Source organism: Aythya ferina (genome assembly GCF_964211825.1).
Source record: "Aythya ferina genome assembly, chromosome: 26".
Classification (NCBI taxonomy): Eukaryota; Metazoa; Chordata; class Aves; order Anseriformes; family Anatidae; genus Aythya; species Aythya ferina.
The window spans coordinates 1,811,793-1,933,990 of NC_140324.1; the positions used below are offsets into that span (position 1 = coordinate 1,811,793).

The 122,198-nt window shown below is 54.6% G+C and overlaps 3 protein-coding genes and 1 long non-coding RNA gene across 34 annotated transcripts; 3 read left to right on the forward strand and 1 right to left on the reverse strand.

The window, feature by feature from the left end:
- Nucleotides 1-11,977: 11,977 nt before the first annotated feature.
- TCF3 (transcription factor 3) lies at nucleotides 11,978-84,292 on the forward strand. 31 transcript variants are annotated; one of them, XM_084498562.1, is made up of 20 exons: nucleotides 11,978-12,237; nucleotides 14,583-14,684; nucleotides 21,300-21,372; nucleotides 49,154-49,227; nucleotides 50,313-50,409; nucleotides 57,514-57,581; nucleotides 60,734-60,863; nucleotides 62,293-62,342; nucleotides 67,210-67,312; nucleotides 67,553-67,692; nucleotides 67,800-67,926; nucleotides 68,715-68,773; nucleotides 69,436-69,514; nucleotides 70,601-70,674; nucleotides 71,140-71,343; nucleotides 72,163-72,286; nucleotides 72,626-72,791; nucleotides 73,725-73,963; nucleotides 77,512-77,656; nucleotides 78,390-84,292. In XM_084498562.1, the coding sequence occupies exons 2-19, from the start codon at nucleotides 14,610-14,612 to the stop codon at nucleotides 77,652-77,654; spliced, it is 2,025 nt and encodes a 674-aa protein (XP_084354688.1). In that variant the 5' UTR covers nucleotides 11,978-12,237; nucleotides 14,583-14,609; the 3' UTR covers nucleotides 77,655-77,656; nucleotides 78,390-84,292. The 31 variants fall into 31 exon arrangements, with proteins under 31 accessions (XP_084354688.1, XP_084354710.1, XP_084354690.1 ...); XM_084498584.1 differs by having other exon boundaries at nucleotides 72,629-72,791; XM_084498564.1 differs by having other exon boundaries at nucleotides 72,629-72,776.
- A 3,570-nt stretch (nucleotides 84,293-87,862) lies between these two features.
- On the forward strand, nucleotides 87,863-90,984 carry UQCR11 (ubiquinol-cytochrome c reductase, complex III subunit XI). The gene is made up of 3 exons (XM_084498596.1): nucleotides 87,863-87,963; nucleotides 89,193-89,327; nucleotides 90,720-90,984. The coding sequence occupies exons 1-2, from the start codon at nucleotides 87,914-87,916 to the stop codon at nucleotides 89,311-89,313; spliced, it is 171 nt and encodes a 56-aa protein (XP_084354722.1). The 5' UTR covers nucleotides 87,863-87,913; the 3' UTR covers nucleotides 89,314-89,327; nucleotides 90,720-90,984.
- A 3,830-nt stretch (nucleotides 90,985-94,814) lies between these two features.
- LOC311423947 lies at nucleotides 94,815-96,950 on the reverse strand. Its single transcript, XR_014685949.1, has 2 exons — nucleotides 96,893-96,950; nucleotides 94,815-96,734 (listed from the first exon to the last, which is right to left on the reverse strand). It is a non-coding gene; the product is annotated as an uncharacterized lncRNA (long non-coding RNA).
- A 1,142-nt stretch (nucleotides 96,951-98,092) lies between these two features.
- On the forward strand, nucleotides 98,093-114,563 carry MBD3 (methyl-CpG binding domain protein 3). The gene is made up of 8 exons (XM_084498595.1): nucleotides 98,093-98,195; nucleotides 99,368-99,490; nucleotides 104,655-104,814; nucleotides 106,430-106,567; nucleotides 108,893-108,983; nucleotides 109,455-109,632; nucleotides 110,845-111,042; nucleotides 112,674-114,563. Exons 1-7 carry the CDS (start codon nucleotides 98,182-98,184, stop codon nucleotides 111,035-111,037), a joined length of 897 nt encoding a protein of 298 aa, XP_084354721.1. The 5' UTR covers nucleotides 98,093-98,181; the 3' UTR covers nucleotides 111,038-111,042; nucleotides 112,674-114,563.
- The last annotated feature ends 7,635 nt before the right edge of the window (nucleotides 114,564-122,198 follow it).

The following is a 122,198-nucleotide window of genomic DNA, read 5'->3' on the forward strand; positions in this document are numbered from 1 at the left end:
AAGGGGCTGGAGACCAGAGGCTGGAGCCATCCAGGGACCCAGGGACCTGGACCTGAGCTTGTCCCCACCCTGGGACACCCCCGTGGCTCTTCCCGAGGCAAGGATCCTCCCTGCCCCTCGCTGCTGGGGACGGGGAGTGAAGGCAGAGCTGGCAGGGGACGTGGGGGGGTGGCAGGCACAACCCGGCAGCCCCCACCTACCGCGGTCCCCGGCCCCCCACCGCTGCTCTGAGCCCCCCCCCGCGCACCTGCAGGGCCGGAAACCTGCACCGCGCTGCGGCGGGGAGGGGGCGCCGGGGGGGGCTCCTCGGCTGCCCCCTTCCTGGGGAGAGGGGCACCCTGGGGTGTGTGCACCCATGGGTGCTTTGGGTGCTTCGTGAGGGGGTGTGCACATGCAGGTTCTTTGGGTTCTTTGAGGGTACGGGCACCCATGGGTGCTTCGTGGGTGCATGCACACGCGGGTGCGGTCCCCACGTGGCACCGCCACCTCCGAGCAGTGTCGGCACCGTGGGGCTGTGAGCGCTGCCGTACCCGGCTGTCCCCCACCCTGCCACCACCCTCCCAAGCCCTGTTTGGGCCAGGGGCACTGGCAGGGCTCTGGGGACAGCGGGGTGCTTCCACCAGCACCCCCAGCCCCATGCCCTGCCCCAGCCCCCTGCCAGGGGTGCAGACCCCCGATGCACTCAAGGTTCTGTGGGGGGGCTCAGGAGGTTGCTCAGGGGATGGATGAGCAAAAGTGTTTGGCAAACAGGCATCAGGTGAGCTCTTGCACGGATCTGTCCCAAATTCACACCCCCTAAGCACAGACCCCCCCTCCTCACCCACACGCTCTCCCCAGCCACTGCCGGAGCGGGGAGAGCTACCGAACCCATCTCACAGCGGCCATGGGGGGCAGGTCGGGGTGCCACACGGACCCCGGGGGAAGGGGACACCGTTGTGCCACTGCCCTGTCCCTGTCCCCATGGGGACACGAGAGCCACACAGCCCCTGGCAGGGCTGTGGAAGAGGACGGTTGGGAAGGAGCGCCCGTGTTTACATAGGGTGACTTGCAAATCCCCCCCTCCGGCACCCCCGCCGCCCTCCCCCTCTGCGGCTGCTCCTCTTGAGGTTTGAGGTGACATCCTGCCTGCTGCGCCTCGCTGTCACCCTGGCCCGGGGGCCTCTGGAGCAGGTAGGGAAACCGCAGAGGCAGCAGCAGCTGGGCTGGGGGTGTGCAGCTCTTTGTCCAGCGCCGAAAATGAGAAGAGACAAGTCCAGCAACGTGCCCTCCTTGTACAGTTCAGGGGGAGCATATCATGGGGCAGGGCTCACAGCAGAGAGCCTGGATTCCCGGCTCCTTCCTTCAGCTCCCCATCCCCATCTCCTTCCCGTATTGCAGGGAAAAAAAAGTCAATATTCGCATATAAAACCCACCAGGAGAAGGAAAGCAGCAGAAAGAAATCAGGGTAACATCCTCCCCGGTGAGCAGCAGGTTGGAGCAGGTGAATCCTTTAGCATTGGTGCTTTATTTTGGGAGCACACGTGCAGAGGCAGGATTAGACACAAGCCCCAGAGCCTGTCCCAGCCATGCCAGCCCCGGCCACAGCACCCACAGCATGGGCACCGCCAGCAGCTCCAGCACGGGTGGCTTTGGCTTTGCTGTTCATGAAAACAGAGGCAGGATGATGCCCAGCATCCCCGCCTCCCCTTCCCTGGGGGATGGAGGAGGGATGTGGGGACAGGAGCCCTCCTCAGCATCCCAATTTAACCAAGGGAAAGCCGTGCCACCGGCCGGGAGCACGGTGCCCCAGCAGGCAGGGGCAGGAGAAGCGCCTGGCACTTGTTTGGCTGAGCACAGGGCGCGATGCAGAGATAAGATAAGCTGTCTGACGGCTGCCAAGTTAAACCGAGGTCACTGCAAGCCCCAGAGTGAGCGTGGCCCCGCTGTGCGAGGTTACACGCACACGCAGAGGTGTATTTTCATTTCAGGCAAATCTGTGTCCTGCAGCTCGGCGCTCCCATAAAATGGCACCGTCCTGCTCCAGCAGAGCTGTGGCAGGGCTGGGCTCTCCAGACCCCGCATTGCCTAAAATCCTGCTCTGCTCAGCGCTCTGCAGGAGAGGGGCAGCTCCGGGGCCAGCAGCCCCTTCCTATTGCATGGGCACAGCACAGGGTTGGTGCTTCCCCTCGGGCTGCCGTAGGTTTGGGTGCCAGGGCACGGTCCTGGTGCTCCAGCATCACTGAGCCCATCCCTACGGTGATGTGGACCCCCCTGTGCACCACGGGGACCCCGAGAACCACCAGGGCACGGCGAGGGGGCTCTGAGATACCCCAAGCTTTGAAAGCTGAGCTGTGCGGGGAATAAATGCAGATCCAGGGCGCCATCACCGTGTTTCAGAGCCTTTGGGACAGCCAGCATCACCTTGCTGCCTGTTTGCTCCATCTCCAAATGCACTTTTCTCCCTCCAGGCTCTGGATTTTGAACAAAAGCATCGTGTCCCCCTCCCCGGCTCCCTGACCGGGAGCTTTCCCAAAACCTCAGAAGAGGAGACGGTCCCTGGGTGCCCGAAAACTGGGGCAAGCACAGGGGAGATCCTGGGATGGGGCTGTCCGTGGAACAAAGGGCACTGGGGTTTAATAAGGGTAACCCCCCCCCCAGGTGGCTGGGGAGGGGATGCAGGGGCTGGGGGGCGAGGGGGGAGGCACCGCAGCCGGATTCGAGCGGGAGACGCCTGACAGATGGGGCTGCCCTAGATTTCATGACTGGCTGCCGTTAAGCTGGCTTCCTGCGCCCTCCCCCCGGCCCACCCCGCTGCCGAGCAGGGGGGGCCCTGTGGGGACACGGGGAGGGGGCCCCAGCGTAGCAGTGATGTCCCCAGCCCACGGAGGGGTTGTGGGAACCCCCAGCCTGGTGCTAGAGCCCCAGCATCCAGCTGTGTCCTAAATGCCCCCAGCACCCCATCAGGACCCGAAATGTCCCCTCTTGTCACCCGCACTGGCACAGCCCTCTACCAGGGTGGAGGTGGGTGTGCTGCCACGTCCTTCTGCATGCCCAGGGCTCAGCATCTTCCTCCTCCTCTTCCTCCTCCTCCTTAACAGCTGGTCTCCCTTAACCCACCCCCATATTTCTTCCCGTCTCCCCTCTGCTCCCCCCAAAAAGCTGTGGGGTGGCTTTGGGGTGCAGCCACAGCAGGGACTGGGCTGATCCATGGGGCTCTTGGGGACATCCCCTGGGGACACAGCTGGGGTCACCACTCAGTGCGTCCCCCTGCTCCCCCCATCCTGCAGGCTGCCCCCCCAGGACCCCCCCCCCCGCCAGCCGCTCAGCCCTGCCATGAGTTTCTGCTTCTCCTTCCTCTCACCCGAAGTGACGTGAGCCCCGGGGTTGCCAGTGCCTAATTTTACCGGTGCGGTTGGGTCCCCCCCGCCCACGCGTGCACCGGCCCCGGGGAAGCGAAAGAGAAGCGGAGCCACGGGCTGGGCCGGGGGGGACGCGGTGTGGGTGCAGCTGCAGCCCCACACGGGCATGGGGTGAGGGTGGGATTTAGCCAGCGGGACCACCACATCCCTGCACCCCAGCAGAAAGGGGGGATTTGGGGGCTGCCATCCACCCCTGGCCCCCAGCATCCCCCAATCCAAGGAGGTTTGGGCTCGTGTTGTGCCGGGAGAGGCACATCCAAAGCTCAGCCCCATCGCTGGGGGTTTAATCTGTAAATTTGGGTTGCTCGAGGGCTGTCTCTCCAGAGCACCAGATTGAGTGGCATTTTTTGTTTTGTTTTGATTTTTTTTTTCAGTGCCCGATCATGTTTGCCTTGGGCTTTGCTCTGATGCCTGAGGGTTTTGGGGAGAGCTGTCAGCACAGGAGGAGGGATGAGGATGTGCTGCAGACCCAAGCACTGCACAGGGGTACGGTGACTGCTGCAGGTCCCCTTGGCTGGGCAGGAGGCTGGGCCCTGCTCCGGCTGCAGGAGGTTGTCAGGATGCGGCCACCCCCTCTCCGCGGCCATGCCCAGCGGGGGGACAGAGCCCGCAATTCACTGGGGTGGTTTCTATTACTCCTCAAACGATGCTGAAACTTGACACGCTATCACGAAACCCACTAAGGGAAGAAATCTGGGTGAGGCAGGGAAATCCCCAGGTGGGTCCCAAAGAAGCCACCAGCCTTGTCCTCTCCTTGCCCTGCACCGAAGGCAGAAGGGGCCACCAATGTCCCTGGTGTCCCCATGGGGGACCCTGGCTCTTCCCAGCTCACCCGGAGCAGCTCCACTTTCACGGACATTTGCAAACAAAAACTTACTGAACCTCACTTTGGTATCATGCAGCCAGCTGCATTTCTTCCAGTCTGGTGTTGTGCTGCCCACAGGGCCCCCTGGATGGGTGGTATCCCCCCGTGCCTCGGTTTCCCCAGTCCTCAGCATCCCTCCAAGTGCACCGCAGAGGGGCTGTGGTCTTGGACCCCCACCCCAAGCCAGGCGGACGAAAAAGCTGGGAGCAACAAAGGAAGGAGGTTTCCTGTCCATCGATGTCTCCCCAAGCCCCCCAGCCGAGCTGATGCTCCAGGGCAGTGGGGGCACACGCAGAGCTGGTCCAGCCTTGTCCCAGTGGTCTCATGCTCCCCAGGGATGCACCCAGCTCCAGCTGGCACCCGCAGACACAGCTCCTGACCCCATCCCTGCTGTCCCATGATGGCTGCACTGTGGCCATCCATCCCCCCGTCCCCTTTCCTCTTTCTCCTCCCTGCCCCATCCCCATTCCCCAGGTCCCTCTGACATCCCCAAAGCAGGATCTTGCCAGGAAGAGCTCCCCTTCCCCTTCTCCTACCCCCACGCGATGCCAGTCGGCTGCACCCTCCACCCAGACATCGTGGTGGGGGAACCCCCCCCTCCCCTCAGCCCTTCCGGGCACCCCCGCAGAGCTCCCCGCCCAGGCGGGGGCACCCAGACGGCCCCGGGCACGGGGGTGCCGTTTCTTTCCATTCAGAGGAGATTCCCCGGGCCCCCACGCAGGCGAAAGTGCAGAGGGTTTCCTGTTCGTAGGCGGCTGCTATCCTGGGCCGCGGGCTGCAGCGTGCGTGGGGGGGGCTCCGCCCGGGCTGGGGACGCCGCGTTTCCGTGCCGAGCCGTGCCCAGGGCTCTCTCACAGCACCCAGTTATTTAGGTTTGTATTTTGGGGGGGTATTTGAAGGCAGCTTTCCCATCCCCCCATGTAGGGTTGCACCCCGAGGTGCTGCGCTCTCGCTGCGGGTGCCGCATCCTGCTGTTGGGTGGGGGAAGGTCTTGGAGAGCCGTCACCCACCCAGGGCGCACGGGGAGGGTTTCCTTAGCACCGAGCCACCAAAAAGTCACATTTTGGGGACCGCTTTCTGCTGAGCCCCATCAAAGACCACACACAAAAAAACTGAAAAACATCATTTTGGGTATAGTTAGGAGGAGAAGTGGCATCTTGGAGGGCAGCAACGGGGACAGCAAGCCGCAGGAACCTGCTGTCACCACCTCGGTGGCAGGAGGGCTGCAGCGTTTCTCATCGCCAACGCGGCAGGTCAGCGTTTTGATGAGGCCTTTTTGCATTTTTCACGATTTGCACGAGGCAAGGGGGTTCGCACGCACGTAAATTCCCCTCTGAATTTTCCAGCGAGCTGCCCCAAAACTCGCTGAGAAGTTTCCATCCCGGTTCTGCCCTGGCTGGGAGGCGGGCGCAGGCGGGCGCTGTGTCCGTGCTTGCGTGGGGGGCTGGATCCATCCAACCCCACCAGGTCCCTGCTCCCCAGCGGGACCCCCCTCGTCCTCCCACATCCCCTTGGAGGGAAGAGAGGAAGATGAGGGTCGTGATGGGAGGAAGGTGATGCTCTCAGCATCGCTTTGGTCCCCCACAGCTGGAAGGAAAGGAGCAAAAGGGGATGGAGAAGGGGACCCGGTGCTGCCCCACTGCTGTCCCTGAGGTCACCCATGGGGCTGGGGCCGGTCCCCACGGGGCATGCGGGTGGCCTTGGCAGGCAGGGATGGACTCGGGTCTATCGCATGACCCCAGGCTGTCCCCGGGGAGATATTTGCTGTCATAATTCAGTTGATAGACTTCCAATAGTCACGCGCCTCGCGAGGGCTGTCGCTAATAATAAACGACACCCAAAGGATGGCGAGCGAAGCCGATGAGGCTTTCAGAGAGCGCTCGAGCAGCGGGTGAAGCTGGTGCTGCGGGGGGTGGCCAGGAAGGAAGGGACACCCCTGGGGACAGTGTGGCCACAGGGTCCGTACCTGGGCAGAGGGAGCCCAAAGCTCCAGGGCATTCGTGTGGGCTGGGCAGGAGCTGGGGACAAAGCTGGGACGTGAGAGAGGAGTAGGTTTGTGTGTGCTAAAAAAAAAAAAAAAAAAAAAAAAAAAAGTGTTTTGAGGCTTTTTTTTCCTCTCTCTGTTGTTGTTGTCGTCCATAAATAATAATTAAACCACCATTTCCAGCCGAGACCACTTGTTTTAAATTTCCTGGCTAAAGTGATGTAACAGCTGTGCGTGATGCAACCCCATGTGGAATGCATCATTCAGGAAACCAAGCACAGAACTGCCTTTCTCTCCAAATACTCAGCATAGCTCCTTCCCTGGCCCCCGCGCCAGGGGCTCCTGGGGTGGGGGTCCCATCCTGCACCCCTGTTGCCAGCCCCCCTTGCTCCCTGTGCTCAGTCTGTTGGAAGCTGCTGCTGGTTTTGGTGTGCACCCCCGTTTGCCCCCCAGAGTTGATAAAGCCCCGTGGCTGAAACCCTCCATGGTGGGGTGGGTTTAACCCCCCCACCACTCCCCAGTCTTAATTGTGATGGGGAGAATCGAGCCCTGGGTGCCCACATCCATCCCCTGCAGCTCCCTGTGCCCCATGAGCCCTCGAGATGGGGCTGGCCAGAGACAGGGTGAGAAAGGGAAGAAAAAGAGGAGAAAGGGAAAGAGAAGGGGGAAAAAAAGAAAAAGGTTGCAGTGGGAAATACGGAGTCAGAGCTGAGGTATTTCGGCAGCCGGGGCTGGAATGTCTGACTCACACTGTGACTAAATGCAAATATGAAGCCCAACTTGCTCCTTAAAGTCACCGGGATCCTGCGCAAAGCCCCGGCTGCTCCAAGCCCCCGGCCCTGCACCCCGGGGCTCCCTGGGGCCGTCAGCACCTCTAGGAGCACCCTGCGGGGTGGCAGCGCCCAGCGATGTGGGCATCAGGGTCTGGAAGGAGTGGGCGGCCTGGGGGCAGGATGGCACCCCAGGAACTGCTCCCCGCTCCTCCCCTCTGTGCCATTGTCCCCTCTGTGCCATCATCCCCTCCATGCCATTGTCCCCCCCATGCCACCATCCCCTGCCAGCAGCTTTGCCACCTCTGCCACCTGAGCAGCATTTCTCCCATCATCTGCCTGCGGGGATGCACAAGGCTAAAAGTCCCTTTGCAAAGATGCCCCTGGGTAAAAGCACCCCGGCACATCTCTCCGTGCTTGTGGCTGCCACACGGCTCCACTGGTCACTCACGGAGGGGACAGAGGCACGGGGACAGCTCCCAGCCCCCGGCCTCCCTCGGGGACATGGCCCACCCGAGAAACGCAGCCCCGTTTGACGGACATTTCACAGAAACGGGGATTTTTCTCAAGTCGCTGTATTTTTTTTTTTCTAAGCCAGTTCCACTGACCTGAAGCCTCGTTTGTTTCCAGTTTGGTCTGCGGAGGCCGGGAGGCTCCGGAGGAGGAGGGGTGAGGCCGGCATCCCACAGATCCCACCGAGGCCAAGGCCTCCCCCAGGCATTGCTGCAATGCCGGGGCCGGGCCAGCATCGCGGCCAAGGACATCAGAGAGCCTGCCCAGACCCTCCCACTCACGACACGGGGACGGCCACGGGTGGGGGCTCAGAGGCTGAGCAACCTCCCCAAAAGCCACCCTGGAGCCAGCCTCCATCCCTGCCCTGTCGGGTTCAGCCTCTGCCCCTGTGCCAGCGACGCTGATAATGCCAGGTCCTGCACCATTAAGTGACAAATTTTGCATCTCGGCTGGTTTTTGGCTGTGGAAATGGGGCCACGGCTGCAGTCTGGGCAGTGAGAGCAGGGCAGGGAGTTTGGGACAGAGCTCGGAGCTGCGTCGCGGGGCAGGGACGTGTCGCTCCTGCAGCCTCGCAGAAAGCCGGGGCTTCACAGGCTGGGGAGGGCAGCACGAGGACACTGATGGGATGTGCATGGAAAGGTGTTCCCACAGCTGCCAAAACCCAAGGGCTCAGCTCAGATCTGCTGCTCCAGGAGGGGCAAGGAGGGTTTTTCCTTCTCCTCCTTTGTTTTCTAGGAAGAGCGAAGCAGGTTGAGGAAAGTGCAAAGCTGCCCCTCCTCATCCCACGGGGAGTCCTGCTGCTCTTCCTGCACCGCAGCCACGGGAGCTGTCAGAGGTTGGCTGGTGTCAGGCAGCGGAGACCCATGGGTTTTTTTTAGCTCATGGTGGAGTCCAAGGCTGTTGGGCTTTCTGCTGGGCACCTTTGGTTTGCAGTGGATTTTTGCTGGATTGGCTTGACCCAATTGCATTCCCGCTCCGGCTGCACCATTACTTGTTGGTATCTCTTTGCTTTGGTTGTGCCACACTCATGGCATCACCTTCCTTTGGTGGGCGAGGAACCCGTGCCCGGCTCCAGCACGACCTGGGTGATTCCTGCAGAAATCTCACCCACCCATGAGATGGCCGAGCTTTGTGGGGCTGCCTTTGGGCACTGCAGCCACGGGTGCTGGGGACGGGAGGGTGGTGCTGGGGGCAGCAGGACAGAGCTGGGGGACGTGGGCTGCATGCCATGTAGTGACCAAGGGACACAGCCAGGGCTTTGTCTCCATCAGTTCCACACCCAGCATGGGCAGGAACCTTGCTGTGGGTCCGTGCTGCTCCTGTGCTGATGCCTCCAGACCGGCTGGGGTGCTCTGGACCCACAGGACGCCGGCAGGAGGCCTCCGACATGGCTGCTGCCAGCTGCCAGGGCAGCAAAACCCTTCTCTAAGGTGGCAAATGCTTTTGTAACAGGCTTGGTTCCTCCCCAGAGAGTGGTGCATGGATGGGCTCACCCTGCTCCAGCAAGGCTTGGCCAAGGGCATGTCCCCAGCGTCCTCAAAGCTTTGTGAGGAGCCTCATGGAACACCCTGCCCACGGGGGAACGCCTCCACGCCCTCCTTCAGGTCAGGTTGTGCTCTGGGGTCCCCCTTGGGCAACGATTTTTTCCCCTGCCGTCGCTTGCTCTGAGCACTGCTGGAGTCATTGTGAAACTGCTTCACTGGAGCTCCTGGTGCTGCAGGAGACGATCTCAGCTCTGCTCACTCCTTGGTAGCCCTAACAGCTGCAGAGATGAGAGCTGCTATCCCCATCACAAAGGTCTGGGCTGTGAAAATAAGGAGAACCCGAGGTGCTGCCCACGCTGTGTCACAGCGCCGTGCAGCTCTGCGTGGGGTCTGCCCACGGCGCACACCGCGGGGCACCTGGGGGGGCCAAGGCTGCCCCTGTGGGCTCCTCGCATCTCTGCATGGGGAATCGCACCCAACCCCCTCCAGGGTCAGAGGTGGAGAAAGTGGAGGTGGAGAGGATGAAGGTGGAGGAGGTGTCTGCCCGGCACACATCTGTTCAGCGGGCGACCCGTCTCCGTGTTGTACCCCTTTCCGTATTGCCCCCATCCCTGCTGGTTCTGCCCTAAAATAGCCCCCAGATGGGAAGCTGCAGGGTTGTGCCACAAGCTGGAAGGGGGAATCATTGAAAGACAGAATATCTGAGTTGGAAGGGACCCATGAGGATCATCAAGTCCAGCTCCTGGGTCCCCGGAGGACCACCCAAAATCAGACCGTGTCTGAGCGCGGTGTTCAAACACTTCTTGAACTCCAGCAGGCTCGGGGCTGTGACCACTGCCCCGGAGAACCTGTCCCCATGCCTGAGAAACTTTGGGCACTTCAGGAACTTTGCTTAGAGCGAAACGTGGTGCTGGAGGAGCCCTGAGCCTCGTGGGCAGGCCTGGGCACATGCTTCTTGCCATGCCCCTGCCACCAGGAGCCTGGTGCTTGCACCCACCTAAGCACCCGCTGCCGTTACCAGCCCACCCCCAAATCCATGCGGGGTTCACCCTTTTTCTTTCCCACCTTCAGAGCCAAACTATTTTCAGCCCATGCAAAGACACAGTGAGCAGGGCTTGGGGAAGGGAAATCTTCAAAGCTGATCACAGCGTGGGGTGTCCCAGGGAAGGGAAATCCCACAGGGTGCCTGTCGCTGCCTGCCGCATCGCGCTGCCGTGGGGCTTTGCACAGCCATTGGTGGCAGGGCACCCGGGCTCTGAGCTTTAATTGCGATTGTTGACAGGGAAATTATGGCCACACCGGCAAAATTAGAATATAATTGCATTAGGGAAATGTTTAATCTCTTCCTTGTCATCCCAAAGAGCGGAAGGCGGAGGGGGAGTGGGCGAGGGGTGACACTTCACAGCAAGGGAAGAGCGGCCACGCTGGGGGGGACAGGGGGGTGACAGCACCCCAAGGGGGGCCACCAGGCAGGGACAAAACACGGGAGGAAAGGCAAGGGGCGCTGCACGAGGCTGCTCCGCTGTTCCTTTAGCACGGGGAGCATGAAGCATGGGCCAGGGGCTGACACCTCTGCACCCCAGTCCCCCAGGGCTCAGCCCCGCTCCCAGCAGTGGTTTTATGTCACCACCAGCCCCTCGGTGCCCTGCATCCCACCCGGCTTCACCCCCGGGAAGGCTCCTGGCCGGGGCACAGCAGTGCCGAGGCTGCAGGGAACCCGAGCCAGCCATAGCAGGGTGACTGGGGCTCGATGAGACGGGAGGGGATGGGGCTGAAGGCAGAGGGGTGAGGATGCTTCCAGCATTGTGTCTGGTCTCCAGGCACGGGAGGCATTTGGGGTGTCACAGGTGCTACAGAGAGGGGACGTTTCTGCTGCCACGTGCACCCTGGGGGGTGACATCCCCCATGGGGTCCTGAGTCCTCCCTCCCCATCCCTTGCTCTCTTTGCCCCCCGACGGGCACCGCTCCGCTGCTCAGCACCCGAGCAACCAGCGGGTACAACCCCAGCGAGGGCATCCAGGGGGATGAACCTGGAAAGGGAGAACCCCAAATCCTCCACGGAATCGGGGCATCTCCCCCCCAGCCCCGTTCGGCGTCCGCTCTGGGAGTGCAGCGATCCAGCGCCACCTCTAACCCTCGGTCGGACGGCAACCGAATGATAACAAAGCAGCAACTTTATTCGACTCGAGAACCCCCTGCCCACCCAACACCAGCCCCACGCCAACCCCTGCCCCTCCCCTGCAAACCCAGCGCAGGGCGCGGGGCTGCACGGGCGGGACCCGGGGGGGCGACGTCTGGGCCCCGGCGCGGCTCTCCCGGGAGTTTTGGGGGAAGCAACGTGGGAAACGATCGCCCCTCGCTGCAGCAAGCGGCGGCCGCTCCGCGCTGCCCCCCCCCAGTGTCCGCGGGCCGCCCCCGCCCCCGGCCGGGCTCTTTTCTGCCCGCCCGCCCCGTCGGGGGCCCCGCGGCCGCCGGGGGAGCTGCGGGAGGCGACGCGAACCAACGCCCGCCCCCTGCCCGCGCAGCGCCCCGCCTCCCCGCTTGGTGGGCGGGCCCCGCGGCAGGGCGCGTTCCGATTGGCCACGCCTCCCGCCACTCGCGCTGCGCCCCCTTTCCATTGGGCAGCGCCGCGCGGCCTTATCAGTCCATCTCCCGGCGGTGCGCGCCGTCACTCAATCCGCCTCTATATCCCTCCGCCATAAAACATAGTCCCCCTCTCCTCACGGCGGCCCTCCCCTCCCCCACCGCTCCCCGCCGCGCTCCCCCCTTCCCCCCTTTTTCCCCCCACCGCGCCTTCAGCTCGGCGCTCTCCGCGCTGCGGCGGGGGAGACGCGAGGGGAGGCGGCGGAGGGATACAGCGAGGGGAGGCGCCTGACGAAGAGTGGGCGTGGCTTAACGGAGGCGGGGGGGGGGAGGCGGCGGCGCTGGGGCCCGGCCAAACCCCGGGGGCGGGGGCGCGGGGCGCACGCGCCGCCCGGGCCGGAGCCAGGCGCTGCCGCTTCGCTGCGCCGTGCCCGCCGGCGGCGCCAGAACAATAGGGGCCGGGGCCGGGGCCGCCCGCCGGCACAGGGCGCCGCGGCCGCTTCCAAGGCCGGGCCGGGGCCGCCGCCACCGCCTGGGTGCCCGCGGGAGCTTCATGCGCTGCCCTCCTCCTCCTCCCCCCCCCTCCCCGCCCGCCGCCCCTCCGCGCACGCACCGGGGGCGCGGTTGTGCCCCGGAACAGGTAAAAAAAAAATAAAAGAGAAAAAAACAGAGAAAAAAAAAAAAACTAACGAGGTGGGGGTAACGGGGACGTTATGGAGGGGGGGGGGGCAGCCGTCGAGCAGCCGCGGTCGGGGCGGGACCCCTGTGGGGGGGGGCTTGGGGGGGGGTCTGTGCCCGGCGCCCCCCGGCCCGGCTCTTTTGTCCCCGGCGCTCCGCGAAGTTTGCGGGGGGGGTTGGGGGGGAGCGGGGGGGCTGCAGGCACTGGGACCACCCCCCCTCCACCCCCTTTCCCCGCTGCAGGGGGGGCCCGGCTCTTTATGGGGGGGGGGGGCCCGTTCCCTCGCCCCGCTCCCGGTGGCTGCGAAGTTGGGGCCGGGCCCCCCCCGGGGGGTTGGGGTGGGGGGGGCGTCGCTGTTTCCCCCCCCCATGGCTGTAAAAGTTTCGGGGGGGGGGGCACAGGGAGGGGGCGGCCCGCTCTGAGCCCCCCCCTTAGCGCGAGGCCGGTGGGGGGGGGGGGGCTAAAAGGATTGGGGGGGGGGGGGCAGCTCGGCCTCCACCCCGCCCCGGGGGGGGCTGCACGGTTTGGGGGGGGGGCACGAAGGGGCCCGGGTGGCGGTGGGGCCGCTCGGGCTCGTCCCGGGGAGATGCGAGGGGGTTTGGGGGGCTTGGGGGGGGCAGAGGCTGCTTCAAACCCCCCCACACCCCCCTCCGGGCCACGCCGAGCGGCGGCTGCAGGGGCCCGGCCCGGCCGGGAGGGGGGCACGGAGCCGGCCGGGCCTTGGCAGCCTTTGTCCCGCCCGGGGGGGGCCCGGGGGGAGCGGGGAAGCGGCCTCGGACCCCCCCCGGGGACCCCCCCCCAGTCCCGCGGGGTCAGCCCGGCCCCGGCCTTTGTGCGGATGGAGGACGGGGCCCGGCGGCCCTTTTAACTTTTAAGTTAAAAACAGAGTTTTGTTTTGCTTTTTTTCTTTCTTTTTTTTTTTTTTTTTAATAAAAAGAGGTGAAAATATTAGTGGTTTTTTTTTTTTTCAAAAAGGCCCTGGCTGAACCCTGCTCTGCGAGTTGTTAAAGTTGTCCGGGGGCGAGCGTTGCCTCAGGGGGCTTCTTGTGTTGGAAATGGGGGGGTCCCAAGGTGCTGCCCCCCCCCAGCACCCAAGGGACCCCCAGAAAGGGGCTCCCTGCCCCTACCCCCCCTCCCCCCCCGTCACGGCCGGGAGCGGGGCTGTGGGTGGGTGAAGGCGCTTTAAAAATAATGTCCAGATGCACTGGTGCCACTTAAACTCTTTTTTTAAAACAAAAAATAAAAAATCCCCGGGCTGTTTTTACGTGCTGGGCGGATTTCGGTATATTTTGTATTTTTAAACTTTATTGAAATGTGGTGGCTGAGCCGGCACAGCTTACAAACAGTTCGGATCACATGCAGTTGTCTTCTTTTTTTTAACCTTATGATTAATGAGTTAAATTTATTGGCCAGCTGCCCTTTATAACCATGAATGAGTTCCTAAAAAAAAAAAAAAAAAAAAAAAAGAGAGGAAAAAAAGGAATCTTTTATCTCCTCCCAGGCCTCTCTTCCTCCCTCCCAAAGAAATGTTTTTCTATCATAGTGAGTTGGCCAAAAAGATCAATCTCCCTTTTAAAAAACAAAACAAAAAAAAAAAATCCGTAAAATTAGGAAGAATAATATTTACCTATCTTGCCAGGTTGCCTGAAGAGCTTTATTTTTGCAGCCCCCTCCAAAAACAAGGCGTTTTTTTAATTTTCTTCAGGCCCTTTTGGGAGGGGGGGGGCAGTTCTCACCACTCCTCTCGCCGGCGCTGGGCATCCCCACGCTCAGCCCTGGAGCAGCAGCTGCAGGTGCTCAGCAACCTCAAGGAAAGAGGCACAAGATCAGACTTTTTTTTTTTCTTCTCTCGTTTTTTAAACAAAACTAGGCAAGGACAAGAGCGAGCCTCCTGCAGGGAGCGAGCGTGGGGGAAGGCGAAGGGGCGAGCCGAGCCAGACAAGCGCCCGAGTGATAACTTGCCTGAACCCTTTGATAAATGAGTTGACTTTTTTTTTTTTTTTTTCCCCCCCTTCATTCGCCGCACGCCAGGAACAGAATTGGCCCGAACTAGTGGAATTGGCAGCAAAAAACTAACATCCAAGTGTGTCTGGTCAATAGCCCGCTTGTTCCTGCCCCTGGGTGCGATGTGAGGGCTCTGCCTGTGCTCCCAGCCCGGCGGGGCACGGCACTCGGCTGGGTTTTCTTTTTCTCCTTCCCCCTTTCTCTCTCCTCTCGCTGTGTCTTTTTTAAATATTCATCAATGGGGTGGGTAGTTTGCTCTAGTCATTAAAATATCTCCTTCCCCTCCCCCTTGCTTTCTCTAGGACTGCCACTGTTGAGTCTGTGGGAGTATGAATCAGCAGCAGCAGAGAATGGCTGCAGTTGGGACAGACAAAGAGCTCAGTGACCTGCTGGACTTCAGTATGGTGAGCGAGGGCCCGGGGCTTCGGAGCTGCACGGGGGAGGAAATGGGAGCCTGGAAATTGGCCGTGATGGGTTTCAGATGTGCCGTGTTTGTGTGCATGCACATGTGCTGCAACTTGTTTATTTTCAAGTTAAAGCAAAGCTGCTGCCCCTCCTCCCCCCCCCCCTTCCCCTCGATGTATATTGTTTCCTCGCAGGGAGTACAGAGAGGTGGGGGGGTTGGTGGGTTTTGGTGTTTTTTTTTTTTTTTTTTTTTTTCTTTGATGGGAAATTCTGGGGAAACATAATGTACTTGTGTGTAGCCTGTTTAAATGCTGGTGGTGAAAGAGCCAGGTAACTGTTTTTGAAGCCATGGATACAAAGCTAATGCAAAGATGTAACTTCAGTAGCTGATTAATCAGGCTTCTTTCCTCTCCCCAGATCCAGACTATTAAACTTTTGCTCCCACAGGTTATTCTATCTCAGTTTGAAATTTGTCCAAGCTCTCCAGCACATTATTTTTGCAGGAGTTAGGCACTCGTGTTCCCCGCGCTCTGCTCTACTGGAAACCTTTTAGCTGCCTTTAGGGGCTGTTCGTTTTCAAAGAAACAGAACCTAAGAGTTCCCCCCGAAGGATGTGCGCGGCTCAGAGGGAAGAGAAGTCCCTGGTAGCCGCAGCAGGGCGCGGGTTAGTCCCCAGCACAGCTGCCTGTGCTGCCGTCTGCAGTCAGCGACGTGCCACACCGAGCACGTCGAGCCTCTGCCACACCGGGGCTGGCAGGTGACTTGCGGAGGGGAGAGCTCGTGTTCAAAAAGAAAATAACTTTGGTTCCTCTGTCGTTTGCTGCACCCTCACGGGGCTTGGAGCACGCGTCTTGCTTTTAAGATAAGCAAACGTACTGCGAAGATAGAGAAAACAGCTCCTCGAGGAGGAATAACCATGGGTGCCGTGGCTTTGGCTGCGGGCTGGCCCCTGGGTTGATTTTCTTGCCCCGTATGGAGGAGGGGAGAAGAGTAAAAGGGGAAAAAGGTGGCAAAACCAGGGGTGCCTGCTGCCCTTGTAGCTGTTATGCCTATGGAAAGTGCTGAAGCCTGGTAGCTTTGCACCCAAGCACTGAGGTTTAGCATTGAGAAATAAACCTTTTTGTACAGCTGGGGCTGTACCTGTCCCTGCTGGGCTCCGTGCTGGGGAGTTTTGGTGGTGGTGCCTCTGTCCCACGTAAGATCAAGTCTCCTGCAGAAGGATGAGTCCAGTTCTCCTAGTGCTGGGCTTCTGTCGGGAGGCTGGCTCTGTTAAATGAACAGCAGGATGTTTTACCGTTGGTCGTGGGACTGGGTTAAAGCATACCTTTAAAAACAGGACTACCTCCAGGTTCGCTGGGGAGCGGTGTGCGGTTATTCTGCTCTCATCCTCGAGGTCCTGCTGTTCAGCAGGCGTCCCGGGGCTCGCCAGCTCGTCCGCCAGGCAGTGCCAGGTTTTGGGCTGAGCCTCGGTCAGTAGCCCATAGCCTGCTCGCAGGTTGGGGCTGTGCCAGCTCCTGCTTTGCTTGGTCTCTGAGGAAAAAAAACCACAAATCCTACTCCCCGTTCAGAGCCTTAAAAAACCCAAGCCCTTATTTTCAAAACTGACAACCCATCCTCACTCAGTTGCATGCTGAGAGCTGTATTCCCTGGAGGGGTTCTGACCTGTTCCCTCTGTATATGAATATTTCTGTCCTTGGAGATTAATCTGCGGCCAAGGGTTGGATTTGGGTTCAATTCCAGCTCTCCTACGCTGATGTAAACCTGGGGAATGACCAGAATTTGTTCTGCGCTCGTCTGAGGCTTATGCATTCAGCAGCGGCACCGGGGGCGGCTGCTTGCAGGATCAGGGCCTGCAAATGTCATTTGCCAGCGAGTGATTCGAAGACATTCCCTCCAGGATAAGTTGGCCGATGGGCTCCGATGCAGGCTGGATGTGAGCCAGGTCTGTTTCACAAGCCCTCGTCTCTCCGCACATGCACACCCTTCTCCTGAGTTTGCATAAAGGGATATTAGCATCTCTCCTGGAGGATGGGAAGTGGAAATGGAAAGGTTCCTCGCTGGGAGCTGGGCACCCTGGCGTTGCAGGCTTGTGCAAAATGTGGGGGTGTCAGGGAGACTGCGCTATGGGTTTCTGTACTTGTGTCGTTGGGATGCAGGATTTTTGGCCACAAATCTCATTCTCAACTGTATTTATATGTTTTTTTGGAATAAGCAGGAGTGGAGCCCAATAATCCTCTCTATAAGAGAGTGGAAGGAGGGAAGACAGGAGAGATTCAGAGAGGCTGGAGGCATTTGTTTCAGATCAGCCTTTCAGTTCCTTTTTCCTAGGGAATGTTCAGCCCCTGTAGCCCGTGGTCCAGCTTTGTGCTGTCTTTTGGGTGGATTTTAATGTCTGGCCCTGGTGGGTTTGCAGAGTCGATAAAAGGGTTGTGTGAGAGGCTGTAAATGGGGCTTAGAGCCCTGGAAAGAAAGACTTGTGCCTTCTTTAATAAACAAACACGTTGGGTAGCTGCTGAGCTGCGAAGCACTCACCCGAAGCTTTCTGCCAGTGTAATTTGACAATGAGGGTGAAAACCAAAGCAACGTGCTTCTGAGCGAGCTGGAGCCAAACGTGCAGCCCTGTATTCGGGTTGCTGCTCTGGGGTGTGCGCGGCACAGCGCTTACCTCTACCTCGGAACAAATTGCCTTTTATAATTGCCCCAAAGTGCAGGTAATTTGTAAGCTTTCTTTCACCACCGCTCCCTGGCAATAGTCCAGAACAGGCTTGCAAATCTGGAGGAGAGCTTTCGAGAAAGCATCCTGCCTATTGCTTCGCGTTGCCGGCTTCCACCTTTTTAGCAGCCCTTCGTTTTGGTGCGTGACTTTGTGCCAGGCTGGGGCTGGCGGGCACGTGCGGTGCAAGCTGTGCCCGGGTGTTGCCCAGGGAGATGCTCACTGCAGCCATCCCGGACCACATCTGTGCCCTGCTGCTGGTGCCTGCGTGTCCTGGGAAGGCACAGGCATGTCCCGGGGTGGGTGCCCAGGCACAGGGCTCTGCCTTGCCCACGGACGGGGCTGGGGGCTCATCCGTGCCGCGGTGCGCGCCTGCCAAGCTGGAGAGAGGCAGGCGGCTGCGTGCCAGCCTGGGTCTCTGGCAGAAGTGAAATACTGTTAACAGCCATGATTATTAGCAGAGTATTAACCATATGCTGCGGGGATGCCGCTTGTCAGGGCGGGCTTCTAACTCGGTGAGAAGTTGCAGGGTGGGCAGAGGCTTGAGCAGTCGCCTAGGGCTGCTTCCTCGGCAAGTGACGGCTCTCGCTGCCTGCTGGCCCTCGCCATCCAGCTGCTGGAATAAGAGTGGAAACCGAACTGTTTGCAGCCAGCAGGGCTTGAGCAGCTCCTTCTGCCCCTGCTCCTGTTGCTCCCAAGGTGCTGGATGCTGCTGAAGCGGCACCGAGTGCCCTGCTCTGGCCAAGGCGCAGTGTCTGCATTTCCATGATAAAACTCTCGCTTTTGTTTCGAGGGAAGCGGTCGTGAAGTTTGCTTTACGCCGCAGTGGACGTTTGGGGCTGTAGTCAGGAAGGCCTGCCTTAAATGAACACGTATGAAATATCCTGCTGGCAACGTTTATTGAGTCGAATTCCCTCTTCTCCCCGAATTAACAGCTGGATGCTTTCCACTCTGCAAAATAGATTTCAGGTTTTGAGTTCAGGCCTGAGGTTGGCTCAGCCTGGAGTTCATAAGGTGGAGGAGCGGGGGAAGTGAAAACAGCTCTTTAATTTGAAAACACTGATGCACTGGTGGAAGTGCCCAATAAATGAAATGCTGCTTGATATTGTTACTTGTGTCTGGCAAATTCCCTCTCTTGCTTACAACTTTGCTGCCGGGAGCGTGGGGTCTCTCAGCTGTAATTCCCCGGCAGCGAGCGCGGGTGTTGGGAGCTCCCCGTGCTCTGGGTTTGCATCTTTTAATCTGGGAGAAGTGGAGGGGGAATAAATCCTTCGGTGGGGGGGAGTTAGAGCTGTGAGGATACACGGGCATTGTTGTCAGCTGTCAGGGAGGCCGGAGACATGACTTGAGAAACTATATACAGAGCCTTAAGATGGGGGATTTTACATAACCACTTACATCTACGTTATTCAAATCCAACAAAGGACGAGTAATGACCCAATTACAGCTCCTCCGAGGCTGCGCCTGGGTCCCTCTGGTGTGTGCCAGCCCCGGTCATCCTCCCCCCCCCCTCGAAGTTTATTTTTAAAGCTGCGTTTCGAAGCAGAAAGGAAATTCGCAGTGGGTGGGTGAACTTTGGCTGTGAGTGACACACGCCAGCGAGCGCCTCGCGAATGACTTGCACCCAGCTCCTCGATGCGGCCGCGCACCAGCCTGCACCATGGTGGAAAAACAACTTGGCAGCAAAAAAAAAAAAAAAAAAGTAAAAAAGAAAAAAAAATAAAACCACCAAAAAACTGAAGCGTTTCCTGGAGCCGGCGAGCGATAAAGGTGCTCGGAGCCTGCCTTGAGGCGCGGGGTGACCCGGGGCACCCCGCTTGGTCGCGGATCCCTGCGGGAGGGAGCGCAGGAAGGGTTGCATCAGTCTGAAACCTCGCGGCGGTGGCGCGGTGGCGAGGGCATCCCCGCGGGGGCGTGCTGGGGATTGCCGCACGCGGGGGGGACACCTCAGTGCAGGAGTAGAAGGTGCACAGTGGAACAGGGCTGCTCATTTTCTCCGCTGGTGCTTGCCGCTCCAACCGCGGGGTTTTCGGCATCGGCGCGTAGGAAGCAGAAAAGCTCGCGGAAAGGAGGCAGGGGAGCTCTTAGGGTTTTGTTTTGCTGCTCAGGATGGGGGTGCCCCCTGCTCACGTGGGCAGAACTGCCTCTCACTGCCTGGAAAAGGGGTCTCAGACCCCTTGGTTGTCTTCCCTACCTCAATGGGAGGGCGTGTGAGCGGGGCCGGGCCGGGTCAGCTGTGCAAATTCCATTTTTAGTCATTTCAGGGATCTTTGCAGAAAACAGCACTGACAAAAACAAACCAGAGCACTGAAAGGAAGGTAGGCTGCGAGCATTCGGTGTCGTCAGGGTTTGTTTTTGTTTTCTAGCCCGACTTCCTGAGGAAACAAGGCCTGTTCGATGGTGGGGCCACCGGCCCCCTGGGTGTGGGGCTGAGCCTCTGGGGGTGCAGGGGGGGCCCCAGCAGCACCCAGCAGGGGCTGAGCCCCCGGGGAGCAGGGTGCTGGCAGCAGGGTGACACCGCGGGGAGGAACGTGCCTGCGGGCTTGCTGCTGGTTGTCCACACGTGCACTTAAACGCTGCTTACACCTTTATTTAAATGCGTGTGCTTCTGTACTGCTCAAGTGTGCACCTTCATAAATATATATGATCCCAAATTTGAGTTCTTTTTTGAATGGCAGTTGGTTTCTTAACTGCTCTCTTTGCATCTCTACCACATTTAACTTTTTTTTTTGTTTTTTTTTTTTTTCCTACCCAGCATTTGTAAAAACAAAGCTGGGCAGACGGTTCTGTACAAAGGAATGTTTCTGACCACAGCCAGACATCAGCTATGTCAGGGCACGAAACGCTGCGTTTCTGTAGGCTCTTGTGCCATTACATTGTTTAATCTTCAAAGCATTAAACTTTTGAGTTACTCAGACATTGCAAAGCTAAAAATAATAAAAATTCAAATGACTTGGTGGTGAAAGTATCTTGAGTAGTAAAAGGATATTAAAATGTTAATTCATGAAGCATTTTCCCACCAGTTGTTGGCTGGAGCTCCATTTGTGTGGAGAAGAATTAGTTTTCTGCTGCACGCAGGTGCATATAGATTTTTAAATAACAGCTTCTGAAGCCCTCCCACCTTACATTAAATATATTGACCCGGGTTCGCTGATGAGGTACGCGGTGTTTTTGGGGAAGCTCCCTGGCAGAAGATGAGCTGTGATGCTGTGGCCACAGCAGCATAGCAAGCGAGCAGCCAACGTTACTGACTTTGCAAAATATGCAAATGTTGCTCAGCATGAGTTAAATACCTTTGAACTTGGCATGGCTTCTGCCAGCCCATGGGCTGCGTTCGCTCGTGGTGCTTCTGGAGCCCCTGGGGACCAGGGTTGGGAGCTGGCATGGGGCTGCTGGGTGGCTTTGGGCACGGGGTGAGACCTGGACCATGCTACGGGTCGAGGGACGAAGTGAGCTCCGTCGGGTGCTGTCGCTGGCCTGGGAGCTTTTTATGAATGAAGTCAGGCATTCGGCACGGCTCCGGGGGCACCCTCCTGGCTGGGCCGTGCTGAATAAGCTGGGGCAGAAACTGTCGGTTTTGACCGCAGCAGCGATGCGTCTTGGATGGCTTTCAACTGCACCTAAGGAACCAGACACGCTGTGTACACAGGAGAAGTTTATGCACGTAGGAATGCGTGTGTATATTAGCGCACAGCTGCGCTGCTCTCCTGTCCCTCCTGCAGCTGATCTATGTAGCAGGGACGCGGGGAGAGGAAAGTTTTTTGCATCAGTAAAGTGCTTCTCTTCCCCCTTCCTCCCCCTGCCTGCCCAACACGACCCCCCCCTTTGCAGCAGCACAGCAAAACTAACATACTGAAATCTCTTTTCTCTTCCCTTCCCTCTCATCTCCTTGTTTTTCTAGATGTTTCCCCTGCCAGTGGCTAATGGAAAAAACAGACCCACGACCCTAGCAAGCACTCAGTTTGGAGGATCAGGTATTGTCATATTTTTTTTTTCTTTAACAACACAGTCTCTTACAATAAATGTGTGTTTGCTACCAGAGACCCAACCGGAGCGGTTTCGGTAGTTTTGTGTGTTGTGTGTTTTTCTGGTGGTTGTCTGCTGCTGGTTTGTCAGATGCTCTCCTTGTTGCTCTGCGTGTCTCTGGGCAGGCAGAGCTGCTCGTGCTGGTCTGTCTCTGGTTGGGAGGCTGCTGCCGGAGCTGGGGGTGGTGTGCTGTACCCTGGAAGACTTTTTCTGCACATCACTGAGGAGACACTTCCTTGGTGGTGAATTCCTGGGGCTCGGCTGCCTGAAGGAAGACTCCAGTGCAATTTGGGTGTCTGCTCTATTCAGCCCCCCAGCAGCTCCCTGCTGCAGGTGGGATCTCTCTGTTCCCAAAAGTGCCTTCACAAAGCCCTCCTGGCAGCAGGGAGATGGGCAGCGAGGGCGGCTGGAGCCGTGCACGAGGTTTGGGGCTGCTGAGGGGCAGAGCAGAGCCGTGCGGCTACGTCCCCGCTGGCGAGGGTACAAGGATGCCTGCATCAAAGGGGTTTGGGAGCAGGGTGTCTGCGGGAGGAGCAGCAGGCTCTGAAGGGCACGGAGCTTTTAGATGTCTGGTTTTGGAAGCACGGTGTGGATTCATCTGAGGCTGAAGCGGAGAATTCCCAGGCCAGGCGGACGGCGCGGTGCCGTGCCAGGCTTTTGATGCCCGGGGAAGGTGTGCTCTGCGCAGGGCTCGCTGCAGCCCCTGGCATGCAGGAAGTTCGCTTAATTTGCCCTTCTTGCCGAAACATGCTGCTGCTTTGGGGATGGTTAAAACTTGACCTTCCTGCACCGGCTCGAGTCGAGCTGTCTGGGGAAAGGGCAGTGCCCGTGGCCAGCCACAGGGATCAGGGTGGGATTTCTGCATGGTGGCGGAAAAGGGGAGCTCCTGTGGAAGCAACGTGCAGTGCTCTGCTCCTGCTCTTTGGGGCCAGGGGAATGTGGAACTGTTTAGCTGCTTGTCAAGATGTTTTTGAGCAAACATTTTTACAGGGAGGTAAGCCGTTGAGTGGGTGCTGGAGAAAAGGGAGGAAATTCAAGGGCAGAAACTCTCGGGTTAACCCAGATGGAAGCTGATCTCCCCAGCGAGTGTTCCTGTGTATGAATGTGCCTGCGACTTCTGCTGTTAAAATAATCCACCAAAGACATGCTACACGCTAGTGAGAGAATAGCTCTGGAGCAAGCTCCCATTAATTCGTTTCCTGCTCAGAGGCTGGCTTGGCTGCCTGGCTTGCAGAGCCGGCCAGCGAGCTGAGGCTTCAAGCAAGGCTGTGCTGGTGCAGCCAGCGTGGTGACCGGACCCCCTCTGCCTAGCTGGGCTGCAGCCAAAACGATGCAGAACCTTTTTCTTTCTTTTTATTTCTTCCCCTCTCTCTTCGTTCGGGTGAGTGAAAGGTAATGTTGACACCACCCTTCCTCTGGGCTGGTGCTTTCTGAGCCTGGCTGTGAGTAGTTCATAAAAACAGAGGACTGATATTATACAACAGCAGTTGCACAATCACTGCTGTCCTGGTTTTGGGGCTCTGGGGCAGCTCTTTTGTCCTGCAGACAGGCAGCCTGTGTTTGAAATGCAGCTTGAGGCTTGGTTTAGGGGAAACCTTTTGCTGCACCAGCAGCACTCGCTCCTCAGCCTGTTGTGCTTAGCCTCACCTTTGGAGAGTGAGGGGGACACATTTCAATTCCTCTTCACATTTGTGACTTCTGGGTGTTTGAAGAGGGATTTTTGCTGGGTGAATAACTGCAATAAGATTCCAATAAGGTGTGCAGTGTACAGGGGTGCAGTGCAGCTGCTAGAAGGATCCAGGCTGTCTACAGAAGGTCCTAGATAGTGGTTTTCGTAGTCTGTGGATGGTGGTTAAGCTTAATTTACTAATTGACAGCAAGGTGCCATCAGAGGCTAGTTCATCCTCAAAGGCACAGCCAGGCAGCTAGCTCAGAACTTGACGGCGACTTGTCACCAGCACTGCTTGGTCGGAGGTGAGGAGCAGATGGCCCTTGGATTTGGGGACCTGGACTTGCTGAGGGAGCAGAGCGCCTTGCAGCCATTGGTAATCTGGACCTGGAGATTAGCTCCTTACGTCTGCTCGCCGCACAGCAAGGCCTGGGTTTCATCTTCACTGTGCCTCGTGTTTTTCAAACGCTTGTGTTCAGCTGGGTCCCATGCCCCTGCTGAAAACAGTGCTGTGTTTCCCCTCCGCTGCCATCCCTCTCCTTGGAAGGAGGAACCGAGCGCCAATTCGCTGAAGTCTTGGCTCAGCAGCGCGCCCTACAACATCAATACCTCGTTATTGCAGTAACCCCGAGATAATAAACTGATGCCTTCTGCGTCAGGAGCATTTATGTTTTGTGCTTCTGCCCACCCTTGGAAATGTGAATTTGTGGCCTCCCACTCTTCATCTCCCTCCTCCTCAGGGAGATCCTGGGGCAAGGTGGAGCTCTTCTTTTTTCCCCTCCGGAGGAGCCTTCAGCTCGAGGCTCTCTGCTGCCCAGGGGAAGCTGGAAGTGGAAGGAGCCGGGCAGGGACCCTGCTGACTCCCAGCCAAAACGCCCCATTTGCCAGGATAAGGTTCTCGCTTCCAAAATCGGGCTGGTAAATAAGGTAGTGTGGTAATTTGAAACACTGCTACAAGAAAACTGCGGTGATAAAGCTGCCCCAAATTGAAATCCTCTTCAAATCCCAATTAATGACTGCTTTGGCTGCCCCTGGCTGGGCTGCTGGTGCGTGCGTGGGTGGCCTCCTCGCGAGGGGGGACCCGGTTTGCTCTCTGAAGCCAGGAAAATTCAAAGTGTTAATGCAAGCCCTCCAGCTTTGAGATCTCTTTGCTTTTATATTTGTCTCCTGGTTTTATTTTAAGCTCTGCCACTGTTTCCCTCATTTCTGTCCTTAAATGCACCAGGGAGGAACTGGTTTAGCTATCCCGCCGCCCGGACAATTCAGCACCTCCGCTTTGCGTTTTTTTGGCAAGGCGAAACCCAACAATTGCCACTAGGACGGAGCTTACGTCATGCAGGCCGTGTCTGCAGCATTTATAGCACATATAGGTCACCGCGGGGAAGTTGGTCTTCCTGGGGCTTGGAGCTGCGACCAGCGCTTCCAGCGTGAGCCCCGCTGTTTGCTGCCGGGGCGCTCGGCACATGCCTATTGTCCTGCTCCTACAGGGCTGTGGTTTCGTCATCCCCGTGCCAAACTGTTTGTTATTTGCAGTAGCAAAACATTTCAAGCCATGTCCTCTGTCCCCCCCTCCCCATGTCATAGTTTGTAGATGACTAATCTGATCAGAAACAAGCTCCCTCCCAGCGTGCTTAATTAAACTGCGCCTCTAGCAGGAAACCGCGCGTGCTGGATTTCACATGGAAATGACCATTTTTAATTGACGCTGAGACAGTAGGAGTGGCGGGAGGTGAAGAAGTTTCATTGTCTCTTCCCGGGCCGTGGCATCGCCGTTGGGCCACGCTGGGGCTGTCACCTCGTGGCTGCTGAGTTTTTGGGGTCAGCGCGTGCCAGCTGCGCCGCTGCTGCAGCAAACACGAGCAGGGAAGGGAAACCGAGGCAAACGGTTGCACGAGGTAATACATCTCCTGGAGCAGCTCACCAGCAGTGCTTTGCATCCACAACAAATGTACGGCGCCTGTAGACCTCTCCCCAAAGCATCAGCAAAGTGTGCGATGCCAGGGTTGTGTCCTACTGGAACAGCAGCCCAGGCTGCCTTCTGCCGACACGATTCCTGCTCACAATAAATAAAAATCTTTGCTAAAAAAAATAGCCTTAATTGTTTTCCTTTTGAGTAACTGAATTCACCGTTAAATGTCTTTTCTTTCTCGCTTTGTGCTGAAGGGAGCTCCCGTGCTTGAGGTCCCCTGGGTGGGTTTGGAGGGGAGAGTCCCCCCCCCCCCGCTCCGTGCTGTGATTTCCACCCCCAAAATTTGTTCAGCGCTTTTTTGCCAGTGAGATTGTGAGATGAGGCTCATTGTTGAGGGAATTGCTTTGATCGGGGCAAGTTCATAAAATACATTTGAAGCTGGCTAACCAGGGAGTTTTTCAAAGAGTTACAAGCTGGTGCATGTAACAAATTTTAAGTTATAGTCTAGTGAACAAAGCAAATGCATTCTCCCCGGAGGTAGGTGAGTCTGTATCCCCTTTGAAAGCCTGCTTTAAACAACGTTCAAACTTGGATACCTGTGGCAACAGCACTGAGAGTAATAAATTCTATGAAAGATGAGGTTGTCTCGTTAATTGGGGCTGTGGGTTAGCTGTTTGAAGATTTAATTATTCTGCGTGTGCACGCAGCCGCGTGTCAGGAGGATCCCGGCGTGGAAGGGAGGCTTTGGGGGGCTGGGGCTGGTGGTAAAAGCAGTGAATTCGGGGGATTGTGGGGAGCTGAGCACCACGTTTTGGGCGCAGTGCTGTCATGATTGAGTTTCAGGCTGCAGAATGGCGTTTGCAGCTATTTGCCATAGTGAGGAAAAGCGGAGCTTTTATTAGTAAGGATGTATCACGTTTTCCTACTAACTGCCTCGAGTTCCCACATGTTTTGCTTATGCTGGAGTGGGAGTGATGGGCTTTGCTTGCTATTTTGATATGTGATGGAAGGCAGACATGAGGTACGCAATATGGGACTTGATATTTAAAACTGGCACTTTCCATTAAAGCGTGTACTGCAGGCTGCTTGTTTATGTTGCGGTCGTGTGCGTGCCCGTGCAGCAGGCTTGCGAAACTGTCACTAAATGGAGAGCCACCACAACAAAAAGTCAGAGCAGCGAGCTTGCTTGCTTGCCTGCTGCCACGGCTTTGTCTTTCGAAGTTAAAATGACTTTTTGGCCATTTTTGAAGGAAGAAAAAAACCCTCTTGTTGTGGAGAAGTCAAGTTTGCGGTGCCTTGAATGAGGTGGCCGACTTCTCTGCGTGCCCCAGGGCTGCGTTCATGTGGAGGAGGTTGCTGGAGGTGCTGGGGGGATGCCCTCGGGGCCAGCCCTGGGCTCTCCGTGCCGCAGCCCAGAGGGCTTTCAGGGCTTTCAGCAGAGTTCAGCTCCCACCTGCTGCAGCCAGGTGCTTTGAAGGGCTCTCAGCTCTGTTCTCCTTCGCTGCCTTGGGGAAGCTCCTGGTGTCCTCCTCCCTGCTTTCTGCTTGGCGTTTTGTCCGTGGGGTGGGTCACGTTAAGGATACAGAAAACAGGATTTGAGAAACAAAAACAGAAAGGTTTGGAGGGCCTGAAAGCTTCTGTAGCTGGGTGAGCAGGAAATAGCAAGCGTGGGGGAACAAAAGGCAGGGGCATATCTTCACGCCTGTCTCCCTCAACCCCGCGTAACGCCCCAGTTCCATCTCCAGTTGTGTCCCTGCTCCTGGAGCTGCCCTGCCATGGCAGCTGCTTCTCCTGCACCATCACAGTGAGGATGACATGCAGCTATTTTTTGTTGCTTTTCTTTGAATACGTTTTTTTCACCTTAAATTTTCTGTGCAGTGGGCAAGGCTGGGAGCGAGTGCGTCCCGATGGAGCAGGTTTCCAGCAGGTGCCTGAGGAGTGACCTGGGGAGAGCACCGAGGGGGAGCATTGTGCTGAGGCAGCAGCGATGCTCTAGGGGCAGCTCAGCGCTCAGGAGTCCCGCCGGTGGCTGCGGGTACAGCAGAGAAATCTCCCTCATCTTTGTGTGCCTGCAGCTTCAGGGGCTCGCAGGGTACGTGTTTTCAGGGGAGGGGTATTTCTGCTGATCTCCCACCCGAAGGAAGAGTCCTCCTGGCTGGATTTGAGATTTTGAACGAGGAAAGAGCATGGGAAATGTCGGAGGTGCTAGAGAGCCAAAGCTGTACTGAGATAAGCGACAGCTTTTGTTTAGAAACTGCAAATTTGACACAGACCTTGTTTAAGCACACAGCTTTAACTTTGCCAGCAGAGTTAGAGCGGTGCAGCCATCTCCTGCCGGTAGAGCTTTTTCCTTCCCGAGATGAGGCAACGCAGCCCTGGTGTAACTGTGCCTGCTCGAGGGCTTGTGGCGAGATGAGTGCATCTTATGTAAAGCATCACGTGCCTTACCTGGCGTGAAGCTGGGGTAGGAGGGAGCCTTCTGCCTTCGAGCTCAAGCACCTGCTTTCCTTTTATTAAAAGGAGGTGGTGCCCAGTGCTGTTGCACTGCTTAGGCTGCTGGTGTCGTGATGGCGAGGGCCAGGACCTCGCTAAAAATGATCTCGTGGAGGGCAGCGCGCTGGGGGTTCGGTGCTGGGGCGCAGCAGCTCTGCCTCAGCCCACCTCAAACCCTGCTCACGCAGCGTTGCTTGAACATTGTGCATTGTTGCAAGGCTGAGATTTGGACTTCTGCATTTGAGGAGGGAAAAAGCACGTGCCTAACCTGGCTGTGCCTGGCTGTTACATCCCCAGGGAGCCCTGCCAGGGCTGGGTGCTGCTCCATCCTCTGTTCCTATTGTGTTCTCCTGGTGAGAGTAGGCAGAAAGCTCGCTTTTGGCTCAGCATCCCAGCTCGAAGCCTTCCACGCTTGTTGTGCCCTTTCCAAAGGGGAGAGATGGCTTTGGAAGGGGCCCAGCAGGTCTGGCAGGCGTTTCTGCTGGACCTCGCTGCTGCTAATTTCAAATTCTGCATGCTCGGTAGGGTGCCTGCTGCAGCACGTGTCCCGCGTGTGACCAGCCGCTGCCTATTGCATCCCCATTGTTAATGTTATGTGCACTTACGCTCAGATTGGAGTTAACCTTTTTTTAAAGTTTGAGATAGCAAGTGGGTGTCTTCAGGGGACAGATGGAACGTGTGGTGCCATTTCGTTGCTCTGGAGGGCCTCATGCCTCGTCAGGCACTGCGGTAACTCGGCTGAAGAATGCCGTAAATGCATCTTCTCTGCTCACTGGCATCCAAAATCCCTGTTAAAGGTGACATCTTTGTTCTAATACAAGAGCAGACTCTAATGATGCTGTTTACAACATCTTCACAAGTGGGAAGGTGATGATGATCTTACCACTTCAGCTGGAAGTAGGCAGTGTTTGCCTCCGTGGTCAAGGCCATGAGGTTGTGCGCGTGTTTCCCACGTGCTTTGTGCTGTGTGCATGGCACAGGACCATGGGCTGAACTCCCCAGGCTGGTGAAGCCCTCCTGGGATGCATGGTGACCCCTGATAGATGGGGTTGATGCGGGATGATCCTCTAACCGCGGGCTGCAAACCTGCCACAGGAGCCGTGCCTGAAAAGCACACTGCGCTCTCAGGGCGTGCTCGGTGCCTCTGCCCCGTGCTGCAGGCGTTGCGATGCAGGTAAGCCGTGGGTCACAGGCTGCTGGTGGCTGTTCCTCTTCTGCCTTGGTGCTCGCTCCTTGCCGCTCAGCTCAGCCCGTTCTGCTGGCCTCGGGTGCTGGAGCAGAGGGGTTCGCCCTCCCGCCCGCGCCCTGGCAGCCACCCCGACCCGGGGCATGCAGCGGGGCGGTGGGCTGGTGCTGGCCGGTGCAGCTGTCTCAGTTATGCCAAAAAGTTTGCCCACATCTGCCTCTCGGATTCCCAGCCGCGTGGGTTGGGATTAGCCTGCCCTCTCGCAGCGCCTCCAAATAGCTGAGACATCCCCGGAGCACGGCGAGGGGGTGGCAGCCTGCAGGCTCCCAGCTGCCTCCGAGGAGGACCGCTGGCTGTCCCACGTGTCCCCTGGCAGCGAGGAGGAGAGACGTGGGCAGCATCCGAGGGCTGTGGCTTCCCTGGTGCATCCCCAGGCCACCGACCCTGCTGGGTGCATGCAGATGCCCAGAGCAGACAGGTTTGGGGCGTGAGGATGGCACCGACCCTCCGGCATCGCGCTGCACAAGCAGAAGGCCAGAATGCGTGTTTGTGAGCAGTATTTTGGGGGAGAAAGGTTAAATTTTAGGGAAATGGGGCTTGTTGAATGATGGTTGTGCCCTGCCAGACCTCCAAGCAGAGCCAGTGTGGAGAGCATCTTGCTGCGGGTTTCAGAGGCCCTCCTGCCAGAAGGTTCCCAAGTATTTTGCAAGTCTTGATTAGCGCATTAGCTTAAACAAATTGAGTTATATATGCCATGGAGGGAAGAAAGGTACTGCACTCCTTCAGTGTTGACTTAAAGTTTAATTAATTTTGTTGCCAAATGAGGCATGAAATACGGTGTGAAATACATTGTGGTGCTGAATGCGTAATTGTACGGGGGACCGGGAGCGCGGCGGGCGCTGAGGGTTGGAGATCACCGGAGGCGAGCTGGGGCACGGCGCTCTCGTGGCATCAAAACGCACAGCTGGCAGCTGCGGCACTGCCAGGCTTCCCGCGGTGCCCTTTGTCGGGGGACGTGCCCTGGGGACAACCCTGGGGGTGTGGGACTGGGTCCCTGCAGCCCCCCGCACAGCCCCGCGGCGCCCTTGGGCTCTCCGCAGCTTCAAACCCAGCGCAGCCTGGGTTTGGGGTAGGGTGGGAAGGTTTTTGTACAGGTTCTGGGTTTGTCTGCCCTGGGTGACCTCACGGGATGGAAGCACATGTGAAAAAACATCAGAAGGGGAAAAGGATGGAGGTTTCGTGAATCAGCTTTTGAGGATTTTCCTAATGGTTTTGTTGATGCCTCTCTTGCTGCCGTGACTAGTGTTTCTGGAGGGAGGATGGCTTTACAGGACTCATACTGCCTTGCCTCACCCCTAAAGGAGGTGAATACCCAGACATCTGCCTTTTTTCCCTTGAATTTTTATATTATCTCTCCAGGTAGCTCAGCTCCAAGGTGAGTGGGGCAAAAAAAAACTAAAAACCTGCTGTCCATCTGCCTGTTAACCCTGAGCAGCACACCCCCACCTCGAAGTGTCCGAAGGCACCATCTCTCTCTAAATTTAGCCAGAGATTGCGTCAAGAGCAAGAGGGAGGTGAAGTTAATGTGGCACAAGCTTTTTCTAGCAGGGGAGCCTTCCTGGTTAGACAGGGACCAAAAATAAATGGATGGCCCCGTTCCAGAGTGGCCGGGGATGGCAGGAAGGGCAGCCTCCAGCACCCCTGGGCGTGTTTGGGGGTGGGATTTTATACCAAGCAGGGCAAAGGGATGTTGTACAAAACCCTGACCAGTCCTATGCAGGAGGAAGCCTCTTGGAAGGCACGTGCCGTGCCCTGTGTCCTCTCTGCAGGCACAGACCGTTGCCAGCCAGCAGTGGCCTCTCCTTCAGTGGTGGCACTTGGCTCTGGTGGCCCCAGGCTTGGCTGGCACCGCTCGGCACGGAGCTGTTCCTCTCCTCAAAGGGCATCTTCTGCCCATCCTCCATCCCTTGGGAGTGGGGCTTTGGTGCAGTTTTCCCCCTCCAGGAGCTGTCCTGGGCTCTGTCACGGCACTGCGTGCCTCCTGGACCTGGTGGCATCCAGCACGTCCTGGGCCTGGAGCACGACCCAGCCACGCTCCGGCAGGACCCACCAGGACAGGACCTGGCTCAGAGGACGCTGGCGGTGCCGGTCACCTCCTTTCCTTCCCCAGGTGGCACAGGGGGACAGTTGGCTCGTGGCACGTGACAAAAGCTGTCCTTGCCGTGGTGAACGTGTGACCGCTCCTCGGAGAGCGGGGAGGTCCTGGGCCCCTTCTGCTTTCTGAGGCATTTTTTTGAAAGTGAGGTGGTCTCTCCTCCAAAGGCTTGTTAATGCCCCGTTAACATTGTTATACAAAACAGCAGTATGCCATTTAATTAGGAAAAATACGTACTAACCTCTACCATATGTTGCTCTTCTCCTCGTATTTGCATTTGAAAGTCCAGCTGAATTTCAATGTGAAACTGGATTTTATCCAAATGATGAATGGCCTGAGAGGCTGTGGGAAGATGGATGTGCCTCCCTATCAAATGTCTTTGGGTTTTTTTCTTTTTTAAAGAAAAAAAAAAATTGAAAGCGAGATGCCTTTATTCCTCCTTGTGCTGTGGTTCAAACCGTTCGCACCTTTCCTCTAAAACCTTAACCAAACGTGTCTGCCCAGGCTCTCGCTCCAGCATCTTCTGAGAGCAGAGGCTGCGGCTGAGCGAGGGAGAGGGATGGGTTTTGTCCCGAGCAGTGACCTCTCGGTGGCAGGTCTGGAGAGGAGTCTGTGCCAAAGCTGCCAGTGCTCCTGGCACGGCTGTTTCAGCCTCGCAGGTTTTGCAGCCTCCTTGCTTGACCTAAAGAAGACACCAGCACCGACAGGCACCTTTTATTTAAAAATAAGCATAAGTAAAGTGCTCGGCTGCATGGGCTCCGAGGCATCTTGGTCTCTGCAGCAGGAACATGGCGCACGGAGCTGCTGAGTGTTTCCTCACTTTGTTTTACCAACCTGGGTGAATTTTTGTTTTCCCAGCCTGGGCCACCGTTGCCCTGTGGCTGCCATCTCTCCGGCAGCTTTGGGCAGCGCACAGCTTCGTGCTGGGGCTGATTTCTCTGCTCCTCCGAGGTATGTGTGAACCAAGCTCAGCTCCGCAGCCAGCTCAGCACGATGTCACTGAGCTGCTTGTGTTCACACGGCTCTCGGTGACCTTTACCTCGCCTACCTGGCAAAAAAAAACCCTTAAAAATCATTTCATATCCTGATTATTTCACATCCTCTGCGGATCTGCCTTCAGAGGCCTGCAGGAGTGATGGGCTGGCTGCAGGAGTGGGTGCCACAGGTCTCTGACTTTTGTTCTCCTTTCCCTTGGCCCCACAGATCAGTTCAATCTTTAAGACAGTTTTTGTTGTGTTTTTTTTTTTGTTTTGTTTTGTTTTGTTTTTTTCAGTTGTGTTAATGCAGCTGAACTAATATGATTACATTTCCAGATTTGGGTAATGGAATAACAAGTCAGGAAGCTCTTTTTGAACAGTTGCTTTTTTTTTTTTTTTTCATAAGTGAGAATCTATGTCACTTCCAAATTATCCAAGTTTCTCGTTGGGAAGATCTTTCTCTTTCTCAGTTACTCTTGGCACCAGAGCTCCCTGCTACCGTGGCCGTGCCTGCAGCGCCCTGGTCCTGGTACAAGGCTGCGGGCGCCGCGTGCTCCCTCCCAGGGTCACCCGTGGACCTGGAGCAGCTGCAGGGCTGTCCCTGGCTCCCCAAAAAGTTGGGCCTTCCCTAGTAGGAGCAAGAGATGGCAGGGGCTGTGTGTGTCCCCCAGCGTGTGTGACCCTCACGTGCCTCCCCTTCCCCAGGGTTTGTCCGGGCACGAGCCTCTCCCCGTGCCGCAGGAGCCGGCGCGCGTTGGCTCCGCTGGTCTGCGTGTTCGCTCCCGGGTGGCGGAGGAGAGGTTTGGGAAGCGGGCACCAGCAGCCCAGTGAAGTCATCTCGCAGCGGCAACTTCCTTTCTAAAAAAGAGAAGGATGTTGCGGAGTTGGTGGCTTCCCATTATTTTCCCCAATTTGAGCCCTCTCTTGCCCTCAGGCCCTCGGCACCAGCCCGTGCTCTGCGCTTCAACTCGCTGAGAGCCTCGCCGCGACGAAGGGCGCCCACGGCTCAGGGCCACGTGGGTTTGGGCTCCCAAAGCACCGGGGTCCCAGCGGCAGAGCCTGCCCCAAGGCTGTGGTGTTTGCCCTTCTTTGGGTCTGCGGCACGAAGGTGGTGAGTCACTTTCCATGGAGCGATAGTTACCCCGCTCCCGTCTTGTATTTGTGTTGTGTAGCCAGCAGGATTATTTATAACTTAGCCAGCATCCCGAGTCTATTGTTTCAGCAAAGAGCAGGAATGACTAGATGACTTCCTGAGATTTTTTTTTTACCACCCCCTCATTTTTTATTTTTTTAAAAATCTGCTTTTCCTTCCAAGTATTATATTCGCCAGTTGGATGCTTTCCCCCCACATCTTCCCCTCCTGATTGTGCATTTGTGCCGCTGACAATCCCACTACCGGTGTTGCTTTAACCCTAAAAGCAGGGTTTTCCTCGGAAAAGCAGAGGAATGTGCTCCAGCAGGCCTGCAGCACATCTGGGGAGCTCGCTGGGTCTGGAGCCAGCATCCCCAGTGCTGGGACCGAGGCAGGAGTCCCCAGATGTGAGGCTCTGGCTGTACTGTTAACAGGAGCACGAGCTGCTGTCTGCGTGCAGGATGAAAGGCTCGCGGTGACATTGTGCTGTGGTTGTCCTCAGGACACCGTGCCACTCGGGTGCGGAGCTGCTCCGGTCCAGGCCTCCGGTGGCAGGGGAACGTTTCAGCTCAGCTGTGTCCCAGTCCCACCTGCCCCAGGCGTTCGCTGGGGCAGTGCAGGGATCTTCCCTCAGCCCACTGCACGAGGCATAAGCCACTTCCATGCACTCAGCCCCAGGGATGTGGGAGAAGCGGGCCGTACGCTCCTGTCCTCGCACCTGCCCGCTGGCACTGGCACGATTTGTGCAGCACAATGTGTGGCAGACACCAGGGCTGCCCCTCGTGCCGTGTCACAACGCTGTTTCTTCTGGCTCTGAGTAACCCAGCCCATGGCCGTTGGGTGTTTATGCAGAGAGAAAGGAAAAATTGGGTGTGTGTGTGTTGGTTTTTGCCCCAAGTTTTGGAGCTCTCCTACTTCCTCTCCTCCTCCTTTTTGTTGCTCTGCCTGCAGTTTATTCACTGCCTATATTGCAAGGCTCAGCAGTCATCACGGCCCTAATTAAGCCCTTCCCTGGCAATCTGTGGCTGAAGGTGTGTGAAACAGATAGAAAAGGGCAGGGTGGGTGGTTTGGTGAACTCAGCCCATCCGACCCTTCTGGAAGGAGCCTCGGGTTGAGCTTCCCTGGGGAGCAGCACCCAGGGTCTGCTCCATGGGTACATGACACCACAGGGACCCAACGGCAGTGGATCCTCACCCAAGCAGCCAGGGGCTCTTTCGGTCTTCTTCCTTGAAGCCAGGGTGGAAGGGGATTTGTTCTAGTCCAGTTCTCCTCCTGGCTGGGCAAGATGCCCCAAGGAGCCCTGACAGTGCCGCGCCCGGCGCCTTTCCTTCGTTGCCTCCTGGGCTGTGACGCACGGAGCAGCCCTGAGGCTGGAGCGGCTGCAGCCCCGTCCTGCAGAAGTAGTCTGGGGGCGAAACAGCTGAAGAAGAAGTCCTGGCTGCCTTGTGGTCAGCAGAGATCCTGCAGAAGTCCTCTCGGTTTCTGTTAGCTCAGAACTCAAAACTGAGCCCTCGTTTATTTTTAAGCCGCTGTTTCTAGCCGAGGTGCCTACGAGCACCATGCTTGTCTTCTCCCCACCGGCAGGAGCTGCCTCGGGGCCTTCCTGGGCAGGGCCCCAGGGGAGCAGTGGAAGGGGCTGGCCGTAGACCTGTCTCTGAATTTGGGGATGGATGGCACAGAGGTGTTCCTCTGGCTTTGGCTTTCCAGAAGCTGCCTAGAAGCACGAAGCTTGTCCAAATGGGCACGGTGCTTGGATGTGAGCAGCTTGGATTGGCAAATGGGCCTTGAATTCTGTCCCGTAGGGTTTTTGTGTGCTCTTTGTAGCCCCTTCAGCTTTTCCAGGTTTCGTTTTGTGCAGAGCACTAGGTGTGGGTCAGACCCATAGGGTCCTGGGCTCGGGGCTGGGGTGATGCTCTCTGAAGGGCTGGGAATTGAGGCATCTTGGAGAACCGCTGTCGGAGCCATGTGTTCACAGCAAACTTCTGGGGTCCTCTCCAGAGCTACATTTCTTGTAGCAGCTGAAACCAGAGGTCCTTTGGGCCAGGCACTTGCTATTTGTAGGAGCTCATCCCAAAGCCTTTACAGCCCAGGCAGGGGAATTTGGGGTTGCACCGGAGCTCGAGGAGAATCTGGGAGGAGGCTGCCGCGAGGCTGCCTCACGCTTCTCATCCTCGGTAGGCTGAGGTTTCTGAACTCTTGTTCCCCAAACCAGGGCACTCCTGCACTGGCTCTTGCCCATCCCACCTGCCCGGCTGTTTTGGTTTTGTCCCGTAGCTGGATGCTCCAGGCAGCGATCCCTTGAGTATAGCACTGGTGTGATTCCCATCCCGTCACCGCAGCGTTTCCCTGGAGCACTGGGAGAGCCGAGCCTGGATGGCCCTGAATTTGTGCTTCCTGCTGCTCCTCAGGTTCCTTTTGACTGAACCGCACGGAAAAGAAAGGGAGTGAAAAGACGGGGAGCTGGGACTGACACTCCCCGCTGTGAAACGGCTGCAGTTGGGCCCTGTGACAGCAGGACGTGTGCCACATGGCAGGAGAAGCCCGGCACGAGCATCTCGCGCAACGTGCTGCCTCTGCCAGCCCTCCTGGGTCAGCTCAAAAATAGAGAACAGCGCTTCTCCCCCAGCACGCTTCGTATTTTTAAAAGCATTGTGGTTTTTTGTTCTGTTTTCTTTAAATAATTTTCTAAAAAGTTGAAACCGTACGACTGGTGCTTTTTGACCCAAACAAGAAAACTGAAAGCTCAGTGAGACGTTGTGGTTTGGATTGCCAGTTGTAAAGATTTTTGTGTTCCAGCGCGCGAGGCTTTCAGGCCAAGGGCTTGTTCCAAGCGGTGGCTCGACAACATGTGGGTTAATAGCTGGAGATGTGTCTGTCCACACAGGTATTTAAGGGATAATCTGTGTTGCTTTATATTGTGCCAAGAGAGGCTGTGTCAGCTCTGGTCTCTGCTGCTCCATTTCCAGCTCTGCCCTAATTTTTGGGCAAGTCTCTCCATATGTACAATAGCTAGAAACAGTTTTGTTCCCTGGAGAGGCTTTGAGGTTTAACATTTATAAAACGCTTTGAGATCTGCAGATAAAGGAAAGCAAGACAATAAACAGTGACCAAGGCTGTGCCAGACAAATACCCTGTATCACCACAACAGAGCCACGCAGGATTGGGTGGAGATGGCTTTTGTTCGAGGGCAAACAACTGCTCCAGAGCTGCTCTGCGGGCTTGGACGGAGCCCTGCGAGCAGGGGTGCAGCTAAACCCAACCCTGGCCTTTAGAAGGGCTTGTGTTAAGGAGGTAACGCCTGTGGGTAAGAGCACAGGGCACTTAGGTGAGTTTTTCCCTGCCCTTCCCATTGCCCTGAGTGCTCTCAGGCTGTGCCCAGGCTCCCTGGGAGCCTGCTCCAGAGGGGATGCCGCCGAGCTGCTCCGAGCTCCCCGGGCAGCGCACCATAAAATCCCCTGGTAAACTTAATCCACTCCATAAACCCCACTAACTTTCTTCTAACTGCTTTTGCCTGTCCTTAGAGTGAACTCCTCCACAGTCCCCTGAACAAAGGCAGGCAGGAGTGGGCAGGGACCGGAGCCGGTGGGAGGAGCGCGGGGCTGGGGCGCCCGGCACAGGGCGCTGGGCTCAGCCTGCGGCGGCTCCGTGGACATGGCAGCCCCGCGCCGGCTCTTTCGGGGTAGGTGCTTCCCAACAGATGTCTGGCAGCGCCGGGGCTTTTTTGGCAGGGGTTTGGAGGACGGAGTGGGGAGGAGTGATTTTCAGCAGTTGCAATTCTGCTCTCGAGGGATTTGGAGGCAGGTGGGCTCGAGCGGCGGGCTGGAGACCCGCAGGGGTCTCCTTCGGGTGCCGTGCCGCTCTGGGGCAGGAGCAGAGGGTGTTAACGCTGCTCGAGGACACAGGGTCCCGTTTTGGGAGCAGGATGCGTGGCACATGAGAATTGCTCATCTTTTTGTGCTGCTTCACTGCCTTCCCCCGTAACGTGAGACCCTTAAAACCTGTTGCAGCGAGGTGCTGCCGGCGGCACGGAGAGGAGAAGGGCGGGTGGCTGGGGCTGGCTCGAGCACAAGGTCACTGTGGGCTGGGGGTTTCTCAGCCCCACAGCGGGAGCAGGGGGCTGGCGTGGTTCAGGGCTGTGACGCAGCCTGGTCGCGGGCTTTCCTTCTGCAAGGGGCTTGCGAGATGGTTTCATTTCAGCTGGTTTTAGGAACAGATCCAACCAGTGCCCAGCTGCCTGGAGATGGTTTTGCTTTAGTTTGAGTGGTTTGTGCGTATCTGGGCTTAACAGGAGAGAAACCAGTTTCTCTGAAGAGTGACTGCTCAGAAGCGAGCTGGGCTGTGTCTGGGCTCTTGCTCTGGTTTGGAGACCCTGACCTCTGAGTTTTAAACGAGTGTGGGTTTGTGTTTTATCAGGGCAGCGCGCTGCGTGCTTCGGGGCAGTCGGGATGCTGGGGAGCACCTGAGGTTTTGGGGATGCTGCTGGAGCAAGCAGAAGGAGCAGAACTCGGCTTGGCTTGCCTGAGGCTGGTCCCCAGAGAGGCAGACGCGCTCCTTGCTCTTGACAGAGCAGCAAACCCGGGGGCACGTGCTATACCGCGACGCCCCAGGGCAGTGGGGAGGCTCGCAGGGGGCTGCTCCCTCATTTCGGCTCGGGGCTAAGGGGTCCCGGCCCCGCTGGGGCAGCTCCTGCAGCCGGCTGTCCCCTCCAGCCTGCAGCCTGGCGAAGCAGACGGGGCTCTCGGGAGGTGTGGAGCTGTGGTTTTGCAAACAGCTGAGCCGGCGAGGTCTTCATCTTCCTCTTCCCCTCCCTGCTGGCCTGGCCCTGTCATGGGGGCTTCTGGGGCACTTTGTGCTCCGAATGGGGAACTGGTTTTCACTGGGTTTCCTGCTGTTTTATGCGTTCAGCAACTCCTGGAAAGTCCAGTGAGCCCCAGAACTTGCTCAAGACAAAAGTGGGGCAAAGCATCCTTTCCTTTCCAAAGCAGCGAGTGCCTCGCATGCCCCGAGCCATCTCTCAAGCCTGGTGCAGTGAGGAACCGAAGGCGGCTTGGTTCTGCCTGCCAGAGATCCATGTGGTCACTCACATTTGCAGGATTTTCCTTGCAGAGGTTAGGGGTGGCTTGTTTTTTCCCTGTTTTTATATGTGTATATTATTTCCAAAGTTGCATTTGCAGGTGCAGCTGTGGGGCAGTGGCTCCTGCGCAGCCACCGGTGACCCAGCACAGCGGGAGCCCCTGGTGTCACCCCCCTTGGGCCCCAAAACTTCTGCACCGGGGCAGCTCTTGCTGTTCATGGAGGAAATAATTCCCCTGAGCTTCTTGCAGTTAAAAGGCAGCTTTAGGAAAACTACCAGAGAAATGTCTAATGGTGAATTTTGCTTGACAGTTGTATCAGCGATCCTGATAAGAAGTGTTACCGCTCGTCTAGACAAAAGCACCAGAACACAAACATGATGTAGAGGAGAGGGAGATGAGATAATCTAATGGGTTCCTTTTTGTCTCCAGCCCATTCCTCTAACAGCGGGGTGTTTGTGGGCAGCACCAAAGGGCTCAGGGGGTCGTGCAAAGCCAGGCTGGTGCTTTTGGGGCTGGGGGAGACAGCGTGCGACCTGAACAATGGGTTGGTGCCTGTCCGGGGCAGAGCGAGAGAACGGCGCAGCTGGATGATGCGATGTTGCTCTGTGACAGTGTCAGAATAAAACCTGTCAGAATAAACCTTGAGGTCCTCACGGGGCTTTGAGGAGCTGCAGGGGGGTATTTTCGGGGTATTGCTGTTAGCGTGAGAGATCACACCGGCTCCTAGGGGCCATCGCTAAGTGATGCTCGAGTTGCACCCAGGAAATGGTGTGAAATGCACGTGCAGGAGCGGGGAGCGTTGCTCGGTTCCAGGAGCTCAAGGCGCGGTGCCACACGAGGAGTGCCACCTGCTGGCACCTCACCCCAGCCCGGCACCGTCTGCCCAGTGAGAGGAGAGCTCGGTGGGAGCAGCAGGGCCCTGCGGAGGGGGGGCACAGTTGGGACGGCTTCCCTGGCTCCTTCGGGGATGTCCTCGTGGCACGGGCACATCCTCCACCCGCCGGGTGCAGGAGGAGCCCAGACGCACGCGTGTGCCACGGTGGGCTCGTCCTTACCCCCACGGCTGGTTTAAGTGGGACACAGCTGGTGGGAGCGGTGCCACCCTCCTGTCCCATCCCTTGAGCTGGTCCCTATGCGCGTGGCCAGGTGACAGATGTAGGTTTAAAACCAGCCACCATCCCAGTGCCTCAGTCTGTCCTCAGGGGTCTGGGGTAACACCCTGCTTGGACGTGGGTGTCGTGGATGGAGGGAACCAGGGCATGAGGTGCTGGAGCAACTTTTCCGTGTCCCCTGGCTGAGGTGACTTCAGAAAGTCTCTTGAGGCTGATGGGCAGCCAAAACCAACAGCTTCCCCTGAGGACAGGAGGCTGGATGAGACTTCACCTTTTGGACTCTGCTCCATAAGCTGGTGTTGCCCTTAAAACAAAACTGGTTTCTTTCTTCAGGTAAGCTCTTCCCGTGACGTGTCCTCTTGGCTTTAGGGGCAGAAGTGGAATTTGGGGCATGGAGCATGGTTATGCAAAGATGTGGATTCTTAGCAAGGAAAGGGACAAGTGAACATCTTGAAGTATTTATAGTTAAAGAGGGGAAAAAAAAAGTCGTGGTTCTTGGAAACAGTGCTTCTTAGTAGCAAGTAGATCAAATACAGCCCTTTTTAATGTAATTTAAATAATCGATGGTATATTCAATTACAGAAATATTTGGCAGAGCTCTAAATAGGTCACATCTGTCCTTAAACCATTCTTAAGGTAAATATCTCACCATGCTGTGCCGTGTTGACTAAATTTTGCAAAAACTGGTGCCTGGGAGGGACCCCTCGTGGGCTCCACGTGCTGTTAATCCCCCAGACCCAGTGCCATGTGCGCTGCTGGGGTGTGGGTGTGCTCTGGGGATCCTGCTCTGGGTGTTTGGGTGCAGAAGGTAGCGGTCCTGCACTTACAGCCCTCCAACCCGAACTTTTTTGGGTTTTGGCATCGAACGAATGCAGTGGGTGTGCGGCTGCTGCGCTGCCCAGCGCCGTGCTTTGGGGGAGGTCTGGGGGGTGAGCCCCACGCTGAGCCGTGTCCCCTCGGAAAAGGAGAAGGGGAAAAAAGACGAACCTCTGTTGTGGCAACCGCGGTCTTGAAGTTATTTGCAAACAAAAGCTGGAGCTCAGGCCTTGCCTCGGCCCCGCGGAGGAGGCAGGTGGTGTTGAGAACACTTTGTTTGGGAAAGTTTTTCTCATTGTGTCGAACAATTCTTCTTAGATGATCCTTCCTGTGGGCTGAATCATCGGCTCGGCTAACACGTTAGCTCTCCTCGCCAGCCCCGCGCCGGTATCCTGTGCGGTCCGGGGCATCCTGTGCCGGGGAGCGGGGCTGCCCAGCACCCCGCAGGATTGCAGCCCCGGCCTCTAGGGCAGAGCAAATGGCCTCAGCCGTGCCTCCCCTTTGCCTTCCTCCCGCCCACACGTGCTCGTGCTCCCTGGGCAGACGTGAGCTGTTTTTTCCTCTTGCTCCAGGGGAGTTCGCAGGGCAGGCCGCTGGGCTGGTAGCCACATGGTGTTAACCACCGGCCCTCTTCCCTTGAAGAGAAGGCTCCCAGGTAAACTACTGAGGCCACCGGGATTGTGGGTGTTTGGCCGTTTCCCCACATCATTTCCCCATTATTTGGAAACGGCCTGAAATTTGTCTAATTTTTAACCACCTCTGGCCTCCCTGCCCAGTGGGCTGGGAGCGCTCACGTACACGGTGCTGGTGCCGCTCTCGGGACGTGTCCCAGGGAAATCGCTGAGGAAAGTCTTCTCCTTTGATCTGAAATGTCTCTCTTGCAACATTTTAGTCGGTCAGGTGGAAGTAAACGGGCTTCTGGCTCCTATTTTCCTGCTCTGGGAGCAACGGAGACACAGTGGGAAAAGATTTATATTCCCCTGCAAAAGGACAGCGCCCCCATTGCATTTCTGACACCCTCATTTTATTTTACGTTGCAAATTAAACAATACTTGGAAAGATGCAAATTGGAGCGGAAATAGAGGTAAATGCCTCTAACCAAAATAGTCCGGGTGTGCGAGCATCTGTACGTACATGCAAAGCACACGATTGTCTGCGAAATCCGAAAGGTCAGTGCGTGGCGTCCCGGGGGACACGCAGCCATCGTATTTCACTCCCCGCTGGCATCGGGCTGCTGTGCACGCTCAGCAAAATGAATTCTTTCTTCGGACAACAATGCGTGCGTTAGTCTCGAGTGTCTGCATCTTTCATGAGTGTGCAACTTTGTGGTAAAACAAATGAGCTGGAAAAAAACAGGATGTGGATTTACTCTCGCTCCTCTCTCCCCAAAGCTTTCTGTTTAATGGGATATAACCCCTTGCTTCACAGATAAGCCTCTATCTGTTGGATTTAAGTTGTTCTGTGGTAGCAGACATGTTGCTGTTGTCGGATATATGTGATGCAGGACGTGAAGAGCTCTCTGCGGGGCTGTCCTCGTGTTTAAGTTGCCTTGTGGGCTTGCTGCTCCCAAGAAGCCCTCGGAGGCCTCAGAGGGGCTTGGAGATGGGGATTTGGAGCGGCACAAGTCCAATGTGTAGGCCAGGAACTCCTCATAACCCCATTCCTTGGGTTTCCATATTTAATATTATTATGCTTTTTCAAGTTTGCATGCTTGGGAGCAGACTGCAGGGAAGGCGAAGGGGCAGTGAGGCCGATGACCGGCGCCGCGCTCCTTCCCGCTGGTTTTCCAAAGTCCCGCTGGGAGCACAGCTTTGGGGCATGTTCCCGGGGGTCCTCAACAAAAATGTGTGGGGAGGATGGGGGGGGGGACCTGCAATGTGCCCCTCGGGGGCTAATGCTGGAAGCGGGTCCTGGAGGTTGGCCCTGCACCACCCTCAGAGCTGCCAGCAGCTGCCTGGAAGCAGTCGCCTCTTTTTGGGCCCCTCCATCCACGGGTAGCAGAGCTGTTCCTCTGAATTACGCCATAATCCAAGGTGCTAACAAAGCCAGGCTAATTCTGACGCTTGTTATCAGCCCGCCTTAAATCAACATTGTTCTTGGATGTGTCCCCACGATTTGTCCCTGATTTGTCCCTGCTCGGCATCCTGCTCCTTGTGAAGTGAGAATGGGGCGGTGGGCACGGGGGGAGCGAGGGACATGAGTGGGACCGGCCCACGCGCTGCCGACCCGCTGAAGGCACTGCCTGGCCCAGCCCCGTTATCATCTGTCCCGCTTTCGTGCCGCTCCTTTGTGCTCTTGTTTGGTCATTGCTGTGCCGTTGTTTTCACAGCTGGTGGAAGTGTTTTGAGCTTTAAAGTTTATTTTCTTCCCTCTGGTTGTCGTCACAGGTTTGTTTTCTTTCTCCCCGTGGCATCTTGCTGGCCTTACCCGGGGCTGGGAGGTGTGCCTTCGTGCCTTGGCTGGGGGGGAGGCCCGCTGGCCTCGCTGCCTTGGCCTCACCTCGTTGGCCGTCATTAACTTAACGAACCCATCCAGCTTGGCCTCTCCCCCGAGGAGAAGGGCCACAGTGCAGCGTTTTCCCACCACCTGCACATCGCGCCGTTGTTTTGCACGGCCTTGGTGGGGCTGGCCCAGGTGATTTGTTTTCTTAATTACGACTTGGAGGGGGCAAGCTCTCGTCTTCATCCCCGTTACCAACAGGGTCGGGGGCTGTGTCCCTGCTCTCGGCACCAGGCACCCCTTACCCCTGTGCTGGGTGCGGTGCCTGCTGGCTTTCTCTGCTCCTTCCTGGGACATCACCCTGGTCCCCAGATCCTGGGCCCAGGGCTGCCGTGGAGCCTGCCCTGTCCTGCGAGAGCTCTTGCAGCCACTCCTGGGCTCAGAAATCCAGGCTAAACACTTCCCTAACCCACAGCACGGGCTGCAAATGCAGCTCTGTTTGGAAACGCCACGTGCATCATCTCGCAGACCATCTTCCGAAAGACTGTGAGTACAAAATACCTCCTTGGCTTTTTTTCCCCTTTCTGGCTTTGTTTTATCTGTAGATTTAATTTCTCTTTCCTGCTTTATCTCCATACGCATCCCTTGCCTGAAGCCAATGGGGAATGGATCATTTTCCCCTCTCTCTTTGGGGTACCTCTCCCATTTTTCCCCAGCCCCAAATATTTCCTAAAATCCCACTCTGAGTGTGGACCATGCAGCAACTGCTGAACCAGAACACGACACAGGAGATGCCAGAGCAGATGCAAAGCGGAGGAATTAATGATCGCGGAAGTGGCGGCATCAGCTTTTTTTTTTTCTTCTTTTTTTTTTTTTTTTTTAAGTCAAAATTATGCCTGAGCATGCGTTTGGGAAGGGGGAGCCAGCAGCAGGCGTCCCCCTCAGGGCAGGGGCGCAGGCGCTTGTGCAGCATGGCCGCGTGCGCCTTGGTTTTGAATTCCTCGTGCTTTCATCGGCACAAAGATAAACGGGGAAGGGCCTGCCCCATAAACCTGTAGGGTTCTGCTATGGCAGGCTCCGAGGTGACCTCGTTCAGTGCACCAGCAGGGTCCATCCCTCCACGGGGGGCGTGATCCAGAGGGCCCACCAAAGCACTCGCTTCCTTCCCTGGCAGCAGCACGGAGCCCTCCCTGCCCTTCGGCTGGCAGCGCCGAGCATCCCGAGCTGCCCTCCAGGTGTTCAGCCCTGCTTGCTCTTGCTTTTTTTTCCTTTTTTTTTTTTTTTTCCCCCTTTTTTTTTTTTATATATGTGGGGGCTGGGGGGTGGAATTGTTTTGTCGTGCGCCGGGAAAAGGAAGTGAACAAATTGTATAGTCCCGTCCACAATCAACGTCCTGTAAACAGCCGGCGACTGCCTCCCATTCAAATCTGTTTTTTCCTATTCGGGGGCGGCCGGGGCTGGTAAATAAACAGGCAGCCGCTCCGAAACACCCCGGTTTTCCCCTTGGCGAGGCCGTGCCGGTGGCCGGGGGGGCTTTCCCTGAGGATGCCTCAGTGTTGGGATGTGTTGGTGCTGTTGTTTCTCACTGGGCGGCAGCACGTGGGCCCAGGGAGCGAACCCTCGCCAGGAAAAACAACTTTGCTGGTTTGACTGGGACTAAAGCTAATTACTAGTGGACTAATTTTATTGATTTCAAATCCCTTTTAGTGGAGATTTTGCTGTGAGGCTGATCGCCAGAGCGATTAGGACACAAAGCCGCTTAATTTGGAAGTGTTTATCAAGCAGCCTTCTGTCACCTCTCTTTCAAATCAAATTATGGTGGCACCGGTGGCTGTCACCGCAGTGTCCCACCTCTGGTGGAGGCAGGCGCTGGGCGTCGCGTGGGCACCCCCTGTCCTGCTGGTGTGTTCACAAGCGTGGCCCTGGTGGGCTTTTGCTTGTGGGGTTTTTATTCCCAGCTCTGTATTCCCGTCCTGCTGCAACGAGGGCCACCAGAGCCACCTCGCTCGTGCTTGGGCATCGCCATCCTCCAGCAAAGCCAGGGCTGCGACTGCTCCCAGAGCTGGGGCTTGGCCTTAATATTTCTAATATATTTATTAAAAAAAAATAAAAATAATAAAGGGTATTTTGATGGGAATCAGATTAAGGAGGGCTCTTTGATGCTGACAGATTGTGCTGGGCAGGGTGGAAGCATCAGGGGGAGGGAAGCGCTCAGCCCGGCTCAGCTGCAGCCTGAGCCACACAATGGCCCCCGGTGATGTCCCCACCAATGTCCCTCACTGTCCCCCAGCACGGGGCTGCCACTGCCTTCTTCTGAGGCCAAAAGTGAGTCATCTTCAAGGCATTTGAACACGCTGGACCACAGCTTTGCAGCTTTACGTGCGCTCCTCCAGGTGTGCCTTGGTGCAGGGTTTAAGAGCAAGCCCTTGGTCTTGGTGCACCAATGGTGACCGAGCAGTCTCGGGGGCAAGACATCCCACTTCGTGTGTCCCTGCATGTCCCCTGGGTTCAGAGGAGCGCTGCCTGCCCCATGGGTTTTGCTTGCAAAGGGGTTACTGGGGATTGAGCTCCTGTTGAAGGACCTGCAGTGGCTGGATGGTGGAGACATCCAACACCCAGCCCTGCTCTCTGCCAGCTGCATCCCGGAGCTGTGCTGGGATCAAGGAGTGGAGAGCTCTGAGAAGCGCCCCTCCTGAAGCCATGGGGCTCTCCGATGGCTCAAGGGACAGGACAGCTTCCCAGGTAGAATCCAGGGCTCTGGTTATTGACTGAAGCCAGAGCCAGCATCTCTGCGTGGCGTTTTCAGCTCCAGGCATCCCGGGCGCGGGGGCTGAAGCAGCCTGCAGAGAACAGGGTGGGAAGGAGCGCACGTGGCTGCTGCTGGGATGTGGGAACGGGGCAGAAAACCACACAGCCTCCTTAACCAGTTCGCTGGTTTCAGAGCTGCAGGTTCCCTCCTGTGTGGGGAGCTGCTCCCGGGGCCCGGATGGCTCGTGTGGGATGGGGCAGGTGTCTGAGAGCAAACACACCAGCACCCTGCTCGCCTTCGGAAAGGGGTGCAGAGCAGGGGATGCTTCGTAGCATGCAAGGTTGGGGTAGTAAATGCACTGCTAAATTCACCATTCCTCTCACTCATAACTGAAAGCCCCCGTGGTTTGAATGCCTCCTTGGAGGGTGTGCTGGGGTGGCGAGGGCATGCAGGGCCTCGTGGCGCATGGAGGGCTTTTACTCAGGCTCAGTTTGGGCAAATTATTTTTATCCGTGCTGAGAGCTTAGAGCAGTTCTTGTCTATCAGCTCTTCTTAGCTGTGGCACAGAAATCGTAAGTAAAAAAAAAAATGACTGTCTGACAGCTACATCTTATTCTATTAGTACATTTTAATTAGAACATGAGCAAGAAATGCATTATGAATATTCATGATCAGGGTTATTAAAATGCACAATTAATCTGTACGTTTTTTAATAACTGTATTAATGGAGAGAGGAGGTAGCTCCTATTTTTGTCTTTTCTGAATTGGAAAGTGTGCCTTAACTTGGTTAGTTGGAAAAGGGTTTTATTTTAAAATAAAGCTGGCCCCGACCAGCTGCGTGCACGTGTGGGTGTCTGCAGAAACTGCGTGCGTGCCCTGCGCTGGGAGAGCGTTTTCAGCGCTGCAAAGCTCAAAAGCTGGGATATGCTGGTGCAAAAGTAGTCCTGCTCCCTGCCACGCGAGCTGGATACGATCTCAGCTGGGGCCTTGGCTGTAGTTCTTGCCCAGCACCTTGTGCACGTTCGTGTGCAGGAAACCTGCTCTGGGGACGAGGCAGAGCTGGGGAGGGAGGGAGGTGCCCACAGGTCCCCGTCCCATTGCGGGGACACAGGAGGTGACAGCCTTGTCCTGCAGGCAGGTCCCTGAGCCAGGGGGGATTTTTGGGAGTTCCCCTTGAGGAGTTTGGGTGTGACTTTTGGAGGCTTGGTGCACTCGCAGAGCTGGGGGAGCCCGACAGCTCTCCCTGCAGCACGTGAGCAGTGCCCGCAGGCAGGAAACTGATGGGCAGTGCCCAGAGCACTCCTGACCTCCATCGGGATGGGGACGAGGTGTGTGGCCTCGCTCCCTGGGCCTCTGTGACCAAAGGGTCCGGGTGAGAGGCTTGCACACCCTTGGGCGAGCACCTGGGGATGTGCTGGAGCTGCTGCAGCCTGCCCCAAATGCCGCCCTTGGCCCTTCTCAGCCCGGACATCTCCATTTCCTGCTCCTTCCCCTTCCTCCTCCTCTTTTTTGGGTCTAGCCCAGCTGCTCGGTGCCGTGGGGAAGGCTCTGGAGCACCGGGAGCAATGGGTGAGCATCACAGGCTGGGGGAAGCGTGGCCGTGGGTGGTGGTGGCAGCAGCCTTGCAGCCTTGCGGGGTGTGGGCTGAGCAAAACCCCACTGAGCCTCGGGTGGGCGGTTTTCCAGAAGCACCTGCTTTTGGCCAGCCTTTGGGTTTTCATGGGTTTGGCAGGGGGCATTTGCTGCCGAGTTGTAGATCCGATACAAAGGGAGGGGAGAGCAGGTCGGCACTACATTGGGATGCCAGAAACGTAAGGTGGGCAGGATGGGTTTTTTGTCCTGGCTTCATCCCAGAAACACCTGAATTCTTAGAACACCTCCAGGCTGAAAATGGGACATTCTGCAGGCACCTTTCGCCCCAGTTGCTGAAGCTTGGGAAGATGTGAGACCATTTTTTCGAGCTGTTTCGAGCTTCGGTCCGCAGGCTGGCCCCTGTCGTGGGCTTCCAGGCACCAGAGTCCCGCCAGGAGGCTGCCCCATTGAGCATCCCCCCTGGGGCAGCTCCTCGTGGTTCAGGGGGGCTGGAGAAGGGCTGGGGGGGGCCTCGCTGGCTGCAGCCACCAGGGCATGCCACCCTCCTTGTCCTGCCTGCACGAAGGGCTGAGTTTTTGCCAGGGGTGGCTGAGGCTGCGGTTACTGCTCACCTCATCACCCCGACTGCTGGGATGCTCCAAAAGTACCCGGGAAAGCAAAATGAATAGGAGCCTTTCTGCCTCCCGATCTCCACTGGTGTTTGCGGGGTATGCAGATGAATTGCTTTAGAAAAACACATTAGCAAAGCAAAAGTTTATTCTAGGAAGTAGGAGGTGGGAGAATTGGCAGTAATTCTCCCTAGTATCCAAGGTATTATTAGAGGCTTATCCCTGCTCTGCACAGTAATCACATTGGAAATTTTTGATTAGAAAACAAAATCTAAATGAGAATTATGAATATTCATTAGGTGTAGAGATTAATATGCATAATTATGCAAATTAGACAGCAATTAAACACCAATTCTCTGGGGAAATGATTAACACAAAGGCACAGAAATAGAAGGATGTAATTTGAAAGAAGTTTCTGGTTAAATGAACAGTAAGGGGAGCGGAGGAGACAAATACGTGGCGTGTTTGCCATAATAATCAGCTTTGCTAAAATGCAGGCGGAGTGCGCCCTGAAACTGCCCGGCCCTCGCTGCTCCCCCAGTTCCTCGTGTCGGGGCCGCTCTGTTTGGAGCCCAACATCCCTTAAATGCTGCTGGCACCCCGACGGAGCTGGCTGGGGTAGGGGGAGCCCATGGAGCCCCCAGTTTTGGGGATGGGAACGGGGTCCGTGCACAGTTTCAAGGCAGAGGTGGCTCCATCCCTCTTGTGGGCTCAGGGCTCTCCGCAGCAGCCCCGCAGCCGACCCAGCTCTGGTACCACCAGGGTGAAAGCAGGTGGAGGAGGAACAGCCTCTGCCTCGTGCCGGTCCCTCGTGGCACCCGTGGGTGCAGGATCCTGTCCTCTCTGGCCTTAGATGTGAGCCCCAGGTGCCAGCTCACATCACCAAACACCGGGTTGGAAATCCCACTGCTCGGCCGGGCCAGGGCTCAGCCTCGCCTGCCAGGAGAAGTTTCCTCCGTGCAGTCGCAGTGCCCAATTTAACTGCAGAGCTCGGCTGCTGCGGCTCCCGGGGCGATTCTGTCCCGGTGGATGTTGGCCACCTCCCTCGGGCACCTCGTGTGCTGGTCGCCCGAGAGGCACAGCCTGGGCGGACCTGGCAGGCGATGAAAGGAGACGGTTTCCTACCGCAGCCTGCGAGCAGGCACGTTGCAAAACCCCTCCTGTTGGTTCGCTGCCATCCTGGGCTGAGTCACCTTTGCGCGGGACACGCTTCGGAGGGCTAAAAATTACCCAGGTGGGAGCGGGCTCTGATCGGAGCCGCAGCATCCACACACCATCCTCTGCAGGAGCACGGGGCTTACACCAAAAATAGCCGTGAAAAAGCATGAGCCCCATAGTGGTGTGCCCCAGCACGTCACATCCGAGGCTCTTTTGATGGAGAACAGAGTTTTTTAGCCCGTGATCCAGCAGTGGGCAAGCCTGTTGGCACACTGCTCACAAGCAAAAATCGGGTCCCACTGGAGCACCGGGATGGGCACGATCGGTTCTTAATTTGCAGCCCTCTTAAACATCAGGCTTCGAGGAGAGCAGGCTCCTCGGCACCGCGGGGTAACGCGGGGGTAAAATACTCGTTTCTCCTCTTCCCACTGCCCCGTGTTTTGAAGCCTTTCCAGGCTGCGGTGGGATCAGCTTTGAACTCCCAGCTGAAGTGGGAAGGTGGGGATGGAGAGGGGAGGATCGGTCACGCCAAGTGGAAGTGGTTTATTAATGAAAATATTGTTTTGTTTGTAGAAGGAAGAGTTAATTTTGCGAGAACACCTTTGAGGCTTTGCTGATAAAGCAAGAGTAACCTTTGTTCTTCCTGTTTTTCGGTAGGTTTGGATGAAAGACCGGGATCAGGTTCCTGGGGAACGGGAGATCAAAACAGCTCCACATTTGACCAAGGAAGGGTAAGGATAAAAGCACAAACACCGAGCTCAAATGAAAATAAACGGGGGCTTTGCGATGGGCTCTCAGTGCGCGCATTGTGCCCAGGCTGGCTCTAACCCTGGAACAACTTTTCTTGCCCCATTTTGAGTGTTGTTCCTGTTACCAGAGGGGGCACAGTGAGCAGCGGGGCCCCGACCTCATCCCTGCAGGCTTTGCTGCTTTGAGGTGCCCCTGGAGAAGGCTTCTCCTCCAAAAACCTCGCCCAGACCTGGAGCCTGCGATCTTCCCTCTCCCCATGCTCAGGTTTGGGCATGGGGAGAAGAGGGCTCAGCACAGCGGGGTTGGGGAGGGCCCCGAATGGGGCTGAGGATGGGGAGAGCTGGGAGGATTTTGTTGGGAAGCAGCCGAGGCTGCAACGGCACAGAACTGGGGCCTGAGGAGGGGAAGAGAGAAAAGACATTAACTTAATTGAAATGGTGTTTTTTTGACAGATGCTCATGTTTTAATGGGTTTGTGTGATTCGTTTTCGCAATGACACCGTTCCCTTCCCTTAGGTCAGTGGCAGAGCAGGCGCTGTATCATTTCTCATTTTTATAGACCTTCTCTCCCCCTCAACCCCCCCGGCTCGGGGGGGCTTTGGGGCTCTCCGCCTCTCACCTGGCGGGTGCTGAGCGAAGGCAGAAACTGTGCAGGAGCTGCCAGCATGGGGCAAAGCCTTCCTGTGTCCCTGCCTTGGTGCCACGTCCCCTCCAAACGCTGCAGCTGCGCTGCCCGCTCCCCGCCGCGAGGCTGGGATCGTTTCTGTGCCCTGCTCACGAGCTGCCTTTGACTTTGACCCTTCTCGCTGCGAGAGGCACTGCGCCCCGACAGCCCGGCCTCTCGGGTTTGTGCAGTGCATTGATGCGACTTGGGGGCTGATTGGGGATTTTGGTGTCTCCAGGGACTGCCCATACAGCAGCAGCTCGGGTCTTTTTCCTTCCTCCCCCCCGGCATCACGTCGCGCTGCGTTAGGTTGGGCACGCGTGGAGGTCGATAATCCACACACGCCTCGTGTGCTCGGCTCAGCACCCCCGGGCACCCGCTGATCATGTCCGTGTTGCTTCAGCAGAGCTATGGTGAAGGCCCCCACTACGGCGAGCACAGGGACCTGCCGTCGCACAACAGCATATCTTCATCACCATTCCTGGGACCTGGACTAGTGGGTAAGTGCCTTCCGCTGCCCCGTAGGTACGGGATTAATCCGGGGCGATCTAACAGGGAGAGGTGTGTGCTTACTGGCAGCGTTTGCACTGCCCAGCGCTCCTGCTTCCCCCATCAGACCCGCTCCAGAAGGGGCTATCGGAGCTGTGGTTGAAGGGGCTGCTGGCCAGAGGGGCTCATCAGTGCCTGATGTGCACGGCAGCCTCTGGATTTTATGTGTGTGATTATTTTTCCCTGTTCTGCTGTAGCACCCAAGGGCAATAAGAGAGATTGATGCCTGCTGCGCTGGCACAGGAAGGGCTGAGTTTGCTCTCAAGGAGCTGGTAATCGGGAGTGGAAAGGCATGCAGGGGGGGAAATAGACACAGCCCATGCTCAAGGTCTTGCAACAGGCTCATGGTGGCAGGACGCTCGGCCTTCCAGCCTTGTTGCTGTAGGCAGAGAGCCAGGGTGCTCCTTCGTTGAGGCACTGGGGTTCAGGGGGGGCCTCTTTTTGTGGGCAGAGCCCTCTGCAGGGCTCCTCCATCCCTCATCCAGCTCCTCAGTTCCTTGTGCCGGGCAGCACAAGGGGCAGCACACCTCGCTGTGCCGGGACCGTGATCCTGCGGGACCGGGGTGCGTGCCACAAGTTACCCAGTTCCCTCTCCCAGCTTGGGGGTGGAAGGAGAGAGATTAAGAGCAGAAAATAGCCATCTTGAAGGTCTTAGAGATCTCTAATGACATTAGGCCAGGATTTGGGGTTAGTCCTCCCCACCTTTGCCCACGCAGTGGTGGGTTGAGCCTTCCAGCAAGCGCTCGTGGTTGCACGGGTGGGGTTAGCAGAGGGAATTGTGTTTGAAGCAGAAAATCCCCACCACGCTCTGAGGTTCCTCCTCCAGAGCTGGTCAGAAAGGGGAAGAGAAGAACGGGGCAGCACTGGGAAGTGGCTGTCGGCGTGCTTCCTCCTCCTGGCCCGTGTCTGGGGCACGGGGCTCATCCTCAGCCCCGCTCCCCCGTTAAACTCCTTGCTGCTGGGGCGGGACGTTCGATTGTCCTTCGCCTTCCAAAGGTGGAAGAGCGTTTCCGAGTGGCTCCCTTTGCGAGGGCGGTTGTTCCTTCTCATTTTCTGCCCCAGGAGGATGTAAGCAAAGTAGAAGAGATGTTCCTTAATAAGGCAGGGGAGCCTTGATGTAATGCAGCAGGGTTTTGTGGGGTGTGCGCGGGGGGGAGGACCCCTCCCAGCCCATCCCATGCCGGGGGCAGAGGCAGCCTTGAGAGCTTCCAGCCGAGAAGGAGCTGCCCGGGGAGGAACACGGAGGTTTCCCCTTTGATGTGTGCAGGGAAGACGCGTTTGGCTTCCTCTCAAAGCCAGGGCTCCCGGTGCTTGGCAAGCACCGCGGCACTCCCCGACGGGGCTGCGAACCCAGCCGGTCCCCAGCACGTGGAGCCGGAGCCGCCCCCGCCCCGGCGGTGACTTCCAGCAGCTGCCACCAAAGCGGTGGCACCCAGCGCCCCGCGCTGCCCCCGGCCCTCCTGCTGCCCGTGCCAGGTCTCGGGCGCAGCACCCGGAGCCCCACCACCAGGACGGGAGCTGGGGGGGGGGCCGGGAAAGTGCAGACAGGAGGGGCAGGGACCTCCGGACATTTCAAAGTCGCTTTTGTGCCTAAAATTGAATGCGGTTAAAGGAGAAAACACCGGCTCCTGGAGCAGGTTCCAAAATAAATAAATCGGCTTTGCTTAGCCTCTGTGCTCTTGTGCTGAGAATGACAGGCTGGAGGAAGACCACAGGTGGAGTTTTCTCTTCCTCTTTGCCAAACTGAAAACTTTTCAAGTGGCGAAATCATAAATGGAAGATGAGAGAAAGGAGAGCAGGAAAAAAAATCTTTTTGCATATGATAGCAGTAGTGAAGTGGGAGGGAAGTGTGAGCTTTGGAGATGTCACTTCACTGTGTCACTCCCTGGTTTCCCAAAAGGTTCCCCCCGGGGGGCACAAGCTGGGAAAAGTGATGCCAACGGGGCAGTCAAGTGGGACTGATGAATTTTAAAGTGTAAGGCAGTGGAAGGGGCAGATTAGCATGGACAGACACACCAGGTGGTACCGGATGGGCAAAAGGTGCATGAAATGCGCTCACGTAAACCCTTCTCCAAAATAAGAGTTTGTATCCATTTCCCACTCAACCTCTATTTCTTCAGGGAGGAGCAGAAACCGCTGGAAGAAACATTTCAGGAGGAACATTGTCCTTGTTGGAAACCACGGCCTTTTGGCCCAGGGCTCCCCTCCACGTGCAGCATGGCTGAGCAGCCGTGGGGAGAAAAACGCTTCAGCAGCCCCCATGGGGTGGGGAGGACACAAAGCTCTGGCGCAAAGTGCTGGAGAGGTTTGATCCCAGAAGGACGGAGCGCGTGTGGTTCTCTGCAGCGGGTGATGGATCCTGGGGGCAGGAGGCACGGGTGCTGCTGGCTGCAGGCACCCGGGTACACTGGGCTCGCAGGGAGGCTCTGCAGATGGCAGAGATGCCCCATGCAGCGCACGCCTCCCCCAGGACTGGTTTTGAGTTCGCAGAGCAGCCTTTGAAAGGAGAAGTGCTGCTTTCCTTTCCGTTCAGCTGGGACACCAAATGTGACGTTTGGGGCTCACCGGTGGTCTTTGGGTGAGCGCACGGCACCCGGCACGGTGGGAGCTGGGCTCTGGGAGGCACTGAGCACAGACTGGGGGGCTGCTCCCCTAGCAGGACCCAGGAGCTCTCGGGGCTCCAAGGGCTGCCCGGGCCCCTGCTCATGCACATTGGGAAGGGGATGGCACGAGGGCAGTCTCCAGTCAGGTGCTTTCCAAAGCACTGGGTCCCCTCTGGCACAGCTTCTAATCAGCAAAACACTGGGAAAAAAGCGAGAGGGAATGTCTGCAAGACTGGCTGGGTGGGAACCTGGCCTGCGTTGCAGTGGACTGGATGAGCTAAGTTTATAAAAAGCCCTGGAACAGAGCTGCTGTTAGTGCCGTGAACAAGAACCTGCCCTGGTGACAGGTAGGGGACGGTGACCGCGATGAGCAGGGAGCAGTAACAACACCCACATGCTCCATCCTCCAACAAGTTCCCAACCCGTGCTCCCTTGGTGCCGCTCCCCAAGGCTGGGTGACAATGTCCTGGTGAGGTCCAAGCACTGGGGGTGCGCAGTGGGACGGGGACCCCCGTGGCCCTGGGTGGCACGAGGTTTATGGGGGCCATCCCTGTCTGCCCGGGGGGGGATGCCGGGACGTGGCACGGTGACGAACAGGCTTGTCACAGAGAGCGAGGAGCATTTTTTGTTTTAATTCACCAATCTTCCAAATCAGTCACTCTTTTACCATTCATCTTCAGCAGGGGGAGATGGGGGGGGATTGCTTAAACAGCAGGGAAACTGATAAGCCATAACAGATTTCTTTCTAGTAATTATTTCTAGTAATTAGCTTCTTTTCAGAGGAGTGTTTCTAATCTTGTGTGCATTGTGAGCTGTTGTGGATTGTGTTCTTCCTGGACAATGGTTTTAATCTGCCTGCGGACGGGGGTTTGTTGCTGCTCCTGTTTTTTTTTTCTGTTTTTTTTTTTTTTTTTTTTTTAAACCTATTTCCCCCCTCCCTTTTAATGGCTGGCTGTGTTTTTCCTCCCCTTTCTCCCCAGGATGTAATTCTGATGGAATTAGCGGGGCTGGGAGAGGCGCGCTGTGGGTGGGAGCCGGGGCTGGGGTGATGCGAGGGCGCCCGTGTGAACTCCCCGCGGGCTGGAAGGGGCCGCGCGGCGGCGAGGCACCTGCGTCCTCCCGGCAGGCGCTGGCAGAACCTGTAGGCGACGTGGATCGCCTTTTCTTCTGCGCATCTGCCAGCGGGGCTTGTCTCGGGGAGAGAAACGGCCAAACCACAGGTTTGCTTGAAAGCACTGCCCGGCTTGTGTTGGAGGGGAGATGCCCGCGCTCAGCCCCGGGGGCAAAAAGGGCTGCGGGATGCGGGGCAGCGAGGCCAGACCCTGCTCCTCGCGGAGCTCGCGGCTCGCCTTGAGAAAGAGGAGTTTTTATCCTGGTGTTTTGCCTCGCTCTGGGAGCAAATCTGAGTTAGGGAGGGAAGAACTGAGTTAGGAGTCCTGGGTGCTGCCCTGGGGAGGGCTTCGGCTGAGCGCCGGCGCTGCGGGATCCTGCAAGAGAGGACACGCCAGGGAGAGGGGAGGGATTGGGAAAGCACTTGTTGAGCAGGGTTGAAGGCTAGGGAAGGGCTTGGCAAAGGGGGATGGATGGCAGGGCTCGCAGCGAAGCAAACTAGTGAACACCGTAAATACAAAATGCTCCCAGCCAGTTTCTGGGTGCACCTTGTTTTTAAGGTGCTCTCCGCAGTGCTTCTCCTTTGCATGCTAAAAGCTGCAGGGGCAAATCCAGAGGACGGGATTCCCTTGGAATCCGCTTCCTCACTCAAAGGCTTTTATTCTTGGTATCCTGATTTTTTTCCAGAGTTCGCTTGATATCTGCCTGCCTCTTCACCCTGTTGGATTTCAGTCATTTGGAGGTGGTGTTTGGGGAGATTCCTGGCATTTGCTCTACCGAGAGCTGCTTCCATTGTGGTCCATGCTGCACTGCTGGGGTTTAGCCCTGTTTTTGGGGCTGTGCCTAGTCTTGGAGCAGCCTGGTTTGCTGCGTGTGCTGCCGGGCATCTCCCCAGCACCAGAAACATCACCTCCTTCTGCCAGCTTCAGCTTTGTCTGCTCTTTTTAAAATAAGCTCAGTATTTGTTACGATCCAGAAAAGTTTGCCATTCTTCCAGCCTTCCTCCTCCCGCCTTGTTTTCCTAGGCAACTGAATTTAAAACTTCCGCTGCTGAGATTTTTGCTGCTTTTTTCCTTTTTCTATGTCCTTACTGAACAGAGCGCATGCAGGCACCGGGGCCGCGCTCCCTGCCCGCTCTGGGGTTGCTCCCGTCCCGCAGAGCGCTGCTGATCAAAGGTGCCGTGGGTCGCTGGGACCAGGCGTGCTTTGTTCCTGCCATGAATCACGTCAGATGAAAGTAGCAGGTTTTTGGGAAAGATTGGGCAGACTTTACACTGGGCTGCAGTTGTATTTCTGTTCAAGTGCCTTTCAGCGCGGCGTTGGAGACCGTCAGGGTGGACGAGGTGCTGTGCCCCTGGCTCACGGCGCGTGGAAGCCGCGACGTGTTTGCAGAAGAGAGGGCTCGTGGTTGCTTAACAGCTAAACCGTTGTGGAATTACCCTGGTTTTCCTCTGGTTTAGGAGTGATCGCCGTCTCCCTGATGACACAACTTGTGGAGTTATTTGTGTAACGCCGCCGGCGCTGCGGCAAATATAGCCGCTAAGCGCTTTTAAAAATTAGGTCATTTAAGAGATTTGTCCTCTGACATTTTGACCTTAGTTTACTTAACATTTAAGCCTCTGAAACGAAACAGCGGCGGGGCCTGGCCATCGGGATGCCAGCACGGGGAGGAGCGATGCCGAACAGCGGGGCCAGAGCCACCCAGTCCCTCCTGGGGCTCTCGGGTTCGGCTGCCACAGAGGAGGGACCCGCTCAGAAATTCGGGGTTGAGTTCAAGGCCCCGAACTAAGTCAGTGCCAGGGGTTGCAAAAACAAGCAGCCTCCTCTCCCGTCCCACCTCTCTGCCTGTTTCATTGGGCTGGTTTGGGGAAGTTTTCTCCCCCCCCCATCTTTCAGCCGTTCCCCCAAAACCTCTTCACAGCACGTGTAGCTGCCTGCCCACTGCAGCCCCAGTGCGTTACCCTGCATCTCAGCAGGCTTTAGGGTAAGCAGATTGGCAAAATCCTCCCCCTGACATTTTTGCTTACTAAGCCAGCCCAGGGGCAGGATGCAATCACCCCAATTGGGGAAGGGGTTTCGCAGGGGGCTCCTGGAGCCCATCACCACCCGGCTGCGTCCCTGCACATTGCCCTGCACCGGGACAGGGACGTCCTGCCCCTGGCCAAAGCCTTTCTGGAGGTCATCTCCTGTCCCTCGCCCTGTTCCCCAGCACCGTTAATAGGCTGTAATGAACAGCAGGGGAAAACTCCTTCTGTATTTTAAGTATTTTAAGTCCAGTTTTCTATATATTTTTTTAAAGTGAAAAAGTGGCTGCTCCCCACTACAAAAACGTCTTGTTTTGCTTCACGTGGGGGAAAACCCCCAAGCTGGCTGTCAGGGGGCAGTGTAAACCCATTGCCTTTCTCCCAGCCAGGGGTCCCTCCTCGCCCCCATCCCACCCTCCCCGGGGCTGCGGCACTGCCCTGGCACCCTTGGGTGCTGCCTGCCGGGGCCACGGCGTGCTCCGGGGAGGTGGCTGCGAGGGAAGGGGCTGCAGGGACGTTTCAGAATGGAAACGTTTCACCGTGCCTCTTGGGTTTCTTTTTTTCTTTTTTTTTTTTTTTTTTCTTTTTTTTCCCCTCGAAAGCACTATTCTGAGCAGCGCGTGGGCAGGGTGAGGTTGAGCGCTGGCAGGAGCCGCCGCGGGGTGCTCGGGGTGCTGGGGTGCGTGGGCCTGGCTGGCAGCGGGGCTGCTCCTGATCACAGGGACTGAACCCAGGGGCTTGGAGGAGGAAGGGGACGCTTTCCTGTTCAATGCCTGCTCTGTAGAGCCGCGTGCTTTTTGGAAAAGTTGAATATCCACCAAGAAAGGGGAAGGAGATAATCCGTGAGGAGCAGGAGCTCAGTTCTGCTGAGATAGGGTTTCCTATTGTATGGGAAGTGTGCGCAGTCTGGTCAGTCACGCCTGGCTTCGGGTTTGCTCTGCCCCTGCCTCTGCCAAATTCAGATGGCTTTTTTTAATATGTCTGGAGGGTTGGGTTTTTGTTGTTTTTCTTCTTTTTTTCTTTTTTTTTTTTTTTTTGCTCTGGTCTGAAACTGCCAGTTTCCATGGCCACAAGCACTTCCCTGCATCGCAGCCGGTTTGGGGTTTTGCTGTTTAGGCACTGAGCGAGCCCTGCCGCTCGTGAACTTGGAAGAGCTCCTATGCCAGCAGCAAGCTGCTACCTGCTGCGGGTGCCCCTGCAGACGGGTGCAGGAAGCTCCTACAGGAATGGGCTTCGCGCCTCGGCGGGAGGGCACTTGTGCAGAACCCCCGCTTCCCTTGGACACCAAACATTTCTTGTGTTTTTTCTTCCCCTGTAGGGAAGGGCAGCGAAAGAGCCTCCTACTCCACGTTTGGAAGAGACACAGGGATGCCAGGACTAAACCAGGTAATGATAAAACACGTCGGGATTTTTGCTTCGATCTGCGGCTGCAGTGCGAGGCGTGAGAGCCCAGGGAAGGGGAATGCGAAGCGCCCTGGCAGCTTGCATCTCGCCTCTGGGCACAGGGTCCTGAAAAGCCTCTGTTCTGCTCAGGAGGGGCTGTTGGGTGCCTGCGGTTCGTACGTGTGCAGTTCTGCAGTTCGTACGTGTGCTGTCAGAGCCAGCAGCGTGATGGAGGTGCCACCCCCTCTGGCTGCCTGCCTGGGGGCTGAGCGCCGCTGGTGCTGCTCGCCCTCCTCTCCCTGCTCCCCTTCTGCCCCCGGCATCTCCTGTGGGGCAGCTCCAGCTCCAACACCTCCATCACACCACACCACAGCTCCCGGGCGTGCTGGAAGCAGCTCGGGCTGCGAGAAGCCCGTGCTTGAAATAAAAAGAAAGCAAAAGCCCTCGCTGGCTAACATCACCCCATGCGCCAGAGGGAGTCTGCAGGATGGTCTCTGCCTTGCCTGGGGGGCATCAGGTGGTGGCTGGGTTCCTACTGGTGCTGTCGATGCTCATCTCCTTGGTCGGGGAGGGACAGGGCTCGGGAGAGCTGCCCCTCGCAGCAGCAGCCGTGCCCCGCTGAGCTGCCCCGTGGGAAGCCCAGGGGCAGGACCAGGGCTGTGCAGTGGGGGGAAATTGGCTTCCTGTGGGGAATCCCGCGGGTGTAAATCAGAGCCGGGGAGTGCAGTCAACCAGCACTGAGATAATCTCACCCGCTGCCACGGGCAGCCAGAAATAGTTTTTTGGGAAGAAGTGAGCACCTCCACTTCGATGTGCTGCTGCAAGAGCCCCTGGAGCCCTGCGTCGGTGCCCGAGCGCTGCCCCAGGAAGCCGTCCCACCATTTCATCCAGTTCTTGGAACAGCTTTTGGCTGGGCAGCTTTTTATTTTATAGATGTACACACACACACATATTACGTGTTTTAATTTTACACAAATTTGTCATAATTTCCTCTTCTCTGAACTGAGGATGTTTCCTTTGCTGAAACAGCTGTGCTGGCTGTCTGTGCCAGAGTGGATTTAATTTACCACTGAAGCTGCTAAAATAAAAACGGGACAGATGCCAAGCCGTGCTTTTTAATGTTATGGTTTTGCTGGGGTTTCGTGGAGGAGGGGGAGATATAAGGTAACAGACGTGGGGTGGGCAAATGGTGCCGCGGGCTGGGAGAGGCCCTGGCGCGGGCGCGCGGGGCCGGATCGGGTGGCGGCGGGCGAGACGGAGCCCGTTTGATGTGGAGGGGAGACAAAACCCCTCTTGTCGCGGGCAGTGAGCGGGGCCGTCTGCCTGCTCGCCGTGGCCCCCAGAACAGTTGTTGCTTCTGGCTCTGCTTGTGGTGAGGGGTTCGAACCTGGTTTGCTGGAGAAGTGCCGGAAAATTGTCCGATGGCAGATGCCTGGGAGCACGGTCCTCCCCAAAATGCCCTACCCAAAATGCCCTCCCCAAAATGCCCTCCCCAAAATGCCATCATTCCTTCCCAAAACACCCCCACTGAGGCAGATTTGCAGCTCCCCACTCACTTAACCCTTAGCTGCCTCCAGAAGCGTTACCAGGGTGAGGAAGGGGAAGAATATACCCTTTTCTCTGGGAAGTTGCCTTAAAACCTCAGTGGCTCTCCTGGAGGTACCTGCGGATGGAGCAGGGCAGCAGTGACCGGCCACCAGCACCTCCTCCAGCCCCTTGCTTTTTTTGGCCACGCTGCTCCATGGCGCATAACGTTTTCAGCGCAAAGGTAATATGACCGGTGGAACAGATTGCAGGAATTCTACCAGCTGTGAATACATGAATACTCCTTCCCTCCCCGACCCCTTTTTTGAGGAGGCTGAGCTTTACAGCAGTCCATTTTTCTTTCCGGTTTCTCAAAAGCTCGAAGTCTTCCTTCATTTCAACTTGTCCTCTGAAGATGGCTTGAAACTAAACTTGGGACTCAAAGGCCCTTTGCCAGCCCTGTTAAATTCCACGTAAATACACATAATTTTCTCCCGAGGTGCAAGGGGCAGTGCCGACAGCCATGCTGCTCCCCTGGGGTCGGGCTCCCCCCAAGGTCAGCTCGGATAAACACAAGGGAGGAGTTTCCTCTTTTTCGAAAGAGAGATTTGACCTTTCTTTGATAAAAACACAAGAGAAAACCACCAAGAGAAAAGGCATTGCAGCTCCATTGCCTTGCTTGCGATGGGTCTGGCTGCATGCCACCATGGACTGGAGAGGAACTGGGATCGTGGGCTTGGTTTTATAGGCAGGGAGGGACTTGGAGATGTGCGGTCAGATGGGCCACAGACAGCGTAACCTCTCCCATGTCTTGCAACCGAGATAAAGCGTGTGTTTAGGGCGATGTTCAGGCACGGCTGAGAGTTGAGACAGCGCAGGGGCTCTTCCAGGAACGGGGCTCTAACACATGGGTTTGCTGGTGGGTGAGCGCTGTGTCTTTGTTCCTGTCCTGGTGTGTCCCCCCCAGCTCCCAGCTGTTCCTGAAAATGGGGAGAGAGAAAAGGGAGAAAGCTCTTACCCCAAAGTAAATGGGGTACATTACTCAGCAGAATAAGCCAGTGAAACCACATCGAGCAGAATGAGACCTCACAGCCGGGTCCCCAGCAGAACACCACCACCCACGGGCCCCTCGTGGGTGCCACATGGGCAGAGCTCGTGGCCTCAGGCAGATGCTTCCCACCTGCTGGGGTTTGCCAGCAGGATGGCGAGGGAGACACAGAGCCCGTCAGCCTAACGGTCGCCTCCTCTTGGCCATCATAGCAGATTGTGATGCTAAAACCATCGGCGGGGTGTCATCCTGCCCCGGTGGGCAATGAGGTAGCACGGTGAGCGTGGGACTGCGATGCTCCCTGCTACAGCACCTGCTGGAGTGCACCCCTGGCTTGTAGAGAGGTTCCTCGCTGGGGTCTAGTGAGAAAACACAGCTTGAAAAACCCTTTTCTTGCTGCACACGTATTCCTCCCCACCCCTGTATTTACATTATTTCCTTCTGGCCCTTTGGCTTGTTGTTTTTTTTTCTCTTGGCTGAATTTGTGCAAGGGTGGCTCAAGGCAGCTCTGTTCTATCCGAGGGAGCGCGGTGATTTTCCAGCGTAATCACATGGAAGGGCTTCTCTGTCTCCTTGTTTGCAGACTGGTTTCCTGCCCAGCGAAATGGGAATCGCGAGTCCGAGCACGCTTTCCCCCACTGGGGTGAAAGGGGGGTCTCAGTATTTTTCTTACCCCAACAATCCTCGCAGGAGAGGTGCTGAGAGCAACATAGGTAAGTCGCTTCTGGCACCCATGGGTGCCACTGCTTCGGTCTGTGTTGAGCCTGAGGTCTGCCTTCAGAAATCAAAGTGCTGAGGCTGCCATGTGTTCACGTAGGTGCAAATCTGGCATTTGCTTTTTTTTTTTTTTTTTTTTTATAAAGTATATATACAAAAACCACCTGGGAATTTGGACTCTCAGTCCTGTGGAATTTCCTTCTTTCCAGCAAATGTCAGATTGGGTGAAAGATGCAAATGGCTTGAGGTTCTTGTAAAAACACCTCCAGCCACATTGCACATCAGTAGTCGTTCTTGGAAGACCTTGGGCTGCCTTCGAGGTGTTTTTGTGGCTGATGGCCCTCGGCAGAGCCCTGGTCCTGCTGCAAGCGAGCTGCAGTGGCACGAGGTCGGGGAGTTGTGCACCCCACAGCGGTGGAGTTGGCTCCAAGAGCTCTCCCTGCCCAGCTGCCCACGTCTGGATCCACCTAGAAATTGGGCATTTTGCTCCCAGTGGAGGTTAAGGTTGGGTGTGAATTTAATTTTCGAGTGAAGATGAGGCCCAGTTCACCAGAACTTGTGTTTCTTGTCATGGTTCCACCCCTCACCCTCACCAAAAGTCTCTTTGTTGCTATTTTGGGCTTTCCCCAGCAAACGAAACCAGAAGTGACCTAGTGTAACATGTATTTTTTCCAGTACTTTTCAGAAAAAGGCATTCACTTTGATATTGCCACTTGAAAATGGTGCTGCTTTATGTTGTCAGCCTGGGAAATGACTTCTTGCACCGTTTCATTCTGTGTGATGAATTTCTCCTCCTGAGCTCTACCCAGCAGAGTCCTTGGCTCCACAAACTTTTAACCAGTGCTTCCTCTTGAGCCATTCCTCAGGATGTTTCCTCACTGTCTCCCCAAAAAAATTTGTCTCCCACCCTGCCAGCTGTTTGGGGCTGGACCTGGGAGGGACCGGCCCAGATGAACACCAGGGCTGCCGTCCTGCAGCAGGGAAGCTTTACGAAATATTTATCTTCTAAGGAGCAAATGAAAATACAAACCCACTGCTGCATTTGTTTTCTTTCTACATCCTCTCTTCATAAACCAACTTAAACTGTGTCCAAAAAAGCTAGCGAGGGATTATTTATGGGCTCTGTCTCATCCAAGGAGCAAGCGCAGCCTTTCTGTGCCTGCTGAGCATCCCTTATTTCAGCTGTCCTGTGGGCTCGGTTTGCAGGTGAAACCCACCCTGAGGGTGCAGATGGGACGAGGAGTCAGGGACAGGAGGAGAGGCTCATCCTCAGTTGCTCTCACTACTGACCCTTTGGCTCTGGGACATCTGAGGTCTGACCTTTATCTGCGGCTGCATTTTCTGTCCCTGGCTTAGCAGGAGCTTGTTTTCCCTCCTGCTAACCCCCTTCAAAAGTTTGATCCGCTCTTCTTCTCTTTCACACAGATGGACAGCCCAAAAAGGTTCGGAAGGTGCCTCCTGGACTCCCCTCCTCGGTGAGTCCAATAACCCAAAGATCCCTGCGGGTCTCCCATCCCCTGCTCCCTCTGCAGCCAGCGCTGCCATCCCCGTGGCTCCAGCCACCTGGCCAGCAAAGCATCCTCATTCCGGGGGGGGGGGGGGGCTGGCGTTTAGCAGGACAAGGAAGGGTTTCACTGCCCCTGCCTTCCTTCATAGGAGGAAAATGGGGAATCGCAGCGGGGCTGGGGTGCTATCAAGGCAAAGGGGTGGTGGTGCTCCCCGAGCGGAGCAGCCTGCGGTATCTGTGCCCAGCCCCCTGCCCTCGCTGCTCTCCTCAGCCTGACGTTATGTCGCGAGTGCCCCAGTGAAATGCAATATTCGGGGCGATCAGGTTTCACTCCAGAAGGGAAACCAAACCAGTTGTAACACAGGCAGGCAGCTGGGGCTGCTCCAGGTGTGTGCGCTGCCTGCGCTGTTTTATAAGAAAGCTGAGCAGCCTGTAGGAATATGTTAGCCATGCTCCTGCGGCTGTTAGAAGGGAATAAACTGAACAATGTCTTTGTGGCTAGAAGTAATGGGATCTGCAGGAAAGCTAATTGGGGCGGGCTGGAGGGTTCTTGCAGGAATATGGGAGCTGTCTGGCCGTGCAGCGGCCGAGGCCGCATTCCTCGCCGGAGCGTTTGCATGCTCGCAGGGGCTCAGGCGGGCTGCGTCCTGTGGGGGGGCTGGAGCTGGGGTTTGGGGTGGCTGCAGATGTGGCTCTTGCCGGAGCACATCGTACCCCTACCCATAGCTGGTGCTGGCACAGCATGGAGCGAGGGGACGCCCACGGGTGTCCAGCCATGAGGAGCTTTTGTGCTGTCGCTGCTAATGTAAGGCATGGTCTGAAACCTCTGCCATGGGTTCTGCCTCTGGAAACGAGCCCCTGGCTGCCAGTTTGGGGAGGATGGAGGAAGGGAAGGGCGCTGAGGGCTTGCTGGCATCGCCTCTCAGAGCGGAGGCGGCAGAGGGCAGCCAGTAGAAGCCCAGCTCCAGCCAGCAGCACCGGGTTGCTGTGAGAGTCTGTGTTTTAACAGAAAACCTGCTCAAAGCAGAATTTGTGTCGCTGCGTCGTGCTTGTGTGAAATTCAGAGCTTCTAAACCGCAGCTGACATGTGGGGAAAACATTGCTCCCGACAAATGGCCGTTTATTGGCCTCGGATATCAAAGGCGGCGGGGCCCTCCGCCTGTCGCGCTGGCGGTGCCCGGAGGAGGGCCCCGGCCCTCCCGGAGGAGCTGTTGGTGTTTGCTGAAGCTCGGCCCCATGCGTGTGTCAGCGCCGACGCCTGCACCCTGCTCTCCCACCCCAGGAAGCGCTGCCTCCCGACCCGGCGGGCCCTCGCCTGCGGAGCCCGGGCCTGGCTGCGTGGGCCGGGGCCGTGCCTTCACCCGACCTTCACCCCCCCCACCAAAAAAAAAGCCCACCTCCTTCGGGCTCGTCCCCACCGAGCCCCTTTCCCCGGCGGAGGCTGCCCTTCTGCCGTGACCTCTGGCTTTTTGTTTTGTTTTTGAACTTCCATGCCAGGAGAAAGAAATCCACACCTACGTGGTGAGGAAGGCAAAAGGCCCTCGCCTGCCTCAAAGGCAGCAGATCAAAGGCTCTTTCGTGTCTGGCTTGCCTGTGAAGGAGCCCGCTCTGTGTTATCGCTGGACCCCGTGCAAAATAAATAGGTTAATAAGCCTCTTATTAAAATAAAGTGCTTTAATCTGTAATTCTGTAGCTGCTTTGGAAACTGGGAGCGGTCAGCGGCTGAAATAGTTGGTGGCTGAGGTGGGAGCGATGGTGCCGAGGGCACCAGCGGTGTGAGATGGTTAAAGAGGGAAGCGAGGGGCAGCTGCTGGCTGCAGACAGGCCCATGGTGCCCCCTGGCTCATGGGAACTGACCCCGTTTGGGGTCAGTTCTTGCGAAATAGGTCATCGGGTGCTGGGCTCACATGGCACCGCATCTTGTGTGCCTCGGAGGGCACGGAGAGCCTCTGGGTCTCCACCGCTGCATCTGTCCAACGCGGAGCTGTTACGGAGCTGGATGGCAGGGTCAGGGCTCCTACCTGCACTCTCCCACATGCAGGCATCCCCAGACTCAGCACCGGGGGCTGGATGAGGCCCCTGCCCCTCAGCTGGCCTTGCTGGAGGAGGCTGGGGGGGGATTTTTTGCGAGTTGGTTCCTGCAGGGTTTTGTTGCTGCAGTGAGCATGGTGGCTGGGAGCTGCTTCAGCCTGAGAATTCACAGTCTGGTCACTGCTCTGTTTGGTTTTAGTCTGCCTGGAGTCCCACCCCAGTTTATGCATTTAAGCAAGAAAAACAGGGAAGGGGGAAAAAAATAATAACAATAAAAAAAAAAATCCCTGCGACTCCCAGCGCTGGGGCTTTTCACGCAGCTCCCTCGCCAGCTCTCGCCGCGCTGGCAGTTTTAACCAGAGGAAATGACCTCACCTGGAGGTCCCCGAGGCCGACGCCGGAGCTGCCGGCGAGGGCTGGGGCCGCGGGGGGGAGCGGGGACCTGGCGCTGATTTACCGCTTCCTGCGGCGCTTGGCCGGCGGCCGCGGCTCGGCCGGCTCCCCCGCGCGCAGCGGGGCTGGGATGCGCCTCGCACCCTCTCTGCTGCTCTGGGGAACAGCTCAGACGGCTTTTTCAAAGCCTCTCCTTGGGCCCAAAAGTGAAATTAAAGATCTGGGGGGGCTGGGTGCACCCGTGGGGCTAGGGTGGGGAAATGGGACCCTTGGGATCAGATGGGAGGCAGAGGATCAGGGACGTCGGAGCAGGGCAGGTTCGCAGCGAGGCGAAACCCCCTTGCTTTGCAACCCTGTTCCCTTCTTCCCCGCTATTTTATTCTTCTTATTTTCGCTCTGGATTTATTAAATGGATGCTGAGGCTCACCACGGCCCCCCTGCTCCGCTGCCGCACAGCTGCCTCGCGCGCTGGCCAGGTGCCAGCCCCTGGCAGATGGCGCAGGGCTATTAGACGTGCTTCATTCGATTCCCTGTCCCAGCTCCCGCTATTTAATCAAATTATAGGAAAAGTCAATTTACTGGATTCTCATTCTTCGCAGCCTCCTCCATTCCCCCGCTCTCCCCAGCCGCCGTGCGCACGCGCTGCCCACGCGTGGGGCTCCTCCAAAGCCACGCTCGATGCGGCACAAAGGCAAAGCCCCCCCCCAAATCTTCATTTGTTGAGCGAGGGATGGAGGACGGTTTCTGTCTGTCAGATTTTACCCTTCCCCTCTCTTTATTTTCATTTTCCACTGGCTCCCCAATGGCGCTGATGCCCACAAGTTGCTTTTAGCTCCCTGGTGCCCCATGGGGTCCAGCCGCCCACTGGGGAAGCCCCACGCCGGCCCTGGGGAGGTTTTTTCAGCTCTGGTTTAGGGCAAAGCCTCCCCATTGAGGTCAGCACCCAAAGGGGAGCAGGCAGGGGACCACGGGGGGCTGCTGGCATTGGACGGAGCTGCCCGTTCCCAGGGACAGAGACTGGCACAGATGAGAACTGTGAGCAGGGCAAGCGCTGCCCGCAGGGCTCAAGGGAAGTTGGTCCAAGAAGCAGGAACCTGGGGCCCAAGGGGAAAAAGAAGCAATGCATTTAAATATAATCACTGGTGCATTTCAGAGATTTTTTTTAATCCATTACTCCCCCTAAAAAGAAGAAATTCTCAGTGTTTTGGGCAATTGCAGAAATAGAGAACAATTTTGCCCCCCCCTTGCTGGGTGAGGGGAAGGGGTCAGAGGGGCTGGCTGGGTGTGGGGAAATAGAAACTTGAGGCCGGTTTCCTTTCCAAAGAGAGCTGCATCTTCCAGGCAGAGTTGGCTGAGCGTGCCCAGCCAGCCCCTGCACCCGCCTCTGCTTTCGTGGGTATTAAAAAAAAAATCAAATAGCAGTTTCAGAATGAATCAAGGGGTGATGAAAATAGGCCGAAACAAAGGTTCTCACGTAATTTCGAGTGGCATTTCAGTTTCTTTGCGTGTTGAATTCCTGCTTTAAAAATGTATGGTTTTGCACAAAGCGCATGATGGTTTTCTGCGAGGGCTTTCTAGGATGCGGTTGGTTAATTTAGGGAAAAAAAAAATCCTTTTTTTCTTAATGTACTGTCAAGTACTGCATACCTGAGCGGAGCTGCAAAAATCTGGCCAAAAACCCTCCAAGAGTTGTCCTTTCCCGTGTGCCATTCCGCACGAGGGACTGCTCAGGTCACAGCTTTGTGGTCTCCCCGTTTTTGGTGGTTTGCAGCCTGACCCCGGGCACAAGTGCAAGGAGCGGGGCTGGGGCCAGGCACTCCCCCTGTGGGGTCTGGGAGGCTGCGTGTGTCCCTACAGCCCTGGGACGCGCACAGGCTGGGGTTTTGGGGGCTGTCCTGCTGCTGGAATGAAGAAGGATTGTTAAAATAAATAAAACAAAGCTGTGGCACCTTGCAGCCCACAGGTTCACAGGTGAACACAGCATGGGGATGAGCCGGTCCTGAGGGCTCGCTGGTCCCCGTCCCCAGCACCCCACGCCATCTCCTCCCGGCCCGGCCCATGCCCTTGGGTGCGGGTTAGGGCGCAGAAATGATCATGTTTGTGGTTACCCATAAAAAGCTATAACCACAGAAAAGGGAACTAGAGCAGCGAGTCGAAACTTGTGCTGGTGCCGGCCTCCTGGGTGCTGTTACGGGAAGGTGCAGGCTGGTCGGCTCGACCCCACGCCACTCCTAGGCTGTTTGGTACCATCCCCGTTACTTTGACCCCCACCTCTTTTGCCAAATTTTGCCTCTTTTGTTGCCTGCTGGGATGAGGGGAAGCGAAGCCGTGCTGGGGGGTGACCCCCAGGGAGCAAGCGGGGCCGGCGGGTGGCCAAGCACTGTTCCTCACCCCCTCTTCCCTCCTTGCAGGTGTATCCATCCAACTCAGGTGATGACTACAGCAGGGATCCAGCTGGATATACCCCCTCGAAACCTCCCAGCACTGTGTATCCCGGAGCCTTTTATATGGCAGGTGAGTTGTTAACCACCCCGGTGCCACAGGGGCTGCCCAGCACGTTGCAGCTGATGGAGGAATTGCGCGGCGTGTGGTTGGGGCTGGAGCACAAGATGCAGCCCCAAAACAGCTCCGTGTGCCAAAACAGGGCAATGCTCAGCGTGGGCAATGGGTGAAGGGGACGGAAGCAGCCCCCAGCGCAGGCTGCAGGACACGTGCCGGCATCTCTGCCCCGCTCACCTCTGCCTTCCCTTGCAGACGGGCTCCATAACTCGCCAGACCTGTGGAGTTCACCCGGTGCCATGAGCCAGTCAAGTTACGGGGCCATGCTGGGCAGCTCCTCCTCCCCGCTCCCGCAGCCCGCCGGCTTCAACAGTTTACATCAGCACGAACGCATGGTAACGTCCCCGCCAGCCCCCGGGAGCCGCGGCACAGCCCTGCGGGCAGAGCTCCGGCGGCTGCAGCCTTTCGGGGCCCTCCCTCACCCCTCTCTCCCTCTCGCCAGAACTACCAGCTGCATTCAGGAGAGGTCAACGGCGGGCTCCCCTCCGTGTCGGGCTTTTCCTCGGCCTCCACCCCATACGGCGTCTCCAGCCACACGCCCCCGATCAGCGGGACAGACACCATGATGGGTACGTAGGGCCCCGGGCACCCCGTGGAGCCGACACGCAGTGACGGGCTGTGACACCTGTGTGCTCTTTGTCCCTCGTGTGCCACGCAACGTGCAGGTCACCCCTGCGGGATGCCTGGGCCGACTCTAACAGGGGTCGGGTGTGGGGTTTTGGCCTCCCGAGGCAGCAGGGGCTGGCACCCCACTGAGTGAGTCTGGGAGGTGACCAGGGTCTGCGAAATTGCCCCCTGGGGATGCCATGGCTTATGTGAGCTGTTGGGGGGGTTGGCACCAAGTTGCAGGAGGGCGCATGGGCTTTGTGTGAAGCCGTTTGTCTAAGTCCGGAGCGCTGCATTCAAGTTAAAGCCCTGAGTGCTTGAATCTCTGGCTCTGCTGAACCTGTCACAAAGCCTGTTACTGAAAAGAACTCGTGTTCCCTGTCAAATGAAGTCCCTGACCTTGATTCCTAGGGAAACCCTTCCTTCCCCTTCTCTGGACAAGCTGGGGATTGTACGGGCCTAAAGTGCCCTTCTAAAATGAGTCTTGTGGTGGGGACTCTTGGCTGCTGTCAGGGCACGATGCCTTCAGCCTCGTCTCGTCGAGACATTTCTGTGGCCCCAGGGAAGCCACTGGGGCACACACGCCTTTATCCGGGCTGCTCTGAGCTGTGCCTCCATTTATTTTTCAAGAAAAGCAGTAAGAATGAGGGATTTCAATCTGAGAGCAGGTGAAGAGGAGGTCTGGTATGAGGTGCCTCGTCACAGCGGGTTTCTGGCGCCCTGCAGTGATGTCTTTGTCCTCTCCTGACAGGTAACAGAGGAACCACGGCCGGGAGCTCAGGAGACGCGCTTGGGAAGGCACTAGCTTCGGTAAGAGCTGCGGCAGATCCCCAACCCACTCCCTGCCCCTATAGGCCTCCCCCTTTCCCCTCTTGGCAGTGGGGAAGATAGACACAAGAAGTTTGGGCGAGCCTGTGCACCCCAGGAACACAGCTGCCCCTTAGCAGATGGGGAAACTGAGGCACTGGGCATTACAACAGCCCCATGGGCAGACCCGTGCCCACAAGCTGACACTGCACTGCACAGCCGTGTGCCCCACACTGTCCCTGTGGTAGGACCTGACGGTCCTGGTGCCCTGTCCATGTGTGCTGCTTCAAACTGGAGGGCACTGGTTCCCCTGGGGAGCAGCGTCCTTTGCTGCTGGGCTCTCAGAGCTTGAGGTTGCCCCTGTCCCATTCAGCACAGGGACCTTTGCTTTTGCAAAAGGTGCTGCACCCCATGATAATTTCTGGGGTCTCTTCCTTCCTTCCACAGCGGGACTCCAAGAAGGGAGGTCAGCGGCAGTGGGGGGACAAAGGGAGACCCCAGTGTTAAAGGGAGACCTGCAGGGCAAAGGCTTCCGGGGTGCTGGGGGTCGCTGGGTGGCACTGGGACGGGAGGGACACGCTGCTCCTCGCTGTGGCGGTGCTTGGGAAGGGGAGAGCGAGCACGGGGTGAGCGCTGCTGACTGTGCCCTGCTTCTCTTGCTCTAGATTTATTCCCCAGATCACTCTAGCAATAACTTCTCATCAAACCCCTCTACACCGGTCGGCTCCCCTCAGGGCCTTGCAGGTAGGTGAAAGCATTGCTCTTCGTGTAAAGGGGTGCGTGGGGTTTGCTGTCAGGGGGTGTAAAGCAGTGTGCTTCCCAGATCAGCTCCAAACCCTCATTACAGACCCTATGCTTTTGGCAATCTGACCAAATTCCCCTTATTTTTGAAAGCAGGAGAGTGAAGAGGGAGGAAAGGGAAGCTGGAAGGTGCATGTCCCCCTCTGTTCCAAGTGGAGCAGTGCACAGCACAGCTCCTGTCCCATGGCACAGCTCTGGGAGCGTGGCATGTGGGGTGATGGCCCCATGTGCCCCTGGGTTTGCCCCTGCAGAGGTATTTTAGTAGGTGGCTCTGCTGTAGGAGTGAGCCTGAAGCATCTCTGCCCCCTCCTCAAATTCCTCACACCATTCAGAGAGCTCCGTCCCCGAGCATCCTGTCTCAGTGGGGCCTGGGCAGCTTTCCCCTGGTTTTGTCTCCCATGGGAGGAGCCCAGTTTGAACTGGGATGCAGCCAACTAGTAAAAAGCATTTTCAGCACCTGCTGAAGGTCCACGTCCCGGGTGTCTGGGTGCAGAGCGACGTGACCCCCCCGGCCTGCTGCTCCACTGAGATGGGAGCAGCCGTGGAGGCTCTGGGAGGGGTGCTGAGAGCAGCACAGCCCTGGTCCCTGGCCCAGCAGCGTGGGCACACTGCCTGCCTCTGCCCTGAGATAATACGGATTTTAAAACCTCTCAAGCTCTGAAGACCTGAGCTCAGGCTCCTGACAAGGCAGAGCAGCAGGGGCTGTACAGAAAGTCCCCCGGGTGGCTGTGGGACCGGACCACAACCCTTGGCAGCATCTCTGTGAGATGAGGCTGCACTGCCCGGAGCCAAAGCTCCTCGGGAGGGGTGATGGGGAGCAGGGGCAAAACCTGTGCCTGCGCGTGGCATGGCTGGACCTATATGTGCCAGCCCCTGTGCGTGGTGCGACCAGCGCCGTGGTGGCCCTGTGCATCGCAGGGCACGCCATGGTTGCCTGCGCAGCACTCTGGTGGCCCCGCGCTGGCCCAGCTTCCAGCCCCACCTAGCGGCTGCTGTGCCCGGTCCCAAACTGTCCCCGTTTGTTCTCAGGCACATCCCAGTGGTCGCGAGCGAGCGGACAGGGTGCCTTATCTCCCAGCTACGAAGGGAGCCTCCACACCTTAGTAAGTGTTGCCCAAAGTTCTCCTTTCTCCTTTTCTTCTCCGTTCCACCAGGCAGCTGGTGGGAGTGGGCTGGGTAAATGCCTCCCCCAGACGTCTGGGACCCGAAGGAGGGTGGTTGGTACACGGTTGGGTGCAGCTGAGCAGATTTCGGCACCTGATTCCCCGAGCCCCCAGCCTTGCTGACATAGCCCAGCACCCTCAGCCCGTTACAGCCCACCCACATCACTGCGGGGCTGGCTCAGCCTTACAGATTCGTGCTGGTTTCTGCCCCCCTTGTCGGAGCAGACTTGCTGGTGTGACACCTCGTGTCCTTGGGGGTGGCAGTGCCGGGGTCAGGGTGTTGTTTCTCCCCACGTCCGCCTCGCAGCAGCGGAGGTGTGGTTGCAGCCTTAGCAAGAGGGCTGCAAGGGGCTGCTGGCTTTGCGGGCATTAACGCAGGTTTATTTCTCCACCCGCTCCCTGAAGCAAAACAAAATGGAAGACAGGTTGGACGAAGCCATCCACGTGCTGAGGAATCACGCCGTGGGCCAGACAGCCGCCATGCCGAGCAGCCACGGGGACATGCACGGGCTCCTGGGCTCAGCACCAGCTCACAGCGCCGCTGTGGGCAGCCTGGGCCAGGCCTTCCCTGCCTCGGTCATGTCCCTGGGGAGCAGGCACCCAAGTCTGGTGAGTGGGGGAGCACACAGTGGTGTCTGGCAGGGCTGTATCGGGAAGCTACGGCCTAACATCCCCCGACAGTCAGAGGGGCATTGCTTTTGGTGTGAGAGCAGCTCGATTTGTCCTGCTTGGGTGGCAGCTTTGAACTGCCACCGGTGATCCCAGGTGCTCTGAGCACCCACGGGGTCTTGTGCTGGTTCCCCAGGGTCCCCCCTTGTCTGCAGCAGCATGTTTGTGGCAGGTCTGGTTCCCTGCTAAAGTGAACATTAATGCATTTCCAGTCTCTGGAGAACCAGACGTGCTTTGCACCCGAGCTAAGCCATGGACAACCTGTGTGTCCCATGCCACAAACCAGTGCCAGCTGCAGAAATGAGGACTTGCAGCAGGGCTGGCCCTGTCCTGCCAACACAGTGTGGCCTTGGGGAGTTCAGGCTCAGGATGGCTGCCCAACCATTGTCCCTTGCGCCCGAGCCCTTCAGGGTGACATCCGTGCTGCTGGGATGTCCGCTGTTCTGGGGGCCTTGGGGGGCTTGCAGAAATATTGGTGCTTGGTGGAGACGGGATGTGTGCGACCATGCAGGGTGTCTGCAGCATGCGAGCCGTGCAGCCCAGCAGAAAGAGGCTTTCCTGTGGGGCACAGAGCTGCTTTCTGCAGTGTCCTCACCACAGTCCCTGGAGGGGAGCCGGTGCAGGTTGGCTCTTCTCTCCTGCATGCCAGCGCTCTGTGGGAGCGTGCATGGAGGGCACGTGGCTCTGCTCAGGGTGACCCGCATCCGCTGGCCGTGACACTTCCACCCCTCAAGGCTTGCTCTGCTCGTTCTGCTGTAGGTGGGAGGAGGTCACCCCGAAGACGGGCTGTCCAGCACCCCCAGCATGCTCCACAACCATGTCACACTTCCGTCACAGCCCAGCTCGCTCCCCGACCTCAGCAGGCCGCAGGACACGTACAGTGGTAAGGCAGCCCCGCACACGCGCACGCTGCAGTCCCACGGTAGCTCGGGGTGGGGGCTCTCACGAGGCTGGTGCTCCCTGGTGGTTCCAGTGCTGACCCTTTTCCAGAGGTCCTTGACGTGGCTTCTGGTTTGTGCTGCGTGTTCCTGTCCCTTCGGCTGTGGGTGCAAGGAGCCCCTGGGCCCTGCGCTGCTGGGGGAGGGCTGGGCTCTGACCCTGGAAGGGGTGGGATGGGGGGTAAAGGGGATGGGGTGCAATTGTGGGGCAGAGCCAGTGACCCTCCAGCTTTGCTGGCTGTGGACCCCCCCCCAGCTCACTCCAAGCCCCTCTGCTTCCTCAGCAGGCTTGTCAGGGGGGCTGGGGCGAAGCAGCGTCTCCTCGGGAACCAGCGAAATAAAGCGGGAGGAGAAGGAGGATGAGGAGAACACATCGGTGGCGGATAACTCAGAAGAGGAGAAGAAGGAGCTGAAACCCTCCCGGAACAGAACAAGGTGCTCTTTGAACAGGTCTCTCCCTTCACTTACTCTGTTACCCGTCTGAAGGCATTCGGGCTGGGGCACGGCCACGGTGACCCCCCAGGCGCTGGGCTCAGCTCGGTGAGGCCGGGGGTCGTCCTGTGGTGTGGACCCGCCAGCCCCTGCCCACCACGGGAGCCCTGCCCGTCCTCACAGATGTGTGGTGTGGGCTGTGCCCTGCTGGGGAAGGCTCCTGGCCTCCCTGCCCTGCTGCCCCCATCCCCATGGCCGGAGGCTTTGTGCCTTGTCCGCGCAAGCTGCGCCCGCCTGGGTGCTCGCTGGGGGCATCACGGCTGTGCTCAGGCAGGAAGGGGCGCTCAGCATCCCTGGCCGGAGGCTGGGGGAGTTTTCAGCCTCTTCCCTGCTTCAGTTTGGCTCTGCTGTCTGCCTCGGGGCTCCTCAACCCCTGTTGCATCCAGCCAGACACGTGGCAGCGGATCAGGTGGAGTCCTTCCAGCGTGCTGGCTTGTCCGCAGCCTCGCCATCGGCTCGGGGACCTCGGCAGGGCGATGCTGCCCAGAGGGGCAGTGCCGGCCCCGCTCCTGCCAGGCAGCAGCCGCCTCCTGCCCCAGAGGCAGGTGCTGCCCGTCCCCGAAATTGTAGCTGGGGACACCAGTGTCAGCCCTGAATGCCTTCTCCGGGCCACTGCACAACCTCCCAGCGACAAACTCAGGCCTTAATTGCATTGTTGTGGTTTCTTTATTTGCTTTGTATTCAAAAAAAAAAAAATGCAGGGGGGAGGGGATGGAAGAAGAAGAGTCTTAATTGCTTCTCTCCAAAGTCACCGCATGTCCCCGTGTCCCAGCGGGGGCACGCGGGGCGCAGCGTCTCGGTGCCCGATGTGTGTTTCTTTTCTGTGAGTTGACCAGTGCTGAGAGTGCACGCGAGGAATGTCCCTGTCTCGTTCTTATTTTAAACCATTAGTCAAGATGAGGATGAGGAGGACGATCTTCTTCCCCCAGAGCAAAAAGCCGAGAGAGAGAGAGAAAGGAGGGTCGCCAATAATGCCCGTGAGCGCCTGCGGGTCCGTGACATCAACGAGGCCTTTAAAGAGCTCGGACGCATGTGCCAACTCCACCTAAACAGCGAAAAACCGCAGACCAAACTGCTAATCCTACACCAGGCCGTATCAGTCATACTGAACCTGGAGCAACAAGTTAGAGGTCAGTGAGGGTCCCGGAGTGGTGATATTTTACGTATCTGATCGGCACGGGGCTGTCTGTCTGTCTGTCTCCTGTGACATGTGCTGTGGTGCCTTGCACTCTCTCTCTGCCCTGTGGCCTTGGATTCCCAAGGCTGTTGATGTCCTTTTTTTTTTTTTTTCTTTTTTTTTTTCTTTTTTTTGTCCTTTTTTTTTTAATTTTTTTTTTTGCAACCCTGCTGTTCTCTCTTTTGTTCCCCCCTGCCATCGCGTGTGCTGCATGCTGGTCCCCGAGGGGGAACCTGCGCCCGCCAGCCCCGGCGGCTGTCCCCGCTTTCCTGCAGCCAGCCGCTTTGCTCAGCTGCTTGGCCAGCAAAAAAAACAAACACCCAAACAAACAAACAGCAAATCTTTGAGAGGACCTGAAACCTCTCCAAGGGCAGCTCCAAGCCCAGTGCCCGTCCCTCCCCATGGCTGCTTGGGAGGTGCCTCCTTCCTCCCCGGCACAGCGCTGGGGAGCGCAGGCACCGCATGAGGGGTTGGCATGGCTGAGCCCAGGACCGGGCAGCCCTCGCCGCCTCTCAGAACCGCTGTCCCTCACGAGCCGGGAGCTCTGCGTGTCCATAGCAGGGCCCGGAGCCAGCAGTGGCCATGTGCGGGCTCTCCCCCTCGCCGGGGCAGGCTCGCTCCTTCCCCACGCGTGTGCGCCCGGAGGGGAGGCGCAGGGCTCGCAGGGCTCAGCTTCTCGCTCCGGAGACTTTGCTGCTTTGTTCCCGCAACCCGCAGTGCATGCTCCTGCCTCCCAGAGCCGGGCAGGTTAACCCCCTTTCTCTCTGCAGAGGCTGTTGTAACACGAATCCGTGGTTTGTGCCTGGCTGTGCTCCTCTCTGCTGGCCTCTGCTGTTGCATTGATGTTGGAGTCCTTTGTGCCTCTCTTCAGTTTGTAATTTTTTGCCTTTCATAACGTATATTTTTTCCTGTCTCTTTTTTAATTTCCCCTTCCTTTTTATTTTTTTTTATTTCGAGTTTTTTTTTTTTTTGGTTCTGTTCTTTCCGATCTCCTACAGACAGTCCCCAGCCGTGACCTCTCGGTGGTCCCACTCTCTACCTTGTACTTGCTGCTTGCGGATGGAGACAGGAGCCGAGGGGTGGCGTGGGGCCGGGTTAGACAGAGTTGGCACCGTGGTCACTTTGGTCTCCCACGCTTGTCCCTTTTTAAACCCTTCTTGGACGCAGCTGGGGAAGCAAGCCAAGCCCCGTGTGCTGCTGTCGGCAGACTTTAGAGCAGGCAGCTAGGGTCTCACTTCTCCAGCGGTTTTGGTCTCCAGGCTGCTCTGCAGGAGAGAAGCCGACCCCACATCCCCTCCTGCGGGGCTGCAGTGGGGCCATGGGGCCCCCGTGTGCCCAGCCAGGGCTGCTGGGGTCTTTGTGCCGCGATCAGCGGCTAACAGGGCAGGAAGGGGAAGGAGATCAGGGAGGTGTTACAGGAGCCAGGCAGGCAGGTGCCACAAATTGGCTGAGGAGCCGCACATCCTTACAGCCCTGAGGACACCGCACGGCCCCACAAACAGCAGCACTTGCTGGTGGCGGGGACAGGGCTCCATCCCGCTCGGCTGCGGTGTGCAAGGCACTGAGGAGCTGCAGCACTGCCAGGAGCCACAGCCACCAGCGTTAGCTGGGAGGAATGAGCCCTGTCACTGCCAGGCTCCACTCCCCAGCTGCAGCATCCCCAGGCGCTGAAGAGAGGCAGGGACAGTGGCAGGGACAGCAGCAGCCCCCAGCCCCATGCAGGCAAGAGCTCATCCGGGGAGCCCTCGCTTCCCCTCCACGTGGTCAGGCGCAGCCCGGGGGCTCTCCAGACCCCCGAGCAGACCCAGGAAGGCTCTGCCTCTGCCACCCACCTTAGGTGGGGGCTTGTCCCCACGTGGCTCCCCTGGAGCCGAAGGCCATGGTCTGCCCTGGTGTGAGGTCTCACCCGAGGAAGGTGTCTTTCCTGCAAGAATTTTTGCTCTGGGGGAGAAGGTCGTCTGTACAGCAAATTGGGGGCTCGGAGGGGACGGGCTGCGGGCGAGGCCACGGTTGAAGATGCTGCCAGCACGGTGCTGCCTTCCCCACCCACCGGCCTGTTTGGGGCACCCCCAGGATGCCACCAGTGGTGGAAGCTCTCCTGAGCTCCCAAACCTGCCTTGAAAAGAAAATTCACCCCTTCCAGGCTGATTTTGGGGCTGGATTTTGGCCCCGTGGAAAGACCTTGGTTCAGTGTCTGCATCCGACACTGACTTCCAGCAGCAGCCGGGGGCACTCAGCTCCCACCCCAGTGCTGCCCCCACCCATAAGAGGGTGCTGGGCCCCGCTGCCCCGCGCTGCTGGGGCACAAATGCCTTCACTGGGAGGGACTGCAGCTCTGGTTTCTGAAGGAAACTGCAAAGAAGAATTTGGTTTCTGCCAACAAGTCTTTGGCTTGGGGGATAAACCCAATGTTTTTGGCTGGGACACCCCCCACGCCTCCCAAACTTTGGAAAACAAGCAGAATGGTGAAATTTTGCAGGGGGGGGAAGCTGTCGGTGCTGCTGCTGCATCCGCAGCCCCCCAGCCCCGCGCTGGCAGCACCTTCCCGCGGCTCGCAGGGGTGGCCGATGGCCCGAGTGGCCTGGGCCGCCCCAGAACGCACCCGGGGCGAATTGGCACCCAGAGGGAGGCCGCTTGGGCCGTTGGCAGCGGACACCAGAAGCACTACCAGCACGGCAACGTCTAGCCCCCCTCCTGGTACCACCCCCCTGACTAACCCCTGTGGTGCTATGAACCCAGCAGTACAGACGAGGCCTTGTCACTGGAGGACAAAGATCTGAGGGACCGGGAGAGGAGAATGGCCAATAACGCCAGGGAGAGGGTGCGCGTGCGGGACATTAACGAGGCCTTTAAGGAACTGGGACGCATGTGTCAGATGCACTTAAAAACGGACAAAGCACAGACCAAACTGATCATCCTACAGCAAGCGGTGCAGGTCATTCTGGGCCTGGAGCAGCAAGTACGAGGTATGGTAACAGCTGGCAGGTGCATTTCGGGGCCTCTCCCCCCACGGCTCTGCGTGCGCGTGCGGCTCTGTGCGGCTCCTGCTTCCTTCTGTGTCTGCCTCGGGTGCGCCGCGCCGCCGGCTGAGCTCTCCAAAGCCACGGCCCCGGGGTGGATTTGGAGCCTCTCTGTCCCTTTTCCTGTCGTGCTTAATGGGAATTTGGCACATGGATCCCATTAAGCAGCTTTGGAAAACTCAGTCTTCGGCTCCGTTAGCTGGCTGGGGCACGTGGGGGTTTCTGAAAGCAAGCACACGTTTCCGTTGGCACGGTGGCTCGGCCGGGCACGGGGTTTTGCTCTAGCAGGGTCCGGCCACGTTACTGCAGCCACTGCTGGGAGCAGCAGGCAGAGAGCAGCTCTCACCGAGCTCGTTTCCTCGCATGTCCCGTGCGTCTGTCCCAGGACTCTGTCCTCTCGCTTTCGGATGCTGCTGCTGTGCACGATGCTGTTGCCCAGACTGAGGTTGCTTCCTTTCCTCCCTTGCTGTTTTTGGCATAGAGCGCAATCTGAACCCTAAAGCAGCCTGCTTGAAACGTCGGGAAGAGGAGAAAGTGTCCGGAGTGGTAGGAGATCCCCAGATGACGCTTTCAGCTTCACATCCTGGTCTAGGAGATGGTCACAACCCTGTTGGACACATGTAAAGGTATTGTTCCCTGCCCCGTGATCCCAGCCAGGTCCAGACGTGTGCTGCTCCTCTTCAGCAGCTCAGCACCCCTTGTTGGGCTGCAGCCGGCATCCTCCTTAATTTACCTCTGGGGGATGAGCCAGACGTGTGTGCCGTTTGCTCGTCCATGCACACCCAAAGCCTCTGCCCGAGGAGAGGCACCGTCCCATAGCTGGCACAGGGGGTTTGGGCACTCTCGCCACCCCGAGCAAGCTCAGCTCTGCGCTGCACTTCCCAGCCCTGCCCCAGTTGGCTACTGGAAACCAGAGACTGCTGGTGGTCCCACAGGAGGGAGAGGGCAGGTCCCAGAAACGCTGGGGAAAGCAGAGAAAGTGAAAATCCCAAGCAAGGCTGTGGCATGCGCAGGTCCTGCTGGGCTGTCCCTGGTTTTAGTCTGAGCAGTACAGGGGTGCTGATGTGGGGTTGAACACGTCCAGGAGAGATGGGGCAGGGCTAAGCCAGCAGCCTGCAGTCCCCCTGTAGTGGCCCCACATCCCCTGGGGGCATGGTGCTGCTGTGCAAAACCAAAAATAATGTTTAAAAAGTCAAAAGCTGGCAGCCCAGCAAAACAGCAAGCTCATGTCTCAGCTCTGCTCAGCCACGTCAGGCCCTCGGGGCTGACTTCTGCAGAGATGAGGCTGCGGTACAGTGGCCCTGTTTTATTCTCACTCGGGTTTTTCTCATTTGTGGCTTTTGCTTGTTTTGTTTGTAGATCTTTTTGTTCCTCTGGATACAGAGATCTGTAGGAAGAAAACCCTCGGTGTGACCTGCAACCTTCTCGTACCATAAACTTTAGTACTGCTAATACTGACACACGTGGACGGATCCTGGCATGACGTAAGGGGTGGAAAAACACTTTTGTCAAAAACAAAACAAAAACAAAAAAATTGCCTTAAGTATAAAGTGCGGAACAGTCAATACATATCACTCAGTTAGGAGGGGGTGGCGTGTTCTCTTGGCTTGTTCACAAGCAGCCAGCAGCAAAATTGTGCCTAAGCTTAATATTTCTTTTTTAAAAAAAAAGAACATTAGTTATGAGATTTTTTATGTAGAACAAATAGCAATGCCTTTTGTTTTTTTTAGCTTCTTTTGCATATGTTTTGTAAGCGACGAAAAGAATTTTTTTTTGTATAAAAAAATGTCTTGTACCCCATGCTTTTCTGCTGCTGTTTCTATAGTTAACGTTGCATCTTTAGGATCAACCAGAATATTAAAATTGTATTAAGAGAGACTGGATATAAAGAGGAATTCTCAGATTCGGCTCTGAAAGCCACTAAAAGCGAATGTAGCCACAGCGAGGAGATGTTCTTCCTTGCCTGGCTTGTACCTTCCATTATAAAAAAAAAAAAAAAAAAAGAAAAAAAAACAAACAAACAAACTCGTGCTGAATTCACCATCTCTTTGCTTTGGCCACTTCTGATTTGGGAAAAGGAAGTTAAACAGCAAAGCAAGTTGCAGCAGCATCCTCTGCAGTGCTCCAGCTCCTCCCGGGAGGAGACCGAGGTCCATCACAGCTCCCTGCAGGGTTCGCGTTCCTCCTGGAGGCTGCTGGCGGCTGCATCCTGCCCCTGGAGCACCATGGCAGGGAGGACGAGCTGCCAGGAGAGAGCAGGCACCAGGGGGTGGAAGAGAACCAAGGGACTGGTGCGCTTCCAAGGTAAGCCAAGAAGCAACGCGGGTGCAAGAGGAAGACCCAGGGTGGAGGAGAACGCCCTGTGCCCGTGCATCCGAGCAAACTCCTACTGTCAGAGGCGCTTCCAGGGGCTGTGCTGAACAAAGACGACCGAACAAAGCTGGAGGGACTGGGAAGAGGCAGAGGCAGGTGGAGCAAAGGCAGCAGCGGGGACCTTGCTCTGTCAGCGTCAGGGCAGATGGACGCACGGACACAGGAGCCGGAGGTGGTGGGAAGGGGAGCAGCCACTCCAGCCCTCGGCAAGCCATGGCTGCAGCAGGATCCCTGCCTCTGTGGCATCTCCGCGCTCTGGAGCTGTGACCACTGGAAGTGCAAGTGCTGCAGGCTCAGGAAGAGGGGTGGTTTCGCATCCCACCTTCACCCGCTGTCGTGACTCCAAAGCATCCACAGAGGTGAGCTCAGCTCAGCACGCCACCCTTCTTGCCACCGGGGACGCGTGGTGGCCGCTGTCGAGTGCTCCCGGCCTCCTGTCTCCATCTGGGAAGGAAGGGGAGCAGCAAGCACCCGTCCCACACGACAGGCTCCGGTAGCCGAGCTGTGCCAACGACCCCTTCACTCCGAGGCTCACCGGGGCCGCTGCAGATGGCTCCAGTGCACCCAGCAGGAGGAAGCCCCAGCACACGGCGGGGGCCCCACCAACACAGGAGCCAGCACAGGGAGCTCAGCAGGGCCACGATGGTGCTGAGCTGCAGCAGCCCAGCAGCAGTTGGCAACAGAACAGCGTCCACCGGGATTTTTTTGTTTCTTCCCTCTCCTTCCCCTTCTCCAGAATCACTTCCGAAGTGTTTTGTGCCCGGATCTTCCCAGCAGACGGGGTCAGCACCCCAGGGCAAGGTGAAGCCCCGGCTCGGCAGTGCCTCCGATGCCCAGGGCCGGCTGCTGCCTGGCTCTGCCTGGCGGGGCCGGGCTGAGCGGGACAGTCGGGGGGTGCAGGGCTGGCCGGGGACACGTGGGGACAGCGAGCACAGCTGGAGCTCCAGCAGCAGGGCCCATCCCTCTCCTCTTTGCTTCTCTGGCCTGTGTTTCTCGGGGAGCTGCATTGCTTCAGCTTAGAGAAAGGGAAGGGCTGGTGAACAGGATTAGGTCTCCTGCAGCATTTCCTTGGTGTAACCTGGTGCTCTTTTTTTGTAGCCATGCTTTGTGCTCTAACAAAACGTGTTGGAAACACTCAGGACATCGCTCGTCTCCCCGCAGGCATCCCAGACAGGAGCCGGGTGCGGTTGCTGGAGCAGGATGGGCCCCTCTCTCCCTGCTGGTCCAGCTGTAGCTCTTTTGGGTGCTCTTTTGGGGTAGGGAGTGGGGAGTCAGCTGCACTCGTTGTGTGGGGCTTTCTGCGGGCTCAGTGCGGCTGCCCCAGTACCGGGGGATGCAGCGATGTCCTAGCCTGGCAAGCTTGAAACCATACAAAAAGACTTTCAAGTGCTTCCCCGACATTTTGATTTAGCAACAAGAATTTGAGAAGGTGGTCGTGTGTACAGGTGGATTGAAAGAAAAGGTCCTGTAAAAAAAATAATGCAGAAACTGTCAGCAAAGAACGTGTGAAAATTTATGATTTGGTCAAAATTTCACTGAATGCTTCATCCCCTCTGAGTGCTGCCTGACACTGCGCAGGCCCAGGGGGCTCTGGCTGACACAACACCCCCAACCGCCAGGCATTCCCACAGAGAAGGGGCTTTCCATCCGTGTTTAGGTGGTTTCAATCTTTTGTTTGTAGCAAAACTGGCCAGCTTCCTTGGCAGGGCTTGGACAAAGGCGTGGCATTGAGTCCTGGAGCATAAACCCCACTGTGCCAGGGCTTGGGGAGGGTTTGGGTCCTCCGTTCTCCAGCAGGGAAGCACGAGGCAGGGGCCTGGCACTGCTGTGCCCAGGAGCTGCCTCTTTTACAGGAGTGTAGCAAGGAAAATTGACTGGATTGCCTGGTGTGCTGGGCTTGGAGTGAACGTGGTGCCTGTAACCTGCAGGGACAGTGGCTTTCCTAAAAACAATCATTAGCCAGGTGCTGTTCCCGAAGCACCATCCTGTTGCAATGAAGCTCTTCATGTGGAGTGGCCAGAGAACTCTGCTGCTGAACTCGGAGATCCCTTTTCTGCCCCTTTCTCTTCCCTGTCTATATCCCTCGTGTCGGTGGCCCTGCCCAGGGAGGTGCCGCGGGCAGGTGATGCGCTGCGAGGGGGACTCGGTGCTGTGCTTCCTCCCTCGGCCCTGCTTCCAGAGCCGAGCGTGCCGCCAGGTGCTGGGGAGTGCCTGGGATCTGCTTTGGTAACAGCAAAACTCGCAGACTTTTGTTCTTTATCCCTCTCTTCACCTTCACCTGCTTTTGCCCCAGAGCAAAACAGCTGCAGCCTCCCCGAGACCGCACCTCGATGGTCTCGTGGTGGCAGCCCCCGCCTGCTGCCAGCGCTCCCTGGGGAGCCCAATTCCAGCTCCTTAGGGAACCGCTCCCCTGCCTGTGACCCACCACCAGACCCATTCACAGCCGAGCCAACCTGCCTGGCTACCGTTCAGCTCCTGCTCTTTGCCAACATCTCCTCGGGCTCTCTGCCCCCTGCTTTTACATCTCGCTCTGGTTTCCTGAGGTGCTGTGCCGGCGGGAGGGGACAGGACCCGCGACGTCTGGGTCGCAGCCCGTGCCACCTCCTGCACCGAGCTCCAGCCTGGGTGTGAGGGATTCGGCTGTGTGTGGTGTGGGGACGTGCTCTGCCTGCACGCTGCTTGGTGCCCTGGTCTGTGCCTGGCAGTTGGGGTTTTTGCCCTCTCCAGCTGAGAAATGCAGAAGCGTGATGTGCGAGCTCCCCAGCCGTGACTTCGGCGGGCAGTCAGTGCGTTGGCGATGCGCCGGTTTCCTCGAGGTTTTGCACTTGCCGCCCGGTGGTGATTGAACAGGAAGGGCAGAAGCAGGCTGGGATTTCCCCAGGAGTCTGCAATTTCAGGTTCAGTGCAGAAGCTTCTCTCAGAGGTCCTTTGTGTCTCACGCACGCTGAAGCCAGCCGAGCCTCTGGGGCCTGGGCCCTGGCTGGGAGATTCACTGCTCCCTCCCCTCAGCCCGCAGAGGAGAGGGGGCCCTCAAGAAACAGGGGGCTTCCAACCCCCATCCCCCTTCCTCTCCATCCCTGATCTTTGCCTTCACGGGATGGCCGCCAACTGATGTCCCAGCAGAGCCCGTGGCCCTGCAGGCCCTGCTGTGTGCCGTGCTGGTGAATCGGGGCCAGCTCCAGGTGCAGCCAGCCCCCGGCCTGGGGCTTTACAAAGAGCTGGGGACGGGGAGGTGACACAGAGCTGGTGCTGGAGCTGGGCTGGGACAGGCAGCGAGCCCCAGACACGGGGCTGGCTGACCTGGAGCAAACCGTGGCTGCTGGATTCCCCCGTTCCTGCTTAACACCAGCAATAGCAAGACCTGTTCTCGGCACCACAAGCTTGCACGAGGACTTTGCCCTGTGAAATCCTATGCAACCCCCTCTCCTCCCTCCCAGGGCTCTGCAGGTCCCAGCCCAGCCCCTTCTCTCCGCTCTCGTCCGTGACTGCTGAGCCCCTGCTCCCTGCTGCTCTCAGGGTCCAGCTTCATTTCTAGCAGCTCCAAAACCATTTTCAGGCCGGTGCCCCAGAACCAGGGGGGTGGACGAGTGATGAGAGCACAGGAACACCCCCCCAACTCGTGCTGTGGGAGCTGAGCGCTGAATTGTAGGGGCAGGGCCTGTCCTGGGTCTCTTCCACGCACGCTTCACCCTCCCGTGCCTTCTGCTCGCTGCTCAGCAGCTCGCTGCCAGCATCCTTCATCTCGCCCCCTCTTCCCCAGCACCTCTGCATGGAGCAGCTGCGTCCCACCTCCTTGCTGGGCTGGGCTCCCTTCATCCACCTCTAGCCCCGAGGTGGCTCCAGCCCATCCGCTGGGCTAGGAGGATTTGGGAGATGGCTGCTGCAGCGCGTCTGGGATCCCTTCTGCTAAAACTTGTGTTCCCGTCCTGTGTACCCCCCCTGGGGGTGAGAGGCAGCCCCGCCGTGGGGCTCCGTGCCAGTATTGCCATTCCCCTGCTGTACACCTCCTGCTCCTCGAGCTTTGCCATCCCTGCTGTGGGCACTGCGCGGTTGCACCGGGCACTGGGGGGGAGCAGAGCTTGTGCTGTAAAACGGTGGGGGCCTGGGTGCCGAGGCCAAATCACTTGAAACCCACCAGCGTCTGAGCAGACCTCGTAACGCGGGGGCTCGCGGAGGGATAGGGCCGTGGGAGGCCGTGGGCTCCCCTGCCGGGGTGTAGGAGCTGTGGGAGGGGAAGGAGGCACCCGGGGAGGCCGAGCGGGGACGGCCTCGCGGTGTGTGGGGAAGGAACCAATTTCTAAGGAGCCCTCTGAGAAAAAGAAGCATCACTCGGTTGCTCTTCATATATATTTTTGTAGGAGGGGGGGGTGGGAGAGCAGACGGGAGATGCCTGCGGAAGTTGTTTATTTTTAACCCCGTAGAAAGTTTTGAGTTGGTTTTGGTTTTTTGGCCTTTAAAAAAAATAATAAAAAATTGGTCCTTGCTTTTGATGTTTATGCTGCCTACCTGTAAATCCAGATGTACTTAAGTGGCTGAAATCCTTGTTCTTAAATCAGATACACATTATAGTTTTGAACTATATATATAGTAAATATATATATATATATGCCTAACCCAGCAAAAATAAAAAAATAGAAAAATAAAGTATTTGGGGGTGGGGAAATGCGTTGTTCTCTGAAATGAATCACAATTGGGGGATTAAATTGTGTTTCTGAGTGCCTCAAGATAAGAATTGTTTTCATTTTTTTAAATAATTTTATACAAGTGTCAAAACAGCTGGCTGGATTATTTGGAATTTTTAAATAATCCTAACTTTTTTAAAGTAGATTTTGAGAACTGTCCTGTATATAACAGTAATGTAGCAATAAATGTGACATTTTATAACAATATTACCTTTTTTCCCCATATCTGTCTTTCAGATGTTGTATACCTATGAATGAAAAGTTGTAATAAAGGTTTTACCTTGTAAAAAAAAAAAAAAAAAAAAAAAAAAAAAAAGAGAGAGAAAGAAGGAAAAGACGAGCCACAGCAGGTTCCCAGGTGCTGTCCCCTCGCTCTCTGTTCCTCCTGCCCACCGTGGGGCAGCCTGAGCTGCTGCTGGCCCCAGGGGGCTTTCGCAGACCTGGGGTCTCTGGCACAGCTTCTCCCTCGGCCGTGCCATGGTCAAAGAGGTCCTGGGCCTCCTCCCTGGGGCGCTGCTGCTTCCCTGCCTCTGCCCTGCCTGGGGAGCACCCAGCGAGGTCGGTGCAAGCAGGCACTTGGGATAAATGTGGCCAGCCCCTGCCAGGAGCCCAGCACAGCCTGGGGAGGGGGGAGATGACCTGGCAGAGGGGTTGGGAGGGCTTAAAGCCAGCAGGAGTGGGCTGGAGCCAGTCGCAGCAGGAGGTCGCCCAGCCTCACGAGTGCATCGCAGTGGTGAGGCAGTGCCCTGGCCAAGCTGCATCAGGCGTGATGGTTGGTCTCGCTCCATCACCTTCTGCATCTGCAGCCCACCGCTGCGCTGCCTGGCTGGGCTCTCCCTTCCCTGGTCCCCCAGCCCTCACTGGGCAGCTCCCCCGTGCATTGCCCCTCTGATCAACGGGCATTTCCCCCAGCTCGTCACCGCATTAACCCGTGTGGTTTCAGTGGTTGGGTCAGCCCCCTGCTGCCAGCTTGCTGATCACATCGGGCTACTTCAGGGGGAAACGGAGCCGTGGCAGCTGCAGCCAGGAGCAGCGAGCCCCAGCGGACCCTCTCTGAGGCCCTGGTGTTGTGATGCTGCCTGACAGCAGCTCCTTCCTCAAGCTTGCTGCTGGCATTTCTGCTGCGCTGCTCCTGCCCAGGGCTTGTCCACACAGCGCCATGAAGGAAAAACTGGCCAAATTAACTAAGCAGTGACTCTTGCAGTAATTAGTTAAATGTCATTAAGCCCTGTCTCCCTTCTCTCAGCAGTAAGCAAGCTCTCTTTGAGGTAGTGCATTGCTCTTCTCAAGCCACAGTGAGTGAATCAAATGACTGTCCTTTCAATTCAGCATCTCCTTGTCCCAGCTGATACGCTTCGCCTCGTCCTCTTTGCCTTCACTGCCTCCTCACAGGGGTTGGCTTTTCCCTGCGTTGTTCCTCGCTTGCTCGGCCCTGTGAGCTGCATGGCCATGTGCCCAGCCTACTTGCTTTCCTCCCTAGAGCTGGCTAAGTGCTAGGGCAGGTCCACAGAAGCCAAACTGCTTCAGGACACCAAATACTTTGGTTATCAAGAAATTTGAGATGCGATCTGCCAGGCCAGGGAGCGAAGAGCACTCCCAAGGTGAGGATGGAGCCGTCTACCCCTATCGGTACAAGGAAGAGTGAGGACTGAGAAACCAAGGTTGTACCAAATCTAGAAGTGGGAGAAAAGTGTGCCTGGGAGAAAGGCTGCAGCTTGGAAGACAGACACTCAGAGATGGCACCAGGCGGAACTTAAAGCAGGCAAGCGCCTGGGCTGGGAGCTGAGGGCAGGAGCAACGCAGGAGGTGCTGCAGAGTGGTCAAGAGCAAATAGTTCACTCCAGGCTTCACTGTGGTGTACCTAAGGCAGCTCTGGGCAACCAGGCTTGCTGCCCTCTCTCCTGCTTCCAAAACTAAAGGGACAGCTGTGCCACAGAAGACAGCCATGGAAGAAAGTGTCCCTCCCTCACCTTGGTGGCCTCTTACAGCTAGGAGGTAGGCTTCAGCTCCCTGCTGCAGTCTGAGCCATGTTCTCCTCCCAGCAGCCAAAATGAGTTTCTGCAAGGAATGAGCAAGCATGGTGTCACTGTGGTGTCCAGAGCAGCCAGCAGATCCCCTTGTGCAGCACTTGAACTGTAGATGACAGTAAAATACGCTGGAAGAAGATAATATTGCTGTTGGTTTAACCAGGAAATTGGTAGTATTATTGTGTCTTTCAGTGTCTGCCTGGACTGTGGAAAAGCAGGAGGAAATGCCCTCAGAATTGCCTTGAAAGCCCCAGGGCTTTTCTGAAGATACACGTTGAGATGTTTTTCATTGCTTCTAAAGTTTGGAGTTATTTTGCTTTTTTTTTTTTTTTTTTTTTTTTTTTTTTTTTTTTGGTCATCTAGGAAACTCCCATTGCAAATTGAAAGCCGAGACTGTCCTGCATTTGCATGACTTCAAGACACAGTTGAAATGTCATTAAAAAAGCCAAACCTGTGCAGAGCCTGCCCACCAGGCTCACTCCCCCTCCATACCCACAGTGGCGGTGGCAAAGGCACCAGTTTCCTGCAGGAACACACGCCGTGCGGCACTGTCTGACTTCCTCATGCACCAGCTGGTGCGTGGGCAACGGAGAAAAAACTCACAGAAATGAACCCAAAAGCCTGCACGGTTCAGTAACCTGCATCGCCCCGCTGGTATCTAGGCAGAGAAAAACTCAAACTGTCAAAATGTGGTGGTGAAGTTGATCATGCAAAGAGCTGATAAAATAGTTGTTCTGTGTCCTGGTGAGAAGGAAAAAAAAAAATACAGGCTGGATTTTTGCAAGAGATTCAGCTCTGTGGGTCTGGGCTCTGTGAAACTTGCACATGCAGCGCAGGGTGTGAAGGGAGGTGCAGGCTGCTGGCATCACTCCTGGACACTGGCGCTGATGGGGTTTGCAGCCCCAAGGCTGAGTCAGCCCAGCCACGGAGCTCAGGCAGATGAGAGCATCAGGCTCCAGCATCCCCCTGGACTTTCTGGGACCTGCAGATTAACAAGGAGCTGAGCTGGCTTTGGGGAGTCTGAGGAACTTTATGAAACCATTGGTGGATTTGGGGATGTTCTTAAAAAAAATCTGGCTCAAAACTCCCTCTCCTGAGTGACAGCAGCTAGGAGGGTTTGCAGAGGCACAGCCAGGCGCTGGAGAAACGGCTCTGGACAGATGCCAGCCTCCCCCAGCACCGAGTGCGAGAAGCTGAGCTGGGGACAGTCTGGGGACAGCACCGGATCCCCAGCAGTCACGTTCCTGCTCCAGCATGAGGACAGGGGGCTCACCCCACATCTCTGCCCTTGTCCAGGGGCAGAACCAGCCCCTCAGGGCTTGTGACCCCTCTCCCTTGGGGTGACAGGGACGGTCCCCTCAGGGCTCTCTGTTGTAGGGACGGGGACATCGGGGACATGCCCTGAGGGCTTGTGTCCCTTGCCCTGTGTGGGGTCAGGGCCAGTCCCTCCCAGTGTCACGGTCCCTGGGGGTGTTTTTGAGGCTGGACGTGGTGCTTGGGGACACAGCTCAGGGGGTGACAGCGGTGACAGGGGGACAGTTGGACCAGGTGATCCTGGAGGTGTTTTCCAACCCTAACGATGATTTATGGCTCTGGCCCCGTGTCCCCACCCTGCTGTGGGGCCAGGCCCCGTCCCCTCACCCCCCCCATGGGCACGGAGCCCCGTTGCCATGACAACACCGCCGCGCTCAGGCAGCGCCGCGGGCAGCCCCAGGCGGGGGGCCGGGGGCCGGGGGCCTTCCTCTGCGCGGCGCGGGGCGGCGGCGCATGCGCGGCGCGGGGGTGACTTTGAGGCGGCGCCATGTTGAGCAGGGTGCTGGGGCCGCGCTACGCCCAGCTGCTGCAGAACTGGTGAGGGCCGGGGGGGCTGGGGGGGGGGGGGGGGGGTTATGGGGTCTGGGAGGGGGGTTATGGGGTCCTGGGGGGCCGCAGCCGGCCCTCAGCTCCCCCTCTGGGCCCTGTTCTGCTCCCCTCAGGGAGCTTTGGGGCGCCCCCGCCCTGCTTGGGGCTGCTGCAGGAGCCGGGGGAGCCCTGAGGGGCGCTGGGGGTGCTCAGGGAGAGAGAAGGGTCCCGGGAGACCTGACAGCGGGCTTGCAGGAAAGCTGGGAGGGACTCCTTGTCGGGGGGGCAGTGACAGAACAATGAGTAATGGCTTTAAGACCCAGGTCCCTCAGCCTTTCCTCACAGAGGAGATGCTCCAGGTCCTGTATCATCTTTGTAGCCCTCTGCTGGTCTCTTTCCAGGAGATCCCTGTCTTTTTTTTGTACTGGGGAGCCCAGAACTGGAACTGGGAAAGCTGGGGAGGGGCTCTTTGTCGGGGGGGTGGGGGGGGAAGACAGTGACAGAACAAGGGGTAATGGCTTTAAGCTATAAGAGAGTAGGTTTAAATTCAGTATTAGGAGGAAATTCTTCCCTCTGAGGGCGGTGAGGCCCTGGCTGAGGCTGCCCCAAGGAGCTGTGGGTGCCCCATCCCTGGCAGTGCCCAAGGCCAGGCTGGATGGGGCTGGGGGCAGCCTGGGCTGCTGGGGGGGTTGTGCCCATGGCGGGGTGGGATGGGGTGGGCTTCGAGGTCCCTTCCAACCCAAACCACTCCATGGTTCTCTCTTGGTTCAGGTGGGGTTTGCAGCACTGAGAAGTGGTTGTTGGGGTTAGATTTTATCCTACCATGGTTTGACAGCCGTGTGTGTGGCCTGCGTGTTGTCCTGGCTGACCTCAGAGCGTTTCAGAGGTGCTTGCTGCAGCGCCTGAGGTTGCCAGTTCATGGTGAGGAAGGATGAGGTAGCCACAGGCAAGAATAAAGGAGAAATGAGCTGGAGAGTTAGGGTAATAAACCAGTCTGTGTTTTCTAAACTTAGTAGCACCTCTCTTAAATAAAAGCATATCGACCCTTTCCTGTAAAACATCTTGGTTATCTTGGAAACCAGCTCCTTTGTGCGTGGGATTCTCTCCAAATTTCTGTCAAGCTGCTTTCTTGATTGAAATGAGTTTCCTGGGTACCTCGGGGTGAGTGTCTGCCAGCCCTCTGACTGGAGGGTTGGTCGTTTACTTGTGTGTGTTGTGTGTCTGCCTCTCTTCTTTAGGACTCCCACCCTTTTCACGTGGGGTGGTGTAGCTGGTGCCGGTGTAATATGGATCACAGACTGGAAGCTCGTCCTTCAGTATGTGCCCTACATCGGTGGCAAGTATAAAACTGAAGACTAAGCTTCCCTCTAACGGTGAGTTTGGTTTGTGCACCTGGCAGCTTACGTAGTGGAGGTGTGTGGATGTGGCAGTTGGCGTGCCTTGTTTCTCCAGGGCACAACCAAATTGGTGGGCCAAAACAGCGCTGCTTAATCTGGTTATTCAGTGTTTATTGCTCTGTCTTGTCTTGTTTTGTGTTAGGGGCAGGGCTTCTCGGAGTGCCAAAGGATGAAGTATTACTAAGAGCATTATTCTCAAGTGATTATGTTGTAAGCAGTGGATTTTTCGTAATTTACTGAAATTCTTGATAAGCCAAATAAAGTCTTTTGTGGTCATTTGGAACTTCTGAGGGATCCACTTCTAATCTTAGCTAGAATGGCTTCAAGCTCAAGACTGGTTTTGCTGTCAGGCAAATTTGGATGCCTTTCCTTTCCATGGAGTTACTAAAAATAAGCTACGTGTTCTGTGCTGGTTACTATATACAAAAAATTCATTTGAAAATTGGCTTTCTCAAGGTGTTTTTTCCTCTCCCTTTCTAACTGCATATGAAATACACTGGTTTTTGTAAGACTGACCATTCATAAAGCTAGAGCAGCAATTACAGTACCTGCTGTTGGGCCTCTGAATACACACACATGTAGTAAGCAGGCTTAGAACTAGTTCATTCCTCGCTGCAGATATGAGTTATGAAGACTTTGCCTTACATTAAAAGGATGCTGACAAGAAGAGGCTGTCAGGAAGCTGTGTGCCCCTCTATATTTGCTGCTGCTTCTCGGAATAACTTACGTATAAATGTTGGTAAATGAAAGTGAGGGGCTTGCCTTCAAGCTACACAGAACTTCATAGAGAAACCAGTGCTTCTGTAAGGCTTCTTGCAGAGGTACCTGTTGGATTGTAGATGTTTTACTGTGTCTTCCCTGTTTTCAAAATGTGCGTCAAACAGGTTATTTATTCCTCAGCGTAACCAAAGGATGAAAGAAATTTTTCATGAAACTCAGCTGTGCTCGTAGTATCTCAGGTGACTGTGGAAGTTTGTGGAGAAGTCAGTGGAAAAGCTCTCAGGTGATGTAGGAACAATTAAATTAAGCAGAAAGGGCTTTCTGTACAGAACAACTGTCCTGGTCAGTAGTAGGTATGTGGATGCCTTCCCGAGCCCACAGCCTACATTCTCTCTCCTCACATAAGAGCACTGATGTGTCAGTGTGCACAAATCATCTGGAACACGCTCAGTGCTGTAGAGGAAGAGGATGCTTCTGTGGTGGCCTACAGTTCCTTCCAAAGAGACTTAAAAGCCTTCTGGTGTTTGTGTATCTGTAACAGAAATGTCTTGTGTGAATACTGGAGGGTTTGGAAACCTCTCTGTAATGCTGACTGCTGTAGCACGTTGCGGGACGCAGTGCTTAATGACTGCTTTGTGTTTATTGTAGGAAATGTATCGCTGGATTGAGTGTGTTGGAGCCATCCGTCCGCTGAGACCTGCTTTGAGGTGAACTTGAAATGCCTGGTACAGATTCTGCGGTGGGCTGTCACGTCCCGCTCTCTGCCATGAGCAGTTGTGGCCACTTGGTTGTGAGGGGGTTTTACTCCACGTACCAGCCTGCCTAGTGCTCTTCTCATCACTTCCACAGCTGGTCTTGGCCTAATGCAAGTAATTTGTAAAGCTGATGTACAAAATAAACCACGTGAATGATGTTTTGGTGGTGCTGTGATCTTCTTTGCCTGCGTTCTTTAAACCAGATCCCTGTTCTGGTTCTGTGTTGTGTCTTCAGCTTGTTTGAGTGTGTGTCCTAAGGAGTGTGCCACGTGTTTGCCTCCTTTCCTGTGCAGTTTCCTCAGGCATCAACAAGTGCCTGCTGTTAGGGTTGGGCTTGCTGAGCCTTTGGTTTGTCCTGGGGTAGTTGTTGCTCATAACTTTTAAAGCTGCTGTGGTCTTTGAACTGTTCTTAGTGATGTGTTGATGGTAAGCTGGTCCTTCCTAGCTTGGTCACGTCTGTGGGCTCTTGCTTCCAGTTAACTTCCCTTAGCCAGTGCTGCAGAGTTCTGCTGTAACACAGATCACTGGCTTTTGGTGTGAGGCTTTGTGGTTTTTTGTTTGTTTTTTTTTAACTTCTGCATCCAAACAGATAGGTTAAGAGGTCAACACCTTTTTAAAGCTGTATGCTTGTCTAAAAATAGGCTGCCTTTTTCTGCTAGCTAAAAATAGGCTAGCTTTTCTTGTCTAGGGGCTCGAGGAAGGTAGTCTGCAAACCCTGGGAGACTTTCAGTACACAAGGATGAAACTCAGTGGCTTAGAGAGCTTCAGGGTTAGTTTTTTAATGTATATTATTTTCCTACTCAACACCCACATCTGTATTTTTTAGGTGTATCTATCAAAATGTAAATTAGGGACAAAACAACCCACTGCAGAGCACTTTACATGAAAGTCTTTAGCTGTTAGATGAAGCGTGGGGATTGGTCTTGACATAGTCTCAGCCATGAAGCCACAGCAGACAACTCAGACCTGGGGGGAAGTTCAGCCCTTTTCCCCAAAGGCCAAAATTTGCAAACAAATGTGTCTGAGTGATAACAGGATCGCTGCTTTCTCTCTTCAGTGCCAAATTCCACCTAGTTAGAAGTTCTGGCATTTCATTAATGCTTGAATCTTTTTTAAGGAAAACTTTATCTCAGTTGCAGTAGCTGTGCTGCTTGGGAGTTACACTCAGGGTTGAAGGCTCCTCAGTGATGTTTCTGCAGAAAACTTGTAAAATCTGGCAGGGCGCTTGAACTACTTAACAATAACTGCTTCAGCATTAGTGCAGCATCATCAGTAATTAGTTGTGTGGGGAAAACAAATTATTTTCCTATGCAAAACTCACTCCAGTCAGGCAGTACAGAAGCATAATGGGCTGATCGTGTTGTTTCTGCAGTCTGTCCCCTTGCCAGCTGCTCCTGAGCTCTGGGCTGGCTCCTGGAGGGCTGAACCTGTCCGTGGAAATGCTGACGACAACATCCCTGAGCGTGTGCACGGATATCAACGCATCTTCATCTGAGGCATGCCGTGAAAGTGGGCATTGTGCTAGCCTATGTTCACATGCCATCAAGATCGTAAGATCAGGCTTGAACAGTTAGTCTGTGCTCTCTCTTACCTGCTCAACATGTCTAGACAGGACGGGCACAACGTGCTGCTGACTTCAGAGATGACCTAGTTTTGGTGTGCTCCTGTGGGCGGCTGAGCCTCTGCTCCCACTGCTCAGGGAAGTCTCCAGGAGGCCTCAGGCCCAGGACCTGCGTGCTCCTCGGAGGGCCGTGGTCTTCCCGTGTTCTCAGCCTGCAGCTCTCCTGAGTGAGGGTTGTCAGCAAGGGCCCAGTGATAGCGTTGTGCACAGCAGATTGGATCAGCAGATACTTCAGAAACATATTCCAAACACCAGCTGCCTGCACAGGCAGGCACCGTAAGGAATATACGGACTTTGGATTTGTTTACCCTTTGGCGATTGTTCAGCTGCTTGTGTTTTCTGCTGCATTTCAAATGATGTTTTTGTCTCTAATTAACCCTAGGATTAGCCTATAACTAATTTAATTTCTAGTATTCCTTCCACAAGAGCAAGCATTCTTCAGAAATACACCATTGGAAGTGGCTTTGCATTCTTGGGCAAATTTCTGTTAAAATATGAGTAATTACTCTCCAGGTGCCAGGGGTGATCCTTCTAGTTTTTAATATTCTAGCATTACCTCTTTTCTAATAGTTTAATATTTTTTTCAGAATGAGCTGACAAAACGTCACATACATTACATACGTGAACAAATTAATTAAAGACCAGGAGCTGATAGACGAGAAGCTGCCCTTCCGCAGCCGGAGAGATCCACTAGAGGGCACAGCGGTGGCTCAGCCGCAGGGCTGAGCGTTTGCAGAAATCAAAAAGCGCCTTCAGCTTGGTGTCAGCTGCGTAACTTAAAAGCAAGCTCTAAAAACAGTAAGACTTGTGTTCCAGCATACCCTTTTTTTTTTTTTTAATGTTTGGTTTTTTTGAATGTTTGGTCCGGACGCTTCGCTTTCCTTGTGAAGGGTGTCGGGAGGTGGAGTGGGAACACGGAGCCGTTATCACGCCCACCACAGCCCCATTCAGTCTGTTGCATTCAGCTCTAGAGACCTTGCCGCTCTCCTGACTGCTGCAGCCTCCGGATCAACCTCAGCTCCAGCCCCTCTGGTGGGCTGGCTGCTCCCTGGTGAATCCTACTCTGAAACGAGCTCCTCTGTTGGGGCTGGGATGCGCCACTGCAGAGCAGAAGGGAGAGCTACCCGCGGAGCTCAGTGGAAGAGGTTTTTCTGTCTGGACAGTCTATGCTAGCTTCTGTGTCTGGCAGCAGCCGATTTGGGTGATTTTGGATTATCTGCTAGTCCTGGAGCAACGCAGGCTGCCTGGCACCCAAGTGCACCCAGCTGGTATCAGTGTCTACAAGTACCTTATCCTCTGTACCTCAGCAGCATTCCCAAAGGAACACAGGAACGTTTTCCCTTGGGCTCAAGAGTTCCTACCCAAATTTCCACGTACTCTTACAGTAAACATCATCTTTTTTTGCAGCCTGTTGCCTGCACCCGCTGTCAGTGAAAACCAGTTTTCTAACTACTGTTACCCTGTGCCTGAGGTTCAGCGGACACTTAACAGGTCAGCTTCTCCATCCCCACCCCACAGCAGGATCCACTCCCAAGCTTTTCCAGTTTGTCCAGTTTGTTCTTAAAAAGTGCCACTGAGGGAGAGCTTCTGGTCCCTGCACATTGTCCATTTCCGTGCTTACATGCTTGGAAAAAAGGAAATTCTCTCCCCTTCTGCAATGCAAGTGCAGTAATTCTTTCACTTTTACATATTTGAAGGCTGTTATCAGATCTCAGATGCTTTCTCGAGACTAAACAAATCCGGTTCTTCCCTCGTGCCTGGTAGGTCAGTTTGTAGACAGCTGATGATTTTCATTGCTCTCCTCTTGGCTCTCTCCCAGAGTGTCTTCCTCAAAATGCGGTGTTCCAATGTGGACGCTGTGTCTTGTATGATCTTGTTCAGTGAAATGTTGTCTCCTTTTTGTGGCTTTGATTTTAGTCAGTGAAAGAGGAATGGTTGGTGTGAAAGAGACAGCTACTGAGTTTCCAGCCCAGGTGCTGCGGAGTGTTTCGGAGCAGGGGGACAAGGAACGTGCAGGATTCTGTGCCTGCAGCGGGGTAACTGCCTTAGTTCCCCTCTGCCCGCTTGCTCCATGGACCTTTCTTATTCATCAAGAAGCTGTGTTTTAGCACGAGGGTTCGATTGGAATGCTATGACTTTAGCTGCTCTATTTTTTATCCCCCCAAATCAGCAACACAGAAAAAGGGAAAGCATGTTTGTGAAAAATAATGTGGTTTTGATCAATACCGGCAATTAGAGCTTTTCTGGTCTGCGTGTTCAAGATTGCAGGAAATAATAGCGATAGCAAAGCGAGACATTTCATAAGCGTTAGTCCAGAAGGAGAGGATGTTAAACACAAACCAACAAAACCAAAAACAACCCTAGAGAGATGGAATGCCTTTAGGGCAACAGAAAGCTCTGTATTGATTAAAGTAAAGACACAATCTCCTCTGTCAGGTATCAGAAATATAAAATTCTTCCTGTACAAGCAAATGCAACCCTGCACCTAGGAGTGCACCCACCTCTTTGAAGTTGTTTTGAACTTTTACCCGTGCCTGGACAACTCGTGCCCCATGTGTGTGGGACTCGGTTTCCTCTCATCCCCGACACACGTCTCACATCCTTCCTCGCGCTCCCTGCTGCTTTCCAAATAAGGGAGTTTGAAACAAGTGAGTGAGACGTGTTTTTAAAAAAATCAGTAAAACTACAACAGCTTTTTGCACAGATGCAAGCTGGAGGAAGTACGGGAAGTTCAAGCAGACTGAAGAAGTTCAGTGTCGGGAGAACTGAGCGGTGGCGGGGCCGTGCTCGTCTCCAGGAGGGCGCTAAGCCCTGCCGATGCCAGCAGGACTCGGGTGCACGCCGGGAGGCGATGTTATTTTGCACCTCCAATCGCGGTCGCTTCAGGACTGCCGGTCTGTGCAAGGTTCTTAACGAAAGCCTAGTGTGTCACTTGTTCATTAAAGAAAAATTAATTGCTCCGAGATGTTTTCGACAGCAGGCTGCCTTGCGGAGCTTGCTGCTGCGTGGTGCTTCCAAGACAAATGGCTCGGTGCTTTTCGGGAGGTGGATATTGCTGTGATACGCCCAGCTGCCAAAACGCAGCTGCTCGGTCGTGATTATCAAACCACGGGGTTCCAGGTAGACGTCGTTCACCAGCAGCCGGAGGCAGAAACCTCTCTGCTGGGGTACTGCACTTGGTGCCTTGGCAGCATGTAGTGACTTGTGTTTGTTTCCTTGGGGCACATGCCCGTGGCCAGCATCGTGGCGATGGCCCCCTGGGCTGGGCTTTCCCCGGTGCGTGGTCACGGTCTCGTTATGCACCCAGTAGGCAGTTGGTTACTGTTTTGTTTCCTAAAATGCTTCTCATTGCTTTGTCTTCTCACCATCTCCTCCACAGCAGATTTTCTTCCCTCTTGTATTTTTTATATGGATCTCTTTTTGGACTTAACCCCAGGAGAATGGATGTTGGTGCTACTGACTGTGCTGAACGAACCCAGCAAAACCACAGAATCACAGAATCATTTGGGTTGGAAAAGACCTGTAAAATGTCCAAATCCAGCCATCCCAGAAAAAGCCTCCAGGAGGGCCACGCAGCAGACCAGCCCTCTTCTTCCAATGTCCAGGCACTGCAGGAGGCAGCGGGTGTTGGGTCAGGGCAGTTTTGGGTGCAGCAGGCTGGGCACGGTGAGCTGCGTGGGTCCTGCTGTTGGGCACGTGGCCGAGGAGAAGCCCCCTGTGCTGGGGCCATGCCACTGCAGCCTGCAGAAGCAGAGACGGGGGGTTCTTGTGCCCCATGGCCCCACTGAGCACCCATGGCGCTGGCACAGCCCTGCCCACGTGCCCACAACACCAGACCGTGGGGCTGCCACTGGCACAGCCCCAGTGGCCCGTCTATGGGGCCACGTCCTGGCTGGCTCATCTATGTCCTATGCTCTGCGTGGCCCATCCATAGGGCCATCTCTGCCGTGGCCAGTCCACGGGGCCATGTTCTGAGTGGCTCATCCATGCCCTATGAACTGGGTGGCCCATTCATAGGGCCATATCTTGGGTGGTTCATCTGTGGGCAATGTCCCAGGTGGCCTATCCATGCCCTGTGTCCTGGATGGTCTGCCCATGGGGCCACATCCTTGGTGACCCATCCATGGGACATGTCCCTCATGACCCGTTTATGGTCCCAGGTCCTTGGTGGCCCATCCATGGGGCCATGTCCCACATGGCCCGATGTCCTTGGTGGCCTGGCAATGTCCTGGTTGGCCCCTACATGCGCCATGTCCTTGGTGGGCCATCCATGGGGCCGTGTCCTGCCTGCATGGCCCGTCCATGCCCGATGTCCTGGGTGGCCCACCCATGCCCTATGCTCATCATGGCCCATCCATGCCCAGTGTCCTGCATGCCCTATGTCCTGCGTGGTCTGTCCATGGCCCCATGTCCTTGGTGGCCCATCCTTGGGCCGTGTCCTGCACGGCTCGTTCACGGCCCTATATCCTTTGTGCCCCATCCATGCCCTGTGTCCTTTGTGCCCCGTCCATGGCCCCACGTCCTTGCTGCCCCACCCGTGCCCCCCGTCCTTGGTGCCCATCCCCACGCCCCGGGCGCCCCGTCCGTGCCCCCCCCTCCCCCTTTCTCCCCCCGCCCGGTGCCCCCGGGGCTGCGGCGCGGGGCCGGGGCTGCAGGGGGCGCGAGCGGGCGGGGCGGGGGGCGCGGGGCCGGGCCGGGGCCGCGGAGCGGGGCGAGGGGGAAGGAGGATGCCCAAGGCGGCGCCGCCGGGACAGCGCGGGGGGGCGCGGCGGAGGGCGCCGGGGTGAGCCCGGGGCCGGGGGGGGCAATTTGGGGGTGAGGGGTGGGCAGGGGTCTCCGTGGAGCTCGGGGGGGGGGGTCCACGCGGAGCCGTGGGGGGGCCATGTGCTGGGTATGGGCGGCTTTGGGGGTCTCCGTGGAGCCGGGGGGGTCTCCGAGGAGGTCGGGGGAGTCCGTGTGGAGCTCGGGGGGGGTCGATGTGGAGCTGGGGGGGTCCATATGGAGGTGGAGGGGTGGGCATGGGCGGCCGGGGGGGGTCTCTGTGAAGCTGGGGGGGGTCTCCGGGGAGCCGGGGGGGGTCTTTGTGGTGGTGGGGGGTGTCCATGTGGAGCCAGGGGCGTCTCAGTGGAGCCGGGGGGGGTCCATGTGGAGGCGGAGGGCTGGCTGTGGGCGGCCGGGGGGGTCTCCGGGGAGCTTGGGGGGGGGTCTCGGGGGGGGGTCTCTGTGGCGTCGCCGCGGGGCTCTGGAGCGGCTCCACGCGGAGGCTGAGGCGGGGGGTCCCTGGGTGGACCGGGGGGGGCTCTGAGCACACCGGGGGGGCTCCGAGGGAGCCCGGGGGGTCCCGGGGGAGGCTCGGTGAGGACCACCCCGCCCGCCCCCCGCCGCCCCCCGTTGCCCCCCCGCTTGGGACTATATCCCGCGGCGTGCCCGGGCGGAGGGATCCGATGCGGCCGCCCCCGGCCCTGGCGGGAGGCGGAGCGCGGGGAGCGGCGGCGGCGGCGGCGGCGGCGGCGGCGGGGGAAGGGGCGGGAGCGGAACCGCGGGGGCGGGCGCGGAGCGGAGCGGCCGGGCCCGGAGCGGAGCCGAGCGGAGCCGCGGCGTGGCCGAGGGGGGGGGGGGAGGCCGAGCTCGGTGGCCCGGCGGGAGGGAGGGGGGGGGCGGCAGCAGGAGGCAGGAGCCGGGGGAGGCCCCGCGGGGCCCGGGCAGGCGGCGAGCGGAGGCCGCGGCGGCAGAGATGGAGCGGAAAAGGTGGGAGCGGGGGGGCGGCCGGCGGCGGTACCGGGGCCGGGGGGGGGGCGAGGCCGGGACCCGGGGGTGAAACCCGGGGGTGAAGGGCCGAGGGGTTCCGGGACCTGCTCCAGGGGGGCCCGGGGTGGTGGCGGGGCTGGGCTCGGCCACCGGGGGTCTCCCGGGGGGGCTGCGGGCACCCCACGGCCGGGAGCTGAGCTCCCCGGGGCCCCCCCCGGCTTTCTGTGCCCGCCCGGTGCTGCTCGGCTTCCCCGGGTGGGTGTCTGTGGGGTTGGGGGTGTCGGTGGGATGTGCAGCCCCCTCGGAGCCCTGCCCGCTTCATTTTCCCTCTGCACAAGGAATTTGGGGCAGGGGGCAGGAGGCAGCGTTGGGTGCCGGCAGCAGGTGGGTGTCAGGGCAGGGGGCTCGGTGCAGGCGCCCCAACCCGAGCACGGCGCTGCCGGGGCAGCAAACGGCCGGGAGCCGCTCGTCCTGCGAGCTGTGGGTGCCGTGGGGCTGCGGGGGGCTGTGGGGATCCCTCCCGCGTCCCTGCGGGGCGGCTGCAGCACACCCGGGGGCTGCCCGCAGGCGGTGTGCGGAGCTCGGGCCCGTGGGGAGCTGCGGGAGCGTAGCCCAGGCTCCCCGGGTGTCCTCACCTGGCCTTTCTAATCGGAGAGACGCGTGCTATCAGCTGCTGCACGTGCGGAGTTTCATCTGGGAAATCACACTGCGATTGCGAGGGTAGCGTGCGGCGCTGAGCCGTAAGCAAAGCAGCAAACGGCCACTGCCGAGAGCCCGAAGCTGAAGTGCCAGCCCCTGAGCCACAGCTCCCAGCCTGCGGGGAGAAGAAAGGACCACCTGTAGCAGCCAGAGCAGCGCAGCTGACAGCCCCCGAGATCCCTGGTTGTCCAAGGGCTTTATCTGTAAAGTTGCGGTCTCAGAGCCGCGTTTATAAAAAGAGCGGGGGGAGAAGATAAGTAGCATATTTTTATTCCCAAGGTATAATGGATTTTCCCTTTATATCAATTTGGACAGAGATCAAAGGTATAGCACGGCCCTGCTGCACTAATTTTTGGTTACTGTTGCATTTTGCATTACCTCAGAGTGGAAAATATGTGAGTGGCAATTTATTAATACCTCTGCTATTTCTGCCTGTTGTTTACCTGGCTGATTTTTATTTTTTTTTTGCCCAGCTGCTCCGAGCATACAGATGCAGTAAGCGTGGATAACTGCGTGCACGGTTTCACGTCAGAATTGACTGGAAACAAGCGCTCTCGTGTGCGATCGCCAGCCTTGGGAATTAACACCAGTCCGAGGTGAGCAGCGGCGGGCGGCACGTACCGCTTTCCTGAAGCCTCCTTTAGGGCTTCTGTGCTGTATGTTTGGAGATTTCCTTCTGTAGCCCTAAATGCTAGCAGCAAGTGCTTTCCACGTGAAAGCTTGCCTTCTGTCGAATGTGAATTCTGCTTTGGGAGATGAATGCATCTCGCAGGCTGAGCGTGCTCCGCACATCGTGCGTCTGACCAGCGGTGTGCTGCTGGCAGTGCCCTCCTCGAGGTGCAGTCCACGAGCAGGCTGTTAGGAACAGTCCTCCAACCTCGTGCTTACCAGCTGCTGACAGTGCAGAAGTGTTTCGCCTTTTTATTTTTTTGTGTGTTCTTTTGTCTGGGATGTGAGAGCTGTGAGAGCCCAGGAGGTGTCTGGCTGATGTGGTGTGGCTCGTGGGCCACGTCCTGAGTGAGCAGGAAAGGTGTGGGGACGGAGGGCTTGCACTGGCATCGGGCAGGGGAGCACGTCAGGAACTGTGCGAGGCAGACAAGGCTCTCAAAGACAGTTTGCTGCGAGGGCTCTCCCCAGGCTCCGTGTCCCCACCTGGGGAAAGGAGGTTGCTGGCTGCTTTGCGTGGCTTCTCTTCGTGCTGTTTTCTGTTGCGGGTTTGATGGTAAAGTGTCTTGAGAAGTTTGGGCTGCTTGTTTGTCTCTGCTTCAGGAAGCTGTTGGCATCTCTGCTCTGGAAAACTTAAGTCTCTTAGGTGAAGCTTATTTTGGTGTGAATTTGTTACCTTCGCAGCACCTAAGTAAAAAGTTCAAGAAAATGTTCGTAATGCTGTCCTGCAAAGAATTACCTTCCCCCCCAAAGCTGCAGAGGAGGATGCTTTCCCTGAGAGCACACTCTGCTCCTTCTCAGTTCCTCAGCTTTATCCCAAGCTCCCCCAGCAAAGCTGCCCTGGTGCGGGAGGTGAGGTGAGCCTCAGGGAGACGGTCGGCTCTCTGCATTGGGGCTGTTCCTCCACCACGGGGTGGTTTTGGGGTGCTGGAGGACAGCTCGGGACAGACAGAGTGGAGATTACAGGGAGATGTGGATGAGGTGCGAGTACAGGAGATGTGTTACGGTGGCTGCAGTGCTTGCCTGCTCTTGTACCCATGCTGTGTCGGTGCTGTCCCACTCCAGGACCCGCTTTGTTGAGGTCAGCACCGAGGCAGATCGAGGGCTCGGTATGGATCTCATTGCCACGAATAACGTGCAGGTGCTGGGGGAGCGGGTGGCAGCGTGCAGGAGGTGCCTCCTCGGGGAGCCGCGCGCCCTCGGGTGCGTGCTGAGGTCCCAGGGTGGGCTGGGAGGAGCCGCGCGTGCGGCGGCGCAGGAGGCAGCAGGGTTTGAGCAGGGGAGGAAACACATTGTGCTACACCCATCGCCCCGTGCCGGGAGCGAGGCTCTAAGCACACGCTTCCCATCACCCGTTTCCCCTCGGTGACGGCCGTCTCCATTTCGTTCAAAGGCAGACAACATCTGGGGTGGGTTGGTGGTTTGGGTTTGTTTTTTTTTGTTGTTTTTTTTTTTTTGGTCTTTTGTCCCTTGCTCTCCAAGTCGTGCGGATCTGGCGGACGCTAAATGGGGAGAGCGGAGGGGAGGAGACTTCTTGAGCACGGCAGGAGGAGGGGAGCAGCCGGGGCTGGCGGCCGCTGCCTGGGCGCGGGAGGCGAGGAGACAAAGGCAGAGCCGCGCGGGGACAGCGGGCACCTGGCGGCGGCTCGCCCTCAATAGGCTGCCTGCCTTCGGCCCCGTCTGCGCCCCCAAAGCCCCTGCACGACAAAGGAGGGCTCCTCGGGCTCGCCAACACCGCCCCGCATTTCTGCCTGGCTCGGTTTGTTGGTGCGGGGCAGATAATGGGCAGGCAGGGGAATCCCTCGCAGCTTTGCAGCCGCCCTGCTTGTGGCGGGGTGAAGCGTGGCAGGCAGTAATTCAGTACCAGCGCCTGCAGTACCATCTGGAAGAGGTCGATTTCTGTGATTTTTGTATCAGAATTTCCTTCTTCTGGGCCTCTTCAGACTCTGTAACAAAAGCAAACAAACAAAAAAATAGAGGCTCTGGAGCAGAAAGAAATTCCCTGTTCTGTGGTTCAAGAGGCACACCAGCCTTCCAGTTACACTCGGGTTCCCTAACTGCTGCTCCACCACAAAGCAAAACTCGCTCGTGCTTTGTAGGGGGGCTCTGAGGGGCTGCTGCTCGGATTTGGGCTTGCTGCGAGCCTGTAGGTGGCCAGCAGCTGTGCCCCACCGAGCACGGTCTGGCTGCAGCTGCCTGCTCGTGCTGCATTTACCCTGTGAGTTCGCTGCTGGCTTTCTGCAGGAGCTTTGTTCCCTCTCTGCCGTCGCTGCAGGACGGCTCAGGACCCAGCTGCCTTTCTCAGTGTGTAATCAGAATAAAAGTTTGCCTTCTTTGCACTTCAGTGCTTTTGTTTTGGGCCAAGTGTCCCGAGGAAGGGACAGGAGTCTGAGCCATTTCAGAATTTTTTTAGTTGTAAGTTGACTTCGAGCAGCTTTTCAGATCCCTTGCAGAGCTACCAGGACGCGTACCGAGCAAAAAGTTGAGGGGCTGCAGCACGCTGCCTCCAAGTGTACCTGGCTCTGCTGTTCTGGAAGTGGCCTCATTGTAAGTGACAGAACAAGGCACTTGCCACCTCAGCACCATCCAGCCTACCATGTTATTTCCAAAATTCCCTCTGGTGGATTTCTGTTAAGACGCCAGGCCGTAAAGTGGAGCTGCAGGTCTTGGAAGAGGCAGTGTCCAGTTTTCCCTTTTGACTTCACCAACAGCAGCGATGGCCCTGTCCTAACAGAGTTAGGGTACTGGAGTTGGGTATTCCTCTTTTGGGGTCAAGGCATGCAACTCCCTCTGTATTTTTAAGCACTGTTTTCAGATTTGGTGTCCAGTCCCAGTCTGTTTCTGTCAGCTTACTCCTGCCCTTATGCCTGAGTCTTTGGGCAGCTCCGCAGCGTGCTGGTCCTGCTGAAGAACGGCTGGTGATGAAGTGCTTGCTCCTCTTCTCCCTGCCCTCTGCAGATGACAATTCTCCCTGCCTGGATACCTGTGCATGTGTGCGAGCAGCACGCGGGGCAGCTGTGGGGCAGGATAAGTGGTATGGGGCAGCCAGGGCCAGGAGCTTCCCAGGCAGGTGCTGCCATGTGCATCATCTGTCCTTTGAGAGGCTTGTAACATTTTTAATATAATTCATACTGTCTTTGCCTCACAGTTTTTTTGTTTTGTTTTGTTTTGTTTTTTTGAGAATTTTTAATTCTTTGCTTCATTTTGGCTATCTGCTTTTCTCTTTCTCTTTTTTTTAATCTTATTTTTTCCAGTAGAGAGTCTTAAGACTTGGACTAATTGACTTGCCACTGCTAGTCACTACCACGGGACTAGAAATTCCATGCTCATGCTATTTTTTTCAGACTTTACTCCTATAAAGGTTTCAAAGAAGCAGATAATGTGGTGAAAAAAGGCTTTTTCCTTTGAGCTACCCTGAAAGAAAACCCTAGAGAGGTTGTTAGTATCTTCCCGCAGCAACACTGGTAGAGTGGGGTCTGCATTGCTGGACTAGTTAGTAATGCTGCTTTGCTCAGCCTCTGACAGCTTTATTATTTCAAGTTATTCTTGGCCTTCTAGTGTAAGTCTCGGAACAAGGAGCTTGTGGTTCTGGCTTCAGGAGTATCAGCAGGTGACTTGATCACAGGTCTGTCTCCAGGAGGCACTGGAACCTCATCGGCATTAATTCATCTCCAGCAGGTTTGAGTCGTGCTGGTATCGTGTCCCTCCTCCATAGAAAATCGGGGTCTCTAACATGTAGGTGCTGCTTCGAGCCACTTGAAGTTCAGTGCTTGGATATTTGGAATTTGCTCTGAATTTCCAAGCTCATGGATGTCACCACGTTGTGCAGGGGCAGGCTGCTCCTGAGGTCTGCGCTTCCTAACCTCGGTGTTCCTGACCTCGCATTTCCTAACGAGATCACCGGTAGATCGAGTGCAGACAGTGTTTGTAGGGTGGTGAGGAGATAATCCTGCTTCCCTGTGATATGGCTGAAAACATGCTCTAACGCTAACTGCCTTGTAATAGAAGAAAATAGATAAATGCGGGGTGGGGGGAGAAGATGAGGCTGGCATCTCTCAGTCTTAAATATCTGCTAGCTAACCTGTGCTTAGCGCAACGCGAAGTGAGCTTTTACCAGACTGGCACTGAGGCTGAATGTGCAGGTTGCCTGCTTCATAGGTAGTGGTGTCCTCTGCTTGCCAAAAAATGGAGTACTTGGTGTGTTAAAGGTACAAAATAACTGAAATGAGAGAAATTAAGAGAATAAAGTGGCATTGTGATGCTAAACGAGAACATGAAGGATTATTTTGTGCTCAATGTCTGTGTAGGTCTGACAGTGCAGTCGCAGTGCATTGACTTATTTTTGCTTTGTGCATGAAATACAAAAGGGTTCAATTAGTGCTTTTTGTAGTAGTGCAAAAGGCTGAGTTCTTATTAAAATAAAACAGGAGTAATTTGCGTGTGCTTGCCAGATTGTAGTCTTTCATGGAAAATCATGTGTTTAAAAAGAATCTCTTCTGCTTTGCCATTAATGGAAACTTTTGTAAGGTTTTGGCCTTTATTCTTGCATTAATTAAGCTTTGTAATTCTTTACTTTGCACCTTGTCAGCAGTTAACTTCTGTCCTCCCTGAGTACTTGATACTGCGCAATCCTGGTGCTCCAGATGCTACCAAAGCCTTGTAATCCAACCCAAATGCACAGCTCGAGGGGGAGGCAGGAACCCGAGCAGAGTTTATGGTGCCAGTCAGACAATGCTCCTGTGAGAAGAAATTATCCTTGAAAACAGGCATTTATTATTTGAGACAATTGAGCACTAAGTACTTCTGTGTCATTGTCTTCCACTTCAGTTATGGTGTGAACTACACCCTGTTAATTTATACCTGGTGTGAATTCTGCTCTTTATGTACAAAAACACTCTCACAAGTCCTGCAGTTAGTCTGTCTCTTGCACAATAAGCACGGGGAGCTGACATGAATGCAGTGATACCCATCTTGTGTTGAGTGTGAACTTCACTTCTGGAAGTTCATGAAGGAAACAAAATTTGTCTCAAGCACTGGTATTGAAGTCCACAGGGTTTTAATTTCCCTCCGTGTTTCTTTTCTACGTTTTTTCAGCCCAAGCGGTAAAAAGTTCCGAAGCAAGCCCCAGCTGGCTCGCTACCTGGGGAGCTCCATGGACCTCAGCACTTTCGACTTCCGCACGGGAAAGATGTTGATGAGTAAAATGAACAAGAACAGACAGAGGATGCGCTACGACTGTTCCAACCAAGCCAAAGTAAGAGTAAGATGCAGTGGAAGCTTTCTTCCCATCCACCTGTTGTGCTGGCCAGGCTGCTTCTCAGAACAGTATGTGGGATAACACAAATAGGGAGCGTTTTGTAATGAATGGGGGAAGCTGGAGTTGTGTGGGATATTACCTCTGTTGTAGGGTGTTGGACAGATAGCTGCGGCTCACTGATTCTTCCACAGTACTGAGGCATGGAGAAACTTGCAGCCAGAAGGGCTGGAGGCAGGGCTGGCCTCCTCCTCTCTTCTTCTTCCAGGGCTGGTGGTGGCCGCATCTGGCACCGTCTCCTCCAGAGCCCTGAGCCTGCAGCGTGCTGCTGGCACGGCGAGGTGGTGCAGCTGGCCTTGGTGCCTCTGCTTCGGAACTGATCCGTGGACAGAACATGGCTTGGGCGAAAAGAGGAAGGGACAAGAGGACAGCAAGGCCTGTCTGCAGAGCAAAATAGAGAGTCTGTGTTTGGCACCCAGTAGCTTTGATTATTATAGCTGAATAAAAATGGTGGTTACAGTGGTATACTGTCAGTCTGCATAGATAGGCTCATGTCATCTTCAGCAGATGCCAAAATGCTTTTCAGAACCTAAAAGCTGTGTCTCTGCACCTAAATGTTAAATATGGAAAACAGCATAATGCTTATTTTCTAATTATGTCAACTGGTAAAGAATCAAGAACAGTACTCTGATCTAAGTGATAGGAAGATTTACATGCAGCACTAGGTGCTGTAGTGATGCTGTAAAAGAAAAATGCCTTGCCTCAGTCAGACCAGTAGCCAACACCCCTCTTAGGCTATAAATTCTGCCCAAACCTTTCAATAAATGTGTAGTTATCATTAGTTTAGGATTAGTGCACAAGATGATTCAGGGTGGTGTTTGTCTTGAATAGTTTTCTACATCTCATGAATAAATATGTTAAGCAGATACTGTGTCTGCATCCTCGAGAACAAAGTATGTCCTACAGCCATTTCAAGATTAGCACAGTAGATCTCAGGAATGAGGAACATGCTTCCCGTTTTGCAAGCAGTGTAAGATACAGTCATGTTGTGAATGCTTGGTAGTTATCAGGCCCGTTAAGAAATGAATTTTATGAAGAACTGAAGGTAAAAAAGTGATCAAGATTCCAGCTGTATTGTTTTATTTATTGGCATACACAACTGAATTTCAGCTGAAGGTGTTAGAATGGCTTCTGGATTTGCAAACTGGCCTCTAAATCCTGCACAATAAACTTTTTAATTATTACAAACACTGTGTCAAAACATTCAGGGTTAGTGGTTCAAAGGTGGCTCGTCATCTTAAAATCCAGTGTTCTGACTCCTGACTTCTGTCAAAATTGGAATAAAACCAACGTGTATAAACTAGAATGAGAGGTGGCTGGTATCTTAAGTAGAATGTGAGAGTGAAAAACTTGGTTACATTTTAAAGTTCTTGGGCAAGATTTAAAAATGCACAACCATCTTCAACGGTCCCACTGATACAGCTTAAGCTCAGGCAAGTTTTCAAGCCCATAACGTCTCTCTTGCCCACAGCGCATCTTTGTAGCTGTAGTAGCATGTTGGTAAACTGGAAATGTTTTATGGGATTTTCCCTTCCTTTTGTTTTGAAATTTGTAGGGCAAGCCTGATTTGAATACAGCATTGCCTGTCAGACAGACAGCCTCCATATTCAAACAGCCTGTCACAAAGATCACAAACCATCCCAGCAATAAGGTGAAGAGTGATCCTCAGAAAGCTGTGGACCAACCCCGGCAGGTAAGGCTTGGAGCTTAGAAACTATTTTTCCAGAGCTAGGAGACTTTTGGTTTTGCTGCTGAGAAGGTCCCAAAAGAAAACACTTTCATTTTTTAACACTGAAGAAATGTCCACAGCAATTTGAGATTTCAGAAACAATAGCTTATAGTGCTTCCAGCTTTTAAAATCAGAGCAGAAAACATTTCTAGTATACAGCTAATATTCTATCTGCACTGTTTTATAACTAGACTCCAACCTTTGTTAAGGTCACAGTTCTATTTTAGTTAAAAACTTCTTTAAGACCTATCTACAAATGTAGGCAGAAGTCAAACAATTTAGAGGAAATTTACATTGTAATCATTATAAAATGTTCCAAGTGTATTAGAATTCTGTGTTTCAAGAAATCCCTGTTTCATGTGCAGACTACAGCATGGTGCTTGTGATGTGCTGCAAGGGCTTGTACCCCCTGCATGGGCCTTTTTTTTTTGATGGGTGTATCATTAGTAGTTAACTCTGCCTGGATGAGTATGGTTAGAAATTCCCTTGGAACGTCATTAATGTAAAGTTGTTGTCTTTCTTCACGCACTGTATATTTTCAAACAAGAGAATACACCAGAAGTAAAGGAAATCTTTCAGCTTAATTTCATCTCGTGAAAGATGCAAAAAGTGTGCTTAGGGCAAATGTACCTTTGAAGCTGGGCATTGGTTCAAATGAGGCTTACGTGTTCAAAGCAGCCTTTGGAAGGCGTTCTCCTTTCATTAGTGTTAGGTAGAGCTGACAGCCTGTTGCCTCCACAGAGCTCACACCAGGGATTCTGTGAATCCTTTCCTGTGGCGCGTCTGTCTTTATACCTTTTGGAAACTAGATGTTCAGCTTCATTAGTCTGCTCATGCACTGTCAATGGTGTCAATTACTGGTATACCTTAAACTCTGGCAGGTCTGGTGGAATTAAAATGCATCGTTTGAAGAGGAAAGTGATTTACCTTATAAAATAACCTCTTGTGCTGAAAACTTTTTATGCAAACTTAAGAACTTATCTTTCTGAAGTGTGATTTAGAATCTATTTGAAATGGGGTGGCTTTTTTTAATTCTTTTTTTTTTTTTTTTTAAACAAGGCTTGTGGGCTTTTAGCTTTGTTTCCTAAAGAGGTAGGACACATGTGTTTGTAGTTTTGCTCCTCCTATAAACTCCTTGGCTAGGTAGGACAATAAGACACTAAAAGTAAGAAGTTGATGTACAAAAAAACCTGAGCTGAATAGAGATTTGTGTCCTGTTGAGGGAGAGATTGTTACATGAATACAGTCATTAGACAGCAGAGATCAGCCCCAGTGCAGAGAGGTAAGCCAGTCTCTGTAGTTTCCTGCTCACGTTACTACTTGTTGCAATGCAGCTTTGTAGACTCAGTCTGGGTTTTCCTTACTTACTTTACCAGAATATAGTATAGTGAAACCTCTGGTCAATTGACTCCAGATGTTTCCTCAGAATTCTAAAGCACTACGAAGTCCCATCATGTGCTGGCTTTATATTTGCCTATTTGAAAGTCGTAGCTAACGAGCATCCAGCCTATGTGTTTTGGCTTTGACTGTCCTCCTTCCTCTTTTTAGGAGCTTGTAATTGGAAAAGTAGTGTGGGTTCAGTTACGCTCAGATTTTGACAGGTGTGGAAAGGGGATGTGTCGACTATATAGGGTAAAATTTTCCATTTTTCAAAGCCTCAATAAAATTGCTTTGTTGTAAGAAAAAATATACTCCAGCTATGCATTGATCATACCTATACACGTAGATTGAGAGTTGAAAGTTTATCTAGTTTTAGTATCTGACTTCCCACCAAACCATGGGTTCGCTTCTGTTTAGGTCTGAGGAGAACCCGTAGTTCAAAATTCTTCGAAGGTCTAGCGGTGATCCTTCCCATGAGAAACGCCTAGAGAGGAATAAAACAATGTCTGACCTCATAAATAGCTTGGACGAGTTCTGCATTCCTTAACTTCAGTTCTGTGGCATATGCGAGGCAGCAAAAGAGGAACAGTAGTGTAAAAAAAACAGCTGTCCCATACTGTGTGTGCACTGGGGTGAAAGCAAGCAAGCATTGCCTTGCTGTTCCAGTTCAGAAGCAGTGAGTACCAGTCCCTGGAGGAAAGGAAAGTCTTTTTCCAGGCAGTAAATCAGGACAGAGATGTGAGATTGGTAATGAGGATTGCTCCCCGCCTTCAGACCACTTCTGCAGTAAATCCAATATAAAACTGTCTGCAGCAGCGCCCTTCCCTTTCTGCTTGTAAGCAGGTGCTTTGTGTGGTTGTCGATTCCATTTCCCTGCTTTGTACCAATAAACACTTTCTTTGATGTCAGCTCTTCTGGGAGAAGAAATTAAGTGGACTGAATGCTTTTGACATTGCGGAGGAGCTGGTGAAAACAATGGACCTTCCAAAAGGTTTACAAGGTAATCAGAGTCTGCCCTCAACTCCAGGGGTGGCGTTTTGATCCCAGTCAGCGGTGATCTGAAGGTATTGTGTCAACCTCCTCCTGCTCCTCGGTGCTGTGGACCACTCCCGCTTCAGCAGGAGCCCTTAGTACTCCTCAGGCGCCCTCCGTCCTCAGGGGATGCTGAAGCATAATGAGAGGAAGTGGCAAAGTTTCTTGACTTTGTTGGTTTGTTTTCCAGAAGCAGTGCTTGTTTAAAGAGCTTCCATTCCCAGGTTGTTTTTTATGTAACATAATGAGAATTGATCTAGGTTTACATAACCTTGGGAGCACAGGTGCTGTTGGAAGTGTTGAGGTCTGAGATTTATGTTGTGTTGACTTTCTAAATGAGAGCGCGTGCTTTGCTGTTAAATCTGAAATTACTGCTGTTGTCTTGATGTGCCATGTTGTCACGTGCCATGCTGATTGTTGCTTTTCCTCCGGCTTGCAGGGGTTGGACCTGGTTGCACTGATGAAACCCTTCTCTCTGCTATCGCTAGTGCTCTGCACACCAGCACTATGCCCATCACTGGCCAGCTGTCTGCAGCCGTCGAGAAGAATCCTGGAGTTTGGCTAAACACTTCACAGCCGCTTTGCAAAGCATTTATGGTGACAGATGAAGATATTAGGTATTACCTAGAAATAACAGACACTGTCTTAGAACATGTTTTCTTGTGATAAAACAGCACCACGTTTTTTCACTGGCGAGTTGGAATGTTTGATAGAGCACTAGGGCTTGCTGAGTTAATTTGAATGTGTCTTTATTAGAAGAGTAGAAAGAATTGTTACACAAAGCAGCTCTCGTGGATGTACTTAAAGCACATTATTTTTAATTTTAACCCATGCTTGCTTACTCTGAGGTTTCAGGTTCATATTTGTTCTTCATGTCAGTATGTCTCCTGTTACTGAAAAGGGGTATCTGAATTTGAGTAACCTTGACTAAGGTAACTCTTAAGCAAAGGAGGGATTGGGGAAATGCTAAATAATGAGACTTACTCCATCTTACTCCTTTGTGACAGCACAAGATCAAATAAAAGCATTAACCACTGCTGTGGCAGCAAATAAGGATGCCGTTTATGTAGGTATAGCTTGCTTTCAGTGAATCAAAATTGGTCAAATTCAGCTTTAAGCACTTGATAACGTCCTTGGTATATTCCATTCTCAACCTGAAATCACACTACTTCACATTCATTAACAGTGTACAAAGGCAGTAATTGTTTTGACTGTTCAGCTGGTAAATCTTTTTGAACTACAGGATGACTCCTTCCGAGTGATTTATACATGAATGACCAGGAAAAAAGGTCTGTTTATAACTTTCTGATTTCCTGTGGCTGAGATGAAATAGGAGTCCCATGAGCCACAAATTGTTGACCGCTTCTTTACATCACTGTGACTTTGAGATAAAAGAAGCTGTAAAATTTAAGATTGTTACTCAAAAGGAGAATGAAGGGAAAAAAAATGAAATAGTCAAAAAAAAAAATAAAATCCATTCTTGTTTTTGGAAATCTGAGCAGGGTAGGCTGACTTTTTCTTGCTTAAATTAATATTTGTGATTTAAAAAAATAAATCTTGAACCAGCTGCAAATTTCAGCCAGAATTAAGAAATTGTACAATCAGTAGTAAGGACTCACAATAGAAAGAATTGGGCAACTTTTATAAAGTGTTTCTCAGCTTCACTTAAAGTGTAATGCCAGGCGGGCTTTTTGCAGTGCAGTTCTTACTGAGGGCTCTTTTAAAACTGTGCTTCTCTGCCCAGCCTCATGGATGAGCAATATAAGATTTCTTTCCCTTGAAATAGTTAGCTTTGAGAATTAATTCAAGTGTTCATTGATCTGGGGCAGGAAGCAAGAGGAGCTGGTGCAGCAGGTGCGAAAGAGGCTGGAGGAAGCCCTGATGGCTGACATGCTTGCCCACGTAGAGGAAATTGCAAGAGATGGGGAAGTTCCTTCAGAGAAAGAAGGAGGTGAGGAAGAAGGAGAAGAGGAGGAGGAGGAAGAGGAACAGGATCACGACCAGGAGATGGAGAATGTATAGTCCAGGTATGACAACTTTCTTTTTTCCTTAAACTGTACCGAATAGTTCTGAAGACAGAAATGGTTTCAGAGGGAATCCTGGCATATATCAACAAATCTTTCCTTCTTAGCACACATTTTCAAAAGTGGTCTTTTCACCAAAAAAATCAAATGTTTTGAGGGGTATGATGGCTGGTGAGTTTTTATTGTCATCAAATGTTTGGGGCTTTATGTTTGTGTTAGATGGGCTAAAAGCGTAACCAGAATGTGTGTGTAAGCACTTGAAGGGTTCTGTCTTGAAACTGGGTCAGTTCCTAAACGTTCACCTCTTTTGTGGTCACTTTTTTTCCCCAGTTTATTTATTACTACCTATGACAGGGAAGAGGATACTGTGGGCAGGAAGGGCAGCTGCCATCTTATGGATTTAGTTCCCCTCCCTCCATTTTTGGCTAACCTTTGCTTTTTTAGTAAGCATTTTCTTGCAGGGTGTATTAGAGGGCAGAATAGTGGAAATTTTAACTAACATTTTAGAAGTCAGAAAGGGCAACCTGACCATCAAAAGAAGGAAGTTGCTAAAATACTTTGTGGCAGGAATTAGCAAACCGAAAGTAACAGAAGAATGCATGTATTCAAAATTTGTGAATAACTGAAAAAAATAGTTAACACTGGTACCTGCAGGATTCCCAGAAATGTGCCTTTACACTGTGTATCCCTTAAAACAATTATAATGGGCTTGCTTCTTGTTTTCAAGTCTCTCTCTGACTTCCACTTGTGCAGTGGACCTCTTTAAAGGTGCAAATGGATTTTTTTTTTTGTTGTCTTGTAAACCAAAATAGCTCTGAATAATAAATCCTCACTGTGTAGTAATGGGGTGGGGGGGAGGCAGTTTTATAAAGCCAAGCCAAGGTACACCAACTGAAGTTCCCTTAAGCGTTGCCTGTTGTACTAGGCAGGGACAGAGCACCATCCTGTGAAGCAAAGTGTTTCCTTGCTGTGTTGTTTGATGTAACCCTAGCCTGCGTGTTTCATCGGTGGAGCTCGTGCAATGAGATAAAAACAGAACTCACTGGTTTTAATTTTTGATCATTTTAAGTTTTAGCCTGAGAAAAGCAATTAGTGCTCTGTCGCTGGGATAGGATAGCCAATACCCAGGGCACTTCATTATGCAAACTCCATTTGTGTGAGCCTGTGAGGCAAGAGTCGAGAATGTGGAGGAAGAAAGGAATCTTTAGGATGAAGAGCAGAAGAAAAGAAAACCCCCTTTGGAGGGAGCGGCAGCTGTATTTCAGTGTCAGGTAGAATGAAGAATGATTTTATGTTAAGCGATCCTTCATGCTGGAAGGTTGATTATACTGTGAAATCTGTTTGGCGTTTGGGAGATACCATCTTCTATCTGGGCTCTTTATGTTTTCCTGTTTTACCACATGACTAACAGTAGCTTTATTTGGACAGTGAATATCTTGCATTCCTTTCTACTACAAAGGTCTGGCAACAGCAAAGAACCAGAACAAACTGTCTGCTGAAGGTGAAAAACAGGAGATAAAGAAACGGCTATGTTTTGCCAATGGTGCTTTATTTATTCTTTTAAGAGCGTGCTTGCTACAAAGATGTTTAAAAGTGCCTACTAACTTACAAGGTCTTTTTTCTTTTTCTTCTAGGGAGTTCCATCTAAGAATTCCCAGTATAAACCCTATCAGCAGGGTCAGCACAACTATTTACAAAGCCAAGAGTGTCTGCAGAGTAAATTGCACCAACAATCCAACTGTACCTATGAGCATTTTGATGTACACTTCAGGAAAAGTTGAGAAGCTGATGGTTCATTAATTGCTGGGTAGTTTTGAAGATGGAACTTGACTAAACTCTACTGCCCCTCCTTTTTCTAAAGGGGTAGGGTAATCAGGAAGACAAAAGTGGGAGGGGATAAAGGAATAAAAAAGAGTGGGAGGGAATATAATAGGAACCAAACTTCCTGTCCTTTTTTTTTTTTTTTTTTGTGGGTCAGTGATTTTTTCAAGCTTTTCTAGCAAAGTATCTTTAACAATGACCCATCAAAGCCATTTTCTCTCTAATGCAAGTGAGAGAGATGCTGTTTTCACTCCTTGGCTACTCTGCTGTAGGCTACCTGTTTGTACCAGACTGTAGGGAGGTCATTTTATGTTGTGGATTGTCATTCCATGTGTCTATTTGGGTCAGTGAATTTCATTTTCCTCGCAAGACCACATTGGTCTTGAAAGCGTAGTCTCAGAGATGAACTACCAGTGCCTCTTCCACCTGAGGTTTTGATGAGTAGGGGAAGTTACACGTGAGGAGCTGGTCAATGGCAATCTGGTTTTTAGCGAGTTCCAACACCACACCGAATGCACTACTGTGCACATTTTAGATACAGAGTTCTGTGTATGTCCAAGCATAGCAGAACAGAGTTTTGAAGATAAATATACCCGCTCTGTGGTATATTTTGCTTTGGCTTAGGTCTGGTCAGAAGGACCTTCTCAACTCAGAATGGAAGGATGACTCATTTCTGACTGACAATGAGGAAGCCTTCCTCTTTTCTCTTCTGGTGCCAAGAACCCTGACCTCTGTTTCTGTGTGTGTGGAGGGAAGGGAATCCATTCCAATAGGTGTGTCTACACATCTGCTTTCATGTGCAGTAATGTTCTGACCTCTTTTAAAAACAAGAAAGGCAAAAGGTTGATTTTTCTATAATTGATATCTAAATGAATCTAAAGCTTTTTATTAAGTATTAAATCTTTCTTATTTGCATGTGCAGTGAAGTGACCAGCATTTTGTGTCCAAAAAATGAAATGATGTGAAACCTGCCTTAATGTGTTTATAAGTATTTGGCTTCACCATGGGTACCTTGATTGATTCATCAGTCTCTTCTAGTACAACTGTGAGCATATTGGGGTAACTTGTGGCTAAAAAGGGATTTATCTGGGGAGGGAGGATAGAGAGATGGGAGAAAGATGTGTGTGTAGCTTGGAGAATGCGTTGACTAGGTTGCAGAAGTTATTTTAGTCTTAGGGTATCCATTGCATAATTTGTGCATGGATGTCTCAGCTGAAAGTACAGTATAAAGTGGTGGATGAAATATTGTGCCACTAACCAATTGTACAAGTTGTTGGTATCCCAAAACTTGGGGAAGAAAGTAGCTCCCAGAGCCTTTATCATGTAAGAATGATTAGCAGGAACAGCAAGGGACCAGGGGAATTGCCTGGCGAGTAATAGCCTTTGGGAGTAGTTCAGTGTAGTGATCTGAATAGGTTTAAGCTCCTTGAAAAATATCCCATGCCAAAGTGACTGATACTATATTAACTCTTTTCTTAAAGATGTGAGAATACAAAATTCTTTGATACTGCTCATTTGGAGTACTGCAAGAAGACTGAATTGTACTTTGCTGCTGCTTTACCAGGTATTCCTTTGGGGAACTTTACCTGCTACTGCAGCCAGTGAAAATTACTTTCCTTTTTGAACAGTCTGTTACGGTTATTATTCTGTAAATCTGTCCTCTTGTAATTCATTGTGTTGAATTAAATGTTTCTCACAAAGTAGAGATTCTTCTGGTCTCCCTCAAGCCCCTGCTTGGAGTTTTTGTGCTGTGCCCCTTCCAGTTACCTCAGCAGAAAAGCTCTTGCGTTTCTGTGGTGGGCTCTGTTCTGACATTTGGATCTTGAAGTTTGAGACCCAGAAGAGGAGAATGGATGAAACTTGTGGAAAGCCAGTTCCTTCTTGCTGCAGAGTCCTCTGTGTCCTCACTGAGGAAGAGGCTACCAGGATGTCCTGTGTAACGGGCGAGTTGCTGATGTGGTCGTCTGAATCTCAACTCTAGCAGTTTACAATCCATCCTGGAGGGGGTTTCTTGAACATGGCCATCTTGTTCTGACACTATTTCTTTTGACTTTTTAAAAACTTTTTAAATATCTAGTGATGTCTTTTACTTTTTATTTTAATCAAAATAAATTTTAAACATATGTAAGCACCAGGACTCAGATGATTAAGAAGTTGATACTAGTCTTTTAATGCATTGAAGATTCATTAAGAAAAATTAATTAAGTTTAAATTGTTGCTAACTTGTGTGCCAGCTCTTTTGTTTTCTTACCTCTACTTTCCTTGCTGAGCTCTTTTTTTCCCTGTCAGCCCTTTAAAAAGTTTGTTTTCACTCATATGGAGTTGATTGTTCAAAGTACCAAAAAGGGGCCCAGGTTTCCTGTCACATCCCGGGGAATAACTTTACCTGCTTAGTGAGACAGGTAAGTGAATGAAAAGTTCCTTTTAAATGAACCTGTTTTCTTTCTCATGGTGCTGCAACAACAGCTGGGTTAGTTTGTCTTGCCACAGCCTACTGCCATGGACATGACCAAGGGGCACATAGTTGTCTGCCTTTGTCGAATATATCCCCAAGGTGGAGAAAGTAGTTGCTATTTGAGGTAGAGCTTTTGAAGCAGATGATTAGTTAATAAGACATGTAGGAAAAGTAATTGAATGGAGTTCAGCAAAATCTTTAACTTTTCATAATATACAGCAGTTGTTACATGTGAATGTAGTTGCAGTGGTTCTGTCTGAGACCAGGTTCCTCTGCTTGGAGAAGCAGTTGTGAGGATGCTTTTGAAAACAGTAATTATTTCCATCAGCGGTAACGGCACCTTTCTGTGTCCTCAACGATTATAAATGTATGTAATACAAAGCAGCAGTGTAAAATAGCCTTAGGTTTGTCCTGCGCACTGGTTGCGCACCAGTAATCTATTCTGGTTGGCTATTTTCTATAAAAATAATTACACCAAGCTCTGTGGGTAGTTAGTTATATTCAGCTAGTTTAATCCTTTTTGGAAGTGACATATAAGCAGATTTTAGTGGTCTTTGTGCATCTTCACTGGGAAGGGTAGGAACTTGTCCAATACAGTTGAAGTTTTTCATCTTTTTCTGTAGGCAGTGTAACATTGGATATATACCATCAGCATTCACAAAAGCTGTACTTATCCTGTGTCATGCTCAGATTTTTCTTGTTTCATCTGGAAACAGCAGCTTGCCCAGTTCCAGAGGGCACTGGCTGGAGGAGATGAGGGAAATTGTTTTGCTTGATGTTGGTAGATAGGGCAAAAACCCTCAAAACACAGTTTTACTGTGCAAAAGTGAAAGAGACTCCTGGTTGTTTAAGACTTCTGATTTTATCTTGCGCAAAGTGTGTTGGAGCTGTTCCGTTAAGATGACTCAGGTTTTTTTCTCTGCTGTGTTTTTTAAAACTAACAAAGTTAAGGGAATTTAATTCTCCCTGCTTGTTTATTACCAGTATTATTTTTACTGAATTCTAGATGGATAAAATGTTGGGCAATCAATAAACATAAATGAATTTGCATGGGTATTGGTGCAGTTTAGATTTATCCTGCAGACCTTTTGTAGGTGGTTCTGCCCAAGAAAAAGTTAGCTTGATTCGCATCTGAAGTTGAACTTGCTGAACTGCCTGTTGAGCAAGAAAAGGGAGGAGTTGTCTTGCTTGTAACCTGAGCACCTTAGGAAGGGAAAACAGGCATGAGTGACATGGCTGGACTGTTAAAATGTAGGTATGTTAAGCCTGACATACGGAGTCTTTTGTTTCAGGGCTGTGAATTATTAGTGATAGTATTAAAGCAAAAATATTTAAATTTAGAATTCACTGATAAATGCACTATTCTGTTCTGCTTCCTGTGTGAAAACAGGCTTGCTGAAATGAACTTTGCAAATCAGAAACATGTGTTTCCATCAGTAAAACGCATTTTAGTTGCAGTGGAAGCTAAAAGCATTCACTTTGTGCGAGACAAACTGTGCTGAATGAAACCTTTTCATCGGTGCTAGTTTATCAGCTACTGGTGGAGGTAATTCAGCTTCTTTATAGCTATAGGAGACTGTCCCGTTGCTCCTTTCTATAAACTAAGAAAACATTGAATAGGAATGTAAATGAAGGTTAAATGTATTTTGCAGCTGTCTTGCTGAAAAGTAATCTTTTACAGGCTGACTGTAGCAATTGGAGGAACAGAGGGAAGAGGCAGCAGGCTATCCTGTTAGTTAAAGTTTCCTTGGTTCAAACTAGTATTTGTGCTAATCCTGTGAAAGGCACCCAGTTGCACAACTGAGGACTGCACCCAAAGATTTTTAAAAGAGTTAAAATCCAGTGGTGCTGCTGTACCTTCTGCAGAGCTGCTGTGTAACTGTGTTTCTCTGTAGTAAGTATTTTGTAGCCATGTAGTTGGTATTGTCCATGGTTTAAGACTTTCTCCTTTGAAACACACAAGCTGGTAATCAAATTTCCTTTCCAGGCCTGTTTATTTCATTTCTGAGGCCTTGGATATTACACCTAATCCTTTATCCTTAGTTTTTCAGGACTGCTGCTTACTCATCTCTGTCTAACTTTGTCTTGGCTGTTTCTCATCAACTTTTAATTGTTCTTTTAGTATCATTACCAAACATACTCTTGCCTTTCTTCCCTCCTGTTTGCCATTGAATGTTACCTCTGTGGCAACTGCAACAGTTCTGTGTGTGGGAGAGCATTTTAGAAAATTAACGGGTTCCCAGTTCTTTCTGTGAAAGCGCACAATGCGCCCAACAGGCGGCTCTCCAGGCTCCCTGCCAGCAGTTAAAATCACATAACCATCGAGTGGTTTGAGTTGGAAGGGACCTCGAAGCCCACCCCGTCCTACCCCGCCATGGGCACAACCCCCCCAGCAGCCCAGGCTGCCCCCAGCCCCATCCAGCCTGGCCTTGGGCACTGCCAGGGATGGGGCACCCACAGCTCCTCGGGGCAGCCTCAGCCAGGGCCTCACCGCCCTCAGAGGGAAGAATTTCCTCCTAATACTGAATTTAAACCTACTCTTTTATAGCTTAAAGCCATTACCCCTTGTTCTGTCACTGCCCACCCCTGACAAAGAGCCCCTCCCCAGCTTTCCCAGTTCCAGTTCTGGGCTCCCCAGTACAAAAAAAAGACAGGGATTTCCTGGAAAGAAACCAGCAGAGGGCTACAAAGATGATACAGGACCTGGAGCATCTCCTCTGTGAGGAAAGGCTGAGGGACCTGGGTCTGTTCAGCCTCAAGAAAAGAAGGCTGAGAGGGGATCTTATCAATGTTTACAAATACCTGAGGTGTGGGAGACAGAGGGATTTGGCCAACCTCTTGTCAGTGGTTTGTGGGGACAGGACAAGGGGCAGTGGCCACAAAATGGAGCCTGGGCAGTTCCGCACCAACACGCCAAAGAACTTCTTCCTGGGGAGGGTGACAGAGTGCTGGGACAGGCTGCCCAGGGAGGCTGGGGGAGCTCCTTCTCTGGAGATATTCAAGGCCCGTCTGGACACCTGCCTGGGCAACCTGCTCTGGGAACTGCTTTGGCAGGGGGGTTGGACCCAGTGATCTCTTGAGGGCCCTTCCAACCCCTACAATTCTGTGATTCTCTGATTCCTGCAGCCCCTTTAGGTACTGGCAGGCCGCTGGAAGGTTTCCCCAGAGCCTTCTCTTCTCCAGGTTGAACACCCCCAGCTCTCCCAGCCTGTCCTCGTAGCAGAGCTGCCCTGGCCCCCATGTCCCCCAGACCCATCCCAAGGCCCAGGTCAGGCTGGGTGCAGCACTGCAGGCAGTGAGGGCCGGGGGCCTCCCAGGCTGCGTCCCGCCCTGAGAGGGGGCGAAGCCATCTCACCTCCATCCAGATCCCTCCCTACCTTCTGTTCAGGTCTGTTCCTTGGGTCTGATAACCTACCTACAGGCTCAGCTCTTCCTTTTGACTCTGTGTCTAGTTGTTTACTGTATTTTTTTTTCCCTTCACTCCTACTCCGTACTACTTTGCAGGAGGTAGATAAAGCAGAACATACAAAAGGGTAACTAAGTCTTTCAGCACCTCTGAGTCATGTCCTTTTTGTCTCGCTTTAAAGAAAGCCTGTTCAATGTAGCCTGATTCTCCCAGTCCTCAAAAAGCAGGTAGGATAACGTGTTTAAAGGGCTTGAAACAAATGGAGGGAGGGAATGGGAAGAATGTGTCTAATGAAGAAAAAAGTTTTTCAGCATTAACTATCAAGTCAGTCCTGTTCATTTGGGATTGCTGTGCATGTGAGTCTTTGGATGATGCCAGTTATCCCCTATCAAACGGAGTGCATATTCTTAGCTGTTGTCACTGAGCATAAACTCGATGGTACCTGCGTTGTGCATCTCAGCTCCTGCTGGAAGCAGACACAGACCTGAGATGGTGGCGTACTGCCTCCTGCCTGCCCATGGTCAGAATCCATTCCATGGCATGGAAAATGGTGTCCTGTAGAGGATATAGCAAGCTTAAAACTTGGATTTATTCTCAGATGAGCAGAGATCAATTGTGTTCACAGAATCATAGAATGATTTGGATTGGAAGGGACCTTAAAAATCATCTAATTCCACCCCCCCCACCAGGGGCAGGAACACCTCCTGCTAGACCAGGTTGCTCAAAGCCCCGTCCAGCCTGGCCTTGAACACTTCCAGGGGTGGGAATTTCCCTTGAACTAATGAGGGAAAACCATTACCCTTCAGTTTGATCCCAACACCACAGGACAGCATTTGCTAAAGCCTGTTTTACAGTGATAGGGCACCTGTGAGAATGATGAAGGAAAAAACATGTTGAACTTCAGAATGACCTACCAAATTGTATTTGAAATGCTTGTCAGGGTGATCAGTTAGCATTCTAATTCAGTATTGATGATACTGATGGTAAATTAATCTTTTTATGTTTAGTGTATTCATACCTTACAGAGGCACAAATGGAAATATTCTGAGCTCATGCTGAATTAGAATAGTGGGGCACTGAATGACCTCATAAATTCTTTGTCTCCGGTGGCAGAAGTCAGGAACTGCTTAGCTGTAGAAATCTGTGTGTTTGCATGTGTAAAATACAGGTCTTCTGACGAATCAGCTCCCAAGTTTCTGAAAGAGTTGAATAATAAGTTATTACTTGGGTTTGTTTGTAATTTGAGTCCGGTTTTATGTCCTGGATTAACCTCTAGAGCAGATCTTACTGGGATTCAGTGATCTGAAGGGCTGTGAAACTTGAAAGCTTGGTGCACAGTCTTTTTATTTTTTCATGCTTTTATCTGATGTACAATTAATTCTTAGTTTTGCATCAAGTGGCTGCTCCACAACTTTTCAGAAGTCGTTACCTGAAAGCCAGATTCTTCATTAATCTAATGCATGAAAAAGAGACATTTGCTAATGGCTTCCCCCAGAGTGCCTTTTTTACGTGCTGCTGTAGTAGACAAGAGTCTGTTGAGATAAAGTTGTGGTGACACTGAAAGGCAACAGAAGAAAAGAGCGCTCAGCCTGTTATGCCGGGAGGAATGCAGTTGTCCGTGCTTTGAGTTGCACAATGCTCGGTCAGTTGTAGCATGTGCATCTAATGCAGTTTTTCCCTGCCGTGCTGACATTCAGCCTCGTCACCTTGATCCGTCTCCATATGTTGTTCCCTCAGTCAGCTACTTTTGAGATGATTGATCTCAGACTTAGGTCATTTTTCAAGTTGCAGATCTTGTCAATCTGTCTGGCTCCACCTACATGCAGTGATTCAGCTCCTGATGTGCTGAAATATTCCCATAAGCCTTCCCACACACAAGTGAGGACTTTTTTATAGTTCTTCTCCAAGCTGCACCACCTCTTCTGCACCGCTCAGAGCGTGTATTTTTTGCATGATGTTTGCATGTGCTTGAAGAACAGTGCAGAAAGTCGAGTTTGGTCTCCGAAAGAGTTAGAGGAACCTCTTGCAGTCGTCCTCCAAAAGTATTTTCCCCACCTAAACCTTGGGTCCCGTTTATCGCATTTGGCTAATGTGCTGTGATTAAAAGGAAAGGAAACAAGTGTGGGGTTTTTCCTCCCCACCCCTCTATGTTCAGTATCTCCTCTTTTAGGGCTTGATCTTTACAGCACAATAAATATTCTAGCTAGGGCATTTTAACTTCTGCATTTGCACACTTGACCTGAAATAGACGTGGCTGTCACAGAATCACACTTGAGGGAGTTTTACTTGCATAGCTGTGGTGGTAATAATAACTTTGCTGTAGCTATATTGATCTATTTCGCTGTGCAGAAAATGGCTCAATGTGCTGTTACACCTTTGCTGTGCTTTAGTACAGCATTCTTTAACTCCCTGTACGTACACAGGGGGCTGTACAGGTCACTCTGAGCGACATCCTTGTTCAGTGCTGGTCGGAGACCTGCTTCAGCTGATGACAACGCCTGCACCCCACTTACAAGCTACACAGAAAGTGCAGTAAGTCTCTCCTAACGTGATAGCTGTGGACAAAAAATGCCTGTTCTGTAAGCGTGATGCCACGTGAAAAGTGAGCAAAGGAGGTTTGTGACCTGGAGAGCATCTCTGGGATCGGTTGTGGTAACTGGGACTGCCTGGCAAAGGATTACAGGCAGTGCAAAGCAGCAGAGGAGAGAGTGAATGGGACCGGATAGGAAATGGGGAAACCTTCTGGCATGGATTATAGAGGTGGGCTTGGAAGCAGCAAGTGAGGGCCTTCTCTTTTCAGTTGTGTTTAGGGAAGTTCAATCTGTATGTTTTTTTTGTTTTGTTTTGTTTTGTTTTTTCTTTTTTGTTAAAGAACTGGAGCTGTGCTGGAGAAATGGATTACATAGACAAATTCTTTGTTAACAAAGGCAAGGCTTTTAAAGACTTGCTCATTACTCAGGTTAAGAAAAAAGGCAACTTAGGGTCACGAATGAAATTAAGAATCTAAGGAAAGAAGAAAGCGTGAGCTAGTTCTGCTGAAAATGGAACAGATCATAGGCAGAGCATCTACGAACCAGGTTTGCCAAAAGCACTTTAAGAACTGGCAGCGTCTCTAAGTGTTGTTGGACTTGACGTAGTGAATTCCCAAGAGGACTGAGAGAGCACAGTGTAGGCAAAAATGACAGCGTTGGGAGCTGGTGGTGTAGCTGCTGGGGTGAGAGAGCCCACGTGCAGCGCTCCTGGCAGGGCTTGCAAGGTGCCGGGCTGGTGGCCCGTGGTGGTCAGCGTGCCACAGGGTTTGCCTTGTGAGGACGTAAGGGTTGGTTCAGGCAGGTTCACAGCGCAGGGGAGGCTCCTGCCTTGGTGCAGGCTGCCCACAGAAGTTGAGAGGCAGAGGGTTAGGTGGTCGTTAATGAGTTTCCAATTTCTGTATATCGGAGAAGCTCAGAAGGGGGACGTACCATTTAACCGCAAGTA

Coding starts and splice junctions, on each gene's coding strand:
- TCF3 (XM_084498562.1), top strand. CDS start 14,610: ATGAATCAGCAGCAGCAGAGAATGGCTGCAGTTGGGACAGACAAAGAG. Junction 62,343..67,209: donor CTCCTGGACTCCCCTCCTCG/GTGAGTCCAATA, acceptor CCCTCCTTGCAG/GTGTATCCATCCAACTCAGG. Junction 67,693..67,799: donor TACATCAGCACGAACGCATG/GTAACGTCCCCG, acceptor CCCTCTCGCCAG/AACTACCAGCTGCATTCAGG.
- UQCR11 (XM_084498596.1), top strand. CDS start 87,914: ATGTTGAGCAGGGTGCTGGGGCCGCGCTACGCCCAGCTGCTGCAGAAC. Junction 87,964..89,192: donor GCCCAGCTGCTGCAGAACTG/GTGAGGGCCGGG, acceptor TCTCTTCTTTAG/GACTCCCACCCTTTTCACGT.
- MBD3 (XM_084498595.1), top strand. Junction 99,491..104,654: donor GGAATTAACACCAGTCCGAG/GTGAGCAGCGGC, acceptor ACGTTTTTTCAG/CCCAAGCGGTAAAAAGTTCC. Junction 104,815..106,429: donor ACTGTTCCAACCAAGCCAAA/GTAAGAGTAAGA, acceptor TGAAATTTGTAG/GGCAAGCCTGATTTGAATAC.